Source organism: Myotis daubentonii, chromosome 5 (assembly GCF_963259705.1).
Source record: "Myotis daubentonii chromosome 5, mMyoDau2.1, whole genome shotgun sequence".
Lineage (NCBI taxonomy): Eukaryota > Metazoa > Chordata > Mammalia > Chiroptera > Vespertilionidae > Myotis > Myotis daubentonii.
Window position 1 is genome coordinate 18,889,755 of NC_081844.1, and position 135,639 is coordinate 19,025,393.

At 52.6% G+C, this 135,639-nt stretch overlaps 6 protein-coding genes across 10 annotated transcripts; 4 read left to right on the forward strand and 2 right to left on the reverse strand.

Moving 5' to 3' along the window:
• Positions 1 to 1,659: 1,659 nt before the first annotated feature.
• HOMER3 (homer scaffold protein 3) lies at positions 1,660 to 9,304 on the forward strand. Of its 2 annotated transcripts, none has more exons than XM_059696129.1 (10): positions 1,660 to 1,817; positions 3,480 to 3,561; positions 3,643 to 3,799; positions 4,030 to 4,161; positions 5,757 to 5,864; positions 6,593 to 6,717; positions 7,365 to 7,521; positions 7,813 to 7,938; positions 8,030 to 8,116; positions 8,809 to 9,304. In XM_059696129.1, exons 2-10 carry the CDS (start codon positions 3,548 to 3,550, stop codon positions 8,998 to 9,000), a joined length of 1,098 nt encoding a protein of 365 aa, XP_059552112.1. In that variant the 5' UTR covers positions 1,660 to 1,817; positions 3,480 to 3,547; the 3' UTR covers positions 9,001 to 9,304. The 2 variants fall into 2 exon arrangements, with proteins under 2 accessions (XP_059552112.1, XP_059552113.1); XM_059696130.1 differs by having other exon boundaries at positions 7,813 to 7,923.
• A 572-nt stretch (positions 9,305 to 9,876) lies between these two features.
• DDX49 (DEAD-box helicase 49) lies at positions 9,877 to 16,862 on the reverse strand. Its single transcript, XM_059696128.1, has 13 exons — positions 16,671 to 16,862; positions 15,746 to 15,869; positions 14,729 to 14,814; positions 14,519 to 14,640; positions 14,007 to 14,194; positions 13,713 to 13,853; positions 12,961 to 13,036; positions 12,609 to 12,685; positions 12,335 to 12,432; positions 11,292 to 11,366; positions 10,626 to 10,714; positions 10,457 to 10,528; positions 9,877 to 10,370 (listed from the first exon to the last, which is right to left on the reverse strand). The coding sequence occupies exons 1-13, from the start codon at positions 16,855 to 16,857 to the stop codon at positions 10,146 to 10,148; spliced, it is 1,560 nt and encodes a 519-aa protein (XP_059552111.1). The 5' UTR covers positions 16,858 to 16,862; the 3' UTR covers positions 9,877 to 10,145.
• Positions 16,863 to 17,113: 251 nt separating this feature from the next.
• On the forward strand, positions 17,114 to 30,968 carry COPE (COPI coat complex subunit epsilon). 2 transcript variants are annotated; one of them, XM_059696132.1, is made up of 10 exons: positions 17,115 to 17,290; positions 22,867 to 22,929; positions 23,142 to 23,242; positions 24,924 to 25,076; positions 26,125 to 26,178; positions 26,647 to 26,728; positions 27,877 to 28,032; positions 29,471 to 29,539; positions 30,575 to 30,649; positions 30,748 to 30,968. In XM_059696132.1, the coding sequence occupies exons 1-10, from the start codon at positions 17,165 to 17,167 to the stop codon at positions 30,793 to 30,795; spliced, it is 927 nt and encodes a 308-aa protein (XP_059552115.1). In that variant the 5' UTR covers positions 17,115 to 17,164; the 3' UTR covers positions 30,796 to 30,968. The 2 variants fall into 2 exon arrangements, with proteins under 2 accessions (XP_059552116.1, XP_059552115.1); XM_059696133.1 differs by lacking the exon at positions 27,877 to 28,032 and having other exon boundaries at positions 17,114 to 17,290.
• A 3,421-nt stretch (positions 30,969 to 34,389) lies between these two features.
• Positions 34,390 to 55,316, forward strand: CERS1 (ceramide synthase 1). Of its 2 annotated transcripts, none has more exons than XM_059696137.1 (7): positions 34,390 to 34,914; positions 37,085 to 37,244; positions 41,105 to 41,285; positions 43,652 to 43,813; positions 44,335 to 44,482; positions 44,707 to 44,816; positions 45,869 to 47,757. In XM_059696137.1, exons 1-7 carry the CDS (start codon positions 34,393 to 34,395, stop codon positions 45,870 to 45,872), a joined length of 1,287 nt encoding a protein of 428 aa, XP_059552120.1. In that variant the 5' UTR covers positions 34,390 to 34,392; the 3' UTR covers positions 45,873 to 47,757. The 2 variants fall into 2 exon arrangements, with proteins under 2 accessions (XP_059552120.1, XP_059552119.1); XM_059696136.1 differs by lacking the exon at positions 45,869 to 47,757 and adding an exon at positions 55,128 to 55,316 and having other exon boundaries at positions 34,392 to 34,914.
• On the forward strand, positions 55,292 to 57,178 carry GDF1 (growth differentiation factor 1). Its single transcript, XM_059696138.1, has 2 exons — positions 55,292 to 55,764; positions 56,344 to 57,178. The coding sequence occupies exons 1-2, from the start codon at positions 55,440 to 55,442 to the stop codon at positions 57,132 to 57,134; spliced, it is 1,116 nt and encodes a 371-aa protein (XP_059552121.1). The 5' UTR covers positions 55,292 to 55,439; the 3' UTR covers positions 57,135 to 57,178.
• Positions 57,179 to 57,464: 286 nt separating this feature from the next.
• Positions 57,465 to 100,598, reverse strand: UPF1 (UPF1 RNA helicase and ATPase). Of its 2 annotated transcripts, none has more exons than XM_059696134.1 (24): positions 100,078 to 100,598; positions 84,165 to 84,307; positions 82,356 to 82,445; positions 80,049 to 80,216; positions 79,505 to 79,685; positions 75,175 to 75,336; positions 74,446 to 74,563; positions 74,206 to 74,304; positions 73,591 to 73,699; positions 73,334 to 73,493; positions 73,111 to 73,229; positions 70,791 to 70,955; positions 70,581 to 70,695; positions 69,703 to 69,846; positions 69,078 to 69,291; positions 64,816 to 64,933; positions 64,280 to 64,436; positions 63,533 to 63,675; positions 62,352 to 62,526; positions 61,909 to 61,990; positions 60,552 to 60,713; positions 60,250 to 60,467; positions 59,739 to 59,861; positions 57,465 to 59,140 (listed from the first exon to the last, which is right to left on the reverse strand). In XM_059696134.1, exons 1-23 carry the CDS (start codon positions 100,306 to 100,308, stop codon positions 59,742 to 59,744), a joined length of 3,393 nt encoding a protein of 1,130 aa, XP_059552117.1. In that variant the 5' UTR covers positions 100,309 to 100,598; the 3' UTR covers positions 57,465 to 59,140; positions 59,739 to 59,741. The 2 variants fall into 2 exon arrangements, with proteins under 2 accessions (XP_059552117.1, XP_059552118.1); XM_059696135.1 differs by having other exon boundaries at positions 74,479 to 74,563; positions 100,078 to 100,597.
• Positions 100,599 to 135,639: the final 35,041 nt, after the last annotated feature.

Below are 135,639 nucleotides of genomic sequence, written 5' to 3' on the forward strand. Positions count from 1 at the left end.
TTCAACCCGAAGGGAAAGCTGTGGCTTCTAGTCAGCCTCTCTGCCCTGCAAGGAGAAGGGGCCTCAGTCTGTGTCTACATCCAGGGGACAGTGAGGAGCTACTGGTGTCACCTGGATCCTCCCTGCCTCCTCCCCCACCTCAGCCCCGTGAGCATCAGCCCATTCTCCAGGTGAGAAAAACTGAAGTCGAATTGACAAAGCCACTCCCTCAGTTTGGACTTGACTAAGACAATATCAGGTTAGGGCTGCTCAAGGCCAGCACTGTCCCAGCCCCTCCTAGAGCCAGAGGGGAACCCAGGAAAGGATTCACCTCCCCACTTTCTCTCCTGCTGCTGCCTCTGCCCACACAAGGAGGAAATTTGGCCTGGGCCCCTCCCCACAGAAAGGCCAAGTGGCCCTAGCCACTGAGCCATAGCAGCCCGGCATTCAGCACACCCTGGGTCACTTCCAGAAGCCTTGGCCCTGCTGGCACCTTTCCAGTTACTTTTTTTTTTAATTATATTTTTGGTAATAAGGAAAAGTCACTCTGCACAGAACAGACGGCATTCTCTTTGTTCATGCATTTTGTGGCTTCGGGCCTGAGAGCAAAGCCAAATCTTTTGCTGGTGCAGATGCCTTTGTGAAGTTAGAAACTGAGTCTGTGCTTCCATTTCCCCAGTGAGGCTGGGGGTCCAGGATGTGCCCGCCTGCCAGGAGTGCCCAGATCTGGCCACAGTTGAACAAATGAACAGGTAACACACATCAGGGATATCACAGAAAGGGAGGGGGGCCTGGGGCAGGATAGGGTGAGATCCTTTCTAAGCCCAGGTTGGTCTGAGAAGCTTCTAGAAGGACAGCGACCGTGGAGCCAAGCCTGGAAGGACAAGGCAGATATGAGTCTGAAGGAAGGGTGTGCCTGGTGGAGGGAACAGCGTGGGCAAAGTCCTGGAGGGAGTAAACTCAGATCTTGGCCTGAGAATGAGTCTCCAGAATTCACCTAACGGCAATTTGAAGGTAGCTTCTAGCTCAGATGTGTGATTCTTGTCAGGGGAACAGAAATAAAAGAAGAGGGAAAGGAGATGTGACAGAGAAGACGAAAAGCAAAACCTCTGAGTGGTCAGAAAGCTTAGCTGTGGCGAGGCTCAGAGCTTCAGGCATGCAATGGCATCCTGTGACTTGGGGGGGGGGGGGATCACCATGTATAAGATCATGTGCTCCTGACATGTATGTGCAGGGGTGCACTGCCTCCGACCAGAGGAGCAATCCAGTCATGCGGACCTCCAGCTGACTCGCCCATGTGGTGGGAACTGGACACCGACATTCATTCCCTCCACCCTGGATTCCGGGACCCTAACACACATCCTCCAGCCGTCGCTGGCATCGTCACAGTTGTTTTGCTGCATAGTTACAGTTCTCTGTGTGCCCGTCTCCTGGTCTCTGCCTCTCCCCCAGTCTCTCTGCTCTGGGTCTGGGTCAACGTCCCTCCCTCACCCCAGCCCCCTTACCCACCCTTACTCCCCGCCCTCCCGGCCCTTTCCCCGTTGCACCGGGCTCTCCGACCTCCTCCCCCAGCCCCGCCCGCCCCGCCGCGGAGGGCCGGCAGGGGGAGCTGCGGGAGACCTCGGGGATGTGGAGGGGCGGGGAGGCAGGGAGGCGGGGAGGCGGGGCGGCGGGGCGGGCGGCGGCTGCGTCGGGACCCGTTGCAATGGGACCGGAGGCGGCGCAGGCGGCAGCGGCAGCGCAGACAAAGGCGCGGGCGGCGCGGAGGGCGCGGGGAGTCGGCGCCGCGGGCCGCACCCGACTCCGCCGGGACACTCACGGGGAGCCCAGCCGGCAGGGTGAGCCTGGCCAACCGAGACGGCGTGCTGGCGCGGGGGGCCCCGAAGTTCCCGGGCCGGGGGAGGGCGCGGGGAGCCCCGAAGTTCTGGATACGGAGGCTGAGGGCGGTCGGGGAAGCTCCGAAGCATTCGGTCTTGCGGGGGCTCAGGGCCCCAAGTTCCGTAGCTCGGGTCGGGAAGGGGACAGTGAGAGCTTCCCAAAGTTCCTCGCCCCGCCTCGCAGGAGGCTGCGAAGGTGTCTCCGAAGTTCCAGACCTGGGGAGGGCGCGAAGGGACCCCGAGATTCTGGACCTGGGCATGGAAGGGGGCAGAGGGCCCCCAAAGTTCAAGAATCGGGGCGGCGCGGAGGATCCCCGAAGTTATGGGCCTGGGGTTGGAGGAGGCAGATAATATGGTCCCGAAGTTCTGGACCCGGATCCGGGTCGTCACGGGGATCTTGCAGTCCCAAGGTTGGGGACCGCATATCCCGAAGTTGCGGCGCGCACTGGGCGCCCCACTCCTGACGCGTGTGGGGACTCGATCCTGACTGTCAGGATCCCGGACCCGGGCACCTGGGTGGGGTTCGCCCGCACAAGCGATTAAGGATCCCGGGCACCGGGCGGGGTCGGGCACCCTCCGGGCGCCTCGCGGCCCGCGGGCGTGAGGGGCATGACTAGTTGGTGAGTAACTTTTCCCAAACGCGCAAGTCACGGCAGGAGCGCCCCGTCCGGAAGGGCCGGAGTTCTTGGGACCCCGGAGCCCCAGCCTGACCCAGGACTGCCCCCAACCTCGGCCAGAGCTATCGCCCCTCCCCCACCGGGGGCTCGGGTTTCAGACCCCGTGACCAGGACAGCAGCTGCCCAGGACTCGGGTGGGGGTGCAGTCCCCCTCGGACCACGGAGACCACTAAGCCCGGGCGTCCCTTCCCCCAACTTGCCTCCCCTCCCCCAGGTCCCTCCTGAGTCCCCTGCAGATACTCTGGATGCAAGTTTGAGGGCCGGGGGAGGGTCAAAAAAATCCCCCCATGTCCCTGCCCCCCCCCCCCCCCAGCTATTCCTGGCTTCTGTGGGGTGGTGGCTAGAGAGAGGCATGTGGGGAGCCCATATTCAACCTTGGTTCCACTCAGCCCCCTTGGTATTGGGAGTGAGTGGTGATGGGAGATCTGGTAGTGGGTACCAGGGCGGTCCTGTTTGGCTGCATCTTGTCTTTTTGACAAGGATGGGGGCTCCCTGATTGGACTTTGACAGGAGTCTGTGCTCTGGGAGGCCAGTGGGGATTGGTCTCCCAGTAGCACCTGGTGATGCCAGTCTTTGCTGGAGGCTCTGGCTTGAGGAGCCATAGGTGAATGTGTGGAAAGTACTGAAGGGGATCTGGCTTCGGCCTCCTCAACCCACCCTGAGACTGAGGGGGCTTCACCAAGGTTTTAACAACCCAGATGAGGCTAGGTTTATGCTGAGATGTCAGGGGCCACCTCTCAGAGAGCCACCTCTTGCCCAGGGTGTTGTTGGAGCTTCTCCAGGTGGAGAGAGGCAGGGTCTCCTTGATCTGAGTGATCCACTGATTCTCTCACCTTTTTGGTTGAAATTCCATGAATGGTGCACCTGGTGGTGAGTCCTGAGGTTGGACCTGCTTGGCCTCCCTCAGCCTGTCCTGGGGGACACTCACAAGTCCTTTCTACCCCAGAGGCCGAACCAGCAGCTCCTGCCACCTCTCTGGCTGCCCCTTGGAGCCCACCTAGCCCAGCCTGACCAATGTCCACAGCCAGGTGAGCCCCTGCCCCCACTGGCTTGGCCCTGAGCCCTCTGGGGGGTGCCTAGTCCCCACTGAGCACCCTCTCCCCATGCAGGGAGCAGCCCATCTTCAGCACCAGGGCACATGTGTTCCAGATCGACCCAGCTACCAAGCGGAACTGGATCCCTGCGGGCAAGCACGCACTCACTGTCTCCTACTTCTATGATGCCACCAGAAACGTCTACCGAATCATCAGCATTGGGGGTGCCAAGGTCCTGGCAGGGCCTGGTTGGGGTGGTGGGCCTGGATCTGGTTGTTGCCTTGCTGTGTGCCCAGGGACAGGTCTAGAGGAGCCCTGACCCTTTCTGGGCCCCAGTCTCTTCCTTGTGACATGGCTCTGATAAGGACCTTGGAGACACTCATATAAAGTGATACCCTAGTTGCTCTCATGTTCATTATTTAACAGTTCCATTGACCTTGAACTTTCCTCTCCTTTCCCCAGGCCATTATCAATAGTACTGTCACCCCCAACATGACCTTTACCAAAACCTCCCAGAAGTTCGGACAATGGGCAGACAGTCGTGCCAACACTGTCTACGGCCTTGGCTTTGCTTCTGAACAGCATCTGACCCAGGTGGGCCTCAAGGGTACATGGTGGAAGGGACAGGGCTGGGTCTGTGTCCTCTCTTGGGTGCACTGGGGCCCCTGGTCAGGTGCTGGGCCTCCACCTTTCCAGCTGCAGAAGTGGAAAAGCCAGAAGCCCTTCCCTGTTCCCTGATTCACATCCCAGCTCTGCAGGACACCTCCAATTTCAACACACCTTGCCCCTCTCTGGGTTCCAGGAATGGGCCGGGTGCTTCCCCACACACACTAGCACTGTATCATCCCTGCCCTCCACCCTCTGCTGTCTTTAGACGTCAGTATTGTTTTATCCATTGTTTCCCTGGATGGTTGGTTTGTGCTCTCTGAGTCCCGCTGAGGGCATGACGATTTTCTTCTATTAGCTTTTGTTTTCCTTTCATATTTAGGTCTTGAATTTACTTCTGTGGGTAGTGAATGGTAGGAGTATTTATTCCCACAGTAGTATCCAGTTGATCTTGGGTCATTTTAAAAAATATATATTTTATTTATTTTTACAGAGAGGAAGAGAGAGGGAGAAACAGAAACACCGCTGCCTCTTGCACACCCCCTACTGAGGATTGAGTCCACAACCCGGGCATATGCCCTGACCTGGAATCCATAGGTCAATGCTCAACCACTGACCCACACTGGCCCAGCGATCTTGGGCCATTTTTGAAAAGACCATTTGCCTCCAGTGAATTGCGCCAGCCCCTTTGCACAAATCAAGTGGCTGTATAACTAAATATTTCTTTTATTTTATTTTTTAAAATATATTTTTATTGATTTCAGAGAGGAAGGGAGAGGGACAAAGATAGAAACATCAATGATGACAGAGAATTGTTGATGGGCTGCCTTCTGCACGCCCCACACTGAGGATTGAGCCAGCAACCTGGGCATGTGCCCCCCGACCAGAATCGAACCTGGGACCCTTCAATCCCCAGGCTGACGCTCTATCTACTGAGCCAAACCAGCCAGTGCTAAATATTTCCTTTAAAAAGTATTTTCAGTAATACTCAATACTTTAAGAAATAAAAAAAAAAAAATTAAAAAATAAAAACAAACAAACAAAAAAAGTATTTTCAAACTGCCCTCGCCGGTTTGGCTTAGGGGATAAAGCGTCGGCCTTCAGTTCTGGTCAAGAGCACATGCCTGGGTTGCAGGCTCTGAAATCAATAAAACATATCTTAAAAACAAACAAAAATATAACAAAAATGAGAACAGGACAATCACTTTCTTGCTGGCTAGGGCTGAGGTCCCAGACCTGCTTTCTCTTTGTCATACAAGGATATTTGCATGTGTTCCACGCATTAAAGACAGATCAGCACCCACCTGAGGCTCTCCTTGCTGAAATAAGCTCGATGGAGAGGGAAAGGCGATCCCTTTCTCAGGGTGGCTCTGTGTAAGCCTCCCCCATGCACACCCCACCCCCTGCTCCCAAGCTCACTCTGCCCTTCGGGACATCATCTTCCAAGCCCTCTTCCCCTTTCCCGGTTCATGAGATGAGGGGCTGCAGAGTTCCCTTCGTAAGTGACAGGGATGGTCCTGGCTGGGGCGCCAGGGGAGGGGCCAGGGGTTTGTTGACTGACTGTTTCTGTCCCCCCTCCTCAGTTTGCTGAGAAGTTCCAGGAAGTGAAGGAAGCAGCGAGGCTGGCGAGGGAGAAATCTCAGGATGGCGGGGAGCTCACCAGTCCAGCCCTGGGCCTCTCCACTCATCAGGTCAGTACTCCCTGTCCCATGCCTGCCCAGCGATATGAGGGGAGGGGGTGGGGTTAGGGTTCCTGCGTTGTGATGTGCTGGTGCCCAGAACCAGATGCTCACAAATTGTGTCGGGGCCACGGAGGAGAGGAGTGTGGGTGCCGTGGAGCATGTGAGGGGGAATGTGGCCTCCTGGAAGTTGAGATGGCTGAGGGGGTGGAGTAAAGAACTGTTCTCAGGCAGTTCCCCCCATGAATTGACTGTGTAATTTATTAACCACCTACTGTGTGCCAGGCCCAAGGCTGGACTGGGGTTACAGAGATGAAAAGGCAGGCTGGCCCCTGCCCTCAAGGCTCCTGAGGTGAATTCATAACAAATTCAGCTTGGTGGAGAGGGCTTCCTGAAATGGATGTTGAAATCTGGCCCCAGAGGGGTCCTGTTCCTAAGGTTTCAGGTTGCTCCCCATGTCCCCAGGGGCAGATTTCGAGTATCTCTGGGGTTAGACTGACCTGCGTCAGGTTTGCTGCTGGGGAATTGGTTAGAGCTCAGGCAGGCAAGGTTGGGGGCCAGAGTCCAGAACTCTGGTCCAGGGCGGCCACGGGGAACCATGGAGGATGGGTGAGAGGGGAAGGGCGCCTGCTCTCAGCCATGACCTCAGTAACATCAGTCCTGAGCCTAACCATGATCTTCTAACCGGTCCTTGACTGACACCCCCCCTCCCGTGACCCCGCTTCTGTCCACACCCTTAGGTGCCCCCGAGCCCCCTTATCAGCACCAATGGTCCCCCCAGCGACGAGAAGCTGTTCCGCAGCCAGAGCGCGGAAGCCCCTGGCCCCGCCGAGCGAGAGCGGCTCAAGAAGATGCTGTCCGAGGGGTGAGGGGGGTGGGGCGGGGCACCGGGACGCGGCAGGAGGTGGGGCTGCGCGAGCCGCTTCTCAGAAGCCGCCCAGCGCGACGGGCGGCGGATCTGACCATGGACCCCAAGCCTGGGACCCGGAGGCGGGTGACCCCAACAATCCTGCCCCTTCCGGAGTTCGGGAGCCGACCGCGCCCTTGCACGCGCTCCGCTTTGGCCACGCCTTCCGAGGGATGACCCTGCCCCCGCCCCGCTCACGCCTCCTCCGGATAGTTCTATCCCACCGAGCCTCCCAACCCCACCCCGCCTGGCTGGGTCCCCGTGGGCTGACGCGGGCTCCCGCCGCATTCCCATTGTCTCTGAACAAACACCCGGCGCCTGTACTGACCCCGCCTACGGCAGGGATCGTACCGCCCAGTCCCATTCACCCTCCGGCAGGACCCGCCTGCCCGGACTTCCGCGCCTTGGCTCCGCCCCCACGCCCGCCCCGCCTCGGCCCATTGTACAGTTCCCAGCACTGTCCAGCGTGGCCCCGCCCCCAAACCGCCCGCCCACCATAGCCCCGCCCCAGCCTAGCGCGGCCACGCCCCCTCTCGTGCTGCCCCGCCCCTAGCCTAGTGCTGCCGGGCTGGCTCGACCCGATGCCGACCGCTGCGTCCCCGCAGCTCCGTGGGCGAGGTGCAGTGGGAGGCCGAGTTCTTCGCGCTGCAGGACAGCAACAACAAGTTGGCGAGCGCCCTGAGAGAGGCCAACGCGGCCGCCGCCCAGTGGAGGCAGCAGCTCGAGGCACAGCGCGCAGAGGCCGAGCGGCTGCGGCAGCGGGTGAGGGCACCCTTCCCTCAGAGACCCTGGGCCTCCGGCAACTGTGGAGCCCCTGCCTGAGCATGTCCTGTCTGTCCTGGGTTCACCCACTGGCTGTGTGATCTATAGGTTACTTCCCGGAGCCTCAGTTTCACGCTCTGTAAAATGGGTCTGATTTAGCGCCCACCTCAAAGGGGTGTCAGACCCTAAAGGCTTCCCTGCCAGGGGTGGGGTGGTAACTCCGAGCAGAGGGGGCGGGACTGAGCAGAAGGCAGATTCCCCAGAGAGGTGCTGATCATTCTGTCCACCCAGGTGGCTGAACTGGAGGCCCAGGCAGCCACAGAGCCGACCCCACTCAGTGAGAAAGAGGGACCAGGCCAGACGCTGGAACAGCTGGAGTCCTTAGTGCAGACCAAGGACCAGGTGAGCACAGAGCATGTGAGTATGTGTGTCCCCAGGCCTCACCTTCCCTGACCTCCCATGGGAGAGCCAGGACCCCCAGAACACCCCTTGTTTTCTTCTCCACTAGGAGATCCAGACACTCAAGAGCCAGGCCGGTGTGCCCCGCGAGGCCCCTGATGCAGTGGATCGGGAGGAGACGCAACAGAAGGTGCAGGTGTGTGTGGTTGCCAGGAGATAGGGTGACTGCGCTTGGGCAGCCAGCTTCGGGTGTGACGCAGATTTGGTCTCTTCCCTTCCTGGCTGGTCCCCTTTGGCCCGTTTCTCCATCTGTACGTGGGGTCAGGAAGACAGCTACCTCAGGTGAAGGACTGGGAAGAGCAGATGCATGGAAGGTCTGAGGTGGCTTGTAAACGGTTGTTCTTGGTACAACGTTTTAGATCCATTTACTCAACTGGCAATTTTTTAATCCCTGCTGAGCTTTCTTGACTGCATCAAGTCCTCACACCTCCCCAGCCTGCATTTGAACACAGGTCTGGCTGGCCTGGCTTTTGCTAAAAACTTTATCCAAGAAGCAGTCATGGGGCATGTCCTCAAAGGCCGAGATGGGGAGGGTATCAGTGTGTCTAAGGAACCACAAAGCCAGCGAGGCTGAGTTGTAATGAGAAAGGAGAAAGGGGATGTGTAGATTTCATCCCCAGCCTGATGGGTCACAGGCAGCTTTCAGAAGAGGCCATGATCAGTTCTATGGTGTTCAAGTTGGCTGGGGGAGCAGGGAGTGTCTTCAGCACAGGTGGCAGGGAGATCAAGAGACGGAGGGGGACTTGGCCCACAGTGGGAACTGTGGAGATGGCACTCAGAAACATGCCCCCGTCAGGGCTGGTAACCCTGCCCACCCTCTCCCTGCAGGACCTGGAAACCCGCAACGTGGAGTTGGAGCACCAGCTGCGGGTGACAGAGCGCAGCCTGGAGGAGGCTCGGGCTGAGCGGGAACGGGCAAGGGCTGAGGTGGGCCGGGCCGCACAGCTGCTGGACGTCAGACTGTTCGAGCTGAGCGAGCTGCGGGAGGGCCTGGCCCGCCTAGCCGAGGGTGCTCCCTGAGCCCGGCCTGGCCACCAGTCCTCGTAGGAGCTGGAGCCTATGGGAGCAGGTTCTACACAAATGCTTCCCATTTGGGGCATGGGCTGGCCGCAGGCGGCCCAGCAGGCCACTTGCCCTGGCAGGGACCAGGGCTGACAGCCAATAGAGGGCTTGGCTGCTTACAGCTTAGGGGCTACTGGGGGCTTTTCATTGTGTAAGATTTCTAGGCTCTCCACCAGGGCACACTGCTGGTGCCCAGATTACATTTCTAAGCATGACTGTGTGTGTGTGGTGGGTGGACACTAAATGTTGTCATTGGACCTTCTCCTGTCTCCTCTCCAATACATCCTAGCTGTCCTCTGCTCATGTAGGACTGGAAAGTCACTTGAGGCGAGCAGGATGAGGCTCAGAGCCCAAGTGGGGGCGGGGAGGGGGTAGATGGGGCGGGGCTAGGCCACACAGCTGCCTGGTCCTGCTGCCCCCATCCCCTGGGGCTCAGCCCATGTTGTCTAGACCAGTTTGGACTTAGGTGGCCTTGGTTCAGCCTCCCTTCACTCTGGCTGCAAACCCTAGATTCGATGAGGTGGGCAGGCATTAAAGACCACAGCCATGTTCTCCAGAGAAGAGGATGATCTCACCAACCTCATGGCCGCATTTGAAGAGGTGCAGTTGCTATGTCCACTTACAGATGAGGAAACTGACCCTGAGGGACTCACCAACCCAAGGTCACCCACCTGGAACAGCCAGCACTGCAGTTCAGTTTTGGGCCTTGCCCAACAGGAATGAAGAATTGGGGGTGGAGGTGGGGGGCGTGGAGTGACATAAGGTCCCAGGGGACTTAAAAGGCACAGGAAGCCATACCCTCCTCTCCTACTCCTGTGCCCGGAGTCAGGCTGGGCAAGTCAAAAGACCCGTTTATTATCTCCCGCAAATGACACACCTTCACTTCTGGGCCCACAGCACCCCCTTCAGTGACCCTGGGCTGGAGTCACTGCTTATGGAGATGGGCCCAACCACATGGCCAGTGTTCTTCCCTTGATAGCTTGACTTTGGGCCAAGGCTTCGAGAAGGAGCCAGTTGGGGCCACAGAAGAGGAGCCATGTACTGCACAATGAGGGGGACTGGGCAGCTTGGGAGGGGAAAACTGCCCTCCAACTCTCCAACCCTCAGTTTGATGAAGTCTTAGGCTGGGCAGGTAGGGGCCGAGGGGGCCTTAGGCCAGGTCCTGGGCCTGAGCGGGCCTCCGGTCGGGCTTTGGGCAGACGGCCCCTGCGGCCAGTCCCACCGGCCTTCTGCCGCTGCAACGCGTGCTCCACCTGCTCCTTGAAGCGCCGGTTCTTCTGCTTGATCTTGGCCAGCTCAGCCTTGCGCTTGGCCTCCAGGTCAGGGTCCTGGCTCGGGGAGGACAGGGAGATGGCTGAGCTGGTTACTCCCTACCTCAGGAACCTTGCCTCCCACCTGCTGGCTCAGCCCTCACCTTTCCCTCCAGGATCAGCTGCTTCCGCTTGTTAATTTCCTTCTTTTCATCAAAGTTGGCTGCCTCAAGTTTCTGGGGTTGGGGGGGAGAGGGAGAGGCCATCATGGGGGGTAGTTCCCATCTCGAAGGGAGCACCCTGGGTCCCAAAGATCAGCTCCTGGACACTCACAATCTCACATTCCCTCCGCACCACGTTGACCTGTGTGAGAATCTGCAGCACCTCAGCCTCCTCCACCAGGAACTCCTCCAGCTTCTTCTCTGTGGGGACAAGGGTGGGGGGAGGGGGCAGACATGACAGGAAGAGGAATTTCAGCCAATAGTGAGTTCCCAGTGTGTGTGTGGGGGGGGGGGGGGGCATGCAAGGTGTCTGGGGGTCTTAACAGATAAAAGTCAGGTGGGCAAGATCTGGGATTTCAGACCTAAGTAGGATACAGACTGCATGTGTGTGTGTGTGTGTGTGTGTGTGGTTACCAACGCTAAGAACTGGATTGGGGGGGAAAGTACTTTTTTGGGCAGTGTTCTCTTAAGTCAAGTCGTTTCTGAATTTGAGGAGTCACTGGTGATTAGACATGCCCTCGTGGTTCTTGGTCTCGGCTACACATTAAACTACCTGACGGGGGTTTTAAACAGACTCAAGCCTTGGACCTATTCACAGGGACCACCCACACAAGGTCTCAGAAACCAGTCCTTGCCCACCAGATGGCCATTATGGGGAGCTTCTCTTTCAATAATTGGGCAAAAGAAACTTCTTTGGGGGATGTATAGGAAGGACAGTGGTTTAAGTTTGCTCGTGTGAGAAGGTAGGTGGGTATCCCACTCCTGCCCCCTTACTCACTGATTTGCTCCTCGATGGCATGAACCAGGTGGATGTCATACTGTGTCACCAGTGTAATGGCCTGTCCCTGCCGCCCTGTAAGGACATACCAGTTACCTGCTATGTGCCAGGGGCCAGGATGAGGGGTCAGAACTTGGTGGGTAGGTGGGGGCAGGTGAAGGAAGCCTGGGGTATCAAGGTGATCTGCCCCAGGGGAGCTGAGCTGCAGGACACCAGGGAGAGGTGGCTCTCTTGCCAGCTTGGCCCTAATTGGAGCAGGTGATGTGGCTGATTCCCCTTTTGGCATGGCTGCCAGGGAGCCCTGGCTGTTATGGCAGCAGTAAGCTGTGACAGGCCTCAGCCCAGATTTCTGCATGCCAGTTTCTCCGTTCCATTTCTGTGACAATGGCTAGTGCTGGACCAGCGCTGACAGCTGACCAGGCCCATGATCCTTGGAGCAGCCTCAAACAGACATCATGTTCTCGATACCCACCACTTGACAAAGCAGTAAGGTCCAGAAAGCTGGTGTGATCTGCCTGAGGCCACAGGGCAGGAGAGAAGGGGCAGGACCAGCACAGCCCCAGAAAGTATCTCTCCACTCCAGGCATGACAAAATCTCACAAATGCAGCACCCCTCCCTGTTAGAGCTGGGGATCAGAGAGATGGATGTCTCCTTGGCCACTGGCTAAGGTCACAGTGAGGGGTTAAACTTGGACACCAAATCCCATAGGCAACACCACATCCACCAGGGCTCATGCACCCACTCACTGCAAGGTGCCAATTGGCAGCCCGACAGTCTAAGAGGACTGAAGTGAGGCAACAGGGATTGATGAGGATTGGGGCAGTATATGCTATGTCCCCAGAGACAGATGTAGGTTCCATGAAAAAGCCAAAGTATCCCCACCTTTGCTTTTAAAAGGACAGTTCCCCAGCAGCTTTCACCTGGGGCTGTATCCCCCCCCCCCCCCCCCCGCACCTGCCCCACTAGCTCATGACTTTGGCTCCTCATGGTGTGGGCAAGCTGGAGGGGTGGCTCCCCAAAGGCCATCCCCCCGTCTACTCACCTGCACGGGCTGTCCGGCCAACTCGGTGGATGTAGATCTTTGGGAGCCCGGGGGTATTGTGGTTAATGACCACCTGTACCGTGGGAATGTCCAGGCCCCTAGAGGCAGAGGCCGATCAGCACCACTGTCCACGTGGTAAAACCGGTGCTGGGACTCACCCAAGTCACTTAGCAGTGAAACGGGCTGCCCAATCCTGGCCCGAGGCCAGCCTCCCCCTCTGGCCCCTCTGTGGGGTGTCACCGGGCCAGCACCTAGGACGGAGTATTCTGCTCACCGGGAGGCCACATCTGTTGCGATCAGGATCCGATAGATGCTGGACTTAAACTTGGCCAGGGCAGCAAAGCGTTCTTTCTGAGCCGGATCAGGGAAGAATTGGGGGAATGGGGATGGGGGTCAGACACCATCTTAGTCAATGAGCACTTACTGTATGAGGCCTAGGACAGGGCTGGGGCCAGGATGGTCCTGCCCTCACAGGGCTCACAGTCCAGGGAGGGAGATGACTAAAAAAGCCAGAACGGGCGAAGGGGGGTGGCAGAAGAGTGTACCAGGCAGAGGGAAGAGCCTACGCAAAGGCCCGGAGGCTGGGAGGAGTCACAGGCAAGGGGAGCAGGCGGGGGTCTCCTCACCTGTTTCATCATAGAATGCAGAGCCACAGTGGGGAAGTTGAACTTGCGTAGCATCATGCACAGGACCTGGCAGGTCCTGGCGGGAAGAATGCACTTTCAGCCCCGACAGAGCTGGGGTCCTGGGAAAGTGCTCTTTGCCCCCCCGCCCCCCACCCTGCCCGGGACCCCAGGCAGGTGCCCCTGCACAGACAGGCAGGGACAAGCTGAGCTGCAGGGTGTCTTGCCCACTGACAACCTCTCTGCTGACTCCTCCCAGCCTAAGCCAGCAAGAGTCAGCCCCACACCCAGACTTTTCAGGTAGCCAGTAAGTTCTTCAGGTCCCATCGATGTGGTATGGACTGCCCGCCTACTGGCTCAGTCAGAACCGTCTACAGCCTCTTGACAATCCCTGCACATGCTTCAGAAGAGTCGAAAGTCCCCTGGGACTATGGGGAGCACAGCCCCGGTGTGGGTGCTGCTGCACTGGGCCTCAGGGACCTTAGACCATAGTGAATAGGCGGCTCCAAGAATGGGGACAGCCTGGCTCTCATGTTAAGGGCAGATCTGAGGAACCCCCATTCCTGGCTCCACCTTCAGAAGATGTGATCCTGGTGAGTGGCTAGTTCTGAGCCGCTTTGAGCAAATCTCCCAAAACCTCTGGTCTGAGCGAGGCCCTGGAGTGCGGAGACTGGCTGTGCGCCTCCCACCTGGGACCTTGGGCCACCTCTTGGGCCCTCATGGAAGTCTGTGGGAAGCGGGCCCACCAAGCTCACTTGCATGTGTTGGTGAAGATGATGATGGACCAGTCTTCATGCTCATCATGGAACTTCTGGATCAGGTGGACCAAGTAGGCGTCCTTGACCTTCTCAGGCACCAGCAGGTAGCGCTGGTCTAGCTGTTCTACCGTGCGCACCCTGGGAAGGGGTAGGCCTCAGTTTCCCCTTCTGTTGAATTCGGCCAATGCCCTGCCCACCTATGGGCAATTATCTCCATTGGGTGTATTGGGTGTAACCCCACCACCACCTCTGCCTGCCCCCGACACCCCGGGAATGTGGCTGTGGACTCACGGGGCTTGAGCCTCCCAGAAGAAGGGCTGGTTGGTGGCCAGGCCCTGCAGCTCCTTTAGTGTGTCAGTCAGGGTGGCACTGAAGAGCAGCGTCTGCCTGCGGGCCGGCACCGCTGCCAGGATGGCTTCCAGGTCTACGGTAAAGTCCGTGCAGCCCTGCTCCAACAGCCGGTCTGCCTCGTCCATCACCTGCAACGCCAGCAGCAGCGGGTAGTGGCAGTGGGTTTGGGGTGAGTGTGCTGTCCAAGGCTGGCCTGCCTCCCCCATGTTCCTCCTTCCCAGCTCTGACCATGAGCCTGGGAGCACGCTCCCGTGAGGTCTTGGAGGTCCTGCTCCATCACCTGTCTCAGCTCCAATGTCACTTCTTTAGACAGGCCCTGCTCCCAACCACCCCCACAGGTACAGACTACCTCCTGTGGGTCTGAGCTATCCTTGTCACGTTCCTAACATTCTGCTGGATGGCCTGTGGGACCCGTTTTCCAAATGGATGAATCAGTGCCCAGGCCAACTCACCAAGAAGCGGATTTTCTTGATGCTGAACGTGTTGGAGCTGCGGAGGTGGTCCGCCAGGCGCCCTGGCGTGGCGATGACCACATGTGGTTTCCGGGAGAGCTCCAGGGCCTGGGCCACCATGTCTGCAGGTGGAGGGCAAGAGGTGGGGCTGGGCGGGTGGTCCAAGACTGCAGGGGTCCCATACCCAAAGCCTCCCTGGGGCCCCCGTACCCATGCCGCCAACGATGATGCAGTCTTTCAGGCCCAGAGGCTTCCCCAGGACCCGGAACTGCTCTGCGATCTGGTAGGCCAGCTCCCTGTGGGGGTGAAGGAGCCGGGCTGGGTAACACAGAGGTTTTGTACCTGTCTCCCATTCCCATCTCCACCCCCAGGGCTTCCCGACCTGCTCTCCTCTGTTCACACACCCTCCATGGCTTCCAGTCTTCTTTGGACAAAAACTCTGACAATTAGCGTCGGAGGCCTGTGTGGACCCTTCCCCCTTACCAGACTGGACCCCAGAACAGCCCAGGGCTCCTCCCCTACTGGCCTCTCCTCCTCCCATGTTCTCAGCAATGGCCTTGACACCAGTCACCAAAGCCTGAAACCCTCCTGCCCTGGGGGTAGCCAGTGTCCAAGTGCCCTCCTCTCTGCCCCTTGGCCCTGGCTCCAACCAGGCCTTTCCTCAGCCCATGTTCCCAATTCCTGGCCTCTTGTCTCGCCCTCTCCCTCAGATCCAATTATAACCTGGCATTCAAGGCCCTTCTCAAGCTGGCTCTAATATGCCCTGCCCCTCACACCTCTGCATGAATGTGCTCGCAGTTCACTCTGCCTAGATTACTTTTCCCCAAACTTGTCCCTTTGAGAGACCCTTCTCATCTTTTAAGGCGCCCTGACTGAAGCCTTCCTTGACACCTCCCATTCCCAGGCCACACTCTCATAGCATGCAGTGCCCACCGCTCCTGTCATTACAAAACTTACCATGTCAACCTCCACATCTTTATGACCAAGAACAGAGAGGTGCCTATTCTTAAGCTACAAGGCTACTGACAGTTCCCGTCTGTCCAGTGCTTGCCCTGAGTCAAGCATTTTCCACACACTATCCTGTTTAATTCTGCAGCGCTCTGAAGACGGGGACATGGTTTCTGTCCCCACTTTGCACACAGGGTGAGCACGGCAAAGAGAAGGAAAGCTGCTTGTCCAAGAGAACACAACTGGTTAACTCACCCAGGAGGCCTATGGGGGGCTCACCTGGTGGGCGTCAGGACAAGGCAGAAGATGCCATAGGGATCCTCAGAGAGCTTCTGCAAGATGGGCAAGACAAATGCTGCCGTCTTGCCACTGCCTGTCTTAGCACAGCCCAGGCAGTCCCGACCTGGGCAGAGGGCAAAGCAACATCAACAGTTTAGGTGTGGACAGGTGTTCCATTGAGCAGTTACCGATACCGGCCCATGCCCTTTCCATTCCAGGCATACCGACAAGTTCTAGGAAGGAGAGACCATAATCATTCCCATTTAACAGAAGGGAGACTCAGATTTGCCCAGAAACACAGCTGATGAGTAGCAGGCTGGACTGGAACCCATATCCATGACTCAAGATGCTACTAACTAGTACCTCATTTTGACAACCCTTCCCACCACCGCCACCATCATCTGAGACCGGGGAACTTGGAATGCCCTCCTCCAATCTGCATCTTATGCTCCCTATTGATTCTTTCCCCTTTGTTTATTTAACCCGTCATCTTGCCACGGCCTAGACTTCCTGTGGGCATCACTGCAATGGCAAAACTGGTTTGGGCCAGAAGAGTGGGGAGAAGTGCAGTCACGGAATCAGAGTCCTGGATCTACCAGTAAACTTGACAGCCTCAGTTTCCATTTATAAAATAAAGACAGTAGTGCAAGTTCTATTCAATTTTCCCAGTACTATCGGTTAGTCGTTCACCAAAACCTCCCTGAGTTCTGAGACTATAGACGTTTCAGGGTTACATCACTTGTGCGCGGACACACAGTGAGTCGTGCAGCCTAAACGTTAACAACACTGCCGTGTCTGCCTCCGGAACCAGGCTCCCCGAGACGCCCGAGGCTGCCCCTCGCTTCTCGGGACCAGCATGATAAAGGGAACGGAGGAGGCACAGGAGCGGAGATGCCTCGTGGGGAAGAGGCCCGGCCACACTCACCTTCCAGGATGGCGGGGATGCAGCCGAGCTGCACGGGTGTGGGCTGCTTCAAACCCAGCTGCCGACACTGTTCCACGAGCCACGAGGACAGACCGAGCTCAGCGAACCCGGCCATCCTCGCTGCCTGCCGCTGAGCGCCTGTGAGCCGCGCTTCCGGCGCGTGCCAATGACGTATAAAATGTCCCATTGATTGGTTCCGACTCCTGCGTGATTCCACCGACTTAAATTCTCTCTGCCATTCCCAGTCTCGACCATATCCTTACCATGTTTTCCCGAATCCCATTGGTTCGCAGGATTAACTCAAACTACAATTCCCGAAATGCCCTGAAAGACGCACTTGCGTCACCCGTCCCTTTACTTTGGTTTAGGAATCTCTCATTGGCTCATCTTCAGGCCGGACCGAGTAAACTACATTTCCCGGCGTGCCCCGCGGTGACTCCCTTCTTCCTGTAGACGTGTCCCTCCGGAAGAGGAGTGGGTGACACCAGAGCGACATGGCGCCCCCGGCTCCGGGTTCGGCTTCCGGCGGCTCTGGAGAAGTGGACGAACTGTTCGACGTGAAGAACGCCTTCTACATCGGCAGCTACCAGCAGTGCATCAACGAGGCGCAGCGTGTGAAGGTGCGGCCGCTTCGGGGCCGGGGACTGAGGTGGCGGCGCTTCCTGCTGCCGCGGGTCGTGTTCTGTTTTTAAAAACTCTTCTGGCGGCGTTTACCCCCACGCACCTCTTCAGAGGCGGTGAGGAGTAATCCTCCCATGACAGGACCCGAAGCAATAGCAGTTTTTACTCTCAGAGCGCCCGCTCTGCGTCCTGGAGGGCGTTTGAGTTGGGGGTTTATGCTCTATAATAATAATGGCAGTAGTTCTCGTTTGTTGGGCGCCCACACTGGCCGCCGTACCCTCAATCCCCGTGAAGTAGGGGCTGTTTACCTCACTTTACAGGTGAGAATACCCGCTCTCAGAGAGGAATGACTTCCCCAGCGTCACCCTGCCCCACGAGCCCGGCTGTTTCTCCCCAGACTCGCTCATTCATTCATTCATTCCTCAGTGAGCATCTCGGGGGTCAGGCAAAGTGTTCGTGTTGAGCTCAAAAGAGTGACAAAATAGACAAAACTGTCAGCTCTCTTTTGGGAAACAGTAAACAAGAAAGTAAATGAGTAAACAAGTCAGGAGGTGGTGTGATGGAGAAGGAGGGAATGAGCTTGGTTGGCAGTTTGAGCTAGAAAATGAATCTTCATGGCAGGGCCTTTAACACAGGGACATGGACCTTCTGTCCCTTTGGGAGAACCATATGGCAGGGTCTCTGCCTGTGTCCACAGCCTCGTGTTCCAAAGAGAGGAAACAAAGAAGCCAGTGAACAGCACAACACGAGCCCTACGTGTGGGCAAGGGGAGATAAAAAGAACTCCGTCCGAACTGGGGAAGGGTGGCTGCGGAGTGTGGGAGTGGGCCAGTCAGGCCTGCCTTTCCCATTGTCCTTTGAACCTGAGACTGAACTTTGAGAAGCTTCTGACCCCGTAAGTTACTGCAAAGGTGCTGTGGCAGGTGTGAGCTCCGTCGGGGTCGTCGAGGCCGACGCGGCCCGTGTGGCAGAGGTAGGGGGGAGGTGTCCAGAGGCAGGATGGAGAATGGTGTGGGCAGGGTGGGAGGCAGCAGGGTTTTGAATTTTATTCCAGACTGATTTGGTGCCATCAGAGCACCAAAGAAGGGAGTGGCAGCCATCATCACAGAGGCAGCCGGATGACTGGGAGGAATTTGGACTCTGAAGTAGAGAAGGCTTGCTTTCCATGCCTCTCTTCTTCGGCCGTGAACCTGGTGTCTCTGAGCATCTGTGCAATGGGGGCTTCGGGAAGCTGTCAGGGTTTGTTGAGATAACATTTGCACCATTGTGTTAATTTTCTGTGGCTTCCCCGACAACGTACAACAGAGAGCATAAAACAACACTAATTTATTATTCTCTCGCCGTTCTTTGGGTCAGAAGTCCAGTGTGGCGCTCACCGTGCTACATTCAAGGTGTCCAGGCTTTGTCTTTTCTGGAGGTGCTAGGGAAGAATCTGCTCTGAAACGCAGTCAGGTTGTGGGCTCTCCACCAGGGGTCACTCTTAGCTCCTAGAGCAGCGGTTCTCAACCTTCTGGCCCTTTAAATACAGTTCCTCATGTTGTGACCCAACCATAAAATTATTTTCGTTGCTACTTCATAATTGTAATTTTGCTACTGTTACGAATCGTCATGTAAATATCTGATATGGAGGATGTATTTTCATTGTTACAAATTGAACATAACTAAAGCATAGTGATTAATCACAAAAGCAATATGTAATTATATATGTATTTTCCGATGGTCTTAGGCGACCCCTGTGAAAGGGTCGTTCGACCGCCAAAGGGGTCGCGACCCACAGGCTGAGAACCGCTGTCCTAGAGGCTTTTCTCCAGTCTTCGACCTGCCTGCGTCTGCTCCACCCCGTCCCCAGTTCCCATCTTGGAACCACCGTGGGGAAGGTCTCTGAATTTCCCCTCCTGCTGCATTCCTTCTGCCCAGTCTCTGCTTTTAGGGCTTCTGTGATTAGACGGGCCCTCCCGGGTAACCAGCATACTCTTTCCGTTTTAATCATATCTGCGAAGTCCCTCTGGGCAGCCTCATTTGCCCACCGTCAGAACTGTATGTGCCTCCTTGCTAGGGTGGTCTAGGCTGTGAGAAGATTGAGATGGACCTGGGCTCAGATTCCAGTTCATCCATGTTGTCTCTGCAGCTGGGGCTGAGCTTCAGTTTCCCCTCCTGACACCTCTCAGTAGGGCCACTGTGAAATTCAGCATTGCACTCACGTTCACCTTTTGGCTTCTGCCATGTGTCTGTGCTGCTTACATCATAGCAGTGTGTTATTTGAGTCTTCTCACATCATAATATGCAAGCTTGACATCACCGCTGAAGGAACCAGTGTGATCTGCTATACGTAGAGAGTGACTGGAAACAAAGGAAATCGTACCAGTGATCACTCTGGCTGGGGGCACACACAACCCAGCTTCTGAGCCACAGACATTGCCAAGACAGCTCTCTGAGGCATCCAGGGAATGGAAGCACGGTCCCTGCTGAGCCATCTGATGTCAATGAATTCTGGTCCATTGGAGCACCTAAGCCTCTTAGGCAGCCTGTGTTGCATTGAACGCTACCCCAGAAAGATATGGCCAACCCAGAACCTATTAATATGACTTATTTGGAAAAAGGGTTTTTTCGGATGTGATTCAATGAAGGATCTCCAGATGAGATCAGCTGGGATTTGGGAAGGCCCTAAATCGTGTAATGGCGCCTTCTAAGAGGAAGGCAGAAGGGTTTGAGGCAGACAGAGAAGGTGGAGGCAGAGGTTGGGGTGATACAGCCGTAAACCAAGGAATGCCTGGCACCACCAGAAGCTGGACGAGGCAAGGAATAATTCTCCCCTAGAGCCTTTGGCGGGAGTGTGGCCCTGCTGACACCTTGATCTTGGACTTCTGGCCTCCAGAACTGAGAGAATACGTATCTGTTGTTTCAAGCCCCCAGATTGTGGTAGTTTGGTACAGTGTCCCAGCAACCTCAGATGGGCAGGACCTGAGGTGGCTCCAGGTGGAACACAGGTATGTCCTAGCACTACGTCCCTGTTTGTTGGACATTTTTTTAAGCGTCCACAAGATGGCAGGCACACCAAGGTATTGGGGACAAAACAGAAGAAAGCCTCAGGAGCTGACATCTAGTGTGGTCAGGTGACTCTCATGGCCAATAGGGGAAGGGATGCAAACCTCCCCCTCACCCCCACTCCATCACTCGCCTCCCCAGATAGTACCTCTTTTTTTTTTTTTAATCATTTATCTTTTTTTTATATATATATATATTTTATTGATTTTTTACAGAGAGGAAGGGAGAGAGATAGAGAGTCAGAAACATCAATGAGAGAGAAACATCGATCAGCCGCCTCCTGCACATCCCCCACTGGGGATGTGCCCACAACCCAGGTACATGCCCTTGACCGGAATCGAACCTGGGACCTTTCAGTCCGCAGGCCGACGCTCTATCCACTGAGCCAAACCGGTTTCAGCACAGATAGTGCCTCTTGCTATCAGGCGTCACTGCACCTGTCCACTATTGGGGGCAGGTAGACCACCTGGTGTCAGACAGCATTGACAGGCTTGGGCCTTCTGGCTTTGCTGGTTTCTGAGTTCCCAGGGAATTCGCATGAGCTGTCAGAGCTGGGGACCCACAGTCCCACAGAGCGCTCAGCTCACCTGGTGCCCCTGGTCTGTACATCTGTCGTTTTTGTTGGTTTTTAGAGAGATAAGGGAGAGGGATAGAGAGAGAGAGACATCGGTGAGAGAGAAACATCATCAGTCAGCTGCCTCTGGCACGCCCCCTAATAGGGATCTAGCCTGAAACTGGGGCGTGTGCCCTGACCTGGAATCGAACTGGTGACCTCTTGGTTCATGGGCCTATGCTCAACCACTGAGCCACACCAGCCGGCTGTCCTTGTTCTTACGCCTCTCAGAAGCTCTTCTCTTTCCGACTGATTGAGAAGCTCCCAGTGTCCACGTGTGGCTTTTGGTAAGACCTTGGCGGTCGTGCAGGGTTGGCTGGTGGTGCCCATTTTACAGATGGGCAGGTTAAGAGTTTCCTCTCAGACTCAAGTGTTCCCCTCAGGTTCCCCCATTGTGTCCTTTCTTCAAAGACACCAAGAGCCAGCATGTCTGTTGTTTTTTTAATTTAATTTTGTTTTGTTTTTGTTATCCTCACAAGAGGATATATTTTTCCCCATTGCGTTTCAGAGAGAGTGGAAGGGAGAGGGAGAAGGGGAGAGACACACCAACTGGTTGCCTGTCGCACATGCCCTGATGGGCGGGGGGTGGGGGGAGGTGGCATCTCAAAACCTAGGTGCGTGCCCTTGTCCGGGAATGGAATCCAAGACCCTTTGATGCATGGACCTTGCTCTAACCGTTGAGCAACACCAGCCGGAACGTGTCTGTTTTTCTACTGAAAGTGGTGTGGGGCCCCCATATGGACTGTCCACACCAGTACCCACCTCTGAGGGTCATTTGAAAGTCACTTATTTAGCAGATCCCAGCCTGGTCTCCAAGGTCAGAGAAAGCCCCGGGACCCTGCAGTGAAGTTGGCCGGAGTCAGGCTGGGACTAGGAGCCCGGCCTCTTGTTTGTGGCCTCCCTTGGCCTGAGTGGAGGACACTGTCGCTCACCAACCTCACCCCTCAGGCTGGGGAGAAGAAGGCATGGTGACGGGATCTGGTTGTCACCCGGGGGAGGGCAGTCCTGGTGCACCCAGACCCTGTGCTGTGGCAGCCATATAGGCCGTCTCTCTGCGCTTGCTGGAGAGGCCACCCCGGGTGGCTGGGCGCTCTTCCCACCTCATTTTCTCTCCCAGCCCCTAGGGTAGCCTATGCCAGTGCCCCCACACCCTCTGGACTGTGCTGCTCTGTGTCCACCTGTCCTAGGCATCACAGGGCCTCCAGGAAGTTGGCCGGCATCCTGGGGTCCAAAAGCTGTTCTCCTAAGCGAGGGTCCCTCGCCTGCCTCCACCTCCCGGGCCTTCCGCAGTCCCACAGTGAATGCTGTATGAGGTCGCCTCACTGCGGCTCCTGGGCTCTCGGTAGTGGTTAGGCCGAGGCGGTGCAGTGCGTGGACCTCGTCACCAAGTGCAGGGAGGTCCCCGAGGTCTCCCTGGCCCAGGCTAGACACGGCTGTCACTGTGCTGGGGCAGCAGAGCTGGGCTCTCCCAGGAAGGTCTTTTGCGTGAGGCAAACCTTTGTCTCTTCTGTGTGTCATGTTTAAATTAGTGTTTGAAACAAGAGCAGGACCGGAGCAAGCTACGTGGAATTATCTGTCACAGAAAGTAAAGTCCTCGTCACACATCTCCACCCGGGTCCCATTGTTCTCCAGCATCACCTGTCCCCTTGGCTTGTGGCTAGAGCCGTTGTGGCACTTTTGGTGCCCAGTTCCGTACCTGGATGAGTGGCTGACAATTGAGCCTCCTTCCGGGGTGATGTCAGGATGGGACAAGATCAGGGCGCGCCATGCTGTGTGCTCTCGGGGGAGGCTGCTCTCCTGCTGCCCAGGACACAGGAAGTGGAAAGCCAGAGCCTGGACTTCACCTTGTCGGCTCATGGCCTCTGAGGCCTGTCAGGCACATGGCCCTGTGGGTCCTGACCTGCCTCTGTTTCCACAGCCGTCGAGTCCGGAGAGAGATGTGGAAAGGGATGTCTTCCTGTACAGAGCGTACCTTGCACAGGTGAGCATGGGCTATGACTCCGACACCCCGGGGATGGGAGAGTAAGGGACAGTGCTACGTGGGGGTTGGGCACCTGGCAGGATGAGGAGTCCCTGGGAGTGGTGGGTGTAAGTTCTAGGCATGGAGCTTCATTAGGGTGATGCTGGAACCCTGAGAAGCTCTGTGTTCCGGGGAGGGCGGGTGGAGCTGACCCCGTGCTTGTCTCACCGTAGAGGAAGTATGGCGTGGTCCTGGATGAGATCAAGCCTTCCTCCGCCCCTGAGCTCCAGGCTGTGCGCATGTTTGCGGAGTACCTGGCCAGCGACAGCCAGAGGTGAGCATTGGCGGGCGGGGGGCAGTCCTTCCTCCCTGCCCCCTCACCTTCCTGTGCTTCGGTTTCCCCTACCTGGGCAGTGATGGGTTGTCCTGGCACCCAGAAACTGAATGTGACTTCACTGGAAATGGGGTCTTTGTGGATGTAAGTAGTTAGGATCTTGAGATCGTCCTGGATATAGGATGGGCCCTAAGTCCAGTGACGGATGTTCTCATAAGAGACAGAGGAGAAGACAGGCGCAGAGATTGCGGTGAAGTGGACACACCAACAACTGCTGCAGCCGCCAGCACCGGGAGAGACCTGAAACTGGCTCTGTTAGAGCCTCCAGAAGGAGCCAGCCCTGCCCACACCGTGTTCTCAGACTTCTGGTCTCCAGACCTTTGAGAGAGTAAATTCCTGTTTTGGTTCCCCAGTTCATGGTGCTTTGTGCCGACAGCCTCAGGATACAGAGACGAGCAGCCTCCTGAGGTCGTTTCTCACACTCTGTACTTCACTAGCCAGGGCGATGAGCCCCGTGCTCATACGGAAGGGGAGGTAACCCTGGGGGCCTTCCAGGAGTGATGGCTGCTGCAAGCATTCCAGAAAAGAACCCACAAGAACACAGGGCATGGGGCGAGTGCTCCGGGAAACAGTGGCACCTGTGCAGCCATCCCTTCAGCACACACTGCTGCCCATGCAGGCAGCCCAGAGCCCATGAGGCTAAGTATAGAATGTGAGGAACAACGTCACAGCCACAACAGCAGGCAGCATGTCCACACCCCGTGTGCCAGGAGCCAGGCAGGAAGCTTCCAGAGATGGCTTCCGGGGCTCCTCACACTAATCCCGTGACCTTTGTACGTGATCCCACCACGCAGAACCGGAAACAGGCTCATGGGAAGGCCTTTGTCCTTCACCTCCGTGGTGGGTGTGGACAGCGACGGGCATGTCCCTACCTTCCAGAGGCCCTCAAACACACGCACTTGACCAGTGGCCCCCAGCACCTGTATGGCACATGCATTTGAAGAGACTGGACCCTAAATAGCAGTGGTGATGCAGGGTGGACCCACACTTCCTTTCTCTTGTCGACTGTAGCAGCCCACGACCCCCTTTAAAACACAGGGTCTTAGCTCCATTTTCCAGTTAAGCAGAACATGCCTCAGGCCCCCCTGGGCTGTGGGGTATTCAGCTGATCCTTGGTCCAGTCCTGGTTCCAGGTGGGCTGCCAGCCCCTGGCCCAGCACGGTGCCCACCTGCCAGAAGTGGTTTGCGAGCTGGGCCGGGACACAGGACTCCTCAGGAAGGCAGCAACATCACTGGTGTGAAATTCACTTGTGCGGCCACATGTCCCTGCACAGGCCCCCCTGACGCGTCAACCTGTCCCTCCGTGTCCGGGGCACAGCGGCCTGGTAGCTCTGAGGGCCAGGGCACTCTAGGCCTGGACCATCATTCATGCTGCCTGGTGGGCACGGCCCCTCCTGCACCACATCTCCCCCCGAGGCCTGGCGCACCCAGCCTGGGTTTCCTGTCAGTGTGAGGGTGAGAAGTGCCTCGTGGGAAGGTGGTGAGGCTGGCATGCAGGGTGCTAGGCAGAGAGAGCTGGTCCTGCTCTGTCCCTTCGCTGCTGTGCACCCTGGGTATGTCTGCTCTTGCAGCAGCCAGGCTGCTTCCTGCCGCCCTGGCCCTAAGCGCCTTGTCTTAACAGGGACACAATTGTCGCTGAGCTGGACCGAGAGATGAGCAGGAGTGTGGATGTGACCAACACCACCTTCCTGCTGATGGCTGCCTCCATCTACTTCCATGACCAGAACCCGGACGCTGCCCTGCGTGCCCTGCACCAGGGGGACAGCCTGGAGTGGTGAGTGGCCCCCGGCTCCGGACTGCTCAGGGCCTCTTTGTCTGTTGTCATGGGGATGGTGAGGTGGAGGCTGCTTGGAGAGATCTGCAGGGTCCAGGCCTCCCATTCAGGCTGCAGTTCCCATTCTTGGTCCCTTCTGCATGGCTGGGCCACTGCTGAAAACCCTGTTCTGACAGCAGAGCAGAAAGCACCTTTGCCTTTGCCCGTGGTTTCTGCATCCACATTCCCTTTGTGTTCTGGCCCTGGCCTTTCCACAAACTCCCCGGGCCCCCCAGCCCTCCCCTGAGACAGACCCTTGTTTAGGGCTGGGGCTCTGGAGCCCAGCGCACTGTGTGGTCAGCTCCGCCCCCACTCCAGGAGGGCATTCTGGGCCTACACTGTATCCAGGGTGCGGCGTCCAGAGCTCTGGCCCGAGGTTGCAGCTGCCCTCTCCCATGAGCTCTCTGGTGCCTGCCTTCCCAAAGTTAGTTGGTCACCACATTTGTCACATACCTGTTAACGTCCCAGCTCACTCCAGAAAGGGGTTTGCACCAGCTTAGAAACAGGTGTGGACCCTGTAAGTGTTTCTCAGGCTCTTATGAGGGCTGCTAGGTCACGTTCTGGTGGATAAACTTGAGAATGAGCAGCCACATAAGTAGTGGACAGTCACAACTGTCTAGGGCCAAAAGGGAGGAACGGGTTCGGGAATTGGGACTGAATTTGGGAGCGGAGGTGTGCGGCATGGGTATGGTGTCCATCCCGGACAGAGTGCCCGTGGGCCTGGAGTCTGTACCCTTGGGACCCCACAGAAGCTCCCAGCCCAAGCGTGGTCAGTGTGAGATGTGGGAGCCAGGGCCCTGGGGGGTGGAGCGGGGCTTGGCCCAGTGAGGGATGCCCAGGTCTAATCCAGCTCTGCTGGACTGGTGGCCAGCCTCAGTGTCCCCCTCTGCAAGGCAGGGCTGGTGGCCTGAGCACTCAGGAATGTACTGGGAGATGGCACCCACATGGAATGAGCCCTGATGAGAGTAGGTGGGGAGGGTGTCCACTGACCATCTGCCCTGTCGCACAGCATGGCCATGACGGTGCAGATCCTGCTGAAGCTGGACCGCGTGGACCTCGCCCGGTAAGCCCCTGTACCTGTCCCCACCTGGGGCTGCTGGGCTGGGGCCTGTGCATCAGGTTGTCTGAACAATGACAAGCCCACGTCAGGACCCCATGGTCCTCTGCCCTCAAAGGGACACTCAGAATGGGGACGGTCCCAGAACCCACCTCGAGACCAGAACATGGAGGCATGATTGTTTCTCCAGTTATTTCATTCCAGTCCATTGCATGGCACACCATCCTTACCTGCCTTTCCCTGCAGGATTGCAGGGGGGCGATGTCCATGCCTCAGTTTTCCTCTGTGATGCAGGTGCTGGGTGGGTTTTTTAAGTGTAGGGGAGCTGGCATGTCTGAGCCGAAGGTGGGGGGGTGGCTGGACCAGAGACCATGAGCCAGCATGTGTGTGCGCCCCGTGAGCAAGGAACAGGGGTGTGTGGGGGGCACCAGCCATAGCACTTTGCTGCCTCCCACCTCTCTCCTCCATCCCCAGGAAGGAGCTAAAGAAGATGCAGGACCAAGATGAGGATGCCACCCTCACCCAGCTGGCCACTGCCTGGGTCAACCTAGCCGTGGTGAGCCCCTGGCCATGTAGGGGGCGTGGGGCAGGTGTAGAAGCATCGGAGTGTCCGGAGGTGGCCCCTGAATCCAGAGCTGCTGCTCCCATGGGGGGAGTACAGATATGGGGTTCCATGGGTACACTGGACTGATGCTTATTTGGGGCCAGGGTCCCATTTCCCAGAGGAACCCCCGCTGCCCAGGCCACCCCTGGTATGTTTCCCACTTTACTGAGCCTCAATCTCAACCCCATTCCGGGCTTCTCGCAGACAAGTGGCTCGGCCAGAGTCAGAGTGAACAAATTGGGGGCTCAATCCAGACTTGGGGCACATCTGCCCACACGCCTCTCCGGGGATGTGCCCCCTCCTCCAAGGTCTGATCCTGTGCCTGGAAGCTGCTCAGCTTGCTCTCTGGGCTCCTAGCACTGGGTGGTTGCCAGTGTCCCCCTGGCACCTTCCCTCGTGCCCAGCCCCCTCCTCACATGCCTGGGCACCCCATCCTCCGTCTCCTGGCAACAGCCCTTTCTCTGGTTTCTGGCACTTGGCTGCTGTTCCCTGAGTTGCTCTTTTGTGTGAGCCTTTTAAAATGTGCTCCTCATCTGTGTCTACACTGCCCTCGGGGGGTGAGGCCACACCCAGGCAGGTTTCTAGCATGTGTTCAGTTTAGTCGGATGAGCCCTCCGACAGCACTCTTTGGTAGCCTTGCCTGTTTTTAAAAGCACCCCTTGGTCTCAGGTTCCCTTGCAAATGTGGCCCTGCACCTTTAGCAAGAGGACAGAACTCAGACCCTGGTGGGCAGGGGCAGCGCTGCTGGTTACAGAGAAGAGGCCACCCTTGACAAACCATGTGACCCAGTGGTGTCCACTTGACCTCGGCCTGGATGCCCATGGGCTCTCTCTCCCTTTGGAAGCTTCAGCTTCAAGTCTGTAAACTGAGGGCTGGGGGAGCCAAGTGTGAGGTGGCTTCTTGCTGTTTTGGCCCCTTTGGCAGAGCCCAGGCTGTGTGGGTCTCTGCACAGGGTCAGTGTCCAAGGAAGGACTGCCATGGGCTGGCCATGCCAGAACACCCATTGCAGAATGTTAGAATTGCTCTGCTCTGAGGGAGTGGGCTGGTGTAGGGCCAGGCAGCAGCCTGACAAAGCAGTGATGTCAGAACTGTCCCCACAGGGAGGTGAGAAGCTGCAGGACGCCTACTACATCTTCCAGGAGATGGCCGACAAGTGCTTGTCCACTCTGCTGCTGCTCAATGGGCAGGCGGCCTGCCACATGGCCCAGGGCCGCTGGGAGGCTGCGGAGGGTGTGCTGCAGGAGGCACTGGACAAGGTAGGGCGGGCCCAGCCCATACCCCCGGCTCCTGGAGAGGAGGCAGGTGACATGGGTCACGTGGGGATTTCATTGCTGAATCAGCTAAAACTCATGATCGCAAACAAAAATCCTGATTCCAGCTTCTCTTGGAAATGGGAGGACCTTGTCGGCTGGGGTCTGAGTTGGCCTGAGCTGAGGGGACAGCCATGCCCCAACCCTTCCTTGCTGTTACCTTGGCTGCCTGGTCTGGGGGCCTCAGTGTGATGCCTCATCTCGGTCTGTATTTGGAAGAGACACCCCACATTCACTGTGAGGGAGGGGAGAGTGGGCTGCAGACAGGAGGTGGTGCCTGGACCTTTTCAAAAAGAGGAACCAAGAATACTCCTCTGGGGTGGCCACAGGTCTCTTCTCGCCCCTGACACCTGAGATCTTGCACTATATTTTATAACCAGAAAAGATATCAAAGCTTCTTCCATTTTTAGGAAACATCTTTTTTATTTTTTTATTTTTGTTGTTGTTAATGCTCATCTGAGGATATTTTTCCATTGACTCTTTTTTTTTTTTTTTAGAGTGGAAGGGAGGGGGAGAGACAGAGAGAGAAACAACTGAGAGACCTTCCCCCGTCGATTGGTTGCCTCCCACACACACCCGAGAGAGAGAGAGAGAGAGAGAGAGAGAGAGAGAGAGAAACAACTGAGAGACCTTCCCCCGTCGATTGGTTGCCTCCCACACACCCCCCGAGAAGCTGGGTCTCTGCAAAGAAGGGCAGCATGGGTGGAGCGGGCCTGCAGCGGCCATGCGTCCTGGGTGGTGCGTCTCTGCCCCAAGTGCCCCAGCAGGGCTCTCCCCCACATCCTTGCCTTATAGCCACCAGGCGCTCTGGCTGAGGTTCCTGGTGGAGGCATTGGCTAACCAGTTCCCAGAGTTCCCTGTGCCTCAGAGCCCAGCATGAGCCAGTGGGGTGATGTCACCCTCCTGGAGCTTCTGGTAATTTCCCAGCCACTTCCTGCCAAGACCTCCAGGGAGCAGGCGGGGCGGGCGGGGTCTGCCTGCTGTCTCAGACCCCATCCTCCAGCAGGAGGGACAGCTGGCTGTGGCAGCACTGAGGCTGCCTCTGGCCGGGCTTTGTTACTCTGAGGTTTGAGATTTTTGTAGTAAATGGTTCCCGGCAAGGGGGCACTGTCCTGGTTTGATCTGATGAGGCACCAGGTTCAAGAGGGAGAGCAGGTGGGAGGACCCTGAGGTCACCAGCTGGCAGACTGGCCAGAGCGGGGAGCACTCAGGGTCTTGGGGCCTTGAGCCTGTCCCACCTCTGAAGGTGTGGCCTTGTGCAGGTCACAGCCCCACCCCAGGACGGTGGGGGAGGGCCATCATCCTGCCCGAGATGGGGGTGAGCAGGTCGAGTTCGGGGCCTAGAGGTGCTGACCCTGCTTGCCCTGTGTCCCCGTGTTTTTAGGATAGCGGCCACCCGGAGACGCTGGTTAACCTCATCGTCCTGTCTCAGCACCTAGGCAAGCCCCCTGAGGTAGGTGCCCTCCCCCAGTCAGGTGCAGGAGGGTTGTCTGGCCCTCACGAAGCCAGCCTGGGGCAGGTGGGGGTTTTGGTGTGGCCTCAGCTCCAGAGGAAGTTCGGGGCCTCAAGGTCTGGATTTCAGGGTTGGCCTGGGGTTTGGGCAAAAAACTACTCCATGGGCAGGTACACTTGCCATTGGGGCCTGGGAGGTTGGAGTTGCAGCTGTTCTCCCAGGACCCCCAGCCTGGCCAGGGCCACAAGTCATCTGGTCCCATGGGTCCTATGAACAAGTGGGCTGAGGCTCAGAGAGGGCAGCAAGGCTGGGACCCTGACCTGTGCTACCTCAGGGTGGGGAGTAGGCAACAGGGTGGAGAAGGGGCTCAAGGGAGTGATCCCCACCTTGCCTGAGGGTAGGGCGGGAGGAGGCTGCTGGAGCACTGCTCATTGACTAGTAGGTGATTGGTGACCGGCCCAGCTGGCCAGGGCCCAGCCAGGGGTCCGTGGTAGTCACTTCCTGGCCCTTACAGAAGAGATCTTGGGCAGCCTCAGCTAGGGTGGTGCAGGACAGCTAGGCTGACCCTTCCAGGCACCGTAGAAACAGACCCAGATTCCTAGTCTCAGGGAGACAGACAGACAAATGCCCCAGCCCCATACAGTCAGGCCTGGCCTAGCGGGTGGGGCAAGGCTGCCAGCAAAGGTTCTGCTGGGGCCTATGTTTCAGTCCCCAGGCCTCTGGGTTCCTCAGACTCATCTTCTTTCCCAACTCCATTCCCCCTGACCTACCTCCACTCTTCCTGGCCCCCCACCCTCTGTCAGGGCTTCAGGTCCCTGTGTAGTCCACTCCCGTGAACACTGTGGTACACCCCCATTCATGTGCCAAGCCTGGACACTGTTCCAGGGTGGGGCAATGGAGGACATGTGGGGAGATCCGGGCTCCTGGCAGGGAGTGTGCTGAGTAGCCCTTACTCCCCCCCCAACCCCTGCCCTGCAGGTCAGAGCCACAGGGGGTCCCTGTGTTCAGTTAACCTCAGTCTCACCTTCCCCACAGGTGACAAACCGCTACCTGTCCCAGCTAAAGGATGCACACAGGTTCCACCCCTTTATCAAGGAGTACCAGGCCAAGGTGAGCCCCAGACCCCCCGGGCCCACAGGGAGGGCTTGGAACTCAGGTTTTGACTCACATGTGTTTCCTTTCTCTTTCGCCCCCATTTCGTGTTGAAGGAAAATGACTTTGACCGGCTAGTACTGCAATATACTCCCAGCGCCTGAGGCCGGCCCCAGATGCAGTTTCCTCAGTGGGAAGGCGAGGCCCAGCCGTGCTGCCCTCCCCGCTGGGCACCCGCCTTCATCCGTCCTCCCTCACTTGGGCTGGTCAGAGCAGAGGCTGGAAGCCCAACCCCCTTCTGTCAATAAACGTCTCCACTCCGGGCTCCCCACCTGAACCACGTTTGCGCTAGCTGTTTTGCGAGGGGCGTTTGGGAACCAAGGCTGGGACAGGAGGGGCCTGGCACGGGGTCCTGGAGACCAGGGTCTATGGACAGCAGCTGTAGGGACTCCTTTGCTCCTCAGAACAGCTGCCCCATACTGCTGAGCTGAAGGCACAGCTGTGTCCCCCGAGCCCAGTTGGCACCCAGGGAAACAGGCACAGAGAGGCCACAGCCATCAAGAGGAGCAGTAGGGTTCAAACCCAGGACCTCCAGGTGGTCGGTAGGTGGTGAGGGGGCTGGAAGTGCTCAAGCCTCAGCTTGGCTAAGCAAGGAAGGAGTGTATGGGGTCCTTATAGACGTAAACATCCGCCTCCCCAGACCCCTGCTCCTTGGAGTCAGTCAAGTTTGAGACCTGCTGTGATTAGGGCCCTGGGTGCCGGAGCACAAGGGTGGCGAGAGAAAGGCATAGTGTTTGCCCTTGGAGGTAAGAGGAAGCAGGACAACAGGGAGGGGTGGGTAGGTGGGTTAGGAGGCCTCTGTCCACCCAAACAATAAGAAGTTGCTGCCTAGAGAGAGAGGAAGGGAGAGGCACAGAGAGATGGAAACATCGATGAGAAAGAAACATCCATCAGCTGCCTTCTGCAAACTCCCTCCTGGGGATCGGACCTGCAACCAGGGCATGTGCCCTGATGGGGAATCTAACCAGGAACCTCTTGGTTCATGGATTGATGCTCAACCACTGACCCACACCAGCCAGGCCAGAATATCATATTTTAAACTATATTTTTAAGATAGATTTTTAGAGAGAGAGAAATAGAAACATCCATGAGAGAAAAACATCAACACCTATTGGCTGCCTTCTGCATTCCTCCCTGCTGGGGATTGAGCCCACAACCCAGGCATGTGCCCTGACTGGAATCGAACCCTGTGACCTCCTGGTGCATGGGATGCCGCTCAACCACTGAGCCACACTGGCCGAGCACTGACAGAATATCTTAAATGAAGCTTGCTTTGATTATTCTGTAATATTAGGGCTCATGTTTTGGCTTTTACATTTTAAAATGCTATGACATTGATGTATTGCTAAAGGTATCAGTTTGGAAATATTATAGTCTTTCCCTATTTTATAAAAACCAGCAAAAGTGTAAACTACAAAAGAAGTGATTCAGAAAAGTCTTTTAATAAAAGTTTAAAGTCTTCAAAAAAAGAAGAAGAAGAAGAAGAAGAAGTTGCTGCCAGGCCAGGTTCTGGGGGACAAGCATCTTAGGTAGCAGGAATAGTCCATACAAAGGCCCTGAGGCCATACTGGGCTCCAGGAGCTGGACAGGGTTTCTTGGCCTTTGTCCCTGGACCAATCTCTGGTTCCTTCCCAGGAAGAAGATAAGATACTTGAGTTCCCAGTGTCTGGCCTCATCTGCCGTAGGTGGCTACCCAAACTCAATCCCTGGTTGCCAGGACAGGACACAGAGCAAGGGACCCCCTTCAGTAGAGCTGGCCCCTAGCCTTTCCCTGACTGTGTGGAGCTTAGCCGGGGAGAGGTGCAGAGAAGGCCTCCCCAGGCAGGGGCATCAGTGGGGAGAGGGGAGGCCTGCCCTCTCAGATGGGGCAGGGAAGCAGCACCAGCCATGGGACTTCAGGAGCCCTTACCAGGCCCCTGGTGCCTGGGAGCCCTGGTTTCCAACTGCCAGCACCAAGAGCTACTTTCCATTCCTGCCCTGCACCCACCTGTTGGTAGCCTTCTATCTGGGCCCTGCCAGAATGAAACTAGAGGCTGGGCAGGGCTGCTGGGCAGGGCCCTCTCCCATTACTGATGGACACCAGATAGTGCTGGGTGGTTGGGAAGACCCAGGGCTGCTCCACAAGCTGAGCTGGACCTATGGGGGCATATCCAGCCAGCCCAGGACCTCTGAGCCTCTGCCTGCCAGGTTGGCTGTGGAATTAGTCACCCAATGGGATGGGTGGAACTCCCCTCCCCCCCTCTCCCCTGTCCACGTGCACATTCAAAAATAGTAGGAGGTACAGCAGGACAGATGGTGACAAGTGCTAAGGAGAAGACGTGGGGGGGGGGGTGTCAGGGAAGTACACTGAGCAAGTGACACTTGTAGGTGAACCCTGAAGTTAGAGGAGGAGGTACCCTGCCATAACCTAGGGGAACAACATTCTGGGCAGAGGGAACAGCCAGTGCAAAGGCCCTGAGGCAGAAGTGTGCCTGAGGTATTAGAGGACCAGGGAGGAGCCCAGTGTGGCTGTAATAGAGGGAGCAAGGTGGAGAGGAGGGCAAGAGGGCAGGTGGTGAGTCACGACTCATTGGGCTTTCACTCTGAGTAATGGAAACCATGAGGACTGTGAGCAGAGAAGGTTCCTGCTGACCTCTGTGCGGGGTAAGGAGAAAGCCAGGGTGTCAGACAGGAGGCAGGAGATGGCCCAGGACCACATGAGACTGCAGGTGTAGAGAAGTAGCTAGATTCAAGAACATCTGAAGGTGGGGCCACAGAATGTGCTGCAGGACTGGTCGGGGGAATATGGTGAAGAAATGAGGGCCCTTTGACACCTACCTGTTTTCACCTGTATACCTGAAGGTCAGATCAGGCTGGTGGCTGCATGGGACCTAGCCTAGCTCCTGCAGAGCCCACACTGATGCCTGCACTCTGCACCTCAAAGGCTAGGGGTTAACATCGGGGTGGGGGTAAAGGAGGGCACAGGTGGGTGGGAGTCCTGGGGACTGGGATGGGTGCTGTCAGTCCCCTCAGTGATGGCTGTTGGGGGCTTCCGGCAAAGGGCCCATCAGTGGAGAGTGGAAGGTTACCTGGGCTGGTCCCAATACAGCCTGGTCTTGATCCAGCCTCTGAGTACCCGCCCCCCAAGTGGGCACCCACTCCCTTGGCCTCCCCACAGCCTGTGTTAACCTGCTGCAGGGGAGTCCTGCCAGGTCTTCAGGGTCATGGAAGCCCAGCAGGTGGCCTTCAGACATGGCCTAACCTCTCAGGCCCCTGGCCACTCCTCCAGGGGACCCCGATGCCTGCAAGCTACCTCACCTGAAACCCCTGAATCCTGGGTAGGTGCGGAGGAGCAAGCCTGAGCCCACACTCAGGTCCCTCGTCCAGGAACCCTGGGTTGGCGGGCAGAATCTTCATCGGGTGTTTCTTCACCCTGGATGGTCAGTGTCCTCGGGAAGGACAACAGGGGCCTTCCTTTGCCGTAAACCTACTGGCTGTGGTGAGGCGCTGGATGCACCGGGTGCCTGTGCTTGGCTTCAGGGAATGGTGCGGTCTGAGGGTGGAGGGCTGGGAGGAAAAGTGCCTGCTTGCTGTGCCTCCTTGCCCCTTGCCGAGGGCACAGCATAGGGGAGGGTGGGGCGGGGGGAAGAGCCCTGGAGTCTCTGCGCCTGGGTTTCCTCCGCTGGAAAATGGGGCCGAAAATGGGTTTCCTCTGCTGCAAAATGGGACGCAACGCGACAACACCGGGACTTCTCCGCTGGTGGTCCCTGCCGCTGCCTCTGGGCACCCAGCACCTGCGTGCCCCCGGATCGTGGACGCCGCGCCCGGCCCAGCGTCCCCCGCGGAGGCGGAGCTTGCGTCTGCCCCGCCCCTCTGTCCCCGGGCTCCGGCCGGCGCCCCCCGCCCGGCTGCGGCGCGTGACGCGGGGCGCGCAGCTCCGGCGGGCGGGCTGGCGGACAGGCGCAGGCGGTGGAGACGGCCGGCCAGCGAGCGGCATGGCGGCGGCGGCAACCACGGCGGGCCCGGCGGGGCCCGAGCCCATGCCGAGCTACGCGCAGCTCGTGCAGCGCAGCTGGGGCAGCGCGGTGGCGGCGGCGCGGGGCTGCGTGGACTGCGGCTGGGGGCTGGCGCTCCGGGGCCTGACCGAGCACGCGCACCTGGCGCCCCCCGAGCTGCTGCTGCTGGCGCTCGGCGCGCTCGGCTGGACCGTGCTGCGCTCAGCGGCCACCACGCGCCTCTTTCGGGTCAGTGCGGCTGGGGACCCGGACATGGGCTGGGGGACCCCGGGCCGCTGTGCACCCCTTTCTGTCTCTGCGAGCTGGGTCCCAGAACGTGGGGGCCTCGGGCTGTAGGAGCTCTGGGTGCGGAGTCCTGGGCCGCCCCGCGCCCTTTTCTGTCAGTGCGAGATGGGGGTGGGGATGGATGCGGGGGTGTGGCCGGACCGGGAAACCCGCGATGTTGGGTCCCTGACACGGGTGGGGTGTTCGTGATGGGGGGGAACCGGAGCACGACCCACTCGGGTCAGTGCGGGACAGGAGGCCTCAGTGTATAGCCATGGAGGCCTCGTGGCACAGGGTCGGTCTGCGTTTGGAACTCCGGGCCATGCGAGGGAGGGCGGGGGGCTTGGAGCCCAAGCTGGAGCGGGTCCAGGGTCAGTGCAGCCGGCAGAGCCCCCTTGTCTGTGGCTACAGGGTAGGGTCAGAGTGTCCCAGTCGCTGCCTTGCGTCTGTCTGGAGTCAGCGCCCGCCTCCAGGGAGGCCAAGACCTGGGTTCATCTGCCACGCGGGTGGTCGCAGCCTCGGGGAGGTGGAGGGGCCTGGGGCGGCCTCCGAGAGGCGCGATGGGAATACCCCGTTTTCAGCCTGGAGAGCCACCGCCCGGCTGGAGAGTGGCCATGAGGTGACATTGGCGCCTGGCCTCCCTCCCATCTTGGGGAGGGGTCTGCTTTGGGAGCTGCTGGGAAGGTGCCTGGCCCCCGAGCTCAGCTGCGACGCCCTCCTGGGCCAGCTGGCGTCACCGCGCCCCAGTCTGGCTGGACGTAGCAGGGGTGCAGGGACAGAGCGCCCAGCACCAACAAAGGGGTCTTTCTCTGCTGGCGGGGAAGAGGCTGTTGTCTGGCTGCTCTTGTCCCCTCCCCCTCCCCACATCACCCACGTGGGAGAGACCCTGGCTGTCACCCTGCTCAGGGAGGCGGAGGCAGTATGACAGTGTCCCCCCATAGTTAGCCCTGGTCCCGGTTGGGCTTCATTGCTCCCCACCTTCCCAATTTCCAGCTGGAAGTGGGGAGTCCAGGGGGATGAAGGCCGGTGCTCCTGGGGGGATGTGGTCGCTCTGGGACCATCACGGTGGAATGGGCTCCCCTCCCATGTTCCTGAGGGAGCTGGGCGGGGACAGCAAGGTCAGGTGCCCCCTGACTTTCGGAACCCCTGGAGGTCGGGCTTCCTTCCCGGTCCGCCCTCCCTCAGCCTTTCGCCCCAATTCGAGGCTCGCCCTTCCCAGGAATAGGCGGAGGGGCTGCGGCGCCGCCAAAGCTCATCTTTTTGGCAGCAGCCTGGTTGCCAAGGGTTACCAGAGCTGGCTCTGGCTGTCTCTATGACAACTGGAGCTGCTCCAGCCCCCTCAGCCTCTGGGAGGGGGGCGGGACTTGGCCCCACAGCTCTAGAGCTCCGCCCCTGAGGAGCTTGAGGCCCCGCCCCACCCTGGACCCCAGAGTAACATTCCTCAGGACCTCATCATTGCACGCCCCCACCTTGCTCATGTCTTCCCTGATGTCCCCTCAGGTCACCCGTCTCACTGTGCTGCCCTTTCCTTGCCTCATTATCTCTTGGACAAAAGAATTTCCTCATGTCCTCCCCCAAATACCCATTCCATCTTCCCCAGGCCCTGGTTCCTCTCTGGTCCCCCCGGATTCCTCCTCTGAGGCACCCTTTCCCTCACATTTCTGCCCCAGAGGATCTCCTGCGGTTCCAGCCCTCCATGCCCCCCCCGCCCCCGACTCAGGTGTTCCCATATTCCCCTCCATGTTCTCTCCACAGGCTCACAGCTACACCCCTCCATGCCTTTTCCTTAATCCCCTGCTGTGTGTCACACCCCAGCTCCCCGTACCCCCAAGCCGCTTGACTCCCCTGTGCAGACCCGCCGACCTCCCTCGCTTTACGCTCACATGCCCGCCTCTGGGCCCTCATAGCCTACCCTCACATTTCCCATCACTCCCCTCTCACACCTCAGCCAGACAGCTGGGCACTAAGTTTAGTTCTTGGCAGGCACACGTGGGCTCTGGTTACTCCAGGCGGCTGTGGGTACCAAACGGCCCCTCCCCAACACTGCCCAGCTCGGGGAATCCCTGGGCCTTGGTCTCCCCACCCTGAAGGAATGGCTCCTAGCTCTGACGGCCACCCATCTTCTCACCCACAGCCCCTGGCCAAGCGGTGCCGCCTCCAGCCTAGAGATGCCGCCAAGATGCCTGAGAGCGCCTGGAAGTTCCTCTTCTACCTGGGCACCTGGAGCTACAGTGCCTACCTGCTCTTCGGCACTGACTACCCCTTCTTCCACGACCCACCCTCTGTCTTCTATGGTGGGTCCCTAGTGGGGCGAGGGATCGCTCTGCTCTAAACACTGAGGAGAAGGGCACATGGGGAGCTGGCACTCATCAGCCACCCCGTTCTGGATGTCTGCTCCAGACAAGGGTGGTCAGGGGGCCCCGGGGACGTATTACAGCTCAGGGAGGCATCCTAGAGGGGGTGGCCCCTTTCCTGGGTCCAGGGGGGCACTCCAGGTGTCAGGAACAGCACAGGCAAGACCCTGGGGCGTGCACAGGCTTGGTGCGTGAGCAAGAGAGCAGGGTGGCAAGAGTTGGAGTGTTTTCTAAATGGGATAGTTTATGGATTATAAAACGCTTCCTCTGGCTGCCATGTGGAGACAGCAATCTTTTATTTTTTTTCTTTAGAGAGAGAGAGGGGGAGGGAGGAAGGGAAAGAGAGACATCGATTCGTTGTTCCACTTATTTATGCATTCATTGGTTGATTCTTGTATGTGCCCTGACTAGGGGTCAAACCTACAACCTTGGCGTATCAGGGTGATGCTCTCATCAACTGGCCAGGGCTGAAATAGCAAAGTCTTGGGTGAGGATGGTAGCAAGGCCCAGGGGGGAAGGGAGGGACCAGTGTGGTTCAGATCAGCTTGGCAAAGAGATACAGATGCTGAGAAGTGGCTGCACCCATGGATTGGGTTAGGTGGGGTAGTCAAGGCCTGGCTCTGGGTGGGATGGACAGGAGGGTGACCGCAGTGTCCTCTATCACCAACAAGCAGGTCAGTATAGAAAATATGGCCTGTGATGGGGGGAAGGGGTCCTCTGTTCCTATGCTGACCACCCGGCCGTGTATCATGGATGTGCTTCCTGCCATGTGACATAAACAGCCTGAGAGGGCTCCTGGTGGCACCGTAGGAGGGCCTGGCATGGGGCCCCTGCATAGCAGGGTCCTGGTAACAAGCACGGGGTTTACTGGGCACCCAGCTCTCCTCATGGGATTGTGCTGCCCACATGGCCATTTTCCTATGTGCATTTCCCACGTGGTAATTTTCTAGAGGAGAATTTTTAGCTGTCATTCAATTTTTCCTTTATGCAAATGGACCATAAATTGAACTCTCTTAAAATTTCAGGCATGGAGTTGCCTCTGGCTTCTTATAAATGATGCTACGATACCATGCTTGCAAGTTACCTGCTTCTTTGAAGGCTCATTTTTTGAGTACCAACTGTGTACCAGGTTGTGAGCAGGTCAGAGAAAGCCCCCCACCAGACGGTGAAATATAAAATCTGTTACCAGCAATAGGTGCTGATGTGAACACTTTGGGGAGTGGGGTGTCTCTGAGGGGTGGGCATGCTCTACAGCAATGGGGGTAGCCCCACCAAAGGTGGCTTTTGAGTGAAGACCTGGAAGAAACATTCCTGGTGCATCCGGAGCGGAGAGAAGCTCACCTGGCCAGGGCGGGGCGTGAGGAGGGCAGGTGGGCAGAAAGGGTACTTACCAGGGGGCTGTGAGCAGAGGTGGGGGCTCAGCCAGGACAGGACTAAGCAGAGGAGGGAAGTTGTTGATTTGAGAAATGTTTTAGCCTGGACAGTGTGACTCAGTGGTTGAGTGTCGGCCTATGAACCAGGAGGTCATAGTTCAATTCCTGGTCAGGGCACATGCCCAGATGGTGGGCTCGATCCCCAGTAGGGGGCGTGCAGGAGGCAGCCTATTGAAGACTCTCTGTCATCATTGATGTTTTGAAGGCAGAGCTGGTAGGATTTGCTGCCAAACCAGAGATGGGTGTAAAAGAGGAGGGTCTGGGCTCCCCAGTGAAGTGGGCGGTCAGTAGGGTTGGGTCTAGGGGCGACCAGGAGCTGGGTTTGGGGAGCCCAAGGCCCTGATATTGGAGGTGGGAGAGGGGGTGATATCCAGTCCCCAGAGCAGCAGGTGGGACTTATGGAGAGGAGGCTGGAGGTTGTGAGCAGGTCAGAGCCCGGCCCTCCAACAGGTGGGGAGGGGCAGCTGACGTCTGGATGGTGAATTAAATGCCCCCCCCCCCCGCCTCAGATCTGGGGCCCGAGGCTGGAGGGGGCATGCTCACCCACGGTGAGTCTGACCGGTGTAATAGGTGGAAGATCTGGTGTCCTCTTTCCACAGTGAACCCTGCATCAAGGCTCTGCATGCTTTCCTTGTAAAGAGGGACAGAGGCACCTGGCAGTTTGTGTGTTGGGGTGGCGGGGAGCCTCCAGCTGCAGCATTCCCGATTTGCTGTCAAACTTCGAGAGGCCCCTGGACGTGTTAAAGTGGGGGGAGATTAGCTCTGATTCATGGGGAGTTTTGCTTTCTTTTATTAGGTAAAATGCTCGAAACATAAAGGTAACCATTCTGGCTAGACACAAAAGGACAAGTACTGTGTCCACTTACAGGAGGCCCCAGAGGAGTCAGATTCATAGAGACAGGGCCTGGGGGGAGGGGGGGCGGTGTTCAGCAAGGACAGTTTCAGTTTTACAACAGGAACGGGTTCTGGGAGGGATGGTGGGGATGGCTGCTCAACAATGTGAATGTGCCTTATGCAGAACTTAAGATGGTTACGAAGGTTAAAGTTTACGTGGACCGTTTGTTTCTGGCTCCTTTCACTCAGCACCGTGTTGTTTTGTGTGTATATATATATATATTTTTATTGATTTCAGAGAGAAAGGGAGAGGGAGAGAGAGATAGAAACATCAGTGATGAGAGAGAATCATTGATCAGCTGCCTCCTGCACGTCCCCCACCAGGGATCGAGCCCACAACCTGGGCATGTGCCCCCGACTGGAATCGAACCCGGCACCCCTCAGTCCTCAGGCTGACACTCTATCCACTGAGCCAAACCAACTAGGGTTCGGCATCGTGTTTTCTGGGTTCATCCACACAGTGTGTCAGTGTGTCTGTCTTTTTTGTGGCTGAGTAATAGGCCATGTGTGAAAGGACCACATTTTGCCTGTCCTTTATTTATTGATGGGTTGTTTTCACTTTTTTGGCATCTGTGACTAGTGCTGCCGTGGACATGCATGTACAAGGGCCTGTCCAGTCCATTTGCAGTTCCCTTGAGCACACACCTAGGAGTGCAATTGCTGGGTAGCAGGGTCTGTGTGTTCACAGGCTTTGAGCCCCGGGAGAGAAGACAGTTGGGAACACACTGGGAGGCCAGGAGGAGCTGGGGCAGTGCTGGGTAGGGGCAGTGGGGGGCCGGGGAAGTGAGCTAAGACCTGGGCCGGAGCGGGGCCCCGGATGGGGATCTATGTGGATCTCCTTTGCAGGAGTGGCCAGAGCACAGATGAAGGGTCATCGTGAGGCAGGGGCATGGTGGAGCCTAGGAAACTTAGGGCTCCAGGGGCTCCCTGAGTTAGGGGTGGGGCAGAGGAGGAGTGCCCAGTGAGCAGAGCCCTTGGCCCTGGTAATGGGCGGAGAAGAAAGGGGGGTGTCAGCGTTGCTGAGAAGGGGTGAGACCTGAGTGAAGGTGGGCAAACTGCTTCTGCTTCAGCTGCTGTGCCAGCACCTTGAGGTGGGCAGCAGCCTCCATCCGGTTGGGAAATTGCTGGGGGCGGGGGGCGGCTGGAACAGGAACGTGCCCTCTGGCTGGAGAGGGCCTGGTAATTAAGAGAAGACGGGAAGGGCACCCAGGGCAGAGTGGGAAATCCTGCAAGGGACTGATTTCAGGGGTAGGAGCACCTTTTTCCTTAAAACTGAAACTGCTCTAGAAAATAATGCTTATTAAATAAAAGAGAACAGGTGGAGAATTGGGGATGGAAAACCAGTGGCCGGTACATCTGCGGACACGTGGCCTGCCCCGGCACGGGGGGACTCACGTCTGGCTCCAGAGCATGTGGGGGTCCCTTGTGTGGAGGCCCTGCAGGGCCCTGATGACTCGGTCCGGCTCTCCCCAGACTGGACACCGGGCATGGCCGTGCCTCGGGACATCGCGGCCGCCTATCTGCTGCAGGGAAGCTTCTACGGCCATTCCATCTACGCCACGCTGTACATGGACGCCTGGCGCAAGGACTCAGTGGTCATGCTCGTCCACCACGTGGTCACCCTGGTCCTCATTGTCTCCTCCTATGCCTTCCGGTGAGTTGAGGAGGGCGGAGGGCACTGCATGAGCAAGGGCGGGAGGCTGGCACAGGGCAGAGCTGGTGCCTGGGGGGAGGAGGCACCGGGGTGTTCCTGGGGGAGGGTTCCAGAGAGATTCATAGGGACGGGGTGAACAAGGTGCAGGGAGCCCCGTCCCCCCTCCCCCCTCCCAGCCCCACCCGGATGGCACCTTGACCAGGTCACGTAGCAGGTGTTTCCTGAACGCCCGCCATGTGGCAGGTGCTGCTGGGAGCACAGCCACGAGCAGATAACCCTGTAGCCTGAGAGCCCACACGTGGCCTCTGATCCTCTCCAAACTACGACCTGCTGATTGTTCTCAAATCCACCCCAATTTCACAAGCAAAGGAATAAAAATACCTCGCCAAGGCCTGTGTTACATCCATCACATGTTGAAATAACAATATTTGGGGTATACGGAGTTCATTAGAATATATTATTTTAATTTCTCTCTCTCTCTTTTTTTTTTAACATGGGTGATAGAAAATCTAAATGAGGTCTACACTCCTGTCTAAATGAGGTCTACACTCTTTTTTGTTTAAATTTTTTAAAAATATATTTTATTTATTTATTTTTTAAAATATATTTTATTGTGTTTTTTTTGTTTTGTTTTGTTGTTTGTTTTTTTTTACAGAGAGGAAGAGAGAGAGATAGAGAGTTAGAAACATCAATCAGCTACCTCCTGCACATCCCCCACTGGGGAAGTGCCCACAACCCAGGTACATGCCCTTGACCGGAATCGAACCCGGGACCTTTCAGTCCGCAGGCCGACGCTCTATCCACTGAGCCAAATCGGTTTTGGCTAAAATATATTTTATTGCTTTTTTACAGAGAGGAAGGGAGAGGGATAGAAAGTTAGAAACATTGATGAGAGAGAAGCATTGATCAGCTGCCTCCCACACACCCCCTACTGGGGATGTGCCCGAAACCAAGGTACATGCCCTTGACCAGAATCGAACCTGGGACCCTTCAGTCCTCAGGCCAATGCTCTATCCAGTGAGCCAAACCAGCCAGGGCGAGGCCTACACTCTTGTGCGGTTCCTGTTAGCCTCACTGCTCTGGCTGCACCCTCCAATGTAGTAGCCGCTGGTTACAAGGGGCTATTTCAACGTTAATTAAGCTTAAATAAAATCACACATTCTGCCCTGGCCGGTTTGCTCAGTGGATAGAGCACTGGCCTGTGGCCTAAAGAGTCCCGGGTTCGATTCGGTCAAGGGCATGTACCTTGGTTGCAGGCTCCTCCCTGGCCCGGGCCCTGGTCAGGGCACATGCAGGAGGCAACCAATCGAAGTGTTTCTCTCTGCCTTGCCCTCTCTCTTCCACTCTCTCTAAAAAAAAAAAAAAAGATCAATGGGAAAATATCCTCGGGCGAGGATTAACAACAACAAAAAATCACACATCTGTCCCTCAGGCACCCCACCCGCATTTCAGCTGCTCAGGGCCACATCTGGCTGGTTGCTCCCATGTGGGTAATGCAGGTATAGAACCTTCCTGTTGTTCTAGAAAACCCGTAGATAGCACTGCTTTGGAGGATAGAATCAGATAACAGCCCCCACCGCCCAGAAAAGGAAAACGAAAGAAAGAAAAGAATAATTTGTTTGAAGGTATTAACTATGGAGAAAAATCAAGTCAGAGGAGAAGGCCTGCTGGGATGATGAGGTGTCGGTGGGGCGGGTGGAAGGGGTGACAGGTGAGAAAGACCAGGGGGTGGCGGAAGCCTCTGCCAGCGCCGGGAGGTACATGTTAGGTGCTGGGAACAGCACGTGCAGAGGTCTTACAACAGGAAGGCCACGTGGGGACAGACCTGGGAGGGAGACCCGTGGCCCCATCCAGGCCGAGTTCAGGACCTGGGCTCAGGCAGCGGAAGGGGAACACTGGGGGGGGAGGGGGGTGACGGGGATGGCTCTCAGGCTTCTTTAGACCCTCGGGGGGCACTGCGTTTCCGAGGCACCTGCAGCCCCCAGCGAAGTTCGGGTAAATCCCAGAGGCCTGGGAACGTCGCGAGTGTATGGGGATCGGGACACAGAACGGCCCTGGCCTCTGGGAGTCAGCAGTCATGGTGGGTCAGAGGTCACAGAAATGAGGACGGATCAGAGAAAGGACTTTCAGGCAGGCCCCTGGCCACCTGGCACAGGGAGTGAGGGCCCCGGGGGGCTGTCCCCTGGCGAGTGCCGTCTGTGCCGCCGCTGACCTGGCCCTTCGGGGGGTCGGGCCGGGCATGTGACCAGAGGGGTGGCTCCGAAAGGCAGGGGAGGTGTGCCCCAGGGGCCTGTCTTGGGGCCCTCGGTGCAGGGATTTGGACCCTGCGTGACCTGCCCTCCCCCTCCGCCCGCTTCCCTTCTCAGGTACCACAGCGTGGGCATCCTGGTGCTCTTCCTGCACGACATCAGCGACGTGCAGCTGGAGTTCACCAAGCTCAATGTTTATTTCAAGTCCCGCGGCGGCTCCCACCACCCTCTGCACGCCCTGGCTGCGGACCTGGGCTGCCTCAGCTTCAGCCTCAGCTGGTGAGCTGGCGGGAGGGCCGGGAGGGGCGGGAGGGGCTGGCGGGAGGGCCAGGAGGGAGGGGCGGGAGGGCCGGGAGGGGCGGGAGGGAGGGCCGGGGCCTGGCAGGGATCGGGAGATGGATGGAGTGTGGTTGGCAGGCAAGAACAGAGCAGGAATGGAGATAAGGGTGGGGCAGCCAGACAAGGATGGGTGAGGAGGAGCAGGGACAGATGGGTGAGGCCCGAGGGCATTGGGCAGAGACTGGATGGGGCCACCACCCACCCTCCCTCCCTTGCCCACAGCTTCCCTGACCCGTTATTCCAGGGGTCCTCAAACTTTTTAAACAGGGGGCCAGTTCACGGTCCCTCAGACCGTTGGAGGGCCGGACTATAGTTTAAAAAAAAACTATGAACAAATGCCTGTGCACACTGCACATATCTTATTTTGAAGTAAAAAACAAAACGGGAACAAATACAGTATTGGTATTAGCATGTGGCCCGCGGGCCGGAGTTTGAGGGCCCCTGCGTTATTCCCGCCCCAGGTTCTGGTTCCGCCTCTACTGGTTCCCACTCAAGGTCCTGTATGCCACCTGCCACTGCAGCCTGCGCTCGGTGCCTGACATTCCCTTCTACTTCTTCTTCAACGCGCTCCTGCTGCTCCTCACTGTCATGAACCTTTACTGGTTCCTGGTGAGTCGGCCTCCTCCAGCTCCCCCCCGCCCCCCGGCTGGCAGTCCTGTCCCCCTCCGGGCCGTGGTCCAGGTGAAGGCCCTGCTCAGGCACACCGGGCGGGGGGGGGGGGGCATGTTAGGCCGCGGGAACAGCCGGGCGGAGGACCTGTGGCAGGACCGTGGCCCTCAGAGGGCAGCGTGGCCGGGGAGGCCCTTTTCTTACCCGCGTCTTCCCCTCCACAGTACATCGTGGCTTTTGCTGCCAAGGTGCTGACGGGCCAGGTTCGGGAGCTGAAGGACGTCCGGGAATACGATGCATCCGAGGCCCCGAGCCCCAAGCCCAGCAAAGCTGAGTGAGTTCGGAGGGGCTGCCGCCCGGTTCGTTCCGTTAGTCACATCTGTCAGTCTGAGCGCGCACTGTGGGCAGACACTGGCGACACAGCAGCGACCAGGCTGAAGCAGACGCTGCCCCTGGAGTCTGCGTCCAAAACAGAGACTGCAGTGAAGGCGTGCATGGGGTAGTGATGGAGACAGATGCCGCAAGGATAGATATGGAGGAGGCGAAAGGGAGGTCAGGGTGGAGCCGAGTGGTGAGGGGCAAGAATCAGGGTGTCACTGGTGGGGCAGTGAGGGCCAAGCCGAGGGCCTGTGGGTGGTAAGGAGCAGCCATGGGCCAGGCAGGGGAGGCCGGGAGGAGGGGTGCCGCGGGCAGCTTAGGCAGCCCATGCTCTGTCCCTGCTCCCTGACCCCCTGACCCCCTGACCCCCCGACCCCCCGAGCCGGAGACGGCCCAGGTGGGAGTCCTAGGGAAGGAGAGGAAAAGGCTGGCCAAGCGTCCTGGAGGCAGGCCCCCCGGGGTTGTCAGCCCTGGGATTGAGCCCCTGGCCTGCAGGGCCCCGGGCGTGAACAGAGGCAGGTTTGTGTGACAGGCAGGGTCCAGGGTGCGCAGTGCCCCAGAGGCAACACGAGGGGTGTATGAGCAGGTGGGAGGTCAGGGTGCTGACCAGGCAGACCTCCAGTTTAGCCTCTGGAGGGAATGGTGGTTGTGGGGAAGCAGAGGGCTCATGGCCCAAGGAGGTGGTCACGTGGGCGGCCAGGAGGGTGAGAGGAGCAGATTTTAAAATCTCCGTGAAAGACGGGAGACGAGAAGCAGAGGACGGGCATTGCCCGATCGGAGCACGGGGCCAAGGGGGGGCTCGCAAGGCCGGCTCAAACAGAGAAGCACTTTGTGCCAGCGACACGGGCTGCAGGCGGGGGGCGCCTCGGCCAAAAGCCGGCCCCGGGGCGGGCGGGATCGGACAGGTGGATGGAGACCATGGACATGCGAGGGCTTGGCAGCAAGTCGGGTCCCCGGTGGTTAGATCCCGACTCCGCTGTGGAACTGACCGGACTTGCTTGGATGTAGGTGAAACTGAATTAAAAGGATCCAAGGTGACCCAAGACTTCGGGCTCGAGCTGCCGTTTACCAAAATGCCGTTTACCAGGCAGGGCTCTGTGTGCCAGTGGGGTCGGGTAGGCGTTCCTTTGGGGGGCGTTTGACTCTCGACGTCCAGGGATCATGAGTCAGGAATTCTGCTGAGGCCTCAGCACGGAGCCTGACCGACCCTCAGAGGCGTCCGGAAGCAGCAGCGGCTGAGAGACTCCGAGGGCGGGGGGAGAGGCTCCTGCTTGGCCAAATCTAAGAATCTGCACGCTCCTCCTGCTGCAGAGCAGTCAGCTTCCGGTGGAGACTCCTTGGAAATGCAAAGCCCAGGCCGTGCGAGCCGCGCCTGGTGCTGCTCCCTGCTGTCTCCCGGAGGATGCCCGGCCAGAACGTGGGCTGAGGGCCTGGCACCTGCTAGCATTCCCACCAGGACAGCAGAGTGTGAACGCCGCACAGATGTGACAGGGTGCGCGGGGGACACATTGCACGGTCAGTCCGTGGGCAGCACCAGCAGACCTCGCCGCCCCCGGATGCCTGGAGTCAGCGCAGTCGGGTGTAAAGATGGGGTGAGTGGTCAGGATGCCTCAAAACCATCAGGTCATGGAGAACAAGGAGACTGCGGACCAGTCCCAGGTCAGAGGGCTGAATGCACTGGGGGTCCTGGACCAGCAGGACCGCCGTGGAGAAACGGGAACCGGGGAAAGCCCGCCGTTAGCTCGGAGCAGGGTCCGGCACCGGCTGCTGAGTGGAGACACGTGTTCTGTGGGGATGGCACTGAGTTCTCTGGACTATCTCTGCGACGTTTCTGCAAATCTAAAATTATTCTAAAATAAAAAGTTTATTTAAAAAATAAAAGGCATGAGTGACATAAAGAACAGCATCGGATGTTATATTACTTTCCGGGGGCTGCTGTCACCAAGTACCACGGACAGGGCGCCTTAAAGCAACGGGGACGTGTCCTCTCACATTTCTGGGGCCTCAGAAGTCGAGTTATCAGCAGGCACTCGCCCGCTGACGCTCCAGGCGAGGGTCCTTCCTGCTCTCCCAGCTCCTGCGGCTCCAGGTGCTCCGTGGCTGTGGCTGCTTCGCTCCGATCTCCGCGTCTTCCTTCACGTGGCCTTCTCTTCTCTCTTGATTTTCTGTGTTAAACTTCATTTCATTACATCTGCAAAGGCTCTTTCTCCAAATAAAGCCACTGTCACAGGTTCCAGAGATTAGGGTGTGGACCTCTCTTTTCAGGGACCACCACTCAACCTACGAAAGCTGTGAAGGCTCACACGATTAGAAAGCTGGAGAGAGAGGCAGTCAAGTAAAAGCTGTGAAGAAATTACCCAGAAGCAGCAAAAACAGATGGCAACTATGGCAGCTAGGATTTTAAGAATGACCTGGTCTAGCCGAATTCTAATAGGAGACAGGTGGGGAGAGACAATAGGAGAGACATAATGCTGAGAATTTTCCAGAAAGTGGCAAGGCATCCATCATAAGCAGGACGAAAAGAAGGCATCCATGCCCCAAACACATCATAGTGCAAATGGAAACAGCCACAGAGAAGAGACGACCCATGAAACAGACTAGCAGCAAGGGACGCTAGATACGGAGGAAAGCGTCGCCGCGAGTGCGAAAACGGAATAGCCAGCAACGGGGGATGTCATACACAGTTTTAAAAATAGTTACTCAAGCCCTGGATGGTGTTCTCAGTGGTTAGAGCTTCTGCCCACACACTGGAGTTGTGGGTTTGATTCCCTATCAGGGCACCCACCTGATTCCTGGTTGGGGAACATGTGGGAGGTGGTCAATCTCTCTCTCTCTCTCTCTCTCTCTCTCTCTCTCTCTCTCTCTCTCCCTCTCTCTCTCTCTCTCTTTCTCTCCCTCCCTCCCTTTCACCCTCTGGAAAAAAAACAATGGAAAAAATATCCTCAGGTGAGGATTAAAAGCACCAACAAAAAACACACACACAAAAGAAGTTACTTAAGAGAAGCAAACACTAAGAAAGTTATATTCCAGGAAACTCTCTCAAGAAGCAGATCATCAGAGAAACTGATACATATCTGGATAAACATTTTAGTTCCCTAATTTGAGAGATATAAAATAATTAGAACTAAGATGTTAAATACCAGAACAGAATTGGGGGTTTTGTATTTTGCAAGAAGGCGGGGATTACCTTTCAGCTGTATTAGGTACTTTAACACTATCAGAGTTAACAAAAAACAGGTACACAAGAAATGCAAAAGAGAAAGGTTAGAAATGGCTGCATAAATAATGCAACATAAGAGGGTAGAATCTCAAATACTAGGCATCCAAATAAACACATGAATAATCATGACAGTTAAGAGATTGGCCTTAAGATATATATATACTGTTGCCCTAACCGGTTTGGCTTAGTGCAGTGATGGCGAACCTATGACACGCATGTCAGAGGTGACACGTGAACTCATTTTTTTTGGTTGATTTTTCTTTGTTAAATAGCATTTAAATATATAAAATAAATATCAAAAATATACATCTTTGTTTTACTATGGTTGCAAATATTAAAAAAATTTCTATATGTGACACGGCACCAGAGTTAAGTTAGGGTTTTTTCAAAATGCTGACACGCCGAGCTCAAAAGGTTCACCATCACTGGCTTAGTGGATAGAGCATCAGCCTGTGGACTGAAGGGTCCTGGTTTTGATTCTGGTCAGGGGCACATGTTTGGGTTGCGGGCTCGATCCCCAATTAGGGGCATGCAGGAGGCAGCCAATCAATGATTCTCATCATTGATGTTTCTGTCTCTCTCGCCTTCTCCTTTCCTCTCTGAAATCAATAAAAATATATTAAAATATTATATATATAAAATATATATCAACACTAATAAAAGAGAAAAATGGTAATTGGCGTACGAGCTACCCTTTTCATTGGCTAATCAGGGCTATATGCAAATTAACTGCCAACTAAGATTGGCAGTTAAGTGCCAACAAGATGGCGGTTAATTTGCATATGTAGGCACAATGCAGGGAGGCGAAAGGGAAAGCAGGAAGAAGCCCCCTGCCACTGACAGTGATCAGAAACCCAGGGGGGAGCTAAGAGCTGGGGGGCAGGGCAAAGGCGGCCCTGGGGCCACCTTTGCCCTGCCCCCCAGCCATGATGGGAGAATCAGGTGCCTTTTCTGCCCTGGCCAGTGATAGCAGGAAGTAGGGGTGGAGCCAGCGATGGGAGCTGGGCACAGTCGAAGCTGGCAGTCCCAGGAGCTAGGGGTCCCTTGCCTGGGCCTAAAGCGAAGCCCACGATCGCGGGGCCGCTGCAGCTGCGGGTCCCCGCTGCCCGGGACGGACTCCTCAGCCAGAGGCATCCTGCAGGGGCAGGGGCAGAGCCCGCGTGATTGCAGCACCCCCCCGCCGCCACTGCAGGTCCCCGCTGCCCGGGCCAGACGCCTAGGCCAGACACGTCAGGCCTGGGCAAGGGGCCGATCCTGCGATTGGAGAGTGATGGGGGTCAACGCCTGAGGGCTCCCAGTATGTGAGAGAGGGCAGGCTGGGCTGAGGGACACTCCCCACACACACACACACACACACACACCCCCAGTGCACGAATTTCGTGCACCGGGCCCCTAGTTTATATATAATAGTATATATACACATATATAACAGTATACACACACACACACACACACACACATAATGTTAAAAGACTTCAACTCCAAGGTACATAAAAGTTGCAAGTGAAAAAGCATGAGAAATTGGGGTGTAATTCTTTTTTTTTTTTAAACCTTTTTTTTTTTTAATGTATTTCTTTATTGATTTCAGAGAGGAAGGGAGAAGGAGAGAGAGAGATAGAAACATCAATGATGAGAGAGAATCATTGATCAGCTGCCTCCTGCACACCCCCCTACTGGGGATCGAGCCCGCAACCCAGGCACGTGCCCTTGGCCAGGATCGAACCCGGGACCCTTCAGTCCGCAGGTTGACGCTCTATCCACTGAGACAAGCCGGCTAGGGCTGGGGTGTAATTCTTGATCTGAAATGGCCCACATGACGCAGTCCTGAGCCTCGGGGTGATGGGACCCCGAGAGGTACAGGCATGCTTTGTGCTCCTCACCCAGCAACTCAGAAGCAGGTGAACAGATGTCCTTTCTTAACACAGGCACGTTTCTCAGAATCGACCACAGCAAGCCACAGGGGTAACCTCAATTGTTCAGAAACCAGGATCCTACAGACCCAATAAACAAAAATTCAGTTAGGTTTGAAAACAGTGAGACACTGACAACTGAGAATCACTTTGAAGTAATTCAGGGGAAACAAACCATATGGCGATTAAGTAGCACCAATCCCTTCCTCTCCCAGCCCCTCTTCACTCCTACTCCCTCCCTCTGTTCTCTCTCCCGATTCACCCCACAGCTGGGCCATTGGTCACCTGGTAGACCATCCTCCTGGACTGATCCAGCCCCCCTGAGCTGCCCCCCACCCCACCCCCATGCCCTGGTCATCATGTGGCACCTGGGTCTGAAGGGCATCCTCAGGGGCTGCTGGGACTGCCATCCACCAAGGGCCCTCGCCCCATCCCGGGTCTGTGACCACTGCCCCGCCGTGTCCAATGAGCTGTGACTCGTGTCTGGCTCACACTGCTGCACAATGGGCCAGAAGGCCCTTGGTGATGCCCACACAGTGCCAGCATGCCTACTCTTCCTTAATTCTCCCTTCTCCTCAACCGTCAACTGCCATCACCATCATCCCCCTCGCTGACAATCTGGCCTCTGTGTCCCCAAGAAAACAGGAGTGAGGGACGAGACGTCCACCCTTGCACTGGCTGGCTGCTTCAGTGGATGGTCCATCTCCCTCCAAGGCCACCGTCCAGGGCCAGGGACGCCCAGCCTCTTGCCTGTTCAGGACATTCTGATCAAGGAGAGAGACCTTTCTCCAGCCCTCCGCACCAGCCGCCCACTTCTTGCCTCCCTTGCAGCAGAACCCCTCCATTCTCAAACCCACCCCACCCTGGGGTCCGCCACCCACTACTCCCCTAGACCACTCTTGTTTGGATCAAACAAGGCTTTCTTGGTGCTAAATCCAGGGTCACCTCCCCCCCCCCTTTTTTTTTTTAAAAAAAAAGCTTTATTGAGACAGAATTTACATACCATACAATTTGCCCATTCACCCTGTATAATTAAATGTTTTAGTCCATTCACAGAGTTGTTCAGTCATTACCACACTCAGTTTTAGAACATTTTCATTACCCCCAAAAGAAGCCTTACACTGAACCCAGGAACCCCTGAAGCATCCGTCAGTCTACTCTGCATTTTTTAAAAATTAAGAATTAGCATTTATTGAACAAGAAACACCAACAGATCTTGAAAACAAAAATATGATGAATGACATTTTAAACCTGCACCAGAAATACTGGGGACAAGTCAAGAGCAAATTGTTAATATGCTATAGAGTGGACTTCTCCAAAATTAGCTAAAATGTTCAGAATGTATGAAATGAAATTTAAAAAAACGTGTGATAAATGCAGAAATTCCAATATGTGATCAATTGTTGGTTGAGAGCAGAAAATAGAGTGGAGGGGAAGTAATAATGAATACTATATATACACTTTTCTTTAAAAAATATTTTTATTGATTTCAGAGAGGTAGGGAGAGGGAGAGAGAGAGAAATATCAATGGTGAGAGAATCATTGATTGGCTGCCTCCTATACACCCCCTACTGGAGATCAAGCCCACAACCCAGGCATGTGCCCTGACCAGGAATTGAACTGTGACCTCCTGGTTCATAGGTCAACACTCAAACACTGACCCACACCGGCCAGGCTTTCCCCACTTTTCTTTTTTAAGTATGTTTTTATTGATTTCAGAGAGGAAGAAAGAGGGAGAGAGAGAAACATCAATAATGAGAGAGCATCATTGATCAGCTGCCTCCTGGGGACCCTCACTGGGGATCGAGCCCACAACCCGGGCATGTGCACTGACCAGGAATTGAACCCTGACCTCCTGGTTCAGAGGTTGGTGCCTAACCACTGAGCCACACTGGCGAGGCCCCACTTTTCAATGGAAGAACAGTTCCTACACATGAGACTGTACTTGCGACTCAATCTGACGCTGAAGTTCTAAGTATTTTTTCAAGTCATCCAAAATGTGTTAGGCAAGTCTTTCTGCTCAGTCCTGCCTGCCGGCCCTGGTGAAGGACACAGGGAGAGAGCCATCATCTGTCCGGGGCTGGCTGAGCATGCCGGCTTCGCAGGGCTGTTGGACTCAGCAGGTCCGGCTGGATCGAGCACCAGTGTTTCCCCAGGCAGCTGTGGGACTTCTTCTCCTACAACAATTGCGTCTTCACCGCGGGATCCCCAGGGAGACGGCTCCTGGCTCCACCGGGAGAGCCACCATAAGAACCATAATTCCGGCAGTCAGGCCCAGGCGGATGCGGTTCCCCATGGCGTAATCTGTTGATGTGGCACCTGGGGAATCTGTCACCCAGATCGAGAGCTGATCACCGGACTCTCAGGCCAAGAAAGGAGCCCTTGTGTGTTAGCACACACAGCCGTGGTCCCCAGGGCCACTGACCGTCACACTCGAAGGTAGAAGTCTGCCTCCATCCCTGCGAGAGCGGGAGCTGTGTGGGCGTTGACGTTCCTTTCTTCAGAAGAGCAAACTTGCTAGACTCAGTCACAGGCCTGGGCTCCGGCATGTGAAGGAGAATCAGGTTTTCTCCTGCATCGCCTGGCCCCTTTGGTGGGCTTGGAGGGAAGGTTTCGGTAAATCCATCTCTTCTTGCGTCTCTTTGGCCAGCACACAGCCCCGGTGAGAGGAGGGAAAGGGATTCAGGGCTCGTGCTGACGCTGACGCTCGATCCCAGGACCCGGCTTCAGTTTTACCGCCACGGGAGGAAGGAAAGCGTGATGTGGGTGGTGGCATCTTTGCTCTGCTCTGCACTTTTGGGGGAAAAAAAATGTATGAGTCTATTTGAGCCAAACTGATGCCGTGTGCCAGGAAGCAGGTTATCAACGCTCCTCTGCTCCCCATTCTTGATGTTCTCCACTCCACCTCTTGGTGCTTCCGGCCTGGTCTCTGGCCTCCCCACCAGCCGCCCCCTCCCCTAGGGCCCCTTCACTTAATCCACCCCAACCTCCAAGGCTCTCTGCTGGCTCGAAGTGCTTCTAAGCGAAATGTCATTCTTCTAAACTATCCCAAATCAACCCCCAGGCCACTGCCTCTCCCAAGCATTTGTCCATCACAGGTGATGGCAACGCAGGGTGAAAACCTTGGGAAACTCCAGGAAGCCCCCTCACTCCCCTTTTCCTCCTTATTCTCCAGGAAACATCCAGACTCCATCTCAGTCACTGGCTGCCCTCACCTCCCACCTTCCTCCCTCGCCCGACTCTTTCCCCACAGCGGTGCACTCAAACTGGAAAGTCTAACTCTGATATCTCCAGAGGCCAACGACCCCTCCCCCTCCAAAAAAATACTAACATTGTTTTTGATGAAGGAGGGGCACTTGTTCATAAAACAGTCCAGAATCACCAGGAAAGCTCTGATAAAAAGGCATAGGCAAAGGTAGATCCCTCAAGGCATTAAACGTACAATAGCCCTACCCAGTTTGGCTCAGTGGATAGAGCGTCGGCCTGCAGACTGAAGGATCCCAGATTCGATCCTAGTCAAGGGCACATGCCTGGGTTGTGGGGTCGATCTCCAGTAGGGGGCGTGCAGGAGGCAGCCAATCAATGATTCTCTGTCATCACTGATGTTTCTCTCCCTGTCTCTTCCTCTCTGAAATCAATAAAAGTATATATTTTTAAAGTACTATAAAAGTACAGGAATTAAAACTGTGGGGGAACACAGCCAAATCATCTCCCCTGAGGTCCCCAGGAGGGAAGGGAGGACGGTTGGAACACGGTGGGACCCTTGGTAACCATCTGGAGGTTCTCTCGCGTCAGTTCCCGGGGCAAACTCCAGTGGTTCAAAGATGTTGACGCAGAAGTGGAAACTGTGAACTCCGACCAGAGCCACAAATGGGACACTGTCATCTGGCAATTGAACTATGTATTAGAAGAGTCCAGAAGCCAGGGACCTCCTTCTGCTTGTCTAAAGGACGGACAGGCAAAACCAGAAAACAACAGACACATGGAGATCCGTGTAGGGCTTATCTGTAACCTCACAGATAAAGAGCTCCTGCTGGCTCATCGAGAGAAAGAGCAGTGACCCCCAGGAAAAGCAATGAGGATAGGGTCAGTGCTCCAGGAAGGGTCAGCCAGTGGCTCCAGCCCAAGGGAGGGATGAATTAAAGTGACCTAAACTATCATCTCCAGAAAAGTCTTCGTTCTTTCTTTTTTATATAATATATTTTATTGATGTTTTACAGAGAGGAAGGGAAAGGGATAGAGAGTTAGAAACATTGATGAGAGAAACATCGATCAGCTGCCTCCTGCACACCCCCTTACTGGGGAAGTGCCCGCAACCAAGGTACATGCCCTTGACCGGAATCGAACCCGGGACCCTTCAGCCCGCAGGCCGACGCTCTATCCACTGAGCCAAACCGGTTAGGGCAAAGTCTTCGTTCTTATGTGAAGGAGTGTCTGCTGGTGTCTATAAGATTATATCCCAGGATGTCTAGATCATGAGAACATATTACTGGTTCAAAAAATTTAAGACGCCCGGCTGCTGTGGCTCAGTGGTTGAATGTTGACCCATGAAGCAGGAGGTCATATTCAATTCCGTCAGGGCACATGCCCGGGGTTGTGGGCTCAATCCCCAGTAGGGGGCGTGCAGGAGGCAGCTGATCAATGATTTTCTCTCATCATTGATGTTTCCCCCCCCCCCCCCTTCCTCTCTGAAATAAAAAAAACAAAACAAAAAACACATGGAATGAAAATAAGGGCTCAGCAGTGTAGACAGATGGTGGACGGAGAATGACAGGGCAGGGACGCCTGTCCAATGGGCCTATGAGCCAGCCGGCGCCCCTGGAGCGGGCCAGCCTGCCTTGGAGGGTGGCAGAGGCCTCTGGCAGGTCTGCATTTTTGGAGGGAGGAGGATCAAGTGCAGGGTTGATCCCGGTTGAGGAGGTGGGAGCATGTCAGGCAGAGGTGGGTAGGTGGCATTTGCACTCCAGTGGCCGGCCAGGGCCCAGGGTGGGAGGGAAAGGGGATGGAGTTTAATTGCGGGGAGGAGCCAGACTGGGAACTAGGCGGGGAAAGGGAATGTGGACGGCAAGGCAGGCGGGTCAGGGAGTACGTGGGAGCGTGGGGTCCCTAGGCTAACCGGGCGGGTTTTGGCCCCCAGAAAGCCGCTGAGGAACGGTTTGGTGAAGGACAAGCGCTTCTGAACCCTTCGACGCCCGTTCCGCTCCCCCGGACCTCACCCTGCCCCGCCTTGCCCCCCGGGACGGCTCCCCGGCTCCCCAAGACCCTGGCCCCTTCCAGCTCCGCCCCTCCCGGGCCTTGGCCACTCCCGGGACCCCTGCCCCGCAGCCCGGAGACCCCGCCCTAGGATCGGTCCCTGCCAGGATTCAGGAGCCCGGCCACGCCCCCCGGGACCCTGACCCAGCCCAGCCCTGGACCCCGAGCACTCCTCCGGCCGCCGCCAGGGAGAAAGATGCCACCGTTGCTCCGCCGTCCTGGCCACCGCGTTCTTCTCCTCCTCTTCGCCCTGCTGCTGCCCTCGCCTTTCCTGGCCCGCGCCCCTGCGGCCCCGGGTCCCGCCGCCTCTCTGCTCCAGGCTCTCGGGCTGCGCGACGCGCCCCAGGGCGCACCAAAGCCCCGGTCCGTACCCCCCATCATGTGGCGCCTGTTTCGTCGCCGGGACCCCCAGGGGGCCAGGCTCAGCCCACGACGGACGCCCCCGGGGGCCACCCTACGACCGTGTCACGTGGAGGAGCTGGGGGTCGCCGGAAACATCGTGCGCCACATCCCGGACCGCGGTGAGTGGTGCCTGCTCCGGGGGTGCGGGTCTGGGAGGCCGATACCTCCCTGGGCACCCCAGCCCCCCACGAGCTTCCAGTGACTTCGAGGGTCTCCACCCACCCAGTCCAGCCCACGAGCAACCTGAGTCCCTGTACTCCATCCCTTCTCCCGTGGACACCTGCGGGGACCCGGGTGAGTGGCCACAAGGCCAGGCTGCCTTGCACCCGGCAAGGCCTTTGCTTGCAGCTGGAGCCCTGCCCCCACTCTCCCTCACTCCCGCTGCTTCACCGCATTTGAAGCCTTCCTGCCGATGACACCCCGCCCCAGCATCGCTTACCCAGGCGTTTGCTCATCGCTGCCCCCTGCCTGGTTCCCGACGGGCAGGCCACCCAGCATCGGGCAGGTCTCTTCCTTGCAAGCGATGCCCCGCCCACACTCCATCTCCCCCCCCCTCCCCCTTCACACCATTTGACGCCAAGTAACAGATGGTGCGCCCTCGGCCTCAGGCACTAACCTTCCCCCCAAGTTCCCAACCGAGACCCCTCGCGCGTAGGCGGTGACACGACGAGAGCTGAGCCCTCTCCCGGCCTCCCTAGGCGCACGAGCCCGGACCACGGAGCCCTCGGCGGCAGGGCAGTGTCCCAAATGGACCCTCATCTTCGACCTGTCGGCTGTGGAACCCGCCGAGCTCCCGAGCCGAGCCCGTCTGGAGCTGCGCTTCGCAGCGGAGGAAGCGGCTGCGGCGGAGACAGCAGACGGCTGGGAGCTGAGCGTGGCGCAGGCGGCCGAGGAGGTGGGCGCAGGCCCGGTGCTGCTCCGCCAGGCAGTGGTCTCCCTCGGGACGCCGGTGCGCGCTGAGCTGCTGGACGCCACCTGGGCCCACAACGCCTCAGTACCACGCAGCCTCCGCCTGGCGCTGGCGCTGCGCCCCCGGCACACGGGCACCTGCGGGCGCTTGGCTGAGGCCTCACTGTTGTTGGTGACCCTTGACCCGCGCCTGTGCCACCCCTTCGCCCGGCCGCGGCGCGAGGCCGAGCCCTCGGTGGGCGGCGGCCACGGGGGCTCCTGTCGCGCCCGGCGGCTCTACGTCAGCTTCCGCGAGGTGGGCTGGCATCGCTGGGTCATTGCGCCGCGCGGTTTCCTGGCCAACTACTGCCAGGGCCAGTGCTCGCTGCCCGCCACGCTGCCCGGGCCCGGGGGGCCGCCCGCGCTCAACCACGCCGTGCTGCGCGCGCTCATGCACTCGGCAGCCCCCGGTCCTGCCGGCCTGCCCTGCTGTGTTCCCGCGCGCCTGTCACCTATCTCCGTGCTCTTCTTCGACAACAGCGACAACGTGGTCCTGCGGCACTACGAGGACATGGTGGTGGACGAGTGCGGCTGCCGCTGACAGCCGTGCAGGAGCGGGGACACAATAAACACTGGGTGGTTTGAGCTGCCGTCTTTGGGTCTTGTCACCTGGGGCTGGGGGAGTACTGACACATCCATCAGGTTGGCGGGGGTTGGGCAGTCTGGAGCCACCGGCCCTTAGAAGGCTGTATACAGGCGGCTCTACATATTCTAAGGGGACCCTGGGAGTCGCCACCACCCCCCCCCCCACACACACTTTCCAGTCTGCTGACTCAGCCCTTCTTAGCTTTGCCCTTCAGGCTGCAGGACCCCAGACCTAAGTGCTCTCCCACCCCCTGTAGCTTATCCAGCTCTGTGACACATGCAAGAGTTGTTTTTAACATTTTATTGGTGACAAAAGAGCTTAAAACAAATTGACCAAAAATCAGAAGTGACATTGCCTTGGTACAGATGCTCCTTGATTTGGAAAACTCAGAGTAATTGCTGCTAGAAGGTGAATAAAAGCCAACAGCACAGAGCGAGGTAGAGCACTCCAAAAAGGAACAGGGCGGGGGGGGGGGGGGGGGGCAGGGGCGGTGCATACAGGGTCACAGCAGAAGCCTATCCAAGCGCAATGCCTCTAGGTGGCCTACCAAAAGCCCTACAGCAACGGGCTAAGAGGCCTTGCCAGAAGAAAGGTGCCTGTGTGTCCCTGTCTCTCCGTGTACCAGATGGCATCTGGAGGTTTTGGGTTAAGGGCCAGTGTCAGACACATGGGGAAGGGATGCTGGGGTCACGGTCACTAGGACCTGGGTAGGCAGGAAACAGTCCTCAACTTGGTGGTCACCACGGTGACCAACACCTGCCCCCACAGGGTACCTTTCACGACCACAAGAACTTCCCAATGCAGATCCAGGTGGATGCGTCTGTACAGCTGAAGTGATCCACTCCCCCAAGCACCTTCAGCACAGAACCAACTTATTTCTGAAACTCCTTTTCCCAAATAAAATGAAAACCACCCCAACTCATTGAAGCTATGCTCACAGGTAGAAGGGCTCAAAATTTGGGAGTGGGGTGGAGAGAAAGGGGGGGCAAGGCTCTCGGCTTGTCTGATGGCCACAGGGACCTTGGGCGCCTCCCTGGGGAAGCAGCCGCTGGCTGAGGAACGACCACCTCCCCACCCTCCAGCCTCATGGCTGGTTTTGCTGGGCCCTTCAGGGGACCGAGTCCACTGCATGTGAGAAGCGCTTTGCTTCTGAGTCCAGCGGAGCCCGTGGGCCCAGGTGATGTTCTCTCACTGCCCTGACGCACAGGGAGAAGCTGCTGGAAACTAAGCTGAAAACAAACATCTTCCTCTCCATGATCGCGTCACAGGTGTTCATCCTAACCTCGTTGTGTGTCTCGTTTAAACTTCGTTTCTGGAAGCTTCTTGCATCTCCCAGGTCCACCACTAAGATTTGAGAGACAAACTCAGGAAAGTATTTTTCAGTACTCCTTTGAAAGAATCTTTAAGAAACAAACAGAAAACCCCAAACACCACATTTTCTTTAAATGAAAACCCTCTTAGAACACAGGCAGCGTGACTGCAAGGTCTCAGTGTGGCCAGAACACGCGCCTCAGCGGGCTCTCTAGGCATGGCTGCAAGGAGCCTGTTCAGCACAGAAGTGTGAGCTGTTCCTGATAAAACGTAGTCCCCTTTCAATAAAAGAGAAAAAGAAAGAAAGAACAGAGGAAAGGGCTACTCTGAGATGAGGGTCTTCCTCCCTCCTCCTGGTCGCAGACCCAGGTGTAGACGCGGCGAGCTGGGCCTCCTTGGCGAGCTGGCTGCAGGGCTCTCGGGCTGGCCGGCCCCACCTCCGCTCTCCCTCTGTCTCCTCGCCGCGGTGCCAGCAGTGGGCGCTCACTATCTCGGGCTGCTCTCCCTCGGGTGCTCCTCTCCCTCTCCTGTTGCTCAGTGGTGCTTCAGTTTTAGCAGTGGAAAACAGGTATCCATTTATTTTTATTTTTTATTACCCAGAATAAGATGCTGATGGACTAAGCAACAAAGCTTAGCTCTTCCGCTGCCACCTGTGGAGAGAGGGAGGGAGAGGGCACAGGCTATCAGAGAAAGTAGGAGCCCAGCCCTGCCTGGAAGGCAAGCTGCTCTCCCTACTTCCATTTAGCACCGATGTTCTCACCTGTAAAATGGGACCTCACGTGCTGGACAGCCCTTAGACCACTGACTTTCCAACCAGAGATAGAAGGCAGTCAAATGCTAAGGCTACAGCCTGTGCTATAACAGTGGCACCCCTTCTCCCAGCAGTACCAGCACACAGCTTTCCTTGGCACACCGACAGATGGGAACCGCAAGGCATGACTCACAGGCACCTTCTGCAGAAGTTCCCTATGCACCTTGTGCCAGGACCCATCACCCTCACAAGCTGCCAGTCAGGGAAAGGGATGTGTCCACCTCCCTGCCTGCCCAGGGGGCTATGGGCCTCCACATCGGCCTTTCTCAGGAGTTCTAGGACTCGCAGGAGAGGACATAACACAGGGAGAGGTGCAGGGACCTGAAGTGACAGGTCACAATGATGAGTTGGCCCCTCCTGGACTTGAGACTCCCACATTTCCCGAGTTTTCTGACAAGTCCAGGTCCCGGTGAAGCCCTCCTCCGGAGCTGGCTTGCCTTCTAGTACTGAGACAGTCCCGTCACTCCACCATGCTGGTACGCCCGCTCCCCCTGGTACGTAGAATCTTGCGATAGTGCCACATCAATCTGGGACTTAAATTCATCACCAAGGTAACTGTCCTGAAAGACACAGTGGGGAGATGAGCAGCCAGAGAACTGGCACATGTCCTTGCAACTCTGAGAATCTGCTGTGTGTTCAGCCCCTCGCAAGCCTAGAGAAGAGTCTGAAAAAGCAGTCCTGAACCTGAGCAGCAGGAGACCCACACTGGCTACCTCACCACTGAGGCGGGTGAGCTAGGACTGTTTGAAGGGGCAGCATCATGGACAATGTTCTAAACCCACAGCACCACTGCTGAGGGCAGCCATGCAGGAGGCCATCCTCCTGAGTCCTTTGGGGAGTGTGTCAAGGGGTGTCTGTGTGTGTGTGTGTGTGGGGGGGGGGCACCCTGGGTTGGTCTAACTTCTCTGCAAGTGGATGTACATTTCAAGTTCTGTGTAGCCAGCTCACCTGGGACAACTCAGGCTGGGAGAGACCAGGCTGGCTCATCTGGGAGGGTTGGCTCATGGAGATGTAGCCCTGTGTCAGGGCCCCCTGGGAGAAGGGCTGTGATGCCACATCCTGGCTGGCCTGGCTGCTGGGCAGGTTCGTCTGGCTGGGCCCAGGAAGGCCAAAGCGGTTCTTCTGGCGTCCACCACGGCCCGTCTTGCCTTTCGGGGTGCCTCGGCCTGAAATACAGCGGCGGGGCTCCTTAAAGGAGGTCTAAGCCTAGATGACAAGTGATTCTGCTCCGAGGCCTGGTGCTCGCTCACCTGCAGCTGGCCCGTTAGCCTGTCCAAAATACCCTGGTGGTGGCATGGGTGGCATGACCAGGTTGAAGGGGATGGGAATGTTCATGGCGGCCACGTGGCTGGGGCCAGCACTGATCATACCGAGCTGGTCGTGGGTCTGGAAGTACATGTTCGAGGGCCGGCCTGTAAGACAGGGTGAATGGCAAGTTATCCACTGTGTACAGGTGAGTCTGCTGCCTACTTCCAGTCAGCTACTCTGCCTGCAGTGGGACGCCTATCCCATCCTGTCACTGCTCTGCCTGCAGTTTTTAGGGTGTCCCTATGGCAAGAACTGCCTGCTGCAGATTCTCACCATCAATCCCCTTCTCAACCTGCTGGGGGTGGTGCCTGGGAAACCACCTTTTTCCCTAGGGGATTCTGACACAACTATAGGGACCTGACCAACTGAGAACTACCACTCAATATTTCAAATAAAAGTGGTCCTTTCTGTGCCAAAACATATGTTCATACCACACACACTAAAAAGCAAGAGAATGCCTAAGCTCCACAGACCAAACAAAGGCCCCCATGGACTTAAAAACATGGTCTTCTGGGTCAGCCCCTGGGGACTGAGGGAAGAAGCACCTTGGACACCCTCAGCTACACAGCAACTTGCTGGATGTGATGAGAGGATTGTTGTTGTTAGATAACACGATCCCCAATCTGAACCCAGAGGCCAGGCAAATACAGGGTCAGAGAAAGGGGGCTGCCGAGAACATGTAAGAGGAGCTGGGGTACACCTGCCCTCAGGATGAATACTGGGCATAGGAGGGAACAAAGCCCACAGTAAAAAACATGGGCAGGTGGCACTGAAGTGAGTGGCAGGGCACTGTGTCGCCCTCTGTGCTGATTGGGGTGGGGAAGGGTCCCAGCAGGCAAGATCCTGGGGGATGAGAGAGAACCGTTTACACTGGCTCAGGAAGAAGAGAGGTGTTCCAGCCAGCAGGGGTCAGACTCAGCCTTTGGACATAGAGACTCCACTAGGAGACGAGAACATGCTCCCAACTCAGAGCTCTGACAGAGCAAGAGGGGACTTCAAGAAAGAGACAAAACCTGAAATGAGGTTGCAGGCCACTTGGAGGGACTGCATGTATGAGTTCCCATTGAAAAGGGGAGCACAGGGCGGGGGGAGGGGGGAAGCATGGGGGCAACCCGGCAGGACTGTGTTATTTAAAAATATATTCTTTTCAGAAACTGCCAGAGACCAACACTTTGATCTCAGAGAGGGAAGCTGAGAAGGAACTCGTTGTCAGGAAGGTTTCTGTGGACAGATGCAGTGCAGGCGTGGGAAGGGTCAACATCCTCAGTGCTGGCCCAGGCCCCCACAGAGAGGACTTACCCTGGCTGCTCCGATCATAGACCGATCCTGGGATGATGGCCTCCCGGGCATCATACATGGCTGTGGTCATGAAGCGGGCTCCCTGCAGAGCATTTGGGTAGGTGAGAAATACCACTCCTCTTTCAATAACACAGCCTTTGATGCTCCACATTCCATCTCTGGCTTCCATTCAAGCAGCCCTGTACCCCTAACCCCCCAAGGCACCCTGGGTTCACAAGGTTTCCTAACTGCCTTTGTCTCACTCCTAGATACCCCCAGCACTTCGCAGCCCGTATAAACCTCAGGACACTGGTGTGGGGAGCCAGCATGCATTGCTCGTCTTCAAACACTGACATGCACACGCTTTCCACAGGCTACACCAGCCATCGCTCACTGCCAGGTGCCAAAATGGGGGATTGGAGGAAAAGGGGTCCCATCCCTCCTGACTATCGGCCACAGCTCACAGGGTTGATGGTGTTGACCAGCTTCCGGGGCTTGCTGAACTGCATGAGGCTCTCCCGCAGGTTATTCAGAGGCCCCTCCACCAGCACCTTCTGCTCCTTGTAGTAATTCAGCAGGTGGTTCCACAGGGGCTGCTTGGACAGGGCCTTAGGGTTGCCCACAATGATGACTCCATATCTGCAAGGTGTGGGCGCAAAGAACATGGTGCTTATGGCCTCATAGCAAACAAACACCACATACAACAGTCTGAGGCCAAACAAATTCAAAACCTGAGTCCAAAGTCACTGGGGGCCACCCTCAGCCTCCCTGCCTAGATGCCTGGCCTGCCCATGATGACTGGCACTGGAGCCCAGCCTACAAGCTGTTAACACTGCACTCAGTTTATTTGGAAGTGGATTTCTAGGGGCTCAGATGACAAAAACCCCGGATAGCAGGTTAGCTCAGAGACTAGTTTCCTTGTTGTAGCCTCAAGTCGGCCTCCTGAGATGCCTCAGGGATCCTGACTAGGCATGCAACTTGATGCCTGAGCCTGGGCCTAGCTTCTGTGGACACTTACCTTCACCCAGCTGTGTTAGGGACACGTCCCCATGCGGGCCACCTAACAATAGTGTACAACAGAAAGGGGGTAACCATGAAAACCAAGTGTCCTGGGTGGGGAAAGAACTGATGTGGGAACATGAGCCTGACCTTGGCTGGCACAGGGGCAGCACGGGAGCCACCTTGTTCTCCAAGTCTCTTCTGCTGTTACCACTATTTCAGAGCAGTTACATCCCAGAACCAAAAAGGAGTCAAGGCCAAAACGTTAGACTCATAGTTCAATAACTCGACAGGGACACACGCCAGGCACTGGGTCTGAATCTCAAGTCATAAGGGCCAGAATGGACATTGTCCATGAGCCTGAGACCACAGAAAACCACCGGACACACAAGCAAAGTACTTGCAGGTGAGCCCTGCTTTCTAAGTTGTTGCTGTAGCCTCTGGACCTCAGGAACTGGCGAAGGCCCCATCCCAGGCCCTGTACTGCCAGCCCGAGGTTGGCTGGGTGCGAGGACTGTTAACAAGAGGACCAGGAAGTGAGAAGCCTCCCAAAATCAGACCCCGAGGAAAAGTCCCTCTGAAGGACCCTGAGACAGGAAGGTGGCAATTGTCACCTACAAGCCCAGACAAGATTCAACCACTGTACCTTGCTCGGGTCAGGGCCACGTTAAGCCGCCTAGGGTCATTTAAAAACCCGATGCCTTGGTGTTCGTTGGCTCGCACACAGGAAAGGATGATGAAGTCCTTCTCACGCCCCTGGAATGCATCCACACTGGCAATCTCCACCTCCTGCAGGGACACAAGGTCATGGTCAGTCAGCTGGCTGCCCTCAAAGACCCACAGGCAACATGAAGCATGTCCAAATGCACCACTGAATCCCTGGTCCCCGGCCCTGCTCTCCTGGCCTTCCCGCTTTGTCTTTTTATTTTTGGTAATCTGTTTTCCAATAATAAAAGCGTACTTGCTCATTGTAACACCCAAGACTGTTCCCAAGTTAACAGAACGAAGATCACATGTCACTGTCAGAACCATACTTTATAGTATGGTTCATGTCCACATGGAAAAATAATTATGTTGTCCTGCACCCTCATGAGATACACCTGGACATTTTACCCAGGTATTGACCTAAAAGTGGACAGCCTTCTCATGGATAAGAAACATCCACGACAAAGTAGCACACACCACAGCCCTAACAGGTCAACCCTGCAGCCTTTTCAAGTTATGCTCTGAAAAGTATCCTGAGAAAAACAACTTTATGAACCTTGTCTCTCACATTTCTGACTCTTAAGACAGCCTTGATTTGCAGGACTCAGCAGAAAGGTTAACATTCAAATGCAAACCTCCCTGGCCAGGTGATCAAGGTCAGTGGGGCAGAGGGAGATGGAGCTCGCACCTGGTACAGCTTGGTGTGCAGGGAGCCGCTGAACTGCATGTACTGCACCAGGTAGGAGCGCTGGCCCTCATAGGGTGTGATGATGCCAATCTGGTCCGGCTTGGCACCTGCCTTCAGCAGCTTCGTGGTGATCTTCTCAACATTTGCAGCCTCCGTCCTAAGGAAACCAGGCATTCAGTTCCCTGGGCTGCACCTGTGGGCTCCTGAGACCAGAGGCTATGGGAGGTGCCGGGGCAGCTATGCCCACGCCCACATTGGGGCCATCCTGTCCTGGACCAAGGGAGTCATAGAGGACAGAAAAAGCTCACCATACACACACACACACACACACACACACACACACACACACACACACACAAAGAATCTGCTCAACACAAAAACAACACTGAAAAGCGAAATGAGAATATGCTGTGGCCTGAGAAACCTAAACAGAGCAGAGTGAGGAGGGCAGTTTCAGACCAGCATCACCTACATTAATTAAGAGTTGGCCAAGCTGCCACTGAGCCAGCTGTTGTGGCAGGCAAACCTCTGCATACCTGTTCAGGTAGGAGGTACCCGAGCTGGCGATCTCCTCCTGGCCCTGGGTCACATAGAAGAACATCGGCTTATCAGGTTGGGGCCACTGGAAGTCAAACCCCTTCTTCACTCGATCCGCTGTCATTGGGGAGGGAAAAGAGGCAACACTTCCCGTCAGAGAAGAAAAATACAGCCAGAAGCCATCCAAAAGGATCCCCTGCCCAAGAGGCAAGGACTGAGTGAAGCCGTGAACATGACACTCAAAGAGCTGCTCATTCCCTGAACAGGTCTTACTGTTTGGTGCTTTCTACAGCCACTTTACGAAACCTATGCTCATGCCCATGAAGATGTTCTCCTATTTCCTTCTAGAGCTTTCCTACTGCCCTCGCAGGACTCAAAAGCCTCTACAATCGGCTTTTGTGAATGACACTGTTGAGCAACCTCTCCTGTCAGAGGAGCACATCTATCCAGCAGATCAGTGTGAGGAAACCGGTATTTCTGCATGACAACAGCCTAACGCCGACATGCCAGTGTACATGTCAAGCTAGAAATGAAGTCAAGTCTGTCTCTATCATTCAAGTGAGGACAGAGGCCAGCTGGTGAGTACAGTGGCCCGTTATCCCAGGGTCTGCTGCCAATTTTTTTCCCCCCAAAGTTTATTTTATTGTTGAGTATTACAGATGTCCCTGTTTTCCCTTTTGCCTCCCTCCACCCATCGCCCACCCTGTCCCAGGCCTTCACCTGTCTACTGTCTGTATCCATGGGCTTTGACTAATCTGTACTTCTAAATCCTTTCACCTTTTTCACTCATACCATCTACACCCCTCTAATCCTGCAACCGTCAAAATGTTCTCTGTACCTGAGTTTGCCTCTATTCTGCCTATTTGTTCATCTTGATCTTTAGATTCAATTGCTGACAGATATGAATTTATTGCCATTTTACTGTTCCTATTTTTTATCCCCCCTCCCCCTCTTCTTATTAAAGAAGACCCTTTAACATTCTATGTAATATCAGTTTGGTAGTGATGAACACCTTTATCTTTTTCTTGTCTGTGAAGCTCTTTATCTCACCTTCAATTCTAAATGACAGTTTTGCTGGGTAGAATAATCTTGGTTATAAGTCCTTGCTTTCATCACTTTAAATATTTCTTGTCACTCCCTTCTGGCCTGCAAAGTTTCTGTTGAGAAATCAGCTGACAGTCATATGGGCGCTCCCTTAGGGTAACTAACTGCTTTTCTCTTGCTGCTTATAAGATCCTCTCTTTGTCTTTAACCTTTGGCATTTTAATTATGATGTATTTTGGTGTGGCCTCTTTGGGTTCATCTTGTTTGGGACTCTGTGCTTCCTGGAGTTGTACGTCTATTTCTTTCATCCGGTAAAGGGAAGTTTTCTGTCATTTTTTCAAAATCTTGCTCTCTCCCCTCTCCTTCTGGCACCCCCATAATGTGAATGTTGGTATGCTTGAAGTTGTCCCAGAGGCTCCTTATACTATCTTCATATTTTTTGGATTCTTTTCGTTTCTGCTGTTCTGATTGGGTGTTTTTTGCTTCTTTATATTCCAAATCATTGATTTTATTCTTGGCACCCTCTACTCCACTGTAAATTATTCTTCATTTCATTTAGTGTATCTGTCATTTCTGACCTGTCCTTTTTTACGTTGTCGATGTTCTCATGAAGATCCTTCAAGCTCTAAGTTTCTTGAAATTCTCAGTAAGTTTTTTGAGCATAACCATTATTTTGAACTCTGTATCAGGTAGTTTTCTTGCTTCCATTTCATTTAGTTCTTTTTCTGAAGAATCTCCTTCTGTTCTTTCATTTGAGACAATTCTCTGTATTTTGGCTGCTTCCCAGTGTTTGTTTCTATATATTAGGTAGATCTGCTATGTCTCCCGGACTTGGCAGAGTGGCCTTGAGTAGCAGGTGTCCTGTAGGGCCCAGTGACTCAGCCTCTCCACTCACCTGAGCTGGACACTCAGTTGTGCCCCTATGTGAGCTGTGTGCACTGTCCTACTGTAGCTATGCCTTGATTGATGTCGGCATCACTGGGAGGGACTGACCCCCAGGCAAACTGGTTGTGAGGATTGGCTGCGACTAGAGCTGAAGAGCTGCTATACAGGAGCCAGCCCATGGAGCAGGACTTGCTTTAGTGGGGCTTTGGTACTCACCGAGTTCACCCCTTTGAGTGTGGTAGGGTTGTAAACTGGCATGGTCTGAAGCTGACCACCAGGTGCACAGGCTCTGGGGCCTCCCGGGAGGTACAAAGTCTGCCTATGCCCTGCTCGGGGCCAAAGCAATCTGCATATGGCTGCTACTTGTGTTGGACTTGAAGGTGTCCAGGAGAGGCCAACCTCTGAATCAAGGAAAGTTGCTGCTAGTGCTCAGCCTGGGGCCACTTACTGAGAGATATGGGGCACACTCAAGCCAGCTGCTGCTTGCTTGAGGAATTTTAAGGAAGTCCAAAGCCTGAGGCAAGAGAGGCCAGTTGTATGAAAAAGCCACTGGAAATAGCTTAGATGAGACTGCAAGTAGGGAGGTGTGGGGTTTCAGGGAATCACCAGAGTGGGGTGAAAAGTGTGAGCCAGGTGGATGGAGATTTAACTAGGGTGCCCTGCCTGCTGGCTCAGGGCGTGGGGGGGAGGGTGGGCCTCGGCAAAGAAATAAGCCTCTGCCAGCACTTCTGTCCGGAGAACACTGCCCCTCCAGCCCTTGTTTTAATTCTAGGCAGGTTAGTTTCTCCTTCAATGTCCCAAGTTCCTTTCAAGCTGCTGCCCCAGTGCGGGAGCTCAGAGGGAGTGATTCCTGAGGAAGAGCCCTTTAAGAGAAACTGCCTGGGGCCAGCAGCCTCCATGCCACTCAGCCACAATTCCTGCTGATTTTAGAGCTAGGAATTGTGGGGACTTCTCTTCCTGGTACTGGAACCCTTGGCTAGGGGGCCTGGAGTGGGGTTGGGCCCCTCACTCCTCAGGGAAACCTCCACAGCCAAGATATCCATCCTGATTTTATTTAATTCTAAAAATTTTATTGATTTCAGAGAGGAAGGAAGAGGGAGATAGAAATGATGAGAGAGAATCACTGATTGGCTGTCTCTTGCATGCCCCCTTCCCCTCCACTGGGGATCAAGCCCGCAACCCAGGCATGCGCCCTTGACCGGAATCAAACCTGTGACCCTTCAGTCCGCAGGCCGACACTCTATCCACTAAGCCAAATCAGCTAGGACTGGTGACATATTTTATAGCTTTCCCCACAACTGTAGGAATCTCCCAATTCTCCACCAAAGCTGGACAGACGGTGCCGGGTAGGCCTCTGACGAAAGCCTCTCTTCTCTGCCCTGTGCACAGGACAGCCTTTGACCCAACTGACTGCAACACCCTCACTAGCTGTTAGGATGAGAGGTACCTACTGACTCCCCTCAGACACTGCCACCACCTCAATCTCATCAGAAAAACCACTCAGCACTGGGAAGACTTAGTCAGCTCATGCTAGGGGGCATGAGGGTTCTAAAATACTAATTTTTGTTGAATCCTCAGATGTTTATCACTGGTGGTAAATACTGTTAGTGTTTTTCTTTTTTTAAATGTATTTCTCTTATTGATTTCAAGAGGAAGGGAGAGGGAGAGAGACATAGAAACATCAATGATGAGAGAGAACCACTGATTGTCTGCCTCCTGCACGGCCCCTACTGGGGACTGAGCCCACAACCTGGGCATGTGCCCTGACTGGGAAATCGAACCCTGACCTCTTGGTTCATAGTTCAATGCTCAACCATTGAGCCACGCCAGCCGAGCTGTTAGTGTTTTTCTTAAAACATAAGTCATAAGCTTGCTTTGTTTTCAGGAAAATAAATACCCCCCCAGCTGAGTGACCAGTGAGTACTTCATTCATCAAGTACCTTGCATATCCACCAGTGTCACAAGAATATGCACTTAGGGTGTTAGCTGCCATAAGCGTGTGGCAGTGATGACATACAGTAGTCTGGTGGAACCATCCAGACTCCTGCTGAAATCCCTGCTGGTTCCCAGTGCTGCTTTTGAACCATTAGTGCAACTGTCAGCACAGCAAAGGGCATATGCCAACTTCACTCTGAAAGGAGTCTTGCCTTCCCATCTTGTGGACCCCAGGGCATGGGCTCTGAGAACTGGCCATCCACACTGCAGAGTGGACATGCTGTACTGCTGACCACGGTACCTCTTGGAGGCACCCCTCACACACAAATGGTTGCTAATAAAGCCACTCAGGAAGGAAGCGATCGCATGTTCCCACTGACCCCCTGCCGAGTATTACCTGCAGTGACACCGTTCTGCAGAGAGCCCTCATAGAAGATGTTGGATGGGAAGGCACTGAGTGCAGGGTGCATCCGATACTGGACTTGCAGGCGGATTGGACGAATGCCGAGCACCACCAGGCGCTCGAACAGTGACTGAGACAGCCCGGCCTTGGCTGCCTTCTTGCACATCACCACGGGGCCCAGCTGGCAGTGGTCACCCACAAGGATCAGCTGTGATGAGAGGCCCACACAGGTGAGAGGTTCAAGCATGAAGCAGCTGGGACATCCATTCTCAGAAGACTAAGGGGCCCAGGGTCCACATAACCACCCAGTCATGCAAATTCCAGTGGTAAGATACTGACTGGGCATGGGAAACTGCCCACCACAGACATGAAACACACTCAGACATTCATTCAGGACACACACAGAGATGCTCTCAAAGACCCCTTAAAGGGCTCACCATGCATCCCTACGCTCTGCCAGGGTGTCACAGGATCTTTAAAAACAAAAAACAAAAGAACCCAGCCTCATAGGACATTAAAACACACACACAGCCTCCAGCATTAAGAATTATACAGAACTGAACAGGAGAGAATGCACACCAGTTTTCAAACAAGAACACCATGAAAGGGGTTGGCTCACCTGCTTGGCTCCAAGGACCACAGGGACCATGCACTCCGGCTCTGTGGCCTGGGTGCTCTCGTCGATAAGAATGGAGCGGAACTGCATCTTGGCCAGCCTGGGGTCTCCTGCACCCACACATGTGCAGCAGATGACGTCCGCGTTCTGGGGAAGAGAGTGTGTGAGCATCAGGGGCAACTGCAACAGTACAGTTTACCAGGCGCCAAAGGGCAGGTGGGCAGGACAGAACAGGATACCACTCTGGTCTCTGCCCTCCTGACAACCACGAAAACAAGCTGTCTCTCCCTGACGGCACTCACATAAACTTTTGAGATCCTACGTCAGTGATGGCGAACCTATGACACACGTGTCAGAAGTGACACGCGAACTCATTTTTTTGGTTGATTTTTCTTTGTTAAATGGCATTTAAATATATAAAATAACTATCAAAAATAAGTCTTTGTTTTACTATGGTTGCAAATATCAAAAAATTTCTATATGTGACACGGCACCAGAGTTAAGTTAGGGTTTTTCAAAATGCTGACACGCCGAGCTCAAAAGGTTCGCCATCACTGTCCTAAGTGGTGGGGCCTTACCAGAGAAAACCTCTCAGCACAGACGGTTCCGTGCTTGAGACAGCCTCTAGGGAGCAGTGCTGAGCCGGGGAACAGGTAGGTGCTGGGCTGGGATCCACTTTTGGTTGATTTGTCATGAAATAACAGGCCCACCCCGAGGGTACAGACCAAGATCCCAAGTTCCCAGCAGCAGGGAGGCTGACAGGCAGTAGAAACTACTAAAAAATCATGTCTGTGTGGTCTCAGGGTACCTATGCTTTCTTCCAAAAGTAGGCACAACCTAACTAAAGGTGCCATCATATGCCCTGAGGCCCAGGCCCTCACCATGAGCAGCTCCCTTTCAGCTGTGCGCTTCAGGGCTCGGTACCGCTTCTCATCGGCAGATGACAGCTCCCCAGTCTCGTCCTTTAGCTGCTGCAGCTTCTGCAGCTCTGGCATGCTGGAAGCACAGGCACAGCAGTGGGCATGGAGGACTTGCACCAGGGCCACACAGAGAACCCCACACACACCTGCAGCCAGGTACCTGACACTCACCTATCCATGTTCCTGATCTGGTTGTGCAGGGCCAGGAATGACACTGGGGAGTCAATGGCCTCGCGGCTCTTAGCGCAGAGCCGCACAACTTTCAGCCCAGTCTGGTGGATCTTCTCAGTCAGCTGATCCACAGCTATGTTACTTGGAGCACAGACGAGCACAGGCCTTAAACATAAAGCAAATGAGTATCTCAGTGCTTGCCCAGAGGAGATTAATGAAATGCAAAACAACCTAAGTCTGTTGTTTTGAATCACAGGCAGTGCAGACAAACCTAAGACTAAAAGCCAGGAGCCCTAGCTGGTTTGGCTCAGTGGGTAGAGCGTCAGCCTGCTGACTGAAGGGTCCCAGCTTCAATTCTGATCAAGGGCACTGCCGGGGTCCAACCCCAGCAGGTCCAGGGGTTCCCAAAAGTGTAGATGGAGTCGGCGAAGAAGGAAGGACACGGAGACAGCGTTCAGTTGATCAGCAGCCTAGCCAGGATCTCTAGCCCAGATCTCCAGCCAAGTTCTGGTCTGGATCTCCAGAGAGGTTCTGCTCAGGTTCTCCAGTCAGGTTCAGTCCAGGTACTCCAGTCAGGTTCAGTCACCAGGTCCCAGTCAGGCTCTCCTGCCAATCTCCACAGTCAGGTTCAGTCCAGGATCTTTTGCCATGCTCTCTCGCCAGGCTCCGCCTCCAGGCTCCGAGGCCAGTCCCTATCCAGGATCCTCCGGCATGCTCTCGCCAGTGAAGTTCTTCTGTCTCTAGAGAACGTTCTGTGTAGGTTCTGTGCCTAGGCTCTGTCTCTCTTGGTCCTGTCTTCCTGGCCCTGTCTCCTAAGTTCTGTGTCTTGCTGTCTTCTGAATTCTGTCTCATGAGTTCTGTGTCTGAAGTTCTGTGTTATAAGTTCTGTGTCTTGCTGTCTTGTTACATCTGTATTTATACCAGTTCATTTTAATCCTGTCAATCTCTATTACAAAGGTTAGGGCGTTTCTTATCTCCATTCCAGGGAGTAAAGATTATGTAGCTTAAGCATGATTGTTTGTAGTTAAATTGATTAACTACCCGCCTGGCACTTAGTTAAGGAGTTTTATTCCCTCCCTAACTTCAGGGGAAAATCCCTACCTGGGGATTCAACCTTTCTTGGAGAGGTGACCTTGGTTAAAACACAGCGCCAAGAAGGTGAGCAAACACATTAAGAACCGTATGCCATATATGCCAGGTCCCTTGAAACAGCAAGGATGGACCGGCTCCCGGCAGGGCACATGCCCGGTTGCGGGCTTGATCCCCAGTAGGGGGCATGCAGGAGGCAGCCGATCAATGATTCTCTCTCATCATTGATGTTTCTATCTCTCTCTCCCTCTCCACTCCTGAGATTTAAAAAAAAAAAAAAAAAAGACTAAAGCCAGGAATGGTACAATGCAGGAGCTAAAAGCCCAGCCAGTCCAGGACTCCCTGTCCCCAACCAGTTTTCACTCTACTCATGCAAAGTATTATTAACAACAGACATGCATCCTCACCCCCCCATCTCATGGTGAAGGCTTTCCAAGCTGAGGCACATACTGCACAGTGCCACCTGGGTGAACTGGCCAGAGCTGCCTTTAAGAGCAGCAGGCTTGCCCTGGCCAATGTGGCTCAGTTGGTTGGGTGTTGTTCTGTGTACTAAAAGGTTGCTGGTTCGATTCCTGATCAGGACACATGCCCAGGTTCGAGGCTCAGTCCCCATTGGGGGACATGTAGGAGACAGCTGATCAATGATTCTCTCTCATCAATGATGTTTCTATCTCTTTCTTCCTTCCTCTCTCTAAATCAGCATATATATACATACACACACATGTATATATGTCTCTTTTTATTTTTTTAAACATACTTTTATTGATTTATTTTTACAGAGAGGAAGGGAGAGGGATAGAGAGTTAGAAATGTCGATGAGAGAAAAACATCAATCAGCTGCCTCCTGCACACCCCCTACTGGGGATGTGCCTGCAACCAAGGTACATGCCCTTGACCGGAATCGAACCTGGGACCTTTCAGTCCGCAGGCCGACGCTCTATCCACTAGCCAAACCGGTTAGGGCTGTCTTTCTTTTTAAATATATATTTTTCATGTTGTTGTTGTTTTTTAATTTCAGAGAGAGCCAAACAACTGGTGTCGCTCAGTGGTTGAACACCCACCCATGAACTGGCCATCTCTCTAAAAAATCTTTTAAAAAGAAGAAGAGCAACAGACTGCTGGCTGTCTTGTTAAAAGCAACAAGAGGCCTGATCTAATACAAACAATGTAAAACACAGTGAGCAGGTAACCCTCCCAAGACATTCCTGCAGTCAGGCCTGCTGATCCCTACCCATTGCCCTGCCGTGCCAGGTGGTAGACAATGGTGGCGGAGGTCACTGTCTTCCCTGTTCCTGGTGGTCCCTGGATCAGGCTCAGCGGTCTTTGCAGCACAGTCTTCACAGCATAAACCTTCAGATACAAGTGGCCATTAGGGGGTACAGATGCCCTCGGCCCACCCCCGCCCCCAGCAGTTCTTCAGGCCAGGCCCCAGCCATCCCCAGGATGATAAGAACCTGAGAGTGGTTGAGGTCGGGCAGCCCCTGTGCAGTGAAGCGCTTGGGCAGCTGGCACTTGATGATGACGTCCTCCACCTCGTGGCCAAGCAGTTTATGGTAGATATAGCCTGATACAGAGGTTTCATCGACAGCAAAAGTTTTCAGTGCACTCTGCATCCTGTGGCAAAGTGACAGGTTGGCTACGTGCTCATGTAGGCTGGTGGTAAGCCCACCCCCAGGAAAGGAGAATCATTTAGAGCTGGAGGCAGACGCACCTGTCAAATGAGGTGGATTTCCACACGAAATCCACCTGGAAGTTGTGTGTCACCTCCACAGGTGCACCCACACTGCTCCGCAGCTCAATGGCAATCTCATCGCCATAATCTGCAAAGCTGAGTTAAGGTTCATCCTTGTCATAAGCTGGGTTTACTTTTCTGAGGAGCTCTTATTTGGTTACTGAGGAGACATTTCTCTCCCATTGTGCCAAAAGTTAACAACACAGCCAGTGAGCCCCATGTTCTGACAGATTCTGTCCAGTGTCCCGGTCCCCTGCAACTACCCCCCACCCAAACTACCCCGTGAACCTTGGGGTGTCATCCAGGATGCCAGGATGGATTGGCCACATCTAGAATCCAGGTTCTGCTGTGAGCTTCAGAGATGAGGTGAACATCTCAAAGCATCCTGGCTCCAGGTAAAGCATTGCTTCTACTAGTTATATAAAAATGTGTGCCCTCAGAGTCCAAATGAAGGGCTCAGTGGCTTGAAACAAACTTGATTCTAAGGGGTCTCTCCAGCCATGGCCATACTCTCCACCCAAGGCCCCAGGACTGGTCTCCACAGTGACCAACACACAGATCCGCCGTGCTAGCTCTTCTTCACACAAAGGATACTATCAGGGACCTTGATGACGTGGCCGATCCCTTTCCACAGGGGCGCCAGGTCCCCTTTGTACCGCAGGCATATCTCATCCCCTTGCATGAGCCGCATGTCTTCCAGGAAAAAGAGAGCAAAAAGCGTTTTCAACATGTGCCTAGGCTACCATGGAAGAGTTCAAATTAAGGGATACTTTACAAGGGCAAACTAGGAATTATGCTATTTATGGTCACAAATATTTTAAAACTTAAAATCACCTCTTAACCAAATTATGACTAAATCCTCATTACCAGAGTCAGTCTTGGGTAAAGTGAAGTAGGCGATTCTCTTCTTGTTAAGGCCCAGGTCCCACCTGACCGTGATGTTATCTTGAGTCTGAGCACATGAAAAATAAGAGCCCTGTTAGCCTGTGACACAGACATGGCCTGGACTCCTGTGTCTGGGTATCCACAGGCATGTGCCCTACGGCAACTCCATGAGCCATGATGCTGGGGTGCATCAAGCAGCATCCAACAGCCTGAAACACCAACAAGGGCAGCCCTGGGAGAGAAGTCATTAGGACCTAAGAACCTGCAGAAGACAACCAGGATCCCCCGTTCGACGTCTGCTCTCAAGGTCCTCGGAAGAAGAGAAGGAAGCCAGCAGCTGAGGACACGGCCCAGGAGCCCCGCGGCTCTTACTTCCTAGACATGCTCTTCGTGGGACTAGCACAGAGTGCCCTCTGCAGACCGCGGCTCCTTGGATCTGACGCTCGTGGCAATGGGCAAAGACTGCGAACCCGACTGTGAGGGACTTTTGTTGGATTTAAAATCAGGCTAGTGTCTAGCTCTGAGTGACAGAGCATCTGCCCTCGATCCATGGCTCCATCTCTTTAGGCACTGGGCCGAGGCCCATGATAGTGTTGGCAGCCTGCAAGTAAAACCATCCTAACAGTCTCAGGAGAGATGTGTTAAAACAACCACACCCTCCTGCACACACCACATCACCTGTGACTCTTTCAGTTTCTTGTCATAGTCAGCCTCCAGCTTGACCAGAGGCCCAAATATGTTCTGGTACTGGTAGGCATCCTCATACCGCAGGAGGACATGCTGCGGCTCCTCATCCACTCCGGGCTTCTCCAGGTCCTCCAAGGTGGCAGAAGGGTTCTCCTAGAAGACAAGACCCGTACCGAGTTTGTCCCCAATTTCACCCATGTATGAGATTAACTACATGGAAGCTCACCAGTCACCAGAGAGATGGGGAAACACCCATCACTTCTCAGGACAAGCCAATGCTGGGCTGATGCTGAGAAGGGTGCCAGCAGTCAGTGGTGTCAACCCTGTGGGAGAGCCCTCCTATCAGGAAGTTCACATGGCATAGGGAGCTGGATGCCTGTGCAGGCCATGGTCACACCTCAGCTGCTATTCCTAACAAGGTTACACCAATAGGGGTAAGTCTTGGTGATGATGCTCGAGGAACACAGCTGACATACCTACACCATCAAATGGCTGCGTCCTCCACAACCATCTGGCCCTGAACTGGGAGGGACAGCACTTCTCCCAGGCTGCCAGAAAGACCTCCAGCTCCTCTGGCTGTGTGAGCAGAGGAGGAGCCTTCCCTCCCCATTTCCTCCTGACCCTACATTGCACCAATAGGGCTACACATTCTTCCCTGACAGGGACAGGACAGTATCTGGGCTGCTGAAATATAAATAGGAACAGTGAAAAATTGTGGTAATTTGAAAATGGAAGTGAAAAGACACCTTGCTAGACGAGGTCTAAAAAGCAATCTTTTAAAAATATGTTTAATTGATTTTAGAGAGAGAGGAAGCGAGAGGGAGAGACAACAGTGAGAGAGAAACATCAATCAGCTGCCACCTGCACGTCCCCTACTGGGGATTGAGTCCAAAACCAGGCATGTGCCCTAACTAGGAATCGAATCAGTGACCTCTTGGTGCATAAGACGATGCTCAACCAACTGAGCCACACTGGCCAGGGCCTGAAAAATATTTTAACTTGCACTCAAAGTAAAGATAAATTTACATTTAAGATTTCTGGTTATACGGGTGCCTAATTAAAATTTCTATACTTGTTATTAAAACTTTATAGCAAAATCTAAACAGAAAATCAGAAAAGGGCTTCCCTAGAGAAGTGGCTACGCAGGCAGAGCAGGTGCCCCACCACAAAACCAAAGGAAGGCCCCTCTCTCCTTCAACTACTGGGTTGAGGGTCTCTGACCCCTTTCCCACTGCACACTCACCACAGTTTGGTACTTCCCGGGCTCAGATACATCTAAGTCCCAGCAAAGTTTTAAAACACACTCACAGGGGAGGGAACCAAGATGGCAGCATAGGTAAACACCTATATTTGCTGCCTCCCACAACCACATCAAAATTACAACTAAAATACAGAACAACCATCATTCAGAACTGCCTGAAAGTTGGCTGAACAGAAGTTCGACAACTAGAGGAGTAAAGAAGAAAGCACACTGAGGCTGGTAGGAGGGGCGGAGGCCGGGAACAGGCTGTTCTAACACTCATGTGTGCCTTTTTTTTTAATTGGGAGGGAGATCATCTCTGCGGAGGCCACCTGTGAGGAACAAGGGGTCCCAAACCCACACCAGATCCCCAGCCCAGAGTTCTAGAGCAGGGAAGAGAAGTCCCTGTAACTATGGGCTGTAAACATCAGCAGGGATTGTGGCTGAATGACAAGAGGCTGCTGGAGACCCAGGTGTTCCATTTAAAGGGCCAGAGCACGAACTTGCTCCGATTCCCAGTACCAGGTGGCTTTGGGGGACCCAGACATACATGGGGAGGAACAGGATTGTCTGGCATCAGGGCAGAACTCAGAGGTGGCTTTCTCCCAGACAGGGGTATCACAAGGGTCATTGTTCCTGTGCTGGGGCCTCCTACATCGCAGAGCTGGCTGGCAGCCATATTTGAGTTTCCATCCACCTGGAGCATACTGTTTGCTCCACTCTGGGGATTCCTTGAAACCCAGACCCATCAAATTTGCAGCCCCACCCAAGCTGTTTGCAGCAACTTTTCCATATGAATGGCCTGTCCTGGTTCAGGCTTCAGACTTTGCTAAAATCTCCCAAACAAGCTGCAGCTGGTGGCAGTGTGTCCCAAACCTATCAACAAAAGGCCCAAGACCGAGCATTAGCATCAGTCTACGTTGCTTCACAGCTGGGCCATCCCTGGGCACCTCTAAGCCCAGTACAAACAGCCCCCCTGCAGATCCCTCTGTAGCTCCTGCCAGGTGGCCCCAGGTAGTGGCTGACTGCACTTCCCTGGAGGCCCTGGAGCCAGTGCACCCAGTGGACAGCTTTAGACCATTACAGATTATAACTCTACACATCCACAAGAGGCAGACTCAGTGAGCACCAAAGCCCCACTGAAGCAAGATCTGCACCATAGGGGTGTTTCCTGCACAGTAGCTTTCCCACTGTAGTCGCAGCTGGTCCTCACAGCCAATTGGCCTGGAGGTCAACTCCTCCTAGTGATACCAATAGCAATCAAGGCTCAATTACAAGACTGTGCACACAGCCCACACAGGGGCACACCTAGAGTGCCCAGCTCAGGTGACAGGGGAGGCTGAGCCACTGGGCCCTACAGGACATCTACTACATAAGGCTATTTTTATTCTACCAATTCCAGGAGACATAGCAGCTCTACCTAATACACAGAAACAAACACAGGGAAGCAGTCAAAATGTGGTGACAAAGAAATATGTCACAAATCAAAGAAATAGAAGCAAACTACTGGATACAGAGTTCAAAACCATGATTATAAGGTTACTCAGGATCTTCATGAGACTTTCAAGGATCTTAGTGTGAATGTCAAAGACATGAAAAAGGACCAGTCAGAAATTAAGCATACACTAACTGAAATAAAGAATACTTTACAGGGATTCAACAATAGAGTAGAAGATTCCAAGAATCAAATCAACAATTTGGAATATGAGGAAGTAAAAAACACCCAAGCTGCCCTAGCCAGTTTGGCTCAGTGGATAGAGCATCAGCCAGCAGACTGAAAGGTCCCGGTTTGATTCTGGTCAAGGGCACATGCTCAGGTTGCTGGCTCGATCCCCAGTAGGGGGCAAGCAGGAGGCAGCCTATCAATGATTCTCTCTCATCACTGATGTTTCTACCTCTCTCTCCCTCTCCCTTCCTCTCTGAAATCAATAAAAATATATTTAAAAAACAACAAACAAACACTCAAACAGAAGAGCAAAAGAAAAAAAAATATGAAGATAGTGTAAGGAGCCTTTGGGACAACTTCAAGCATACCAACATTCACATTATGGGGGTGCCAGAAGGAGAGGAGAGAGAGCAAGATATTGAAAAATGACAGAAAACTTCCCTTACCTGGTGAAAGAAATAGACTTACAAGTCCAGGAAGTACAGAGTCCCAAACAAGAGGAACCCAAAGAGGCCCATACTAAGACATCATAATTAAAATGCCAAGGGTTAAAGACAAAGAGATAATCTTAAAAGCAGAAAGAGAAAAACAGTTAGTTACCTATAAGGGATTACCCATATGACTGTCAGCTGATTTCTCAACAGACTTTGCAGGCCAAAAGGGAGTGGCAAGAAATATTCAAAGTGATGAATAGTAAGGATCTACAACCAAGATTACTCTATCCAGCAAAGCTCTCATTTAGAATTAAAGATCAGATAAAGAGCTTCACAAACAAGAAAAAAGCTAAAGGAGTTCATCACCACCAAACCAGTATTACATGAAATGTTGAAGGGTATTCTTCAAGAAGAGGAAGAGATAAAAAAAATATATGAACAATAAAATGGCAACAAATACATATCTACCAATAACTGAATTTAAAAATCAAAATAAACAAGAAATCTAATGAACAAAATAAACTGGTGAATAAAATAGAATCAGAGTTATGAAAGCATGGAACAGACTGACAAATCTCAGAGGGAAGGGGGCGGGAAGAGATTAACCAAAGATCTTACCTATGAACACAGACAGTAGGGTGGTGAAGGCCTGGGGAGGGATGGAACTAGGTGGAGGGGAGCAATGGGGGGGAAAATGGGGGACACCTGTAATACTCTCAACAAAAAGATTTTAAAAACAAACAAAGATGGAAACAAACAAACAAAAAATAAAATGCACTCACAGTCCTATCTACTAAGGCCCAGGCTCCTCTGGACATGTCCACCCATAGCTGCCCAGGGCCAGTTCCTGTCAGGACTCCTCCTGGTAGAAGCTCCAGAATCCTTCCAGAATGTCCTGTTTACGAAGACAGCACCCCTTGCCCTGCCCCAAGTCTACAGGAAACTAGTGCTGAGGAAGACTGCATTCTCAATAGGCCTCACCTTCCAAAGCTCCTCCAACTTGTTGATTTGCTGGGCTGTAATCTGCCGGGCCCGAAGCTGCTCCTGCTCTGAAGGGATCTTGACCAGCCAGGAGAGGAAGCAGCGATCTTGGATCAGGGGCTGCCACTGCGAGCTGTCCCAGTTGATGTCCTTGAGGCTGCTCTGACTGGCACAGGGCTGCCTACAGAAGCCCCAAGGAGAGAAGAGCCCAGATGAAGATGACCTTCACCCCAAGACTTACCTTTCACCCCAAGGTGGCAGTCCCTATCTTTCATTATGTGATCACATTACCTTTAAATTATTAGTAATAAATTGCATCTCCCCACACACTTGAGCTCTGAACTCTTAAAACTCAAAACAGACTTTGGTTTTACAGAATCATTTTTATGATTTAACCAGAACACACCCGCAGAGTTACTTGACAGTCCTAGCTCTCCAACAAGCCCCAACCCACGAACATCCGAACATCTAGCCAGTCAACAGAAACCATTTTAAAGTTCCACTGAGTCAGAGCTGGCCCCCGGGGAAATCAGGGAGCCCTCACCTGCACAACAGCACCACCACTGAGTCAGCCTTGGCAGGGATGAAGCCAAGCAGGAAGACGTTGCGGCAGCCACAGTTGTAACACTCCAGGACTGTCTCACCAAGGGGCCCATCCTTGTGCAGAGTCACCTCTTTGCATTTTGCCCTCACAAGGTGATTTACAATGTGGCTTAAATCAGGAAATGATAAATAGTTAACACTCAAAAGTTTGGCTTTTCACCACTTCCAATTCTTGAATCCCTGTTAAAAGTTCCGGTACCATTCACGGTCCATTAGCAGGGTTGGTCACACCTCATCCATCTGGTGTCCCAGGAGACCAGCCGCCCCTGAACTGGCTCCCCATTGAGCACAAATCCGCCTTGAACCACTTTTAAGGAGAACTTTCCTAACACATTTCACAGTTTCTGCCTCTCACCTCCCACCCCCTTCCAGTTCCTGCTTTCTTAAATCCAACTATTGGGCCTCACTGAATCTACAGCCGCTGCCCCTTTCCCAACTCCTCTTGCTCCTTGTAGCTTCTCTGATGCTTCTTTCAAAGTCACTTCTCTGGCACAGGGCTGCCTATAGAAGCCCCGAGGAAGTGACCTCTGTGCTGGCTGCCAGGAACAACCGACTCCTAATATGCTGCAGGCCAGGAAACTCGATAAGCAAGCGTATTAAAACCTGAGGACAATAAAAAATATCAAATAGGGGGGCTCAGGGCTACTCTCAGGAAGCACAAGGGCCAGCAATGAAATCCTCTGGAATCCTGCTGTCTCGGTGTGGCCAGTTCTCATTGCTCTCATTTCCAGGCTACAGCTCACCTAATTCATGGACTGTGCCAAGCCAGCCTCACTGGGGCTCACGGATGGTACAGGCCCTTCCTCAGGCTCTCTGTAGATCTGTGGAACACTACTCGGACAGCCCTCTCTTCACATCAGTAAACTCTTCCTGTCACAAGGTTAGGCTGGAACCCTCTCTGGCCCCACGAAGTCTATTATCAGGTCATCTAACCAACCATCACCATTCTCAGCACCCCCCAAGTCCCCCACTCCTCTCTGGAGCCACCACCACTGGGCATGTTACCAGAACCAGTGGTTTCCTCTTATACCATCTGTATCCACTTCACCCCCGCTACAGTGGTAACAGGCACCCCATTAGCTTTCACTCAAGCCTTGTAAAGAGCATGTGATGCTGGTTGACTGAGCCTGTTTTCTCATGGAGGCCCTTCCCTCACTTCCCTGATCTTAACAGCTGACCAGAAGCTAGGACTGCCAACTAAGACAAGTTTTATTTAATTGCTTTCCCTGCAGGAGAGGAACTAATGCAAACATGGTAACAGAAGTTGTCCAGAACATTCTGAAAATAGGACTAGAATCTCTTGTGGTCACCCTGGAGATGCTTTTCCTTCTAAGTGTTTTAAAAACATTAGCCCCCTTTCTTGCCTTGCTCAGAACCCCACAATTTGCATACTAACTGTGAGATGACCCAAGATCCAATCACCCCGTGTCCTTAGGCAGCATGATGGTAAGGCCTCGCCCACGGCTCCTGAAGGCACAGGAAGGGTGGATGGGGCTCTGTGCACATAAACCTGCCTGTAGATTTTTGTCTCTACTTCTCCAAAACATGAACCTCAGAAAATGCTGTTTCCTTGCTGGAGCCCTGGAGCCCTGGCCCACTGAGACCCTGCTCTGCTTCTTGTGGCCATGTAATGAACCCGAGGTAGGGGCCAAGGAGTCCAACACTTGAGCTAGATAGACCGACTCTCCCTACAACCTAAGCACCACCACCACACTGCTCTCACCCCAATACCAAACACAAGCAAGGGCTCAGTCACAAGTGCTGGTGATCAGGAGGGAGCCCAGAGCCACCGCTGGTCAGATGAACTTGATTTAATCTGATGATTCAGGATCTGGCCCGTGTTAGCCTCTAAACTACTCGATGAGTTCAGGCCTGAGGGAGCCTTCTCAGGAAGTGGCTCTCATGGATGCCCGTTACTGTCTTGGGAACATCCTCCCCGGGCACCCCTTAATGAAGATGAACAGGAATGCGAGGAGCTCATCTTGCAGAAAAATATAAATAAAAACTAGGAATGAGAATTAAGCCAACCATACTGGCATAATAAAAAGAATGAGAGAATAAATCAAGGGTAAATACATTAAGGCATTCACACAGCACCATCTGTTTCAAGTTAAACCCGTCACAGAGAAGGAAAAAAACCCAGGTTTGTTAGCATGATTTTATATTGTGCTTCGCTTTAGCATTTCCATAATTTACACACAAATCTGAGCACAGTCTGATTAAAGACACATGGCAGTCTGATACCTACCTGCCAGAAGTATTTCCACGTCCGTTACAGAACCACTTCTTGCTGGTATTACAGTAAACCACGCAAGCAGGATCATGTATTCCACAGTAACTAAAAAGTAAAAATGAACAGTTAAAACTGGAAGATCGCTCTCTGGTTTTAATTTGGCAGAATGTAAAATTTTTTCCTCTTACAACATTTTAAAGTTTTTCATTAAAAACATACTCAAGCCCAACGTTCCTACTAACAAAATCCAATCAGTTAACTGTTGAGGTTTCCTGGTCCTGTGAATGCAGAAAGGAGCTGGGGTACTATCGAGACACTGAGAGATAACGCAGACTGCAGCAAAGCCCCTTCCAAGTGGGGAGCAAGTGCTGTGTGGGGTGTCAAATGAGCCCAACACCCCAAAGGCAACCTGGTCATTCCTATGGCCTTCAGTTTCAGGAATGTAACTTATGAAAGGGGTGTCCGTAGGTAGCTCTGGGCACTTGGAAAGTGAGCTGTGACCATGCTTCGTTCACACTCCAGCAGAGGGCACCATGCTCCCAGGAACACTCAACTCGGACCCAGCAGCAGAGGCTCCTGGGTGACAGAGCTCAGCTCCAAAAGAGCACATCAGGAGAGTCCACCACTACAATACCCCCCACCTTGTTTTTCTAAAAGTCAACATACCCAAAACAAAACCACTGGCTCTCCACAGAGTCTGTATGTGTATGAAGCCAAAACTCGGTCTCAAACCAGAATGTGCTTCAACCAAGAACCTTCCCACCAAACCCTCCACACATGGACAGCCGGGAGGACCAAGGAGTTATATAGACTGTAACCACTTGCAGCTTCACCAGGACTGGAAACTGTGTATATAACAGGAACACTAATACCTCACTCATATATATGGAAAAACATTTGTAAATGAGCCCTGGCTGGTGTTTCTCAGTGGTTAGAGCATCGGCCCATGCACCAAAGGATCACAGGTTTGATTCCCAGTCAAGGGCATGTATCTGGGTTGTAGGTTCAATCCCAGACCCTGGTCAGGGTGGGAGGCAACTAAGTGATGTCTTCCTCTCACGTTGACGTTGACGTTTCCCTCCCCCTCCCCACTCCTACTCTTTAAAAAAATCAATGGGAAAAAATATCCTCCAATGAGGACTAACAAACATCAAAAACAAACATTTGTAATGAGAGTGAACAAAGAGCTAAAATAAGGTAAACTGGGGGAAGTGGGGGCGGGAGGATACAGCGCTCTGTCCCTTGGTGGGTAGACACTGGAGGCAGTGTGCCCAAAGGGCAGGCAGGGCTGAATAGAAGTCCAGGCTCAAAGCTGCCCCAACTGGCTGAGTGCCCTAAGCAAGATCATTTTACCTCTTTTGGTCTCAATTTCCTCTTGTGCATGTAACAAAAAAGCAAGAATAAGTCTAAACGTTAGGTATGGGTCCTGCTCTTGATGAGAATTCCAAATTTGGTCAATATACAGGTCTACACACTGACTGTCCACTTCCAACTTTTCAGGAAGCAGACATTTTAAAAAATCCAACAGTAATCTCTCTGTAAGAGAAATCTTAGTGGCTCTATTTACCCTATAAATCCAAATGCTCACCCAATGAGAAGAGTTCTTCCTGATCAGTGAGTGAGGCAGGTACCAGGAACACCCCCCGGACCTGAGGAAGGCCAAGAGGGGAACCTCTCCCTACCTGCTGTAATAATCAGGGGTGACAGAGGGTGCTGAGCCCACCCTCCTGTCTGGAAACATGTACACTGGCCTAGCAACCTCTTTATTCCCAAGGACATGTGACCAACAGCGGTCTCTGGGATGCCTCTGCTGTTGATGCTCACCTGCAGGCGTGTACTGGTAGGTCCTTTGTGTAATAGGTATCTTCTTCATCTTCTTCGAAGTTCAACTCCGCCAGCAACTGGCTGGTCTTGGCCACACTGTCATCCACAGCCCCATTCTGCAGGATGCCCTCAGGTCCTCCAACCTACCACAGAACAGCATCATCACCATGCAAGCCTACAGCCTTCAGGCATTGGGCATGTGGCTTCTCCCCAAATAAGAAGCCATGGCAACCCTCCTATGAAGCGCTGGCCTGCTCTCCACTTTGAGACAGTTCAGTATCTTCTGCTTTGACATTTCACGCTCTCCCCTTCCCTATCAAACCTGCTCAGACCTACCCTAGCTAGTTTAGCTCAGAGGGTAGAGTGTTGGCCTGTGGACTGAAGGGCCCTGGGTCCAATTCCGGTCAGACATGTACCTTGGCTGCAGGCTCCTCCCTGGCCCGGGCCCTGGTCAGGGCTCACGCAGGAGGCGATTGATGTATTCTCTCATATCAATATTTCTATCTTTCCCTCTCTCTAAAAATCAATGGAGCCCTAGCTGGTTTGGCTCAGTGGATAGAGGGGTTGAAGGGTCCCAGGTTCGATTCTGATCAAGGGCGCATGCCTGGATTGCGGGCTTGATCCCCAGTAGGGAACGTGCAGAAGGCAGCCAATCAATGATTCTCTCTCATCATTGATGTTTCTATCTCTATTTCCCTCTTCCTTCCTCTCTGAAATCAATAAGAAATATTTTTTAAAAAGGAATATCATACTTAAAAAAAATAAACGGAAAAATATCCTTGGGTGAGGGTAACAAAAAAAACTATTCAGACTGAAACAGGACAGACAGACCCAACCCCCATGGAGCCACAGTGACAACCAGGATGCAGAGGGAAATGCTTCGTTTCCATCACTGAGGGCCACAGAAGCAAGAGGACTTCTACAAGCCAATTATGGCCCCCTCTGGGGACAGCTGCACAATGTCAGGCCAGAGGACCTGGGATCCCATACAGTGAAGGGTCCTCCCAAGGAGGTTGTGAGCCCTGGAAAGCAGTTATCGCTTTAGTAAACAGGCTTCCTCCATCCCAGTACCCTCTCTGGAAGGCAGCCCTTTCTTCATTACAAATTAAAAATTGAATGTTAGAATAACTTTCCGAATTCAGTCAATAATCTTACTAAATATATTATCTTTTATGTTATAACAGCAAAAACACAGTTTTTTTTTAACTAAGTAACTTTAAGTAACTAAGCCATGAATTTCACAGGCACTACTGATGAGCTCACAAGTCCATTCATGGGTGCACAGACTCAGCTCCCCCAGGGGAACATGAATCCTAGCATCATCCCTACAGGAGCCTCAGGTGGCAGTCAACAGTCCAGTCATCTCCTCCCAGGGGCCACAGCCCACACAAGACTAGGTCAGGCAACAGGAGCTTTGTGTGTTGAGGAAGCCTAGAGAGGGATCATAGGAGCCCCAGGGCAAACACCAGCCCCATTCCCTTGCAGAATCCCTGCTACCCAGAGCCGAGAGACCAAAAACCAGAGCCAACACAGCCTGAGCCAGCAGTGCTACACTCTGTCTGAGTCACTTGTACAAGCCTAAGGACAGCTATTCTCATGAGAAGGGCATTACATTTGGGGTGTCAGGAAGTCAGCATCTTATCATAAGAACACCTATGTCTGTAAGGGTCTCAGCCCAGATCAGAACCCTATTTCAGTGTCAGCCACCACATTAATATGTTTTCAGGACGGCAGCAACCAGATTAATGATAAGAAGACAAGAGGCCCGCTGCACAAATTTGTGCACAGGTGGGGTCCCTCGGGGTGGCATGTGGGGATCAGACCCCAGTTGGTTCCCCCAGACGCGCAGCCCCAGCTTGTGCCTCCAGCCTCACAGCCCCACCTGGCACCCTGCCTTGGCCTGGCACCGCCCCCTCACCTGCTCCACCATCCCACCTACGAGGCAACTGCCCCCCCCCCCCCCCCCCCGCTTCCCCAGTCTGGCTCCCTCAGTGCCTGGGAGCCGGGCAGCAGCCCTGCCCCCTGCCGCTGGTCACCATCTGCAGGGCGATGGCCGAACGCCGCCTGCTCATCTGCTCCACCATCCCACCACAGTCCCACTCTCATCAGGGCCCATGGGGGCCGGCAGCACTTCCACTGCCACCAGCTGCCAGCGCAGCATCGCCAACGCCCGCTATGGTCCGTGCTGCTCCCTGGTGGTCAGCGTACATCATAGTGAGTGGTCGAACTCCTGGTCTCCCAGTCGAACGACCGCCCGAGGGGACAATTTGCACATTAGGCTTTTACTATATAGGACTGTATGCTTTGTTTGAAAAACATTTTTTTTAAAGAGGAAAAATCAAAATCAACTTTTAGATTTTATGCAAAAAAACACACAAAGCTGTAACATCGCAAATACCTTTGTAAATCGCTTACCTTCTTTAAAAAATACATATATGATACACTTAACATAAAATATACCATCTTAACTACTTTTAAGTATACAGTTCAGGGGCATTTAAATATATTCACATTTGTGTGTGACCATTCTCACCATCCATCTCCAAAACTTTCCATCTTCCCAAACTGTGTTCGCATTAAACACTGATTTCCCATTGGCCTCCCCCTGGCACCCACCATTTTATTTTGTCTATCTGAATTTAACCCCTCTAGGAACATCATATAAATGAATCATATGGTATTTGTCCTTTTGTGTCTGGCTTATTTAACTCAGGATAATGTCTTCCTTGTGTAGTATGTGGAGCGCCATGATGTAGTATGTTGTTAGATTTTCCTTTCTTTTTAAAGCGAATATTCCACTACATAGGTTCACCCCATTTCATTTATCTAGCCATGTGTCAGTGGACACTTGGTTGTTTCCACCTTTTGGCTGCTGTGAACACGGGTGTACAAATATCTCTTAGAGACCCTGCTTTCATTTCTTTTGGTTATACACCCAGAAGTGGAGCTACTGGGTCACAAAGTCATTTTATGTTTAACTTTTTGAGGAGTCACTAGACTATTTTACCCAGTGGCTACACCTTTACATTCCCACCACAGTGCACAAGGGCTCCAATTTGTCCACATCCTCATCAACATTTGTTATAATATTTCTGTTTTTGTTTAAAAAAAAAAAAACCAGCCCTAACCGGTTTGGCTCAGTGGATAGAGCGTTGGCCTGCGGACTCAAGGGTCACAGGTTCGATTCCAGTCAAGGGCATGTACCTTGGTTGCGGGCACATCCCCAGTGGAGAATGTGCAAGAGGCAGCTGATTGATGTTTCTCTCTCATTGATGTTTCTAACTCCCTATCCCTTTCTCTTCCTCTCTGTAAAAAATCAATAAAATACATTTTTAAAAAAAATTCTATTAAAAAAAAACAAAAAATACAGTAAAAAAAACAAAACAAAACAAAAAAAACAGCCCTGACCGGTTTGGCTCAGTGGATGGAACGTTGGCTTGCGGACTGAAGGGTCCCAGGTTCGATTCCGGTCAAGGGCATGTACCTTGGTTGCGGGCACATCCCCAGTGGGGAGTGTGCAGGAGGCAGCTAAATCGATGTTTCTATCTCATCGATGTTTCTAACTCTCTATCCCTCTCCCTTCCTCTCTGTAAAAATCAATAAAATATATTCAAAACAAAACAAAACAAAACAGCCCTAGCCGGTTTGGGTCAGTGTATAGAGCCTCAGCCTGTGAATCAAAAGGTCCCAGGTTCGATTCCGGGTCAAGAGCACATACCTTCATTGCAGGTTCCTCCCTGGCCCAGGGCCTGGTCAGGGCTTGTACAGGAGGCAACCAATCGATGTGCTTCACATCGATGTTTCTCTCTGTCTTGCCCTCTCTTTTCCACTCTCCCTAAAAATCATTGGAAAAATATCCTCAGGTGAAAATTAACAAAAAAATTAAAAATAAAAATAAAAACAAATGAACAAACAAGAGTCATTCTAATGGATATGAGGTGGTATCTCATTGTGGTTTTGATTTTCATTTCTCTGATGCCTATATCTTTTCATGTGCTGTTGGCCACTTGTATATTCTCTTTGGAGACATGTCTATTAAAGTCCTTTGCCCAATTTTAATTTGATTGTAAAATTTTTATTGGATATCACTTTAAAGAGTCACCTCTTCATCTGGTAATGCTTCTCCTGACACATACAGTGGCAACACTGGTATGAGGCTGCCAACAGGACTGGCACTGCTGGCTCACAATGTCTCTTGATGTAAATGTACCTAGACACGTTCGTGTTGGTTTTCTGAAAGTGTGTGGCCAGCTCATGGCACTTGGATTTCAATTCATGGCAGTGTGGGGGGCATATATATCATGCTGAAAGAAGGGGCTGAGAAGGTGGTCTAGACCAGGATTAGCCTGCAGGCCACCCTCTTAGGCTCCGAATGGTATTTATATTTTTAAATGACTGGACTAAATATCTAAGAATAGCCTCAATTTTGTTTCTTGTCCCACAAAGTCTAGTATATTTACTATACAGCCTGTCAAGAAATTGTTTACTGACTCCTAATCTAGAAGAACTCCTAAGACCTCTTATCAGGTAGTATAAGCTTTAACATATAAAGAAATAGTCCAGCCCTGACAGGTTTGGCTCAATCGATGGAGCGTCGGCCTGCGGACTCGGGGGTCCCGGGTTCGATTCCGGTCAAGGGCATGTGCCTTGGTTGCAGGCACATACCCAGTGGGGGGTGTGCAGGGGGCAGCTGATCGATGTTTCTCTCTCATCGATGTTTCTGGCTCTCTATCCCTCTCCCTTCCTCTCTGTGAGAAATCAATAAAATATATTAAAAAAAAAAAAAAAAAGAAATAGTCCAGGTGGTGTGGCTCAGTGGTTGAGCATCACACCGTGAACCAGGAGGTCATGATTCCATCCCCAGTTGGGGCACATGTCCTGGCTGCGGGCTCAATCTCCAGTGTGGGGCATGTAAGAGGCAGCTAATCAATGACTCTCATCACTGATGTTTCTCTCTTCCCTCTCCATTCCTCTCTGAAATTGATCAATCAATATATATAAAGAAACATTCTTGGTGGTATCTGAATGTTTTCCTGAAACATCAAAATCACTAGTAGTATGTGAAATAAAAGAGGAAAGTGCACACCACCTGGGTGGCCCTCATCTTACCCAATCCTGCCTCACATTTCACCTCTCCTCACTAGGGAGAGGGATAAGGCACCTCAGGAGCATGTGAGGCTTATAAGGGAGTCTGACCAGCCAAGCATGACCAGCCACGTGGCAACCCTCTCTAAACCACACTGATCCCTTCAGGCTTAATAAGGGGCGGAAATCTAAGTCCACTCTTGGAACTCCAGGGAAACAACAGACTATGGATCCAAGTCAGGGGTACTATCCTCACCCCCCACTAAAACCAAGAAGTACAGATTCCCCAAGGCCCCAGGGCCCGGAAGCTGCCTGGCTGGGGAGTGTGGTATGGCACTCCTCACTCACATGCCTGAGTACACACATTCGTGTGCAAACACTCCTAGCTCCCACTAGCCCCTCTCCTGCCAGCTGTGAGCTGGCAACACCACAAACTGACCTCTATAGCTGGGTTGTTAGTTTCTCCCTCTACTACCTGTAAAGTTTTAATATAACATTAACTTCAAAAATACATTTGACCTCGCCCTGGCCATCATGGCTTGATGGTTGGAGCATCAGGCTGCACACCTGAGGATCTTGGGTTTGATTCCTGGTCAAGGGCACATACCTGGATTGCAGGTTTGATCCCTGCTTCCGGTTGGGGCAAGAGTGTGAGGCAACCCATTGATGTGGCTCTCTCACACTGATGTTTCTCTCTGCTCCCTCCTCTCTATCTTCCCTCCTTTCCACTCTCTTAAAAATAAAAAAGTCTTGCCGAAACCGGTTTGGCTCAGTGGATAGAGCGTCGGCCTATGGACTGAAGGGTCCCAGGTTCGATTCCGGTCAAGGGCATGTACCTGGGTTGCAGTCACATCCCCAGTGGGGTGTGTGCAGGAGGCAGCATATTGATATTTCTCTCTCATCGATGTTTCTGACTCTCTATCCTTCTCCTTTCTTCTCTGTAAAAAATCAATAAAATATATTTAAAAAAATAAAAAATAAAAAAGTCAGCCCAGCCAGTGTGGCTCAGTGGTTGAGCACAGACCTATGAACCAAGAGGTCAGGGTTCAATTCTGGTTAGGGCACATGTCCCAGTTGTGGGCATGGGTTGCGGGCTCAGTCCCCAGTAGGGGGCGTGCAGGAGGCAGCCAATCAATCATTGATGTTTCTCTCTCTCTCTCTCATCTCTGATGGTTCTATCTTCCTCTCTGAAATCAATAAAAATGTATTTAAAAAAATAATAAAATAAAATCCTCACAGCTTCATTTAAAAATCCTATATAATAAAGAGGGAATATGCAAATTGACCATCACTCCACCACAAAGATGGCTGCACCCACAGCTGAGGCCGAGTTCCCATAACAAGCCTTAAGGAGCAATCAGCAGGGACCTGAGGCTGAGCGCCCCCCCCCCTGCCCTCCTGTGGGGTTGATGGGGGACCTCAGGCCATGACCCCAACCCAGCAGGGCTTGACAGGGGACCTCAGGCTGCGCCCCCCGCTCAGCAGGGCTTGACAGGGGACCTCAGGCCATGCCCCTGCCCCGGCACCGGGACAGGGGACCTGAGGCCGTGCCTCCCACCCTGTCAGTGCTTGACGGGGGACCTCAGGCCATGCTCCCCGCCCTGGCACCAGGCCAGGGGACCTGAGGCTGTGCCCCCCACCCTGGCGCCAGACCAGGGGACCTGAGGCCGCGGCCCCACCCAGCGGGACTTGACGGGGGACCGCAAGGTGCGCCCCTGCCCTGGTGCTGGGCCAGGGGACCTCAGGCTGCGCCCCCCCCGGAGACAGGCCAGGGGTCCTGAGGCTGCACCCCCCCCTTTCGGCGGGGCTTGACAAGGGTGGGACCCGCCGGGTCTGGGTCTCGCACGATTCTGAGGCACACATGGGTGGGTGGGGACTTGACTCTGGGTCCCGTGGTGCACCCCAGACTCTGACAGGAGGAAAATTTTCATATACATTTTACTAATTTTCTTTCATCTCTGACACTTCTATTATAGAGAAAGGGCAAATAGCAATATTCAAGTATTTCCTCTAATTAATCCCCTTTTAATGTGCACGAATTTTATGCACCAGGCCACTAGTAATAAAATAAAAGCATTGAGGTTTTAAAAAAGTTTTGGCCTTAGAAACCGTAATTAAGTTAAAGCAGTAGAGAGTAGCTGGGACAGAGAAGGCCCACATCCCATGTCAGGTGATACAATGGGAGGAGTGCAGGGTGTCCTCGTCTTTAGCTGGCACAGGACTGAGGTCCTCCAAGGTCACCAAGCCCTCACTTCCAGTCAGGACCTCTGGATCCTGCTGGGCTCAAAAGGGGCAGGGCCTCCCTGCACCCAAGGGTACCCTAAGCCTACCTTAGGCACCACATCACTGGGTAAACAGTTCCCTCTCCACCTGTGTTCTACACACTCACTATATAAAGTCTATCTGTGAGCTGCTGAGCTGATCAACAGCCACAAGGGTTTTCTGCCAGAGACAGTTCCATACACCCCACTACGGAACTCAGACGGTGAGCATCAGAGCAGTACGAAGAGAGGTACCTTCATTACCACAGAGGAAAAGCAAGTACATTCAAAAACTACCGCTCAATGTGCTGGAAAAACTATACCACAGTTTTTACTCCAAACTTCGTAAGCATCATACCACTCAATAAGAAATAGACCTTTCTGTCCCTGTCTCTCAGACAGCAGGTACCAGGGGCCCTTGCCACTCACTGTCCCTTGGTCTCTGCACATCTGGATCCTGGTCCTTCAGGTCTCAGTCTATAGGGCAGGTCCCAGGGAGGCCTCCCCTGATCCCATCTGGGGGAACCCAGTGAGGCCACTATGCCTGTCCTGCTCCCTGCTATGACCCTAGCACCCAGAACTGAGTCCACATCCCAGGAAGCCCTCATACTAGTGTTGGTTAAATAAATACGTCTCATCCAAAACACAAAAGCTGTAAAGTGATTCATAATTTGTTCTTTTTTTCCCAAGGTTTAAATATAAAAGAGGGAGTGGCCCGAGGCAGAAACCTCTGAGTCCTGCCTCAGGGAAAGGATAACAGAAGATTCAGCCTCCCCCAACTTTTGAAAAAGTTTCAAAATGAAGTGCCCATATACCTGGCACCTGAATCCATTTCACCACAACTGCTCTTTCTTTCTCACTCTGCACACATACTTTTATTTTCCTGATCCACTTCAGAATTGTGGGGCCCAGGACAATAGCTTTCTCCCCATAATCATAATAGAGGCATACCATGTTTTATTGCACTTTGCAGATATTATTTTTTGTTTTTGTTCTTTTAATAAATTGAAGGCAAAATCTCCCAACAGCAAAAAGATTACAACTTACTGAAGACTCCAATGATGGTCAGTCTTATATAGTAATAAAGTATCTTTAAAGTAAGGTACGTGCATTACTTTTTTAGACATAATGCTTATTGTACACTTAATAGGCTATACTGTAGTATAAACATAACTTTTATACACATTGGGAAACCAAGACAGTGGCATGACTGACTTCACTGCAGTGGTCTGGAACTGCACCTACAAGTATCTCCAAGGCATACCTGTACAGACATCACACTCAGGAGCAACACTGATATAATACTGCTATCTAATACTCACAGGCACATTTCCCCAGTGTCCTAATAATGTCCTTTATGGTTGTTTAAATTCAAGATCCAGTGAATGATCACACATTATTGGTGATGTCTCTTAGCATCCTCTAATCCATTAGTTTTAACCACATGAAATTGGAGCTGACCATTTTGGATTTACAATGAAGACATGGTCCCACCCAACAGAGAGTTGAGTTCTAGATAAAAGGTACTCCCCATTTCCCCACCTGAGTGGACCCTTGTTCTGATCAGCATGCTGAGTCCACCTCTGTAATTCATTTCCATGCTCCGAGGGTACTGGACATGCCCCCAGTCACCTTGGGCTGCCTCTTGTCTGCCCAGCAAAGGAGCCTGAGGACTGAGTAGGAACCCACCCCACACATATAGGGAGAAGAAGCCAAGGTGTATCAAGAAGGCAGGACACCTCAAGGACAATGACCCAACTGGACACCAGCTTAGCGGCATGAAAAGCAAAGAAGGGCTGCCCTGGAGAGCAGGACAGGTAAAGATGACAATCATATTAACACTGGACCTAGAAGGGGTTTGGATCAAACAAAGGTTACACTTTCTAACCAGTGAAGAATCTGATTGTGGAGAAAGGAAGCCCCATGTATCAGAAGGTCCTGAAATACTGTTGATACCATTCACCTGAGAACAGCAGTAAACCTATGAAGGAGAGGTACCTTTTTTGTTTCTAAAAATGCAGACTAAATACTGTACGGCAATGGTTGGGCATTGCTAATTCTCATGGAGCAATCTCAGAAGGAAGCTGAAGTGACACTTTAAAACATTTCAGTGAAGAAAAACATAAAAAGGGGGAGAGGAAAACCTACACAACTGTCAACTCAAGGTAATGAATGGACAGGGTTTACTTTCACTACTTACACATTAGAGAATCCGTAATAAACAGTTTTACACAATACAGGTGGCGACCTGAAATCCCCGGAAGCTCTATCAAATGCCTCCCACCCAAGGTGAGGAGAGCCACCTCTCCAGGCTCACTGTCATCCCTGGCAGCTGAGCTCTGCAAAGAGCTGAAGTAGATAGCCAAGTGTCATCTTCAGTAGTGACAAAGGGCTCAGAGCTCAGCAGGCAGCCTGCATCTGCTGTATGTCTAGAAGCCTCCTGGCAACAGTCCACAGGGATCCTGAGAAGCCTGGCTCAGTTGCCCAGCTTGCAAGCTGCTACTGGACCAACACATATAAAAAGGCACAGGACCCTTTGTAAGCCACAGGTCCACTCGGCCTCCCACATTTATCAGAAGCAGCAGCATTCTGCTCTTGAGGAAAGCTCTTCTGGCAAGAAGAGTTCAAGGACCCCCTGAGACCTGGAGATTCAGCTAGACTCACTGTCCCCTCTGCACTTCCCAAGGCCACACTCTGCTCTGGGTCCCACTAGACACAGCTGGGCATCATGGTTCTACTCTGCGGGCTGGACAGTTCTGCACCACCACAGCTGCCCAGAATCTGCCCCCTCCAGCTTCCATGCTCGTCACTCTTCTGGAGCCTCTCGGTCCAGGAAGGCCTCTTGCCCCTCTCAGGTGCGGCCTCCCAAGGGTATGCTGACTAGCACTATCCTCACTCACACCTCCAATCCAAGGGGAGCCTGCCTCAGCCCTGGGATCCTAGACCCTGATGAAAACCACAGATAGCAACTCGTGTCTGCTCTAGGCATAACTCCTTGTGAGGACTCGGAGGCAACGAGGCGTCCAGTGCAGAACAAGCATATGCCCAGGAGGAGGACTGACCACTGCGGGCGGCAGCCTGGTACCGTGGTAATTCACACATTCACTTGAGTGCACACAGCACACATCCAACCACGGCGCCCTGACTGAACTCTCCTTCTGGCCTAGGCCACACTCTGGCAGGGCAGACCACTCCCTCTTCTGGGCCCTCACCATGCCTAAAATCAACTACAATCTGGGCAGCACCTGTCATTTCTAACAAAGTAGCTGCAGTTGGCAAAGGACTCACTGATTGCTGTGCCTGATGAGGGCACAGCAAGCAGAATTGCTGAGGGCAGGAGTCAAGGACCAGGCTGAAGAGGTTGGCCTGATGGCCTGCACAGAGGGGACAGAAGTAAATGTGAACAGACCTGTGAGGATTCCCAGGCCTCACTTCCTGCCTCTGAACAAGCCCTGTGCAGGGTCCAGCACATGGGAAAGCACATCTCCTTAACATATGATCAGAAATGGCTGAGTAGGGGGTCACCCAATTTCCCTGTTATAGCTGTTGACCAAAGACTATAAAGATGAACAAGAGCCGAAACCGGTTTGGCTCAGTGGATAGAGCGTCGGCCTGCGGACTGAAAGGTCCCAGGTTCGATTCCGGTCAGGGGCATGTACCTGGGTTGCGGGCATATCCCCAGTAGGAGATGTGCAGGAGGCAGCTGGTTGATGTTTCTCTCTCATTGATGTTTCTAACTCTCTATCTCTCTCCCTTCCTCTCTGTAAAAAAATCAATAAAATATATTTTTAAAAAAAAAGATGAACAAGAGCAAAAACGGAGGGGCCTTGTCCTGTGTGGCTCAGTGGGTTCATTTTTGGTCAAGGGCACGTACCTGAGTTGCAGGTTCGATCCCTGGCCCTGGTTGGGGATGGGGGGGGGGGGGGGGGCCACAAGCAATTGATGTGTCTCTCTTACATAGATGTTTCTCTCCGCCCCCCCCCCCATCTTCCACTCTCTCTAAAAATCAATGGAAAAATATCCCCAGGTGAGAATTAATAAACAAAAAATAAATAAATTTAACAATGAAGGAAAGAAAAGGTGGCATGAAGGACAAATCAAAGGCAGCAAGTGACTATGGTGATGGTCAGATAGCCCCGGAAATTTACTAGAAAAACACTGACTTGCACATTTAAAAATGAGAGGGCTCTATAGTATGTGATCATACCTCATTGTAGCTACTAGAAAGATGTCTTTTTCTGGTATGTGGAAGCTGGACTGAGAGAGAACTTCAGTTTTTAGTTAATATTGGTATTGCACTGGCGTTAATTTCCCCCATAATCTTCCTGAATCTGGGTGAAGAAATGGGTAAATTGAGTAAGAAGTCATTTCACTTATTCACCATTAACTGACACAAAACCTTCTTTTATTCTAATTGCTAGTTGAGTTCTCACTATTTGGAAACAAACCTGGGAAATACAACAAGGAGAAAGTGATAGATGAACATTAGCTGGACTCCGGCAAGGTCACCAGTGTCTTATCTCTGATATTCTCAAGGCATGCTGAACTGCATATTCACAGAACCAGATGGAAAAAGTCACTGCTTTTAGGAACCCCTGAACTGTGTCACTCCTCCTCATCGTAAGCTACAGGCTAGTAAGCAGAAGAAAATATGTTTCCCTGATGGTCAAGGATATGTGGGGACAGCCTTCCATGAATTCTGAAGGCAGCAGGAAGTATGGTTTTGAAGAACAGGTTACAACTATTTATTAAAGTATCTTCCCACTTGAAAAGGAAAAAGAAGCCCACGTTTGTGTACTCAGGACTACAACTGAGGAAGAGTCTTTGTGTACCTGGTCACCTGTTTACAGCCACTGGGTTGTTTCCAGTCTGGAGCTCTCATGAACGAAGCTGCTCTAACACTCCGAGCAGGTCCCCATTTGGGCAACTGCCTTGTTTCCCTGCTGGGCCACAGAGCTGTGGGTGACCGGTAAGGTATGAGAGTTCCAAGTGGTATTTCCAACTTTTTAAAAACAAAAAAACAGAGCCACTCCAATAAGTGGGCAGTGGTATCTCCATGTGGTTTTTATCTTACAGTGAGATACAACTGACATACAATAAACGACATGTTTAAAGTGTTTAATTTTATAAGTTGACAGATGTCAATGGCTGTACACACCCGTATTCACCACCCCAAATCCCCTAGTGCCCTTTGCCATCCCTCCTTTTCTTCCCCTCTCTCAACCAGAGACCTGCTTTCTATTACTCAAAGTCCACTAGCACTTTATAGAACTTTTTATCACCAGAATCATATAGAGTACAGACAGACAGTCCCCAGAATTATGATTTTTTTTACTTTATGATGGTGAGAAAGCAATGCACATTCAGTACAACCATACTTTAAATTTTTATCTTTTCCTGGACTAGTGATATGTGGTACGATATACTCTGTGATGCTGGGCAGCTGCAGCAAGATGATTTTGCCCAATTGTAGGCTAATGTAAGTGTTCTGAGCAAATTTACGGTAGGCTAGGCTAAGCTATAGCATTTAGTAGGTTAGCTATATTAAATGCATTTCCAAATTATGGTATTTTCAACTTACAATGGGTTCATCATTTTTGTCAAAGTGCTTTTTTCACTCAGTGTAATTATTCTAAGATGCATCCACACTGTTGCATATATCAACAGTTCATTCTTTATTTTGATTAGGTAGTACTCCCAACTCTTAGATTTTCACCAAAATTCCAATGTTTGGAGGAAAAACAATTGTAGCAACAGTTAAGAAGAAATAATTCAACTAGACAGACCAGAAGGGTTGTAACACCAGCTATTAGGCAAAGAACTTCTGAAACTACCTTTCCCCGTCCTTTGGGGGTGGGGGAAAAACCCACGAAAGGGTCAGCTGTGCAAAAGAAAACTGTCTTAATGACACTTGGCAAGGCTGTGTCCTCACCACTTTTCATCCCAGTATCTGGAGGGACTTGATAAATATCAGTTTCATTTCACAAACAAGAAAATGAGTGTTACTTGAACCAACTCAAGAACTCAGCAGGTGTCACCCCTGCCTGCCATTCTCTCACCCTGGCTGGGACATTCTCTCATTCTGCCTCTAAACAAACTTTCAGGTAAAACCAACTGTGCAAAACTGGCAGTCAGGACTATCGAAAGTGGCTGCACATTGGAAAACAGTCTGGCAGCTCCTGAAGGAGTTACCCAGCAATTTCACTGAAGACATACATCCACAAAGAACCTTGTACACCAAGGTTCACAGCAGCACTATACATAACAAGTAAAAGTGGGGACAACCCCAATGTCCACCAACAGACATGTGGATAAACAAAATGTGATCTGTCCATACAAAACTGGCTACACAACACTTGATGCTTTACAACCACTCATCCAATAAGATCAAAAGGCATTCAGATCAAAAGGCCCCATCATACAGTTAACTCCTGAGGACAAACAAGAAAAATCTTTCCAAATGCTGTAGGTAGCCAATGCCACTAACTAGCAAAGGAGATACAAACTTTTTTTCACTTTGCTATTCTATTCAAACTTTTCTGACCCCAAACTCAGGGCCTCCTCTTGTGATAAAGGATATTACTCCCCTCCCCCAAATACAAATCAAAAGTTAGGCTACAGGAGGATGGGTATCAGGGTTAACTACCAGTAAGGAAGAGCAGTCTCTTTTGATATCATCACAACTCAAGTGAGCTCAACTGCTATGTTTACCTCCAGTGAAGTTTTAAAGCTTTTATTTTGTACAGCTCAGTGTTTAGGTGGAGGAAAATAAATCGATTATTTCAACTGAAAGAGAAGGACATGCCCTCAATTAATCGAAAACACCAAAAACAAAACTAGAACCAGAACTGCTCCAGGTTGGCTATTTTGTATTGGCTACAGTTAAAAAGGATTTGTAATAAAACCATTACCTTTTACAACCCTGACGGACCTAGGGCAGGTCACCCCACAAATGGTGGCACACTGCTCAACCAAGAAATCTTTATCCTAGGGCTTCCAGACACGACAAGGTGAGCACAAGTTACAGACAGCACTTTCTGGTCCATTCATACAGGAATCCAGATTTCATATATGTTTAAAAGTAACAAAACTAAAACTGCTATGCTACATTTTACAGCTGTGGAAACAGAGAAATCTAGAGTCCAGACTACAGGTATGATCACCCACCTCCAGCAGCTCATTCTTCTTTCCAGACCAACTCTCCCCTCTCTCCTTCCTCTCTCCACCACATATAAACAAAACTGAAAAAAACATACATACCTGCACACCTGTTCTCCCTGATGCCCCACCCATCAGACTTCTATTTTTAAGGAATCTGGGGTTAGAATGAGTCAAATGTTTTCTGCTTCTAGAAGGGACTAAAAGAAAGCCCAAGTGGGTGGCCTACCCACGGGAGTGACTCAACCAACTAGACTCCCAACCAGAAAGCAAGCCCCCATCACCCAGGACAGGTTTTGAGTTCATTCTGGCTGAGGAAGGGGTGGCTCCCCCAGCCTTGGCACTGGGTCCTCAGGCCATGGGACACCTGTGACAAGGTGAGCCTTGTATCTCTTGCCTGGCTGAAAATTCAGGAAAATAAATCTGAGGGAAGTGCCAGGCATAGGAAAACCTGCTGAATGGAATCTGAGATCTAGAGGATGATGGTGACATTCCCTGGGACCGCAGCCCAAGACCCTAGCCAGGTCCCGCACAGGTCCAGGAAGTGTACGCCTGCCTGTTATTTCTCATAACCCAAACCCAAATTTAAAATACCCAAGCAGCTTTCGCTAAATGTTCGTATCATTAAAAACAAATGTCCGATGTAGCAGATCCATTTACGTAAAACCCACTATCACTGCCCACTGGAGGAACAAACTCAAACCTAACTTTTCCAAGGCAGGGCTATGGAGTTATGTAACACGACGGTTTCAGCAACAGGCAATTCAAGCAGGAAAAACAAAATGCAACCTGCCTTTAGAATAGCATCAATAGCCAGCGAGTATGGGTTTCTCCACTGGAAGCAAAAACTCCCTTTCTGCTCTAGGAGCCTCCACGCTCCCCTCAACAGAGTCCCTGGGCTTGGGGAAATTTGATCTGGAGGCTCGGTGTGTGAATGCGGGGTGCCCAGATGGCTGCGACCACAGGTGGGGGTGGGGCAGGGCTCAGGTTCCACCGAAGGGGGCAGATCGTCCGGGACCCAGATGGAGGGGCAGGTCACCCCATCTTGGCCGGAGACGGACCTAGGGCAGGTCACCTCGGACAGGCTCAGAAGAGGACTTGTGGCAAGTCACCTAAGACCTGGCCTGAGCTAGATCCGCACCGGGTCTCGGAGGTGCTCAAGGCAGCTCACCCAGACGCAAACAGACCCGGAGCAGGTCTGTCCTGCGCCTAGTAAGGAGTGCGGCAACCGGGATAGGTTACGCTGGACCTGGTCAGAGTAGGGGGTCCTGAAACAGATTACTTCGGACCCGGCGGGAGTGAGGGATCCGGTACAGGTTACTTGGGGGCCGGCCTGGGTCGGGGAACCGGAGCAGGTCCCCAGGAGCTAAGGCCTGGCCCGGTTTCCGGCGCCGCCATGTGCCGCTCACCTGAACGTCAAGCTGTCCGGCCGCAGCGCCAGCACCCGCGCCGACCGGGACTCCCGGGCCGCCACCTCCGGGGCCGCCGGGGCCTCCGGGAGGCGTCTGCGTCTGGCTGGGGAGGGTGAAGTCTGTGAACTCGAACTCGGAGCCTTGTGTGTCGGCGCCGAGAAGCTCAGCCTCCTCGGTGTCCAGGAAAGTGAGCGTCTGCGAGCTGGGCCCGTACGCCTCCACGCTCATGGTGCCAACGCGCAGGGCCCGCAGGCCGGCTCCGCGCTGCACTCGAGCCCGCCGCCGCGCTAAGGCCTAGGCCGCAGGCCTCGGGCCGCAGCCGCCGCCTCGCCCGCGCCCCTGGACCGAACAGAAACGCCCACCGCGGCGCGAGTCGGGCCGCGAGCCGCCGCCGCCACCACCTGTGAGCCCCTCGACGTCGCCGCTCCTATCGTAGCCGCCGGCCGCTCGCAGACCCCCACAGGAACGGCTACCACTGCCGCCGGCGTTGTGCGCGTGCGCGAACCTGACGCCAGCGCAGGTGCGCGTGCGCGATCCCGACGTCGACGCAGGCGCGCGCGCTCATTGCCGACGCCTCCAACCGCGCCGGGACGCTCGCCAAAGCAAGTCGACAAGACGCGCAGCGCGCACGCGCAAGGGCGGGGCTTCCAACTGCCTGCGCGTTGGCTGCGGGAACACGTGGTCCCGCCCCAACCTCTGCTCGGTGATGCCGGGGCGGCGGGCTTTTGGGACGCATGGTCTTCGTCCCTTGGGTTAATTGAGCACTAACCGAATGCCCTACGTAGGTGGAACACCCAGTTGTCGAGGCTTGGCGGGACGGTGTAGTCCTCTCTCTCAGAGACGTCCCCTGTAAACTGGAGGTGCCTGCACAAAAATAGGTATTCAGTGTGCATTTGTTGAATAAATGAATCAGGACCTTCCTTAGCACGGAGCCTGGAGCACGGAATGGTGTCGGATGCTTCGGACAATAATACTACGGGGCAGTATATAGCAAAGTGGTTGGGAGCACTTGCTCTGGGGTGAAATCCTGACCTGGCCACCTACCGGCTGTGTGATTTTGTACAAGTGACTTCACCTCTGAGCCTTGAGTTTCCTGGGAAAGGGAAATAATAACCATTAAGATGGGATAAAGAATAAATGAGCTTGCCTGGCCGGTCAAGGGCACGTGTCTGGGTTGCACGTTCGAGCGCCAGCCAGGGAGCAGGGAGTGTGCAGGAGGCAAGCAATGGATGAATGTCTCTCTCAATATATGTTTCTCTCTCTCTCTCTCTCTCTCTCTCTCTCTCTCTCTCTCTCTTTCTCTCCCCCCCCCCTTTCCTCTCTCTCTCTGAAAATCAGTGGGAAAAAATATATCCTTGGGTGAGGATTAACATCAAAAAAGAATAAATGAGCCACTAGTTACTCCCTTAATATTTATGAAGTTCCACGTGGACAGGGGTTGGCTTTGTTCATCACAAGGTCTTCCTCATGCAGAGAATAATAACCACATATCAAAGGTGCTCAGTAAAAGGCTGTCCAAGTTCAGCCACTGATTTATGAACCTCAATCTCCTTAATTTTCCAAAAAGGCTCAGCTTCCTTTTTGGAAAGTGTCTTGGAGAACCCCCCTACTTCCCTTTCTGTCCCAAGATTCTGGGGCCCTCTAGATATGGACAGTCAGCTCACAGGACTCCTGGTTCCTGTTCCTTCATGGTTCCTCATTTTCCAGTATTCCTGTCATGACATGATACAAGGTTACTTTTTCTTCACATCTTTTCTGGCCTCCTATGCACTGAAATGTGGGGATATGGAAAATGAATAATTAGGTCCTCGCTCTCCAGGAAGACACAGTTTAAGGGGGGGAATCCCAACAAGTCAATAGATAGTTCCAAATAAATCCAAAGCCCATCCCACTAATCATTTCAGGTGCCTCAGGAGGGAGCCCAAACAGATAACGTGGTCTGGATCAGCTGATCCTCAGGCCCCAGTGACATGATAGCCAGGATTCTGGATCCATTACTTAGCCCTCCTTTTCCTGTCACCCCAAAACCTTCCTCTCCCTCCCTCTGATGGCGCCCTCATCGTAGCCTGCGTTGATCATAACTGTGATTAAATTATTGTCAGTGTGATAATTTGTCTAATGGACACCATTTTTAAAAAAATATTTTTATTGATTTCAGAGAGGAAGGGAGAGGGAGAAAGATAGAAACATCAATGATAAGAGAGAATCATTGATCAGCTGCCTCCTGCACACCTCCTGCTGGAGATCGAACCTGCAACCTGGGCATGTGCCCTGACCGGGAATCAAACCCTGACGTCCTGGTTCATTGGTTGATGCCCAACCACTGAGCCACGCCAGCCGGGCTGGACACCATTTTTGTAAAAGATGCTGTGGGTGCTTTGACGAGAATTTTTACTGGCTGGTGCATCCCTATGCCAGCTGCTGCAAATATTGGCTGCTAACAGCTCTTAGCCACCCCTTGTAAATTGACCTCGACCAAACTGCCTCATCAGGATGGTTCTGTCCCACACCTGCCAAAACACACACACACACACACACACACACACACACACACACACACACACGGGAAGCCCACACCAAGGACTGAAGGGTATGGGACACAAGAGGCCAGACCCCTTGCACCAAAATGGGACCGCTCTAGTGGTTGTCAAACTCCAGAGCTCTGCCCTCACCCAGATCAGACGGAGGTTCCACTCCAATTGAACCCACTTCCTTGCCTCCTCCTTCCCTAACTTGTCCTGTGTCCCTTACTCCCTCACACATTTCCCCCAAACTCACATGACCCTGAATCCCATCTCAGGCTCTGCTTCTAAAAAAAACCGAAGTAGAAGCTAGTTCTCTGAGGGCAGGAACTGTGTCAGTCTTGTTTGCTGTTTATGTTCAAGAACTGGCACAATAGGGAACACACAGTAGGTGCTCAGCACATGTTTTACGGGACAACTCATGATTCCTTGTCACTGCTTGGAGAGAAAAAGAAAAAGTCCTATTACCCATATTTATAAGTTGAAGGGATGAATAAAAGGATCACATTTTGTAAAAATCTTCTATTCCCAGTCACCTCTAGCACATTTCTCCCACAACCCCTCCCAGAAATGGCTATCGTGACAAAGACTGACACTATTATGTGCTGGCAAGGATGGGGAGGAACCACAACTTTCGTCTAGGCTGCTGGATATACAAACCAGTGCAGCCACTGGGAAAGGCATTTTGACAGTTTCTTCAAAAGTTAAATGTGGGCCCATCACGGGAACCAGCCATTCCCCTTTTGGTATTTACCTAAGAGAAATGAAAGCAGGCCTTGTATATAAGTGCTCACAGCAGCTTTATTTGCAATTGTCCCAAACTAGAAACAACTAGAATATCCATCTTCAGGAAAATGGATGAACATACAACAAAATCCTTCTCATCAGTGAAAAGTATGAACTACCGGCATTCGAAACAAGACAGAGGTACCTCTAAGGCATTATGCTGAGTAAAAGAGGCCAGGCCCAAAAGGCTACACACTGGATAATTTTGTTTATAAGCTGTTCTAGAAAGTACAAATGAATGAATGTAAACGGACAGGAAACAGGTCAGAAGGTAGCCTGGGGGGGGGGAGGGACGGGATGACAAAGGCAGGAGGGAACATTTGGGGCGATGGCTGTGTTCATTATCTTGATAAAGGTGACGGTTTCAAGGTGTAGACATATGCCAAACACATTGAATTGTACATGCTAAGTGTGTGCAGTTTTTGGTACGCCAGTCATACGTTAATAACATTGTTTTTAAAAAGTGATGTCCATGACAGTATTATATAGAAAATGTGTGTGTAGGAAAAAAACAGGGTGGGGCAAAAGTGGTTTTACAGATATTCGTATGGAAAATAATAAATAACGAATAAATAATAATAGAAGAATAAACTGTTTTGCATCCTGGCCATTGTAAAGCCACTTTTGCCCCACCCTGTGTAACAAAGAAATTAAAAGCTGCGACTCACAGATCCTTGTATGCACACGTGCATAGCAGCACTAGTCACAGTAGCCAGAAGATGGATCCAAACCAAATGTCCATCAACTAATGAAATGGACGAACAAAAATGGTCCATCCATACAATGGAATATTATTCAGCCATGAAAAGGAGTGAAGCGCTGAGGACACACGACAACATTGACGAACTGCGAAAATATCATGCTGAGTGGAAGAAGCCAGACACTAAAAACCACAGAATGAATGATTCCATTTATATAAAATATCTGGAACAGGCAAACCCATAGTAACAGAAAGTGGATCAGAAGTGTCCAGGGGCTGGGGCAGGGGGAGATGCTTAACGGATACTGGGTGTCTGTTTGGGGCGATGAGAAATTTGGGGAGTACGTAATGGTGGTGATTGCACGTTTGGTGAATGTACTTAATGCCACTAAACTTCACAGGCAAAATGGCAAATTTCATGTTATATTTTACCGAAATGAAAGCTTAAACAATGAAATTCAAATACAAGGAAAAATATAACACATGGCTCTGTTGTAAGCATGTAGGATGGACCGTTGCTGAGTTTGGGTTAACTAGAGCAGGTCTGGATTCACATCAGCCCACTGTGTGACCTCTCTCAAATGTCTTGGCCTCTCTGTGCCCGACCTGTGAAACGGGAATCTAATGCTACCAACCCCTCATAGTATGTTAGGTGAAGAGCTGGGGACAGCACCTGGCCACCAGCCATCCAATGTCAGCTCTTTGCAAATGCTCAGTCTTCTTTACTTTCCTACATTTTAACAATTCATCATTGAAAAAAATAACAAACATTTCAGACCAGACAGAGTCCCTTAGGCCTCCACCTCAGGTGTGTCTTTCTCTCAGCCCAGGTAGATCTCCACCAATCCTAGGCCCATCCCACTTGGTGACTTAAGCCAGCTTGAATTCACCCACCAGTCCTGAATTCACAGCTGTGCGCCACTGGCTGGCCCCTCCCCTCCTCGAGTTCCATGCCAGCCTCCAAGTGGAGGAAAATGCAATTCTTCTCTCATAGCAAGAAAGATCCCTTGAGAGGGTAAGCAGCCCATGGCTACCCCAGGGAAATTCCAGGACTTTAGGAAAAGGACATTTAGGATCCTGCAGCTGCTTTCCTGCCTCTAGCCATCAGCCTCTTTGAAACCCTCAGTCAGGCTCCAGTCTCCCACAGATGTGGCCCCGGAGACTCAGCCTTCGCTGAGAGGTGGCCAGCCCTGTGGGACCGTGCACTGGACCCTGTCTGAGCCCCCCCCCCCCAGGAACAGTGGGAGCTTGTGGGTTTCTGTGGGTTCCCCTTCTGCAGCTCCATTCTGGCTTCAAAGGAGCCCCTTGTGGGACATAGATGTGTGGCCAAGGCCCTGGGGATGCTAGTGGGAAAAGAAAAATAGGCGTGTGTGTATATTTTATTGCCTCCTCTGCTCTCTGAACGGTCTCTTTGAAGGTGACGATGGGTTCACAGCAGGCCTTGGGTGGGGGTACAGTGGGGCGGCCACCTTGATTCTAATTCAACCACAGGTTGCTTTTTGGGAGGATGTGCTGAGGTGTCTGGAGATGTGGGTTATGGCCCGGCATCAAAGCTTCGGCTCCCACAGAGACTCAAAGCTGCTATTGAGGGTGTCAGGGCCAGCCAGGGTCTCCTGGAGGAAGACAGCCCCTGGGGACCCCCTTCATTTCCTCACTAGGCTGCATGCTGGCATATATTTTGGGTGGAGTTTCACCATGGCTATTTTAGAAGGTGTTGGGCTGGGAAACTAACTAACACCTCCCAGGGGGCCCCACCCCAGGCCCCTGTCCCCAGGTTACAGATAGCTGTGTGGCCTTTTCTAGTGGGAAGATGGACAATAAGCAAAGTCATCAGAACTCAGTAACTCCGGCCGGCGTGGCTCAGTGGTTGAGTGTCGACCTATGAACCAGGAGGTCACGGTTCGACTCCAGGTCCGGGCACGTGCCTGTGTTGCGGGCTTGACCCCCAGTGGGGCTGTGCAGGAGGCAGCCGATCCATGATTCTCTCTCATCATTGATGTTTCCATCGCTCTCTCCCTCTCCCTTCCTCTCTGAAATCAATAAAAATATATATTTTTTAAAAAGAACTCAGTAACTTGTGTGGTGTGTTAGAAGGTGATACAGAATGAAATGGAAAATGGACCACATCACACCCAGTAGGATGACCGTAATCCAAAATGGAAAATAGCAAGTGTTGTCAAGAATGTGGAGAAATCAAAACCCTAGTCCATTGCCAGTCAGAATGTAAAGTGGTGCAGCCACCGTGGGGAAAAGTCTGGCAGTTCCTCAAAAAGTTATATATAGAGTAACCACGTGACCCAGAAATTCCACTTCTGAGTATATAGCCCAAAGAATTGGAAGCAGGGATTCAAAGAGATACTGTACACACATGTTCACAGCAGCATTATTCACAATTGCCAAAAGAGAAACAGCCCACATGCCCATCAACAGATGAATAGATAAACAGAACGTGGGTAGGTTCTATTTTCTATATATATATAGAGAAAAAATATATATATTTGTTGTTGTTGTTGTTGTTGTTAATACTCACCTGAGGATATTTTTTACATTGCTTTTCAGAGACAGTAGAAGGGAAGAAGGGAGTGGGAGAGCGAGAGAAAGAGAAATACGTATGTGAGAGAGACACATTGACTGGTTGCCTCCTGCATGTGGCCCGACTGGGAGCAGGGAGCGAACCCGCAACCAAGGCACATGCCCTTGACGGGGGAACATACCCTTCGGTAGGGGGGCCAACACTCTAACCACTGAGCACCCGGCCAGGGGCCTATTTTCAGTATTTTGAGGAACCTCCATACTGTTTTCCACGTGGCCGCACCGTTTTACATTCCCACTAACAGTGCCCAAGGGTTCGGAAAGCTCCACTCCTCATCCGCATTTGTTGTGCTCTGTTGTTGTTTGAATATACTTTTATTGATTTCAGAGAAAGAGGAAGAGAGAGGAAGAGAGAGAAACATCAATAATGTGAGAGAATCATTGATCGACTGCCTCCTGCAAGCCCCCTACTGTGGCTGAGCCCACAACTGTGGCATGTGCCCTGACAGGGAACTGAACCCTGACCTTCTGGGCCACTCAACCATCGAGCCACCCTGACTGGGCTGGGGATTTTTTGTTGTTGTTTTTTTTAAATTGATTTCAGAGAGGAAGGAAGCGGGAGAGAGAGAGATAGAAACATCAGTGATGAGAGAGAATCATTAAATGGCTGCCTCCTGCAAACCCCTTACTGGGGATCAAGCCCACAACCCAGGCATGTGCCCTTGACCGGAATCGAACCTGGGACCTTTTAGTCCGCAGGCTGATGCTCTATCCACTGAGCAAGCCAGCTAGGGCTGGGCTGTTTGTTTGTTTGTTTTTTATAGTAGCCATCTGATTTGCATTTTCCTGATGACTAATCAAGTGTAGCAACAAATAAAATTTTAGGATAAGCATATCTCCTATAATATTTGGGATATACTTACCCTAAAAAATTATTTATTGCTGCCTGTATTGCTCAGTTGGTTGGGCATTGTCCTGTGCACCGAAAGGGCGTCAGGTTTGACTCTCATTCAGGCCACATGCCTGGGTTGCCCTGGTAGGGGGCATACAGGAGGAAGCCCATGGATGCCTTTTTTCATTTTAAGAGCCTCTTATTTTATTTTATTCTATTTATTTTATTTTTATTTATTTATTTATTTGTTTGTTTGTTTATTTATTTAATTATTTTATTTTATTTTATTTTTAATTTAATTATTTTATTTATTTATTTATTTATTTATTATTTTATTTTATTTTTAATTTAATTATTTTATTTTATTTTGTTTTGTTTTATTTTATTTTATTAAAATACTAGAGGCCCTGTGCACGGATTCGTGCATGGGTGGGGTCCCTCAGCCTGGCCTGCGCCCTCTCTCAATCCGGGACCCCTTGGGGGATGTAGCAGTGCTGAAGCAGCAGGCGGCCAGGGAGGAGACTGACTGGGGTAGGGCACTGCGCTGCCCCTTGTCCTGGCCCCCGCTGTGCCTACTGCTGCAGCTATGCTCACCAGCCATGAGCCCAGCTTCTGGCTGAGCGGCACTCCCGCTGTGGGAGCACACTGACCACCAGGGGGTAGCGCCTGCGTTGAGCATCTGCTCCCTGGTGGTCAGTGCACGTCATAGCAACTGGTTGACGGGTCGTTCTGGTCCTAACTATCATAAAGGTCGCTTATGCTTTTATACAGAGAGATATTTTTACTGATTTCAGAGAGGAAGGGAGAGGGGGAGAGAGACAGAAACATCAACGATGAGAGAGAATTATTGATCAGCTGCCTCCCACACACCCCCCGCACTGGGGTTCAAGCTCTCAACCTGGGCATGTGACCTCCAGGTTTGTAGGGCGCAGCTATAGGGTTAAGCCTCGGACTGACCTGTCGGCAAAGCCACAAACAAGTCCCAGCTTAGAGGGCACAGCCCTCTTAGCATAATTAGGCTTGACCTTATGATGCTCCCTAGATCTTCTCTGGGGAGCTAATGGACTGGGGGAGGTGCAGCAAGTGCTTCGAAAACAAGTGAAACTCACAAGAACGTTGTAACTATCGTGACCACTACCTTGTTTACCTCTGGCTAACTTGCTCAGCCTGCCTCTGGATCTCTCTCTGTGGCCTCAGCCAGGCACAGGAAGATCCACCTACCAGGGGTGGGCAAACTTTTTGACTCGAGGGCCACAATGGGTTCTTAAACTGGACGGGAGGGCCAGAACAAAGGCATGGATGGAGTGTTTGTGTGAACTAATATAAATTCAAAGTAAACATCATTACATAAAAGGGTACGGTCTTTTTTTTTTTAGTTTTATTCATTTCAAACGGGCCGGATCCGGCCCGCGGGCCGTAGTTTGCCCACGGCTGACCTAGACCCAGCTTATTCTCTTTGTCTGTCTTTTCTTCATCCTTCACCGCCCTCACTCAGGCTTTCAAACCCTTGGCTGAGCTGGCTCAGCACACAGGTTCATAGGTCTAAGCTCAACCACTGAGCCATGCAGGCCAGGCGATTTGTTTGTTTTTCATTGTGGTAAAATACACACAACAAAATTTACCATTTGAATCGTGTGAGGTTTTTTTCCTTATCCAAGGATATGTCTGTTGATTTTGAGAGAGAGAGAAACATTGATGTGAGAAAGAATCATTGATCGGCTGCCTCCCATTGCACCCCACACTGGGGCTCGAGCCTGCAACCTGGGTATGTGCCCCAACCAGGAATCGAGCTGTGACCTCTGGTTTATAGGTCAACTCTCAACCACTGAGCCACTCTGGCCGGGCCAAGGCTGACCATTTTTAAGTGTACAAGTTCATTGGCATCTAGTATAGTCACAGCGTTGTGCTACCACCACCACTATCTAGTTCCAAAACTTTCCCATCACCCTCCCAAACAGAATGGGCATCTGTATTTTGCCTGGCGATCCTAGCCCTCTGGCAAAACAGTAAATGCATTTTCTTATCCATCTCGTGGGAACGTAAACTTTTCTTTCTAGCCAAAATAGAAAAGGGCACTAGCCTGTTTGGCTCAGTGGATAGAGCATCGGCCTGTGAACTAAAGAGTTCCAGGTTCCATTCCGGCCAAGGGCACAAGCCCAGGTTGTGGGCTCAATTCCCCCCAGTAGGGGGCGTGCAGGAGGCAGCCAATCAATGATTTTCTCTCATCATTGATGTTTCTATCTCTCTCTCTCCCTTCCTCTCTGAAATCAATAAAATAAATCTATACTATTAAAAGGGTCATATGCTAACTAGACCAGGAGACCTTCCGGGAGACCTTCTGGACGTCCTTCCGGACAAAGCCATAGTGGTGGGGCCAAGGCAGAGGCGGTTAGGGGCGATCAGGCAGGAGGGGAGGGCAGTTGGGGGTGATCAGGCTGGCGGGGGGCAGTTGGGGGTGAGAAAGCCGTCAGGCAGAGTGGTTATGGGCAATCGGGTAGGTGAGCAGTTAGGAGCCAGTGGTCCCGGATTGCGAGAGGGATGTCCGACTGCCGATTGGGCCTAAACCGGCAGTCGGACATCCCCCAAGGGGTACCAGATTGGAGAGGGTGCAGGCCGACTGAGGGACACCCCCCACTCCATGCACAAATTTCGTGCACCAGGCCACTAATCTACACTAATAAAAGAGAAACATGGTAATTGGCGTACGATCGCTACCCTTCCCATTGGCTAATCCCCCTGTCACTCACAGAGTAGGGCCGAGATATGCAAATTAACTGGCAGCCAAGATGGTGGCCGGCAGCCAGGCAGCTGATGCGAACAGGGAGGCTTGCTTGCTTCAGTGACGGAGAACTCCAATGTTCCCCGCCTGACTTGCCGGCCTCTCAGCAGCAACTCTAAGCAACTATGTTGCGAATATAGAAGCTAAAAAACCCCCAGAAACCTGCTTTACTCAGCGGGGCTTCAGCCAGCCGGACCGCAACATTGTATCAAATACAGACAGTAAACAAAGGCCAGAAACCTGTTTTCAGCAGCTGAGGCCTCAGAGCTAAAGCTGGCCCAGAATAAAAAAAAAAAAAAGAAAAAGAAAAAAAGGAGCGGTTGGGAGCTTCAGTTCTTGCCTGAAAACAGCCCTCAGCCCCTCACCCAGACTGGCCAGGTGATCCAGGACACCTTTCAGGGCAAACCAGCCAGCCCCACCCATGCACCAGGCCTCTATTCTATATAGTAAAAGGGTAATATGCCTCCCAGCACCGGGATCAGCAGAGCCACGAGGCCTCCTGGCACCGGGATCAGCGTGACAGGGGGCAGCGCCCAAACCCCCTGATCGCCCTGCGGCTCTGTGTGTGACAGGGTGCGGCGCCACAACCCCCCCGCCCCCCACGGGCCCTGCTCTGTGTGTGATGGGGTAAAGTCATAACCTCCCCATCCGCCCTGCCCTGAGTGTGACAGGGGGCGGTGCCCCAACTCCCATATCGGCCCTACTCTGTGAGTGACAGGGGGGAGCTCCCCAACCCCCTGATCGGCCCTGCTCTGTGCATGACAGGGGGGAGCTCCCCAACCCCCTGATTGACCCTGCTCTGTGCATGACAGGTATGGAGCCCCAACCCCCCTGATGGGCCCTGCTCTGTGCGTGACAGGGGGTGGTGCCGCAACCTCCCCATCGACCCTGCCTTGAGTGTGACAGGGGGCGGTGCCCCAACTCCCATATCGGCCCTACTCTGTGAGTGACAGGGGGGAGCTCCTCAACCCCCTGATTGACCCTGCTCTGTGCATGACAGGTATGGAGCCCCAACCCCCCTGATGGGCCCTGCTCTGTGCGTGACAGGGGGTGGTGCCGCAACCTCCCCATCGACCCTGCCTTGAGTGTGACAGGGGGCGGTGCCCCAACTCCCATATCGGCCCTACTCTGTGAGTGACAGGGGGGAGCTCCTCAACCCCCTGATTGACCCTGCTCTGTGCATGACAGGTATGGAGCCCCAACCCCCCTGATGGGCCCTGCTCTGTGCATGACAGGGGGTGGTGCCGCAACCTCCCCATCAACCCTGCCTTGAGTGTGACAGGGGGCGGTGCCCCAACCCCCCAATCGGCCCTACCCTGAGCGTGACTGATGGTGGCATCGCAACCTCCCAATCTGCCCTGCTCTGTGCATGACAGGGGAAGGCGCCCCAACTCCCCAATCGGCCCTGCTCTGAGCCCGACCAGGGGCTGCTCCTAGGGATTGGGCCTGCCCTCTGCCACCCAGAGCAGGCCTAAGCCAGCAGGTCGTTATCTCCCGAGCGGTCCCAGACTGCGAGAGGGCACAGGCCGGTCTGAGGGACCCCCCCTTCCCCCAAGTGCACAAATTTTTGTGCACCGGGCCTCTAGTAAATAAATAAAAGAAAATCGCCCTAACCGGTTTGGCTCAGTGGATAGAGCGTCGGTCTGCGGACTGAAAGGTCCCAGGTTCGATTCGGGTCAAGGGCATGTACCTTGGTTGCGGGCACATCCCCAGTAGGGGGTGTGCAAGAGGCAGCTGATTGATGTTTCTTTCTCATCAATGTTTCTAACTCTCTAACCCTCTCCCTTCCTCTCTGTAAAAAGATCAATAAAATATATTTTTTAAAAAAAGGAAAAAAAAAAGAAAATGATGCAGGGCCCAAACCAATGGCAATATGTAATATACCTGAAGTCTCAGTAATACACTCTGGCCAGGCCTCCTCCTCCACCCAGTAGCTGGATAGGGCATCCATTCTGTCAGGCCTGTGGCAGTACATGATCATTCTCCAGGACCTATCTGGTGCCTGTATGGTTGACCAGAGAATTAAACAGAGAAGTCAGGGACGCCTTCTGCATCCTCTAGGGTAGCAGTTCTCAACCTGTGGGTCGCGACCCCTTTCACGGTCGAATGACCCTTTCACAGGGGTCTCCTAAGACCATCCTGTATATCAGATATTTACATTACAATTCATAACAGTAGCAACATTACAGTTATGAAGTAGCAACGAAAATAATGTTATGGTTGGGTCACAACATGAGGAACTGTATTTAAAGGGCCAGAAGGTTGAGAACCACTGCTCTAGGGCCCAGTCTAGGCCTTTGATGGTGGCCTAATCTCCACGGGTGGGATATTGTGTCCATTTTACTCCTTGGGCTGAGATGGGGACAGCTTCGGACGGATTCCTATGGCCTTTCCCACTCTTACATTCCCCAGGCCAGTCACTTAATGGCGGGAGGAACTTTCCCTGACTTCTAAGCATATTTGTTCTCATCAGCTCTGTTCACATACTTGAGGATGGATGAGCTGGTCCATTGTGAGTTGGACTTCCTCCAGGACTCAGTTCACTATCTGGCACCCCACCACTGTACCCTCAGTCTGCAGGCCGTGGTAGCGACTCCTTGGTCTGCGGGTATTGATGTCAGCCCACCCCATGTCTGTGAGTCCTTGAAATATCTGGGCACCCCCTTCTGCAATGAACAGTCACTGGAGCAGAAGCCCACAGGTCACTGTGGTGGGGGACTGGGTGGGGGGTTGTCACAGTACAAACTCACCACAGAGTCCTCCCTCCCGGCACCTGGCCAGCTCTTCAGTCCAGCTCAGGTCTGCTCATTGGCAGAGGACTCATGACTCTTCACGGAGGCACCCGCCCTCAGTGTCCTGCTCCTCTGCTCTTGCTTTGTTTGGAGTGTGAGTGTTAATTAAGCGGCACCCTCGGTGGCTGCCCATCCATCTCACCTTGGCCTAAAGACTTGGAAAAAAAACCCCACTAACAAGGTATCTAACAGCTCCAGGCCACATCTCTGGGATGACCCCAGCCGCTCTTAAAGGGCCTGCCTGAGAAAACTCAGGGCTGCCAAAAGAACCGACTGTTGGTTGCAGCCATGCCTGAAGGTGGGTCCCATCTCCCAGCCTCTGTGGGAGGGGAGGAGCTGAACTTCGCCAAGTGCCAGTTAGCAAATCCAGATGGGTTTCATGTGGACCAGCCCCTCTTTCTACTTTCTGTAATTTTTCACCTCTTGACTCTACAGAGCCCCCACTCAACTTCCTCCCTGTTCCCTCCTCTACTTCAAAATGCTCAATTAGCCCTAACCGGTTTGGCTCAGTGGATAGAGCGTCAGCCTGCGGACTGAAGGATCCCAGGTTTGATTCCGGTCAAGGGCATGTACCTTGGTTGTGGGCACATCCCCAGTAGGGGGTGTGCAGGAGGCAGCTGATCGATGTTTCTCTCTCATCGATGTTTCTAACTCTCTATCCCTCTCCCTTCCTCTCTGTAAAAAATCAATAAAACATATATTTTTTAAAAATGCTCAATGGTTGAGCGTCGACCTATGAACTAGGCAGTCACGGTTCGATTCAGGGCACACACCCATCTGAGTTGCAGGTTCAATCCCCAGTGTGGGGCGTGCAGGAGGCAGCCAATCAATGATTCTCTCTCATCATCATTGATATTTCTATCTCTCTCTCCCTCTCTGAAATCAATAAGAAATATATTTAAAGTTTTAAAAATGCTCAAAGTTGAGTTCACTTCACACTGTACCCTTTTTCGTTTTGTCGTAGTATGTTACTGATTAAAATCTACCCTGACCGTTTTAACTAATGTCCAGCATTGTTTAGCTTCGACAAGCTGGAGTTTCTTCTTTCTCAGAGAAACCTCAGTTTTATTCTTTCAGCTGATTGGTGAGGCCCCATCTGATTACTTAGGATTACCTGGTTGTGGATGTTACCACGGCAACACGTGAAACTCACCATCACTCTGTCTTAGGATAATTGAGGGCTCAGGTGAAGTGCCCACCCAGCCCCAAGTACTTAGGGCATCACGAACATTGATGAGCCCAGCTCCGTGAGGCCTGCAGAAGAGGCCACTACCAAGCTTCCTCCTGGTGCCGGCACCTCTGTCTGAATACCTCGGGCAATGGTGTGTCCTCTGGGCCCTCCTGTGGGACACTATCCTATGGGGGGTTTCCACATCCACCCCAGCATGTCCACTGCCCTCTGTTTCTGCCAGGACAGCTCACCCAGGCATTTCTGCTCTGCTCAGCCAGGGCTAGTGCTTTCTCCAGGCTGCTAATGAGTTGCCCCCAATAGCTAAAACATAGAAGCAATGCGGTAAGCGTCCATCGACAAATGGATGGATGGTTAACAAAACGTAGCATAGCCATACGATGGCATATTATTCAGCCATAAAAATGTTAGGAAGGACATTCTGACACATGCTACAACATGGATGAACCTTGAAACCATTATGCTAAGTGAAGTGAGCCAGATACAAAAGGACAAATACTTAGGTTCCACTTATATGAGTGACTAGAGCAGGGGTGGGCAAACTTTTTGACTCGAGGGCCACAATGGGTTCTTAAACTGGACCGGAGGGCCGGAACAAAAGCATGGATGGAGTGTTTGTGTGAACTAATATAAATTCAAAGTAAACATCATTACGTAAAAGGGCACGGTCTTTTTTTTTTTTTTAGTTTTATTCATTTCAAACGGGCCGGATCCGGCCCACGGGCCGTAGTTTGCCCACGGCTGGACTAGAGTCATCAAATTCATAGAGACAGAAAGGAAAATTATGGTTGTCAGGGGCTGGGGAAGGGGGATAGGAGTTTGTGTCGAATGGGGACAGAGTTGCAGTTTTGCAAGATGATAAAGTGCTATTGTTGGATGGTGATGATGGCTGCACAACAGTGTGAATGTACTTAGTAGTAAATGACACTGAACAGGACAGTTAGAAATGGTTACAATGGTAAATTTTATCACAATTTTTTTAAAGGGAGAGGATAAAGAGAAACATAAGGGACATGCCAATCAAATGGAGACTTTGTTTGGAACCGGATTCTAACACACAGACTATAAAAAGTCAACTTTTGAAACAGCTGAGGAAATTGGATTATGGGTAACACATCAGGGTTACACATGAAAATCCTCATGTTTTTGGAGAAAAGAAATAGGGAAAAGACTTGAGGTTCTGGGTTGCTTAAAATATTTCAGCCCTAACCGGTTTGCCTCAGTGGATAGAGCGTTGGCCTGCGGGCTGAAAGGTCCCAGGTTCGATTCCGGTCAAAGGCATGTACCTTGGTTGCGGGCCCATCCCCAGTAGGGGGTGTGCAGGAGGCAGCTGATGGATGTTTCTCTCTCATCGATGTTTCTAACTCTCTATCCCTCTCCCTTCTTCTCTGTAAAAAAATCAATAAACTATATTTAAAAAAATATTTCAGCAAATAAAGTAAAATTTTTAAATTAAAAGTAAAGAAAGTAACCTTGAGAACATTATGTTCTCATAGACACAAGAGGTCACATGTATGACCCTCTTTGTATGAAATGTCCAGAACAGGCAAATCCACACAGGGACAGAAAGCAGACCAGTGCGGGAGGAGGGCCAGGGAGTGCCTGCCGACGGGAGCAGGGTCTCCTTGTGGAGGGATGGAAATGTTCTGGAACCGGACAGAAGTGCTGGTTGCACAACATGGTGAGTGTGCTAAATGCCACTGAATTGTTCACTTTAAAACGGTGAATGTCGCCCTAACCTATTTGGCTCAGTGGATAGAGCGTCGGCCTGCGGACTGAAGGGTCCCAGGTTCGATTCCGGTCAAGGGCATGTACCTGGGTTGTGGGCACATCCCCAGTAAGGGGTGTGCAGGAGGCAGCTGATGGATGTTTCTCTCTCATCGATGTTTCTAACTCTCTATCCCTCTCCCTTCCTCTCTGTAAAAAATCAATAAAACATATATTTTTTAAAAATGCTCAATGGTTGAGCGTCGACCTATGAACTAGGCAGTCACGGTTCGATTCAGGGCACACACCCATCTGAGTTGCAGGTTCAATCCCCAGTGTGGGGCGTGCAGGAGGCAGCCAATCAATGATTCTCTCTCATCATCATTGATATTTCTATCTCTCTCTCCCTCTCTGAAATCAATAAGAAATATATTTAAAGTTTTAAAAATGCTCAAAGTTGAGTTCACTTCACACTGTACCCTTTTTCGTTTTGTCGTAGTATGTTACTGATTAAAATCTACCCTGACCGTTTTAACTAATGTCCAGCATTGTTTAGCTTCGACAAGCTGGAGTTTCTTCTTTCTCAGAGAAACCTCAGTTTTATTCTTTCAGCTGATTGGTGAGGCCCCATCTGATTACTTAGGATTACCTGGTTGTGGATGTTACCACGGCAACACGTGAAACTCACCATCACTCTGTCTTAGGATAATTGAGGGCTCAGGTGAAGTGCCCACCCAGCCCCAAGTACTTAGGGCATCACGAACATTGATGAGCCCAGCTCCGTGAGGCCTGCAGAAGAGGCCACTACCAAGCTTCCTCCTGGTGCCGGCACCTCTGTCTGAATACCTCGGGCAATGGTGTGTCCTCTGGGCCCTCCTGTGGGACACTATCCTATGGGGGGTTTCCACATCCACCCCAGCATGTCCACTGCCCTCTGTTTCTGCCAGGACAGCTCACCCAGGCATTTCTGCTCTGCTCAGCCAGGGCTAGTGCTTTCTCCAGGCTGCTAATGAGTTGCACTATCATTCCCTGGGGTCCTTGCCCAGATATTAAAGCCCTTGTTCCGAGAAAGTGCCCCCAATAGCTAAAACATAGAAGCAATGCGGTAAGCGTCCATCGACAAATGGATGGATGGTTAACAAAACGTAGCATAGCCATACGATGGCATATTATTCAGCCATAAAAATGTTAGGAAGGACATTCTGACACATGCTACAACATGGATGAACCTTGAAACCATTATGCTAAGTGAAGTGAGCCAGATACAAAAGGACAAATACTTAGGTTCCACTTATATGAGTGACTAGAGCAGGGGTGGGCAAACTTTTTGACTCGAGGGCCACAATGGGTTCTTAAACTGGACCGGAGGGCCGGAACAAAAGCATGGATGGAGTGTTTGTGTGAACTAATATAAATTCAAAGTAAACATCATTACGTAAAAGGGCACGGTCTTTTTTTTTTTTTTTAGTTTTATTCATTTCAAACGGGCCGGATCCGGCCCACGGGCCGTAGTTTGCCCACGGCTGGACTAGAGTCATCAAATTCATAGAGACAGAAAGGAAAATTATGGTTGTCAGGGGCTGGGGAAGGGGGATAGGAGTTTGTGTCGAATGGGGACAGAGTTGCAGTTTTGCAAGATGATAAAGTGCTATTGTTGGATGGTGATGATGGCTGCACAACAGTGTGAATGTACTTAGTAGTAAATGACACTGAACAGGACAGTTAGAAATGGTTACAATGGTAAATTTTATCACAATTTTTTTAAAGGGAGAGGATAAAGAGAAACATAAGGGACATGCCAATCAAATGGAGACTTTGTTTGGAACCGGATTCTAACACACAGACTATAAAAAGTCAACTTTTGAAACAGCTGAGGAAATTGGATTATGGGTAACACATCAGGGTTACACATGAAAATCCTCATGTTTTTGGAGAAAAGAAATAGGGAAAAGACTTGAGGTTCTGGGTTGCTTAAAATATTTCAGCCCTAACCGGTTTGCCTCAGTGGATAGAGCGTTGGCCTGCGGGCTGAAAGGTCCCAGGTTCGATTCCGGTCAAAGGCATGTACCTTGGTTGCGGGCCCATCCCCAGTAGGGGGTGTGCAGGAGGCAGCTGATGGATGTTTCTCTCTCATCGATGTTTCTAACTCTCTATCCCTCTCCCTTCTTCTCTGTAAAAAAATCAATAAACTATATTTAAAAAAATATTTCAGCAAATAAAGTAAAATTTTTAAATTAAAAGTAAAGAAAGTAACCTTGAGAACATTATGTTCTCATAGACACAAGAGGTCACATGTATGACCCTCTTTGTATGAAATGTCCAGAACAGGCAAATCCACACAGGGACAGAAAGCAGACCAGTGCGGGAGGAGGGCCAGGGAGTGCCTGCCGACGGGAGCAGGGTCTCCTTGTGGAGGGATGGAAATGTTCTGGAACCGGACAGAAGTGCTGGTTGCACAACATGGTGAGTGTGCTAAATGCCACTGAATTGTTCACTTTAAAACGGTGAATGTCGCCCTAACCTATTTGGCTCAGTGGATAGAGCGTCGGCCTGCGGACTGAAGGGTCCCAGGTTCGATTCCGGTCAAGGGCATGTACCTTGGTTGTGGGCACATCCCCAGTAAGGGGTGTGCAGGAGGCAGCTGATGGATGTTTCTCTCTCATCGATGTTTCTAACTCTCTATCCCTCTCCCTTCCTCTCTGTAAAAAATCAATAAAACATATATTTTTTAAAAATGCTCAATGGTTGAGCGTCGACCTATGAACTAGGCAGTCACGGTTCGATTCAGGGCACACACCCATCTGAGTTGCAGGTTCAATCCCCAGTGTGGGGCGTGCAGGAGGCAGCCAATCAATGATTCTCTCTCATCATCATTGATATTTCTATCTCTCTCTCCCTCTCTGAAATCAATAAGAAATATATTTAAAGTTTTAAAAATGCTCAAAGTTGAGTTCACTTCACACTGTACCCTTTTTCGTTTTGTCGTAGTATGTTACTGATTAAAATCTACCCTGACCGTTTTAACTAATGTCCAGCATTGTTTAGCTTCGACAAGCTGGAGTTTCTTCTTTCTCAGAGAAACCTCAGTTTTATTCTTTCAGCTGATTGGTGAGGCCCCATCTGATTACTTAGGATTACCTGGTTGTGGATGTTACCACGGCAACACGTGAAACTCACCATCACTCTGTCTTAGGATAATTGAGGGCTCAGGTGAAGTGCCCACCCAGCCCCAAGTACTTAGGGCATCACGAACATTGATGAGCCCAGCTCCGTGAGGCCTGCAGAAGAGGCCACTACCAAGCTTCCTCCTGGTGCCGGCACCTCTGTCTGAATACCTCGGGCAATGGTGTGTCCTCTGGGCCCTCCTGTGGGACACTATCCTATGGGGGGTTTCCACATCCACCCCAGCATGTCCACTGCCCTCTGTTTCTGCCAGGACAGCTCACCCAGGCATTTCTGCTCTGCTCAGCCAGGGCTAGTGCTTTCTCCAGGCTGCTAATGAGTTGCACTATCATTCCCTGGGGTCCTTGCCCAGATATTAAAGCCCTTGTTCCGAGAAAGTGCCCCCAATAGCTAAAACATAGAAGCAATGCGGTAAGCGTCCATCGACAAATGGATGGATGGTTAACAAAACGTAGCATAGCCATACGATGGCATATTATTCAGCCATAAAAATGTTAGGAAGGACATTCTGACACATGCTACAACATGGATGAACCTTGAAACCATTATGCTAAGTGAAGTGAGCCAGATACAAAAGGACAAATACTTAGGTTCCACTTATATGAGTGACTAGAGCAGGGGTGGGCAAACTTTTTGACTCGAGGGCCACAATGGGTTCTTAAACTGGACCGGAGGGCCGGAACAAAAGCATGGATGGAGTGTTTGTGTGAACTAATATAAATTCAAAGTAAACATCATTACGTAAAAGGGCACGGTCTTTTTTTTTTTTTTTAGTTTTATTCATTTCAAACGGGCCGGATCCGGCCCACGGGCCGTAGTTTGCCCACGGCTGGACTAGAGTCATCAAATTCATAGAGACAGAAAGGAAAATTATGGTTGTCAGGGGCTGGGGAAGGGGGATAGGAGTTTGTGTCGAATGGGGACAGAGTTGCAGTTTTGCAAGATGATAAAGTGCTATTGTTGGATGGTGATGATGGCTGCACAACAGTGTGAATGTACTTAGTAGTAAATGACACTGAACAGGACAGTTAGAAATGGTTACAATGGTAAATTTTATCACAATTTTTTTAAAGGGAGAGGATAAAGAGAAACATAAGGGACATGCCAATCAAATGGAGACTTTGTTTGGAACCGGATTCTAACACACAGACTATAAAAAGTCAACTTTTGAAACAGCTGAGGAAATTGGATTATGGGTAACACATCAGGGTTACACATGAAAATCCTCATGTTTTTGGAGAAAAGAAATAGGGAAAAGACTTGAGGTTCTGGGTTGCTTAAAATATTTCAGCCCTAACCGGTTTGCCTCAGTGGATAGAGCGTTGGCCTGCGGGCTGAAAGGTCCCAGGTTCGATTCCGGTCAAAGGCATGTACCTTGGTTGCGGGCCCATCCCCAGTAGGGGGTGTGCAGGAGGCAGCTGATGGATGTTTCTCTCTCATCGATGTTTCTAACTCTCTATCCCTCTCCCTTCTTCTCTGTAAAAAAATCAATAAACTATATTTAAAAAAATATTTCAGCAAATAAAGTAAAATTTTTAAATTAAAAGTAAAGAAAGTAACCTTGAGAACATTATGTTCTCATAGACACAAGAGGTCACATGTATGACCCTCTTTGTATGAAATGTCCAGAACAGGCAAATCCACACAGGGACAGAAAGCAGACCAGTGCGGGAGGAGGGCCAGGGAGTGCCTGCCGACGGGAGCAGGGTCTCCTTGTGGAGGGATGGAAATGTTCTGGAACCGGACAGAAGTGCTGGTTGCACAACATGGTGAGTGTGCTAAATGCCACTGAATTGTTCACTTTAAAACGGTGAATGTCGCCCTAACCTATTTGGCTCAGTGGATAGAGCGTCGGCCTGCGGACTGAAGGGTCCCAGGTTCGATTCCGGTCAAGGGCATGTACCTTGGTTGTGGGCACATCCCCAGTAAGGGGTGTGCAGGAGGCAGCTGATGGATGTTTCTCTCTCATCGATGTTTCTAACTCTCTATCCCTCTCCCTTCCTCTCTGTAAAAAATCAATAAAACATATATTTTTTAAAAATGCTCAATGGTTGAGCGTCGACCTATGAACTAGGCAGTCACGGTTCGATTCAGGGCACACACCCATCTGAGTTGCAGGTTCAATCCCCAGTGTGGGGCGTGCAGGAGGCAGCCAATCAATGATTCTCTCTCATCATCATTGATATTTCTATCTCTCTCTCCCTCTCTGAAATCAATAAGAAATATATTTAAAGTTTTAAAAATGCTCAAAGTTGAGTTCACTTCACACTGTACCCTTTTTCGTTTTGTCGTAGTATGTTACTGATTAAAATCTACCCTGACCGTTTTAACTAATGTCCAGCATTGTTTAGCTTCGACAAGCTGGAGTTTCTTCTTTCTCAGAGAAACCTCAGTTTTATTCTTTCAGCTGATTGGTGAGGCCCCATCTGATTACTTAGGATTACCTGGTTGTGGATGTTACCACGGCAACACGTGAAACTCACCATCACTCTGTCTTAGGATAATTGAGGGCTCAGGTGAAGTGCCCACCCAGCCCCAAGTACTTAGGGCATCACGAACATTGATGAGCCCAGCTCCGTGAGGCCTGCAGAAGAGGCCACTACCAAGCTTCCTCCTGGTGCCGGCACCTCTGTCTGAATACCTCGGGCAATGGTGTGTCCTCTGGGCCCTCCTGTGGGACACTATCCTATGGGGGGTTTCCACATCCACCCCAGCATGTCCACTGCCCTCTGTTTCTGCCAGGACAGCTCACCCAGGCATTTCTGCTCTGCTCAGCCAGGGCTAGTGCTTTCTCCAGGCTGCTAATGAGTTGCACTATCATTCCCTGGGGTCCTTGCCCAGATATTAAAGCCCTTGTTCCGAGAAAGTGCCCCCAATAGCTAAAACATAGAAGCAATGCGGTAAGCGTCCATCGACAAATGGATGGATGGTTAACAAAACGTAGCATAGCCATACGATGGCATATTATTCAGCCATAAAAATGTTAGGAAGGACATTCTGACACATGCTACAACATGGATGAACCTTGAAACCATTATGCTAAGTGAAGTGAGCCAGATACAAAAGGACAAATACTTAGGTTCCACTTATATGAGTGACTAGAGCAGGGGTGGGCAAACTTTTTGACTCGAGGGCCACAATGGGTTCTTAAACTGGACCGGAGGGCCGGAACAAAAGCATGGATGGAGTGTTTGTGTGAACTAATATAAATTCAAAGTAAACATCATTACGTAAAAGGGCACGGTCTTTTTTTTTTTTTTTAGTTTTATTCATTTCAAACGGGCCGGATCCGGCCCACGGGCCGTAGTTTGCCCACGGCTGGACTAGAGTCATCAAATTCATAGAGACAGAAAGGAAAATTATGGTTGTCAGGGGCTGGGGAAGGGGGATAGGAGTTTGTGTCGAATGGGGACAGAGTTGCAGTTTTGCAAGATGATAAAGTGCTATTGTTGGATGGTGATGATGGCTGCACAACAGTGTGAATGTACTTAGTAGTAAATGACACTGAACAGGACAGTTAGAAATGGTTACAATGGTAAATTTTATCACAATTTTTTTAAAGGGAGAGGATAAAGAGAAACATAAGGGACATGCCAATCAAATGGAGACTTTGTTTGGAACCGGATTCTAACACACAGACTATAAAAAGTCAACTTTTGAAACAGCTGAGGAAATTGGATTATGGGTAACACATCAGGGTTACACATGAAAATCCTCATGTTTTTGGAGAAAAGAAATAGGGAAAAGACTTGAGGTTCTGGGTTGCTTAAAATATTTCAGCCCTAACCGGTTTGCCTCAGTGGATAGAGCGTTGGCCTGCGGGCTGAAAGGTCCCAGGTTCGATTCCGGTCAAAGGCATGTACCTTGGTTGCGGGCCCATCCCCAGTAGGGGGTGTGCAGGAGGCAGCTGATGGATGTTTCTCTCTCATCGATGTTTCTAACTCTCTATCCCTCTCCCTTCTTCTCTGTAAAAAAATCAATAAACTATATTTAAAAAAATATTTCAGCAAATAAAGTAAAATTTTTAAATTAAAAGTAAAGAAAGTAACCTTGAGAACATTATGTTCTCATAGACACAAGAGGTCACATGTATGACCCTCTTTGTATGAAATGTCCAGAACAGGCAAATCCACACAGGGACAGAAAGCAGACCAGTGCGGGAGGAGGGCCAGGGAGTGCCTGCCGACGGGAGCAGGGTCTCCTTGTGGAGGGATGGAAATGTTCTGGAACCGGACAGAAGTGCTGGTTGCACAACATGGTGAGTGTGCTAAATGCCACTGAATTGTTCACTTTAAAACGGTGAATGTCGCCCTAACCTATTTGGCTCAGTGGATAGAGCGTCGGCCTGCGGACTGAAGGGTCCCAGGTTCGATTCCGGTCAAGGGCATGTACCTGGGTTGCGGGCACATCCCCAGTGGGAGGTGTGCAGGGGGCTGCTGATCGATGTTTCTCTCTCATCGATGTTTTGAACTCTCTATCCTTCTCCCTTCCTCTCTGTAAAAAAAATCAATAAAATATATTTTAAAAATTATAATAAAAAATAAATAATAAATACAAATAAAATGGTGAATGTCAACTCTGTTAGAAAAAAACAAAACACCAATAAGCATAACCAATGGACATAAGACACTGGGGGGTAGGGGAGGCTAGGGGACTGTCAAGGGCGGGGGGAAAAAAAGGACACATATGTAATACCCTTTGTAATACTTTAAGCAATTAAAAAAAAAAAGAAAAAGAAAAAAACAAAACACCACTTTGGAACTGCTCTGCTTGTCCCTGCACCATCTCGGCCAAGCGGCCACCCTCTCTGGCCTCCGTTTTCAGCCAGTGACATGGGGGTAATACCCACCTGAGGGCAGGGCTGGCCCCATTTATCCCCGCTATGGCCCCAGCACCCGACAGTGAGACCGATCGGCACCTGGTGACAGTGCAACAGGTGCTTGTTGAGTTAATAAACGATGAACCATGCATCGCCTTCGGGCTGTTGCGGGGGATTTGCGGGGGATTTCTCCCAGGTCGGAGGATGGGGGAGAGGGGACTTTGGTGGCTAGAAAATCCCTGCAGAACCCAGGCCTCGGAGGAGGGCAGGCTGGATTCCAGCGGCTCCGCAGCAGGAACAGAGGTGTGACGAGGCCTTTCCACTCTGCAGCCAGACTCCTGGCCCCAAATGCCGTAAAACAGCCCTACTCGTTCTGGAAACATTTCCCTTCATATGTTCCTGGAGACGTTGGCAGGGCCTGTTAGGAAAATTCCAGGGGAATAAGGAGAGTTCTTTGGCATCCACCGGGGGCCAGCAGGGGGTGGCCAGGCCTAGGGTCTTGGGGGTACCTGGACATTCTGGGGGAGGCGGAGAGGCCCTCGTCGGGCCAGGGGGCCACCAGCACATTATCTGGGCCGGGGAGGCCCCTGCTGATGCCGGGTCTCCCTGAGCCCTGTGGCGGCAGGGATGGCAGCCGGCCTCACCACCTTCTCCACAAGAATTTGTGTAAAGCTGATTCGCGATGTTCCCAGCCAGCAAGAGCATGTTGAACCACAGGCGGCTGAGGTCTGGGGAGGGAGCCTCCTGCTGCCTGGCACAGGGGGATGGGTACAAGTCTGCTGTGCCCTCTGCTCACATACCTATCATGGTGTCACATTCCCATCTCCATCTCCCTGTCTCCCACCACACCCAGGCCCTGGAATGCTGCCTTGTTCTCTGTCACCTCCAGGCCTTTGCTCGTGCTGCTTCCCCACCCTGAGCACCCCTTGTGGCCTCTGACCTGGCTGAGTCTTTTTTTTTTTTTTCCTGGTAAGTTAAAGGCTTGCTTTTTTGAAGATTTAAAAAAATAATTCCTTATTGTTGAAAGTATTACATATGTCTCCCCCCACCCATTAACTCCTTCCAGCCCACCCCACCCAGGCTGATTCTTATCCCTACTTTAGTTGGAACTTGGAAGTTCCTCTTCCTGCCCACTGTGGCTACCTGTGAGCCTCCCATCACAGCTCCCACCACCCTGGCATACCTTAAGGGCAAAGCTCTTAGTTATAAATCCTGGGGTATTGCTGGGGGCACTCAGGGGAACTCAGAGGGTAGATGTTTCTCAAATGTTGGCACTAGGGCTGGTAGGTCCCCTCAATCCAAGAAGATACAACCCCACTTAGTGTGTGCTGGGCATGATGGTACACACTGGGGGTAAAATACAATTTGTATTTGTATGAAAACACAAACAAAGAATATAATTTCAAAGCTTGAAGAGTGTTGGGAAGAAGATAAAAAATAATTTTGCTTAGGATTCGGGGAAGGTCTCCTGAGTTTGGTGATCTTTAAGCTGAGACCCAGGAAAGTACCATATAAATATGGAGGATGCACATTCCAGACCGAAGGGATGGTTCATGCAAAGGCCCTGGGGTAGGGAAAGGGCATGGCTATTGGAGGATAGCGAGTAGTGTGGCTGGAGGAGAGTGAGCAAAGGAGGGAGAGACAGGCTGGTGAACAGGTGAGGTGAGATCACGTGGGGCTTTGCAGGCAATGAGGAGGAGATGGGTTTGATTCTGAAAATAATGGGGAGCCAAGGAGGGTGTGTGAGCTGGAGAGTAAAACAGTCTGGTTTATAATTTTGAGGTATCCCCTTTGGCTCCCGTGGGTCATAGGCTGGGGCAGGCTCCAGGCAGGAGTCAGCAGGGTTAAGACCAGGGCAGGGAGGTGTTTGTACTTGTATGTTTTGGAGGCTGAGGGGACAAGAGCCACTGAGGAACTGGATGTGGGAGGAGCCTCAGACTCTGCCCAGCTCTCAGGCCCGGCCCTGCGTGGTTGCCTAAGGCAGGAAGCCTTACAGAGGGATGTTGGAGACCAGCACCGTTAGATCCGTGTGTCTGGATCAGAATATTCCCGCTCCAGATGGTTCCGTGGGACTTGGGGATAAGGAGCGGCCTTTGATGGCCAGACCTGGACAGGACCCACTTGGGAGAGGCAGGCAAGGGGCACGGGCCAAGCCCTTCACCCAAACCTTTGTGCAAGCAAGTGGGGCCCACATTCTCCCCATCCCAGGCCCTTGTGCTCTAGCTGGAAACCAGAACCAAGTCAAAAAGTCCAGATGTGGCCCTAGCCCGTTAGGCTCAGTGAGTAAGGCTTTGGCCCTGGGACTGAAGGGTCCCGGGTTAGATTCCGGTCAAGGGCACATATTTTAGTTGCAGGCTCGATTCCCGGCCCTGGTCGGGATGTGTGAAGGAGGCAGCCAATCAGTGTGTCTCTCTCACATTGCTGTTTCTCCCCCTCCCTTCTTCTCTCTCTCTCTCTCTCTCTCTCTCTCTCTCTCTCTCTCTCTCTCTCTTTAAAAAAAAAAAAAAAAAGTCCAGATGTGCAGTTGGATGCAGTCCTATGACCGTGTGGTTTGAGGAGGCCCCGTGTCCAGAGGGTCAGGCCTCTGGGTAGCCTTGCTGGCCAGACCTGGTGGGTGGGGGGTTTGGGGGCGGGCAGGATGGTTTCAGCTTTGAGTCTCTGGCTGCAAAGGTTAAAAAAATAAGCACCAGCACTGCGGCCTTGCCCCTCCCAGCATCAACCCCAGTGGTGGGTGGAAAGTAGGCCCTGGGACACCCGCCAACCCACAAGCCGGAGACCCACCCTGGGGCCTGTTCAGGAACGGGGCAGGGGGCAGGAGTTGGATTTCAACATCTCCCCGGCCATGAGGGGTAACTCAGTTTCCATCTGGGAAATGTGACGTTGGTCTGACATCACACACCCCAATAGAGCACCAGCGACAAGACCCCAGACCCCAGTGGTCCCAGATACTCCAGGCTAGGGAGTGAGCAAGTCAGCTGTTTAAAATCGGGCGGGTTAAATAACTTTTGGGCCTGATTATCTATCCCAGTTGCGAAGAGGAAGTAGTTCAAGTATAGATTGAGAAGACGGAGACGGGGGGCCAGGGGCTGGGGGTGGGGGAAAGGGGGTTGTTTAATGGGCATAGAGTTTCAGTTGTTCGGGATGAAGCGTTCTAGAGATAAGTGACGGTGATGGTTGCACACGATGCGAATGCACTTAATGGCACTGAACTGCGCACTTAAAAAGTAAGATAGTAAATTTTGTATTATATGTCTTTACCACAATGAAACACATTTTTAAAAGGAAAAAAAAGGTGGAGATTGGAATCAGATCTGCTTCTCCTTTACTGTGGGGCCCTGAGCAAACGTTTTGCCCTCTCTGGGCTTCTGTTTGCTCCCTGCCTCCTCCCTCATGCCCCCCCCCCCCCCCCCCCCCCAGCTCGGGGCCTGATCACTGCTCTGGTCTTGATGATTCCTGCCATTCTATATTTCCTACTTCGGCCCTTCGGGGCCTGAAGCAGCGCTGGGAGCAGCTTTGAACCCGGTGATGGGGTGAGGAGTCCCCTTCCATCGGCTCCTCCTCTGCCGTACACCAGCATTTGGAAATAACAGACTGGTGGCAACTGCTGTTCTGGGCCAAACCTGTTTCCTTGGGATGGTCAAGGTTGCCTGATACCCAGGGGAGATCAAGAGGCCAGCAAAGTAGGGAAGGGCCTCAGCTGGGCTTGGAGCTGCCTTCAGTGGAAGCCTCTAGGAGGCCTGGGCTGGAGCTGGGACTGCCACCCTTCCCCAGGGCAGAAGGCAGCAAGAGGGGCCTCAGATGTAGCGCGCGGAGCTGGAGGCAGAAGATAGAGGCTGGGGACGCTACCAGAGTCACCCCATTAAAGCAGGTCAGACTCAACAGCCTGCGATCCAGAAAGCCCTGAGTCAGGAGAGGCTTCACTGCGTTTAATATCTAGTGCTGTCCAGGTGGGGCTGACCCCCTCCTCCATCTGGGGTCTCCCATCTCCCCCGACAGTGATTGGGTCTGGGAGGGTCATGGTACTCTGAGCTGTGTCAGTGAGAGTCAGCCCTGAGATATCTTCCGGGCCTATCAGGGGAAAGGTGATCTGTTTCCTCAGGACCACGGGGCTGGAGAAATGCGAGCCTGGCCCAGTTTTACACCCTGAGGGACAGGAAGAGAGATGACCAGGAGATGCAAATCAGGAACCATCACCAGATTCCACTTCACATCCATTAGGATGGCCGTAATAAAAGACTTAAAAAGCAAGTGTTGGCCAAGATGTAGAGAAACTAGAACCCTTGTGCACTGCTAGTCGGAGTGTCCCCTGGTGCAGTTGCTGTAGAAAAGTGTGGCATTACTCAGAAAGTTAAACACAGAGTTATCATATGATCCAGCAATGTCACGCGCGGGCATATGCCCAAGAGAACTGAAAACAGGTGTTCAAACAAGAACTTGCACACACATGTTCATGGCATTCGTTATCACAGTAGCTCAAAGGTACACATAACGCAAGCGACCCTCAGCTGGAGAATGGATAAACAAGATGTGGCCTACATATACTATGGATCACTGTTCAGGCCTGAAGAGGAGCAAAGCTGTGAGACATACTGCAATGTGGATGAATCTTGAAGAAATACTCGGTGAGGGAGCCCAAACACAAAAGGATGCATGTTGTAGGATTCGGTTTATAGGAAATGTCCCGAAGAAGCAAATCCATAGAAACAGAAAGTAGATGCGTGGATGGGGCTGGGGGCAGGGGGCGAACGTGGAGTGATTATTAATGGGGAGTGGGGGTTCCATTTGGAAGATGAGAATATTCTGGAAGGAAAGACAAAAAACATATATATTCTGGAACGAAATAGAGGTGATGGCTGCATGACTAAAAACCTCTGAATTGTACACTTTAAAATTGTTGAAATGATAAATTTTGTGTCATGTGTATTTTGTCACTTCTGTTTTAAAGGAAGAAAGCCGATGGGGAGACATCCTGAAGGCGTATTTGGGCTTCTGAATGCAGCCCTGCGTCCAGGCAGCCCTGCCGCTGGGGTAAGGCAGTGAGGGATGGGCTTTCTCTCCCTGTAACCTCATTTCCGGGATCGGCTGCATTTGTGCCAAGGCCTCGGAAGCGCGGAAGCACGGGCACCCCCTCCCCGGCCCTCTGCTTTCCCATGTGGAAGGTGGGGAAAGGGCAAGGTCCTTCCAGCCAGCAATACCGAGCCCCAGGGCGCCCGCTCTGTGATCCCCTTTTGTCCCCACAGCAGCCCTGGCTCCTGTTCTGAGCTCAGTGGAGGGGAGACGGGGCTGAGTCTCCTGCCTTGGCTGCCTCACATCAGGAAGCAAACGGCGAGGGCTCCAGGAGGAGGCAGTCCGGGCTCCAACAGGCAGTCTCGCTGGGTTCTGATGAGTTCGTGCTCAGCATCCAACAGACAGGGGGTTTGTTTGTTTGTTTTTATTATATTTTTATTGATTTCAGAGAGGAAGGGAGAGGAAGAGAGAGAGAGAAACATCAATGATGAGAGGGAATCATTGATTGGCTGCCTTCTGCACGTTGGACCGAGCCTGCAACCCTTGACCAGAATCGAACCTGGGACCCTAGCCCAGTGATGGCGAACCCTTTGAGCTCGGCATGTCAGCATTTTGAAAAACCCTAACTTAACTCTGGTGCCGTGTCACATATAGAAATTTTTTGATATTTGCAACCATAGTAAAACAAAGACTTATATATTTTTTAATATATTTTATTGATTTCTTACAGAGATGAAGGGAAAGGAATAGAGAGTTAGAAACATCGATGAGAGAGAAACATCGATCAGCTGCCTCCTGCACACTCCCCACTGGGTATGTGCCCGTAACCAAGGTACATGGCCTTGACTGGAATCAAACCTGGGACCCTTGAGTCCACCGGCCAGTGCTCTGTCCATTGAGCCAAACCAGTTAGGGCAAGACTTTTTAATATTTATTTTATGTATTTAAATGCCATTTAACAAAGAAAAATCAACCAAAAAAATGAGTTTGCGTGTCACCTCGGACACGCGTGTCATAGGTTCTCCATCACTGCCCTATCCACTGAGCCAAACCAGCCAGGGCCAGACAGGGGGCTTGAGTTCTGGCTCTGGCTCTCTGTGATCCTGGGCGTGTTCCCCTCTCCAAAACAGACTGATTGTTTTGGGCATCGGGGATACGGTCTGCTGGGAGAAGTTGCTGTCCCGGGAGAGCTCATTAATACATGATGTGTCTGGTGGAATCTGAGCTGAGCTGTGACTCCTGGCATGAGCAGAGGTGGCAGCTAAGCTGGGGAAAGGAGGCAACTCAGCATCCACCACTGCCCAGCGGGGATGTGCCAGGGCCCAGCCTCCCCGCCATGCCATGTTGCTGGTAGCCTTTAAAAGGACATGGATGTAGAAGTCACTTTTTTATTCTTTTTCCACTTGCTGCTGAGCACTCCGTGTCCCAGCACGCCTGGCTGGAGGTTGGTATTGTTTCTCGGCACCTGGACAGCCTCACTGGGCACAGGGATTCACGGAGTGGTGGCTGGCCGGCTGCAGGAGTCGGCGATGGTGTGGTCCTTCTCTCCTGTGGCTTCCCCAGAGATGGGGGAGAAGGCACTTCATAGCTCCGTGGCCCCTGGGAGCCTCCGTGGACAGTGGGCAGGTGAGGGTGCGCCTGAGAGAATGGTTCCGCTGGGGTCAATTCTGAGCCTCCATCCTGTGGCACCTCAGACGTGGGAGGCCTCAGTGCTGTGTCTCGGCCCTCCTGGGTCCCGTGGCTTCCCTCCTATAGCTCTGTGCCTCTGCTGGCTGGTGGCCACAACACTCTGGGTCCATGCTCTCTTAAAACCATGGTCCCTCATGGCTCTAGGATCCCACAGTTCTGTGACTTTAGCACTGTGGGGTCCCGTGATCCCAGGATCCACAGTTCTGTGACCTTAGTATGCTGTGGTCCCATGGCCCTAGAGTCCCACAGTTCTGTGGCTTTGGCACTCTGTGGTCCCACGGCTCCATAAACCCACGATGTCATGGCTCTGTCATTTCTTAGTTCCTTGTCTCCTTGTTCTGTGGTCTTATGGCTCTTGGATTCTCTGGAACTCCTTGGCTCTAGTAATTATCCAACCCAGTGGGAAACAGTCAGGAAGATTCAACAGATGCGTGCCTACTGTGTGCTTTGCCTTCCTTCATTTCCTTACTCCTCACAGTGACCTCTGAATGGAGTTGCCACATAGCCAGAGAGGATCCTGGGGAGAGTCCAGTTATCCATCTAATCTACCCACTGACCTACCTATCCACTCACTTTTCCAATCATCTGCTTACCCATCTGTCTGTCCATCCATCCACCCATCCAGCCATCCCATCTATCTAACCATTATCCATCCATCCATCCTTCATTCATTCATCCATCTATTCATTCATCCTCTCATCATCCATCCATCCATCCATCCATCCATCCATCCATCCATGTTCATACACCCATCCATTCATCCATCCACACATCCACCTACTCACCTGTCCATTCACTCATCTATCCACTCATCCACTCATCTATTCACCTATCATCCAACCATTTTCACCCACCTATACATCCAATCCATCATTCCTTTATTCCATCATGTGTGCATGATGCTGGAGGCATGGTGGGGAACAAGATGGTGGGGCTCATTTAACATACCCACATACCCCATGTGACCCAGCAGTGCCACACAATACGCTCAAGCTGTGTAGAGGATGCTGAGGGCACTTTGGAGGCGAGAAGAGGACACTAACACAGCTAAAATGAGAAGAAATTAGCCATGTTAAAGGGGATGATGCACCAGGGAGCAGCCACAGCCTAGGCAAAGGGGCCAGAAAGCAGAAAGAGATGGGCCTAGAGATGCCTGTGGAACCCAACCATGGCTCTCAGCTCACAGCTCTCTGTCCCTGCACAGGGCTCTCATCCCACATCCTCCCTGTGGCCCCACCCTCTTACCCCTCCAGAGCCCCTCTGCTCCAGCTGTACCTACCTTCTCATTGAACACATCAGGCACATCTTACCATGGCCTTGGCCCCTGCTGTGCCCCTTGCCTGGGGTGCTCCTGGTTAACTGGAACCACTCACCTGTACAGGTCCTGGTACCAACGTCCCCGCTGCAGAGGGGCCTCCCTAACCCCTGGGCTCCTTCTTCCAACCCAGCTGGCCCTACTTCTGTGCAGCCCGACGTCAGCGTACCGTGTGGCACTGCTGGGTTACACGTGAGTGTCCATGGAGCCTGAGCGCACGTGTCAGCCTTCGAAGCCACCCACCACGGAACTGAAAGGCCAAGACCGCCTCCACCCTGCTCACTGTGGGAAGGGGTCAACGTCTGTCCAGTGAATGAAGTTATTAATTTCATCCCACTGAACGATAATCACTTATTTGTTACCTACTGTGTGCCAGTCTTCCCACTTTGGGGCTGAGGCTCCTCCCTACCTGGTAGCTCCCTCCCCTACCGGCCCATGCCCCAGCCAGGCCCCTGCCCGCCAGGCAACTGATGGGTAAACACACCCCACCCTCAGCTCCATTCATCCATCACTGGGCTGAACAAGGGCCTCCTGTTAATGAGCTGGGATGGAAGCCGGAGAGAGACTGGAGGAGGTAGGCTCTGTCCACAAACCCACCATCTCCAGACAGAGCCCCAGAAACCTGGGGGGAGGGGGACTCTCTTCCTGTGACGAGGCTAGGTGCCTTCATGAGGAGGGGAGGGGCTGTGTGACTTCCCTCTCTGAGCATCCAGGGCCAAAATTGAGAGGACATGGGACAAACCTGCCTTGCTAAGCCTCAGTTTGCTCATCTGGAGAGTGGGGATGTTACCAACTGAGGGCTCATCACTTTCTAAGGACTAATTTACCGTAAGAGGTGGAGCTCTTACGGTCTCCATTTTCACCTTGGTTTTAACTGCTACTGTGTAAAAATCTTTAGACATTTCCATCTTTCAGTTCATTAGACAGAGAGAGAGCGGGAACGAGGGAGAGAACAACAGTTCTACAGTTAGCCCTGCAGGCAGTCTCTCTCCCGGTAGCACAGACATAGAGCAGGGTGGTCCTTGCCCTGCCACAGTTATCCTTGGAAAACAGTGAAGCTATGGCTGTGCAAAATTGTTCTTAGAAATCAGTATCCATTGAAGGTTGCATCATTAAATTTCAGTGGGTTTCCTGTTTCTAAAGTTTTTTCTCTCCTGTAGCAACTTTGCTTGCTAACCTTGAGAAGAAAAAAATTACAATATAATAAACTTTTTAAAAAATATATATTTTATTGAATTTTTTACAGAGCGGAAGGGAAAGGATAGAGAGTTAGAAACATCGATCAGCTGCCTCCTGCACACCCCCTACTGGGGATGTGCCCGCAACCAACGTACATGCCCTTGACCGGGATCGAACCCAGGACCCTTCAGTCCACAGGCCGACGCTCTCTCCGCTGAGCCAAACAGGTCAGGGCAATATAATAAACTTTTGAAGGTGGTCTTTACGAGAGAGAGAGAGAGAGAGAGAGAGAGAGAGAGAGAGAGAGAGAGAGAGAGAGAGAGAGAGAGAGAGGAGAGCATAAGGAAGAAACTGAGACACAGAGAAGTTAAGCAACTTGCCTCAGGTCACACAGCAGAGCTGGAATATGAAACTCAGGGCCCAAATACCAAGACCTTCATCGCTGTGCTCTGCTGCCTCCCACGCGGACTGATGACCGATGACCAGTTCCTTGCCTCCTGGGGCTGCAGAGGGTGGGATGAGGAGGACAGAAAGAGAAAACCCATGAAAGTGGTTGGCAAGGTTTTGAGTGTTTGGTACTTACAAAATAAAACTGTAGGCATTATATTTATTGTTATCTTCTCCTTTATCATCATCTTTCAGGAAGCCCGGGACGGAATGGGGACAGGGCTGGGGCAAATGGAGGTGGGAGAAGGCAGAGCTTGCTGAAGGTCACAGAGCAAGTCAGGATGGGTCTATCAGGCTCCAGTGCCCACACGGCCCCCTGTCCGCCTGCCCCCTGCCACTTGGTCCTTCGGAAGAGATGGGTCCAGTGGGGCCATCAGAGGCAGGCTGGGTCAGGCTCCTCAACTGTGGCCTCCCTCTTGGCCCTGATGAATTCCCCAGACCCTGGGCCTGTGGCCAGGCCCGCCCAGGACAGGGCGGCTGCCTTCCCGACATATTTTCCCTCTGGATTCACCAAAGGAGGCAGCTGGGCAAGCTGGGGGCGCCCACATGTCTCCTGGCCCAAAAGGCTTCTGCCAGGAGGGGCCCCAGGAGCCCCATCACAAGGCCCCAGCCCCTCAGCCCCAGCCTGGCCAGGCTCCCAGATCCGCTAGTGTGGTGGGAAAGGGAGCTGGCTGGGGTACCAGCCAAACGCTCAGGCCAGGAGCTACCAGGCAGAGGGACCTGGGCCAGCATTTCTCATCTGGATTCTGTGGCCAAGGGCAAGGAGGGGGGTGTGAAGGCCTTAGAGGTCCCGCCTTCCCCAGTGCTAATCCTGGCTGTGTGACCTTGAGGTCTCATCTCCTCTCCCAGGAAAATGTGAATAAAAGCTCTCTAAGGTGTAAGTGACATCGTGTGTAATTAATTCCCTTATTGTATAAGGAGGTGACACTAGAGCCAGATGTTGCACATGGATTTGCTCATTCAATCCTCTCAACAAGGATCACCCTCATTTTATAGGTAAGGAAACAGGCACAGACAGGTCAGATCACTAAATCCCCCAGCCTCCCCTCTCTATATCAGCCCCCAGCCTCCTAAGGAGTCCCCAGAACTAAACACAGTCCCCAGGGTCAGGCCACCTCAATGTTCTCCGCCAGGAATACTCTGCCACAGGTCCCAGAGGGCTGTCCCACAAGCACCAGCCTCTGAGCACTGTCCAAGAAGAGCAAGGAGGACTTCCTGGAGGAGGGGGCATCAGAGCCAGGACTCAAAGGACAGAGAAAGGTATTTCGAGTGGCAGGGAACAGCAGGCACAAAGGCTGGGAAATGAAGAGGAAGGGGACACTACTAGAAAGTGTATTTTAGGGCTGGTGGGGCCCAGGAGGCAAGAGTATGAAACCAGAATGCCCATCTCTGGTCCTCTGTTGTCTGATATGCAGACAGGGACATCTTCAGAGACTCTGCCTGAGTTGTTCCCTCTGCCTGAAGTGCCCTTCCCCATTTCTTCCCATGGCCCCAACAAGGCCACGTGTGTTCAAGCCTCAGCCTCGTGCCAAGCCTGTGGCAGGAGCCTGGGTTCCATGTGCCCTTGTCCCAGCTGCATGAGGCACACGCATGCCTGCCGGCCCTGCTGGAGCCGTGGTTTTCCCAAGAATTCCAGCACCAGCCCAGAGTGGCCCCCAGGTGAGCCAGATGCCAAGAAAAACAGGAGGTGAGCTCATGGCAGGCAGAGGCAAGGCGGGTGTTTCACTGGAATTGCCCAGGCTGGGGCCAGCTGTTCCCCTCCAGGCCTACCCCTCCTCACTCACCCTCTGTGAGTCCCCATTGCCTTCGGAACACAGCCTGAGCCCCACACTACTGGCACTGCTTTCTCTTGAGCCCCAAGATCTCTCCACCCTGCGATCAGCCTGTCCATCACGCTCATTTCTGCCTCAGCGGCTTTGTGTATGATGTTCCTCTATCTGGAATGCTTTCCTATCACTTCCTTGCCTGGCAGTGTCCCCCTCATTTTCCGGGTCCTTGTTTGGTGTTCCCTTCTCCTTTGG

Bases quoted from the DNA above. Each gene is read 5' to 3' on its own strand.
- HOMER3 (XM_059696129.1), top strand. The intron at 5,865-6,592 runs GTCAGTACTCCC...CCACACCCTTAG, and splicing joins TGGGCCTCTCCACTCATCAG to GTGCCCCCGAGCCCCCTTAT. The intron at 8,117-8,808 runs GTGTGTGTGGTT...CTCTCCCTGCAG, and splicing joins AGACGCAACAGAAGGTGCAG to GACCTGGAAACCCGCAACGT.
- DDX49 (XM_059696128.1), bottom strand. From the start codon at position 16,857: ATGGGACATTTTATACGTCATTGGCACGCGCCGGAAGCGCGGCTCACA. The intron at 13,854-14,006 runs GTGAGTCCACAG...ACCCCTTCCCAG, and splicing joins TTCTGGGAGGCTCAAGCCCC to GGTGCGCACGGTAGAACAGC. The intron at 13,037-13,712 runs GTGAGCTTGGTG...TCTTCCCGCCAG, and splicing joins ATCTTCACCAACACATGCAA to GACCTGCCAGGTCCTGTGCA.
- COPE (XM_059696132.1), top strand. From the start codon at position 17,165: ATGGCGCCCCCGGCTCCGGGTTCGGCTTCCGGCGGCTCTGGAGAAGTG. The intron at 26,179-26,646 runs GTAAGCCCCTGT...CTCCATCCCCAG, and splicing joins GACCGCGTGGACCTCGCCCG to GAAGGAGCTAAAGAAGATGC. The intron at 26,729-27,876 runs GTGAGCCCCTGG...CTGTCCCCACAG, and splicing joins CCTGGGTCAACCTAGCCGTG to GGAGGTGAGAAGCTGCAGGA.
- CERS1 (XM_059696136.1), top strand. From the start codon at position 34,393: ATGGGACGCAACGCGACAACACCGGGACTTCTCCGCTGGTGGTCCCTG. The intron at 34,915-37,084 runs GTCAGTGCGGCT...TCTCACCCACAG, and splicing joins CCACCACGCGCCTCTTTCGG to CCCCTGGCCAAGCGGTGCCG. The intron at 37,245-41,104 runs GTGGGTCCCTAG...GGCTCTCCCCAG, and splicing joins CCCACCCTCTGTCTTCTATG to ACTGGACACCGGGCATGGCC.
- GDF1 (XM_059696138.1), top strand. From the start codon at position 55,440: ATGCCACCGTTGCTCCGCCGTCCTGGCCACCGCGTTCTTCTCCTCCTC. The intron at 55,765-56,343 runs GTGAGTGGTGCC...CGGCCTCCCTAG, and splicing joins GCGCCACATCCCGGACCGCG to GCGCACGAGCCCGGACCACG.
- UPF1 (XM_059696134.1), bottom strand. From the start codon at position 100,308: ATGAGCGTGGAGGCGTACGGGCCCAGCTCGCAGACGCTCACTTTCCTG. The intron at 80,217-82,355 runs GTAGGTATCAGA...TCCTGATTTAAG, and splicing joins CGTGGAAATACTTCTGGCAG to CCACATTGTAAATCACCTTG. The intron at 62,527-63,532 runs GTACAGTGGTTG...CACACCTTGCAG, and splicing joins GTGGCCCTGACCCGAGCAAG to ATATGGAGTCATCATTGTGG.